Source organism: Sciurus vulgaris (genome assembly GCF_902686455.1).
Source record: "Sciurus vulgaris genome assembly, chromosome: 2".
Classification (NCBI taxonomy): Eukaryota; Metazoa; Chordata; class Mammalia; order Rodentia; family Sciuridae; genus Sciurus; species Sciurus vulgaris.
Window position 1 is genome coordinate 134,485,804 of NC_136462.1, and position 144,179 is coordinate 134,629,982.

General features: G+C 40.6%; 1 protein-coding gene and 1 long non-coding RNA gene across 2 annotated transcripts; both read left to right on the top strand.

The window, feature by feature from the left end:
• The first annotated feature begins 11,711 nt into the window (after positions 1–11,711).
• CHSY1 (chondroitin sulfate synthase 1) lies at positions 11,712–96,034 on the top strand. Its single transcript, XM_079122104.1, has 3 exons — positions 11,712–12,048; positions 30,714–31,209; positions 93,027–96,034. The coding sequence occupies exons 1-3, from the start codon at positions 11,714–11,716 to the stop codon at positions 94,614–94,616; spliced, it is 2,421 nt and encodes an 806-aa protein (XP_078978230.1). The 5' UTR covers positions 11,712–11,713; the 3' UTR covers positions 94,617–96,034.
• On the top strand, positions 56,417–63,778 carry LOC306650539. The gene is made up of 2 exons (XR_013760955.1): positions 56,417–59,731; positions 59,833–63,778. It is a non-coding gene; the product is annotated as an uncharacterized lncRNA (long non-coding RNA).
• Positions 96,035–144,179: the final 48,145 nt, after the last annotated feature.

The window sequence follows — 144,179 nt, forward strand, 5'->3', positions numbered from 1 at the left end:
GTAAACACGTTTAGTAGAGATCTCTATATTCTGTTACTAGCAAACATAGATTAAGCCTACCTGTGTCTGTAGGCTTTAAACTGACTAAAACTTCTGACTCTGGCAGTTTCTCTTGATAGTTATCAGAGAATCTCTTTTGTAGCTTTTAGTCTTTATTCTAGTGGGTTAACACAAGTGTACATCTTAAGTTATGTTTAAGTATTATTTCTTTTAAATGCCCAAGAATGGCTACATTTTGGTTTTAACTATTTTGCTAGGTGTTTAAGATCAAGTTGGTCAAAGTGACCTGTTCCTGTCTGTTAAAGAGTCAGCGAGTTCCCACAGGGGTCACTCATAGAGAACTTAAGAGCAGCTTCTTAGCTCCATTAGTGCCATGGGTTAGGCAGGGTCTCCTCGATGAAGTGGCTTCTCTTGAAAGTACCAGGGATGTCTCCCTTTTTCCTTGACCCTCCTCTGCAGCAGGTGCACTGAGTGGCTTTTCCTCTAGTGGCCTCATCAATCTCCTTGATCAGGAGGTTGTGTGACCCGGAGTTGCCAACCTCCTTAGAGAAGTCCTCTTGTTCCCTGGGTTCAGGCTGACTTTGAGGGCAAGACCCAAATATGTTCTTTTCTTGACCTCTGTATTTAATCTCAATCTCTTAAGTTTGATCTTAACCATCAAGCAAGCCAGTCTTACCAGTCATAAAGTAAGAGTACTGGACTTTAACTTCAATATCTATAACTTTAGTTATTTACCCCCTTTTATCTAATTGGGGTCTACATTATCTGTCCTATAGGTGATGGCTTACTATTTCAAGTTAATTTATGGTGTACTTCTGCAATATATTAATTAGGCAACAGTTAGAGTTTACAAGGAAAGTACAAAATGGAATCACCAGTAATTAATTCAGGTTTGGATGCAGAAAATTGTCAAACAATTATCCCCCACTACTTGTGGGGAATGGGGCTGCTTGTATTACATGGGGGAGCAGGGGAAGATGGATTAGCAGGGTCTGGAGGCGCTTGAGCCTGCAGGAAGAGCCAAGAAGCAAGAAAGAAGAGACTTGAGGATAAGGAATCCCTTTCCATCTGCCCGCTCACTCACAGAAGCTGTGTGCCATTACACAAACGGATTTTGATGGCTTTAAGTTGGGGGTCGGGCTAAGGGTTCCCAGGGTTGAATCTGCCAGATTGGAGGACCCAGATCCCATGGTGGGGACTGATACAGCCAAGTCTGTGCCCCGGTGTCCCGAGTGGTCAGTGGAGTGGTCGACTGGAGACGAGAAGGCGGCACATAGATGGTGTCGTCACACAAACATCAATGTGGGGCCAGGCAAAAGCCGTGAAGAGTTGAGGACCTGATATCAGGGTTTTCGAGTGCGAGTGCATGAGCGCGAGATGAGCCTCAACCCCGAGATAGAATCTCCACCATAAAATCAGGAATCCACCTGGCGGATAGAACCGACTATAGGGGCCTGCCATAACTATAAAGTTGTGGCTGGGGGTTCCCCCACCCCTCAGCTGCCTAGAAGGTATAAATCAGCCTAGGGAACCGGCCTAGAGGACTCACCAACCTGAAGTCCGGTGATGAATGCAGAGCAGAGTGTCCGGCAGAATGGAAGGTGGGGCTGCCTCCGGGGGGCACTGGGGCTTAGATGGGGGTCCACTGGCTTAAGAGACAGTGGAAGATCCCATCCCAAGTCACGGCACCAATGTAAGGAATCCCACAGAAACCATGCCGGACACAGGAAATCACATAAGGGAGTTTATTAAGCAAACAGAGTGTCTCCCTGCAGGGTAAGAGAGAAAATGAGAGGAAAAGAAAGAGAATGAGAAAGGGCGCGCGCGCTAGAGAGTATGAAAGCCAGGAGGATAGCCAGAAGGATGAGAAAAGATGGCGGGGTAGCTACAGTAAAGCAATTTAATTCCGCCGGGCTAACAGGGGACCAATATCAGAGAAGGATATTTGCAAGCTGACTGATGAACCAATAGCTAGCTAGGATGTTCACAGACTGACAGTAGTTGGGAGGCGGGGAAATGGCTGCAACAGAAAGGGCGGGGGAGCAGCTTTATACATTACAGTACATTATTAGTTTGAAAGACCATTTAGCAATAAAATAGAATGAAGTATTGACACATGCCATAGCATGTTTCAAGGTATTTTCTTCTCTGTGAAAGAAACCAGAGCACCCAAAGGAGTACATATTATATGACTTCATTTATACAAAACTCTTGAACATGCATGCTGATCAATAATGATGGAGTACAGATGAGTGGTTTCCTGAGAATAGAGGTGTAGACTTGGAAGGAGGGAGCAAAAAGGGGTGCAAGAAAACTTTGGGGGGTGATGGAGGTCACTATTTTGATTGTGGTGACACCTATCCATCTATGGCACATGTACGTGTGTGTGTGCATGTGTGCGTGTAAATTTAACCATACAGTTTACTGTCCATCAGTTATACCTCAATAATACGGGTTTTAAATATTCTCTCTGTTCAAATAACTGGTGAGGTTCCTGTCTACTGACTGAACCCAGATATGATGGGTGGTTCTGGGGCAGGGTTAGAGCTCTCTGTGGGGTATTGGGGTCTCTGTGAGCTTTGTTCCCTTGATATCACAATCATTGACAAAGAAGTGAAGCAGAGGTGGATTGACCTGGAATATGTTTCACACAAGTGTCCTGGAAAGCTCCCATGTCCAAACCCATGCAATACTACTTTTCACCTTGCTTCCAGTGATGGGGAAGCAGTTGGTTTTATTGCTATCAAATATTTAAAATTTGAATTTCTTTTTTTTTTTTTTTTTGAACCCATGAGTGCTTTACCACTGAGCCATATTCCCATTCCTTTTATTTTTTATTTTGAGATAGGGTCTCACTAAGTTGCTGAGGCTGGCCTCAAACTTACAATCCTCCTGTTTCAATCTCCGAGTCACTAGGATTACAGGCATTTGCCACAATACCAGGTTAAATGTATTTTTCAATGACTTAAATGTTTATGTCTGATTTAAAGTTAAATGGTATAAAACTTCATTTTAAAACCATTTTGAATCAATCAGAAAATGGCATGAAATCCAGAAAATGTGGAGGAGAAACAAATTACACTAGTTCATTAGAATGCCTCCTGTTAATTTCAACATTGCTGAAATCGTGTTGAACTACTCTACCAGAGGCAGCTAAATACCAGGACCAATTGTATCTTAGGCCATATCCAGTTTGTGATAATAAAAGTGTGTTATATTTTGAGGTTTCCTTCCCATTTACTAGGCAGGATACATTTTCAGAGTGCCCTTTGAGTTCAGGTGTTAGTGGGGTCTAAGGTCTTTCCTAGGGAACATAACCAGGGCAAGCCCCTACCACTGAAACAGTACATGGATGCTAATATCTTGAAAGTGTCATTTTCAGGAGAAATTTTTAAAAATGAAGTTTCAAAAAGGTCAATAGCCTCTTTGTGTTAGTCAGCTTTCTATAACTGTGACAAAATACCTGAATTAATCATTTTTTTAAGGAGGAAACATATGTGCTATCTGCTTTGGGCCTATGGCAGCCCAGTATATAATTGTAGGAATGAGTGGCAACTGGGGAAAAAAAAAGAGGAAGAAGAGATACTAGGATCCCAACATTTCTTTTTGCACAATAATCCAATAATTTTTGCACACACCAAATAATCCAACTTTCTCCCACTATGACCAGTCTCCTAAAGTTTCACCATCTCACGATAGAACCACTGGCTGAAGACAAAACCTTGAACACATGGACCTTTGGGGGGGTGTCACAGAACCAAATGATGACACCCTTATGGGGACAAAGATGGGCTCACCATCTGTGCACTGGTGTTGATGTGAACAACATTGCTGACCTTTAACTCCATCCACTCCTCACCCCACGCCTGCTCAGATCCCATGAAACAAACATCAGAATTTTCTGGGCTTGGGGAAGGCATTTGGATAAGCTTTTGAATTGTGATACTGTTTGATGTTGGTGGAGTATACAGCTTCAGTAGAATGTATAAAAAAAAAAAAACTCCCAGTTTTTTGGGGGTGGTACTAGGCATTGAAGCTAGGGTACCCTACCATTGATCTCCATCCCTCTACCTTTTTATTTCTATTTTTGGACATGGTTTCCCTAAATTGCTGAGGCTGGCTTTGAACTTGAAATTCTCCTACCTCAGCCTCCCGAGTCTCTGGAATTAGAGGCATGTGCCACTGTGCCTGGCTAAAACTCCCAATTTTGCACAGCTTTGTAACACTTATTTGGAAATTCAAATTTTTGTAGTGAGGCTGGGCATGGTGGCACATGCCTGTAATCCCAATTATTTAGGAGGCTGAGGCAGGGATTGCAATTTCAAGGCCAGCTGGGCACTTATACCCTGCCTCATAATAAATTTTTTGAAAGACTGAGAGTATAGCTCAGTGTAGAATGGTTCAATTCAAGTATTAAAAAATGGAATGATGACCTGCAGAATTCTTTCCTATGTGAAATCTAGGAGCCAGACTAGTGCAGGAAGGCAAAAACTTCTCAACCAGCATCTGCAGCCATATACAATAAGCTTACATGGGCTGTTATTCTGCAGGTGTTAGGAGATCAGTGGCCCATTTGTCACTTGAAAGAAGAGATTCGTGGCTGTCATACCAATCTGGGCATCAGGATCACTTGGGGTGCTTGCTAAACCTGCAGAAGTCAGCCCCACTTCCCTGACATTCTCATTCAGTTTCATGATTCAAAGAGTAGATTCCACTTCACAGGAGTGTTTTTGAGACAGGGTCTCACTAAGTTGCTGAAGGCCTCACTAAGTTACTGAAGTTGGCCTCAAACTTGCCATCCTCCTACCTACTGAGTTGCTGGGATTACAGGTGCCACTGTGCCCAGCTCAGTTCATTTTTTTTGCTCAACTTTCATTTTACAGTGTCACCAGATAGTTAACAACAATTACAGAACCAGAATATAATGTTGGAAAATGTCTTAGTAGGCTATAATGAGAAATAGGCTATTATTAACCATAAAATAAAGTATCTGATCTCTTTTAAGTCCAAGATTAAAGAAATCCTCACTTGACAAGAATAGATACATACCACAAGAGGGCGCCATTGTCACAAAGTTCTAGCACTGTCCTGACCCAACCTTTTTATATCTACTATCTTAACACATTTTGAAAAATTAAAAAAAAAATGTGTTTAAGGGTTAAAACGGGAAAAATAAAAATACACATGGATGGGGAATGTAGCTCTGGTAGACCACTTGCCTAGTGTGCAAGGATCTGGGTTTGATCCTCAACACCAGGAAAAAAGAAAAAAGAAAAAGACATCATAAATCCTTAGAATTATGGAAGGCCCAAGAATAAAATACAAGGAAGAGTAAGTATTAAAGAAGTAGAGAAATAGGGCTGGTGTTGTGGCTCAGTGGTAGAGCATTTGCCTAGCATGTGTGAGGCACTGGGTTCAATTCTCGGCACCACATATAAAAAATAAAGGCCCACCAACGACTGAAAAAAATTTTTTAATAAAAAAAAAAGAAATAGAGAAATAGATTCTAAGTACATTTATCCAAAGTTTTAGGGACCAGAAGTGTTTGTGTATTTTTTTTTTAATTTTGGAATATTTATATGTAATGTAGTATCTTGGGGATGGAGCTAAATTCACTTATGCTTCATATAGTATATACATAGTCTGAAGGTAATCCTATACAGTATTTTAAATAATTTTTATTAGTATTTTCAGATGTTGATAGACCTTTATTTTATTCATTTATTTATATGTGGTGCTAAGAATTGAACCCAGTGCCTCACACATGTTAGCCAAGAGCTCTACCACTGAGCCAAAACCCCAGCCCCTTAAATAATTTTGTACATGAAACAAAGCTTAATGTTATGGAACTTTTCTTTTGTGGCCTCATTGTAGCACTCAAAAAGTTTCAGATTTTGCAACATTTTGGATTTTGGATATTTGAATTAGGGATGCTCAGCCCACTGAGGCATTTTGATGATTTGAGAGGGCTCTTACTATTTCCATGCTAGAAGAATACTAACAATGATACTAACTTCAAATTAGTTCTATGAAATTTCTTTTTTAATTCATTGCTGAGGGTTAAGAGACAAAACTTGAAATAAAGTATTGTGGAGATTCTTGCTTAGAATCTGATGCATTCTGGGCTCTTTGGTTATGACTGGTGACAGCACTCACTGACTTCATCTATTTGGGCCTCAGTGTCCACTTCTGTAAGACAAGAAAGCTGGCTAAACAGCTGAGAGATAGAATCTGTGATCTTCATGGTCTAAACTGTTAATATTTTGGAATATCTGATGTGTGGAAAAATTGGTATGTTTTTGTCCTTTTTGTATTAGGTAATACAATCACATTTGAAAAAAGCAAGACTGACATTTAAAAGTACTCCTTGGAAGATCTCATTCACATCCTTCCTTCCAATAACCCCCACTCCCCAATTCCCCTGACCCCTCATAGAGCTTCACTTTCTCATGCATTCATCTAGCGCTGTTATAAAAACATTAACAACATTCTTATTTATTTATTTTTTTTTCTAGTATGGGGATTTACCACTGAGCTGCATCCCCAGTCCTTGTTATTTTTTATTTTGAGAAAGGGTTTCACTAAGTTGCTTAGGGTCTCCCTAAGTTGCTGAGGCAGGCCTCAAACTTGTTATCCTCCCGTGTCAGCCTCCGGAGTTGGTGGGATTACAGGTGTGTGCCACCATGCCCCGCTGACAGCATTCTTATTCTTGCCTTTTGTTTTTCATCATTTTAGTATATAGAGAGGCTGCTCACTGTTTTACAGCTGCAGAACAGAGACTGCCCCAGTTTACAGTGATTTACTGATGATTTTTAAATTTTATGATGGAACAAAAGTGATGTGTTTTCAGTGGAAACTCTAGTTTGAATTTTGAATTTGATTTTTTTCCCATGCCAGTGATTTGTGATGCAATCCTCTCTTCTGATGCTGAGGGCTACTATTTCTAGTCAGCCACACCATTAGGAGGGGAAACTGCTAAGCTGTCATGTCCTGTAGGTTAGATGCATTCAATGCATTTTCCACTTACAGTATTTTTAACCAATGGTGGAATTATCAGGGCACATCTTCATCAAAAATAGAGGAACACCTAATTTTATTTTCTGAAAACTAGTCCAAGGTTTTTTCATCCACTCCCCTATAAATGGACACTTGAGTCTAACAGTTCACTACCACACTTACAATCACAGAGAACAAGTGTCAGTTTGTACTGATGTGGCTGGAGGATAAATTCTCAGAAGTGGGGTCTAAAGTAAATGCATTTACAATTGCTAATGGTGATAAAATGCCCTCCAAACAAGTTGCACGACTGCACGACAGAATGCTTCATCATACTCTTGGTATTGTGAATTCCTAGAGAGCCCTTCATCGGCAGGCCTGGCTAACAGCCCTTATCAAACATCAGATGAATGATAAGAATATTTATGACCCTAGAGCTGGCATGATAGCAGAATAACAGGGTGTGCAAAGGATCAGGGAAGTGCACAGGGGGTGTAATTTAGCAGTGGGTGCTCTGGTGTAAATGTTCTTTTATCCTTGCAATGTACTTTAGGTGTTTGCAGATCTGAATTACTGCTATCTCAATTAGTAGCTTAAACCTTCTTCTGCAGCTTGAATTCAAAGTGTTTTGATGCTTCATTAAGCCTTGAATAAAACAAAGGGGATTTGAGCTACACATCTGGAATGTGTCCACAAGAACTGACCCCAACTGTGGCTAGCCCTCAGGTGGCCATGCTGACCAGCTGACCAGCACCAGGGTTCGGGTGTGGAGGAGGGGATGTCCCTCCTGTGAATGAAAGCTATGTCTTTGTGCAAACCCTCCAGCTGCAGAAATTCTGACCCTGCTTTAAAGATTAATGGCATTTCTTGGCAACAGATGGGAAAGTCAAACTTCTTTGCAATACAAGGATTAAGTCTTAGACTAGAAGCAAACTGTCCTTGGCCCCTTCAGGGAGGTTATCTCCCAAAGAACGTTTAGGCAGTTTCCCAAGAATGCCTGTGCTAGCAGCGGTCGTTTCTGGTTATTAAGATTACATCTCATCCGGCCAGTGTGCAGAGTTATGCTCAATTCTTCTTTCTGACTCTGTCCTCATATACATGTGCACATGCCCACATGCTTGTATGAGAAACACACTGATGATGTACAGAGATGATAGGCAGAACAAGGAAGCATGAGGCTCTGAAGTATTCCAGGCAACCAGTGTTGTATCTGCTAGTGTTTGGAAACCAGAACATAACCCATGATCACTTACCCTTTCCTGTCTCTGACTGGAAATGCTGCAACTAGAATGAAAAATTGAGGAAACTTAAAAAGGTAATGAGAATCTTGCCTGTCAGTTTAATAGCAATGTTAATAATGAAGCAAAATTTTATTGGATTAATAGAGGTTTAGTGGTAATATTAGTAAAATGGTCATTACAGATATTCTTTGCAAGCTGTGAAGAGAACCTTCTGAAAGGATGGATTATCACAACTCTCAGCATTCACTGTTTCTTAAAAGAGGCATTTCTAAAAGTTTTTAAAAATTATCACCATTTTTTTTTCAGGGACCCTCTTTTGAGGCTTGAGTCCAGATGCTGTGTCTTTCAAGAAGCCCTTACATGAACTCTGTCAGTTGTTCAAGGCTTGCTGCCAATAAACAATTGAGGTATTTACCAAGGGTTTCCAAGAAATTGCTGCAAATCACACGAAATGTTATACCTGCAACAGGCATTAGATGTATTAGCAGCAGGAAAAAATGTGATTCGTGTGGAAACAAAGTTGCAATTTGTGAAAAAATATTCCCTCATGTAGGTAGAGATGAATTTTATGTGTCAGAGAATCACAGACATGCAAACAGAAAGGAAGTAGATGATCCCACATTTTAAAACAAATTTCTCAAAATCAGTCTAGACTCACTACCAGAAGACTTTAACCTGATTTAGTAGAAAGATCTGGTGTAGAAGTCAGAACCTATCCCAGTCTCCTGATCCCCTATCCAGCACCAGCCGCCTCTCAGGTGCCATTAGGAGTCTTCATGGAATAAGCCCACAATTCAGGTTTCCCCTGCAAGTGGACCTGTATCTGATTACGGTTAACACCACTCCTATTTTGTGGTCAATGACTCCCTCAAAATAACAAAGAAGGCTCCCAGTGCAGCTAATCAAGAACCCAACATCATTAAACTTTTCTTAATTTACTGCAGTGAAACACCTACAGAATCTTATCAGCCAGTCTTCTTCCCATCTTTAAAAATAATGTGAGGGGACATGTGTGTTAGGAGCAACCAGAGTCTCCAGGAGGCTCCCCTATTGAACCTGTAGTTGAGGCTGTATCTGGACTCAGGAAGCCAGGGATTTCTAGGAATTGGGGGATTGAGGAAGACGAAATATTATTTCCTCACATGTTTCTGTACTTTTTATTGAATTTTAGTTTAGGAGAGGAAATATGGACATGTCCAAAGCTGGTTAGAAAATATAAAATCATTGACTATGTCACGATATTGAAAGTCTGCAGGTCTACATCTTGCTAGACTTATGCCTTATATATATCATTTTGAATTATGGGGCTGTTGCTGAATTTGGGGGCTCTGGTGACTCCCCAGCATTTGTGGTTTATGCTCTTACTGGAAATCTCTTTATATAGTTTTTGAGCCTGTAATTCATGGTTGTATGTTCTGTATTTTTCCCAAGACCACTGCTGAAATCCTGTATTCACTGCGTAATCGTATTTTATTTTTGGATGTGGATCACTTCTTAGAGAGGGAGTGTTGGGAGGAGAGTAATGAACTATTTTTGACATAAATCACAAGAGTCTCAGAAAGTAGTAGTACTCCAAAGAATAAAGAAGAGCTACCACCATTCAGTTAAAGAGAAAGTATCTGCATCTCCCACAGCTTGGTATTTTAAATCATGTAATATCTCATTTGGTCTTAGTAATGAAAAGAGACTCAATGATTACCCCAGGGCTGGGGCTGGGGCTCAGTGGTGGAGTACTTGCCTTGCACGTGTGGGGCACTGGGTTCGATCCTGAGCACATTAAAAAAATAAAATAAAGTTATTGTATCCATCTATAACTAAAAATTAAAAAAAATATGATTACCCCAAGCATGCTTAGTTTCTGTCCCGAATTTCTTGGTCCATTTGATTAAATAAGAACCCCGCAGGTCCAGAAAAAACTTTGCTCTTAAAACCCCGATAATATATTGGCGACTAAGTAACAGGACTGATATTTACAAACATTTGTTGAATAGGCACGTACTCAGTTTTTGTTAACCGACGTTTTCGTAAAGGAAATGTATAAAATTTAAAATCTAGCGTTAAGGAGCAAGGACCCAAAACCTGTCTTCAGAAATCCAGGACCTTTTTGTAGATTAACTCTATCAGAATATTGACAAAGACTCAGATGAGCGATACTAATCAGCTATCTGCCCAAAGAGATTACAAATAAAAGTAGTGTTTTGTTGCCCAGAGTATTAACATCTTCTACCATATCTTCAACATCTGTTAAATGCTAGTACTGAGTGAGGAGCTTGGGCATAAAGTATGGCTCCTTCCTCCCTCCTTTCTTCCAAGGTAACTGAATTCACGGTTCACTCTCCAAGCCTGCACGTCGCAAACCGCTCCCAAACTGTTGATTCTATACGTGCGGTTCCTGCCGACAGGACTGCGGGAACAAAGATACAGTGTGAATGGGTCCACACAAGCAAGGAGGCGGGAGGTCAGCGAGGCTGAAGGGCAGGGCGCGGCAGTGGGGTTTATCTGAGGACAGTCTGGGAACGAGGAACGTGCGATTCGTGTAGTTTGTGGCCAAGAAGCCCCTTCTGCAAAACTCGCCCTGGAGATGCCCATTAGCGACGCCCTGGTGCGCAGAGGGACTGCCCGGAGCGGCCCACTCGGAGACAGTTCTCCCACCCAATGCAGAGTCAGCCTGCGGGCCGGCGGGGGGCGTGGCCGCCGGTGCGGATAACGGGCTGCTGGAGCCGGCACCCGACCGGGCCTGCAGCTCTAGGACAGACACGGCCACACGCCCCCTCCGCCCGGCCGCAGACCGCACCGGCGGGCGGGGCATGTGGGCTTTTATAATTTAATTTTTTTTTTTTTTTTTTTTTTTGGTCAAACTTTGGCCACGTGAACCGCCCCCCATTCACTTCTGCGCCAATCGCGAGGCGCGGACGGATCCCGAGAGGGGCCACGGATCGCAGCCGCCGGGGCCGCTTCATAACGCGCTGTGCGTGACGTGAAGGGCTTCTGTTGCAATGGCGAGCTAAGCCGGAGGATGTGCAGCTGCGGCGGCGGCGTCAGCCACGAAGAGGACGGGGGCGGGTGCAGCACGAGCCGAGCGGAGCCAGCCGGGGGACGCGAGCAGGGCGGGACAGGGGCTCTGGCCCGACTGCCACTGCCGACGCTGTCGCGCTGGCCCCGCGCCTCCGCGCGCAAGCGGGAGGAGCCGCCGCCGCCTCGCTCCCGAGCCGCCGCCGGCGCGCGCCGGGCATGGTCCCCTCTTAAAGGCGCAGGCCGCGGCGGTGGGGGCGGGCGTGCGGAACAAAGCGCCGGCGCGGGGCCTGCGGGCGGCTCGGGGGCCGCGATGGGCGCGGCGGGCCCGCGGCGGCCGCGGCGCTGCCCGGGCCGGGCCTCGCGGCGCTAGGGCGGGCTGGCCTCCGCTGGCGGGGGCGGCGGGCTGAGGGCGCGGGGAGCCTCGGCAGCGGCAGCGGCCCTGCGGGCGGAGTGGCGCGGGCATGGCCGCGCGCGGCCGGCGCGCCTGGCTCAGCGTGCTGCTCGGGCTCGTGCTGGGCTTCGTGCTGGCTTCGCGGCTTGTCCTGCCCCGCGCTTCAGAGCTGAAACGAGCGGGTCCGCGGCGCCGCACCAGCCTTGAAGGCTGCCGGCACGGGCAGGCGGCAGCGGCTGCGGCGGCATCGTCCCAGGCCGGCGGGGCGCGGGGCGATGCGCACGGGGCGCAGCTGTGGCCACACGGCTCGGCCCTGGGTGGCGGTCCGCGCGACAGGAACTTTCTCTTCGTGGGAGTCATGACCGCCCAGAAATACCTGCAGACCCGCGCCGTGGCTGCCTATAGGTGAGTCCCCTTTTCCTGTACATGGCCTCTTGCATTCTGCACTCCGGTGGGCGGCATTACCTGTTCAGTGACTCTTGCCCTTGCGGATTTTCCAGACTCGAGGCTCCCAAACTTCTTGGGGGAACCGGTGTACCTCTTGGGGGATGACGGACATTGGCAGCAGATGTCAGGGGCGGTGGGATGGCAAGGACAAGGTTCAGGAGTAGGTCTTTGGGGTCAGATGGACTAGGATGGCTCACTGGATGTGCCTCACCCTAACCTTATGCAAGGCACTTCAGCTTTTCGTGTCCAAGTCTCTTCTTGTGTTAAAAGGGTCTGACTAAATGAGTCTTCCTCATAAGGTTGTAGGAAAACTCATAGCCCAGTACCTGCGGAGGTGCTGGCAAAAGAGGTTATAATTTGATTCTCTAAAATGAACACATTTGCCCTTGCAAAGCTCTAGCGCATGTAAATTAATCTGGCTAGAGCCTTCCCATAGCATACTTTTAGATTTCACAGTTGAAGGCACTCCGGCAAACGAAAGGGGGTGCCCACTGTGCACTTGACCATACCGGTCTGTAAAGCAGAGAGAAAAAGCCTTGGGGAGAAAAATATTTCCCGTGGTAGATTCCGTGGAAGACTGCATTCCCGCGTCTTTTGCTCAGCAATTATGATATATGCATGTTATCCAGTAACTGAACCCTACTTGGCTAAATGAGTCATAAAAGTGACTGCAGTCATGTTAAGGATTAGCAAAGGGATTAGCCAAAGCACTCTTTAGAAAGGAGATGATTTTGGAATAGCCGGCATGGTTAGAATTAGATTTGTATTGGAGTGAATTTAAAGAAGAGGGATGTACACTCAGTAAAAGGATTTGGTGGAAACTTTGTGTAATACAGAAAACACTGTATGGATAAAGCTTGGAGTTTATCCAGCAACCAAACAACCCAGGGTCAGTAATGGTTTTAAAGCATGAATATTCTGGGAATTAACTTTTAGAGCAGTCAGTACTGAGCCAGAATATGATAGTTGCTGGGGTTTTTGTTTGTTTTTGCTTCTATTTGTTTTAAATGCCTTTGTAACTTCAGCCTTTAAATTCAGTCCGGCTCTTTAAGTTTTCAAACATTAGATATCATAATGGGACAAGCATATGCAGATCTTTCCCTTCCTTTAAAGGAGGTAGTATTGAGAAACAAGGTCAAAGAGCTTGACTGCCCTTTGAATGGCTTAATCCCCATTCCTGCATGTTTCCATTATCTTGTTGAAGTCCAGACCCCACATTCTGCCAAGAAGGGTCTAAGCAGTTGAAAAGCTTAGAATTTAGGTGTTGTACCACAAAAATAGGATCCTAATTAGAATAAGTTATATTCCATGTATGTATAACAAATACACCCTACTGTCATGTGTATCTAAAAAGAGCAGGTAAAAAGAATTTGGGTATTGTAACTATAGACTAATACAGCAATTTGGGAGCTACCAGATCAGGGTTCTCTCCTAGGTGTACTATGATTTTACCTGCGGTTTTATAGTCTTTGTCCAGAGAAACATCCATATCAGAAATGGATGAGTCCCTATGACTACAGTGTGACGACTGACCATGTGAATCACAGTTCTAGGGACAATCGTCAGTTTGTCCACTGTCCACAACAATTATCAGCATACTCAAAATGTGTGTAAACTAGAACTACTAGTTTACATTCTGTGATAGTTTCCCAAAGTCCATGCTTGATATTCTGACTTTTGGTTTCCTTTCCACATCTCCTATCTCCTCTTTTTTTTTAAAATTTTTAAACATATTAAGATTTTGTTTATTTTCTTATAGGCAGTTGAGGAAAGTAGAAACAGTTTGCCCTCTGGCCTGGGTTCTTCCTTCTTTGAGACACCTTTGCTTTTTTTTTTTTTTTTTTTTGAGAAATGAAGACCCCTACCAGAGGTCTTCAGTCATTTCTTCAACTCTCGCATAGCTTTTAGTTCTCTAATCTGAAGAACTCAAGAGTATTTCGAATCTAAGGGTGGGCCTACCCTTACCAGTTAGAGTGTCTGCCCCTCCTGTGTACCCTGTACTTAGTCTGGCTTTAGGAGATGGCACAAGACAATTTTAGCCTTAAGGAACTTTCAGGGAAGGCCTGAATTGGGATGGAGTTTGTAGGGTGTAACTTATGATTACAGTTTTGCTGTGCTTTATAGGCCAAAAGTCCACACTGAACTCTCAAATTGGAAATTCATGTACAGATTTGTATGGAAAGTAGACTCGAATCTTAAATTTGCTAATACAAAGTGAAATTATAGTTGTACCTGGTTGTGCTTAGTAGTATATTTCTTCTGAAAAGCAAATTCATTCTTTTTTTAAAAATATATTTTTGTTAGTTGTTGATGAACCTTTATTTATTTGTATGCAGTGCTGAGAATTGAGCCTAGTGCCTCACATATGCTAGACAAGCACTCTACCACTGAACCACAATCCCAACCCAGATTCATTCTTTTTTTTTTTCCCCTCACAGTGCTGGGGATTGAACCTAGGGCTCTGTGCTTGAGAGGCAAGCACTCTACCAACTGAGCTACTTCCCCAGCCCCAAAGAGTTCTTCTTTTCCTGGAGGTGCCTTTTGCATGCTAGGTGAGCGCTCTCCAACATGAGCTATCTCCTCAGCTCCAAATTAATTCTTAATCTCAGGAAAAAAACTCTGCTTTTTAAACCTATTGTTTGACTTATGAATGAAGGAGATGCCAACACTTTTAGTAAGAGGGCAGTGTGGTATAAGATATTGAAAGCGTCAGAATTTAGGTCTAGAAACTAGTAACTCGCAACCTCTTCTTTCCAAGAACTGTCAAATCTATAGGAGAGCTAAAAATCCCTTGAAATATTCAAGAAGGTGGTATGCCTGTCTGCACTAAAGTTAATGCATTTTATTTATTTATTTTAAATTTTTATTCATTTATTTGTTTTGTGGTACTGGGGATTGAACCTAGGGGCACTTGACCACTGACCCACATCCCCAGCCCTATTTATTTTATCAGGGTCTCATTGAGTTGCTTAGTGCATTGCTATTGCTGAGGCTGGCTTTGAACTCTTGATCCTTCTGCCCCAGCCTCCGAAGCTGCAGGGATTACAAGCATGTACCAGGGCACCCTGGCCTAAAGTTACTGCATTTCCATGATAGAACAGCCCTATCCTTAAATAATTTACTTTGTAGAACTGCCATATGCTTGTAGTAGGGGTAGGTGCCACCAAGAGATGTCAAGGCAGTGATAGCTAGTATCAGACAAGATACAGAATTTAAAAAGCAGGCAAAATAAAACTCAAAGTGCAGTAGATGAGACACTAGCCAGATCTGACTTCTGTAGCCTGTGACTAAACGCATAGCTTTTAGGTTCATAGGAGTAATCTTGGTTCATCAAAACATTCAGATGCGCTTTGTATTCATTCCTTTGTAAAGCCAAATACATGCATAGCCCCTGTGGATGCAGACCCTGAGGTTGGACATAGCAGTACAGATGCTTGTTCCAGTGGGAGGGACAGACACTAAAAAGAGAGTTTCAGCTATTGCTGGGCACTGTAGAGAAAATAGAACAGGGTAAGGTCAGGGCTGGGTGGTGCTTGTCTTTATTAGGTAGTTGGGGAAAGCTTTGGAGAAAGTGGCATTTGGGCCATTGGGTCTGATAGAACAGGTTATCAGAATATCATTGATGAGCACGTGAGGCAAAGGGAGTAACTGTTAAGTCCCAAGGCAGGAAACATTGTGGAAAGGAACCCAAAGGTGACCAGTAAAAGAAAGGGGAATGAGGGGACTGGGGTTGTGGCTCAGTGATAGAGCACTTGCGTGGTACGTGTGAAGCATTGGGTTCAATCCTCAGCACCACATAAAAATAAATAAATAAATTAAAGGCATTGTGTCCATTTAGAACTAAATAATAATAATAATAAAGGGGTGGGGGAGAATGGACTTACAGCGGCAAGTCTTTCAGAATTTTATTCTAAGTGAATAAAAAAGTCACTCAAGCATTTAAGCAGGGAAGTGGGGTGAGTAGCTGGGGTTTTGCAAATAAACACGGAAAATAATTTATTTTGACTCATCTGCGAAGTTATTTGTAATTTCACTTTAAAATACCATGATTCCCCAAAATAATTTATTGTGCTAATTATAAACATGTTGTGGGAACTCCTGCATTCCTTGTGTCTTGAGTTACTAACTGCAACCCATATTTTCTCCATCTTTTTTATTTCTCATTTGTTAGGTTCTTTGATAAGCAGAGGTTTAAAATGTTCATGTAATTTAATCTGTTTTTCCCTGACTTTAGAGCGCCTTCCTTAAGCTCTGGAAGGTATTAACCTAGGGAGATTTTTAAAGGTAACATTTTTTTCTGATGCTTGAAAGGATAGACGTCATCTCAGCTTCATTTTTTCTTCCATATAGTTTATTGTCTCAGCACCATGTGTTGAGTAAGCTCTCATTTCCCTACCAATTTGAAATGCCATCTTTATCATTCTCAAAATTCTTGGGTATGTTTTTGGACTTCCTCTTTTATTTATTGATTTTTTTTTTTTTTTTTTGGTCTGTTCTTCTGCCAGTACCACCCATTAAAATTATTTGAGGTTGAATAATATTTTAATATCCGGTAGACAAGGCCCCCTTTGTCATCTGTTTCAGATATTTCTTGGCTACACTTACCTGTTTTTGCTGGGGGAGTTGTGATGCATTTTACATCTTTTTATTTTATTGTTTTTGGTCAACAATTTGATAAAAAAAGAAAAAAAACATAACACATTTAGTATTTCAGTTCATTTAAATCTGAGAACACTGAGCTAATCCAACACCTCTTATTTGTCTTGGTTCTTACTTCTCCTGGGCTTATTTATTTCTCAGAAGAAAGACTTGGTATTCCTTCTTTGCCCAGGAATGATAAAGGGCACCTATAAAGATTAGTGTCTGTCTGTAGGGGGCTGTGGGAAGGTAGGGTGAGAAACACTAGCTTTGGATACAGGACTCTTATTTCATGGTGTTGTATCAGTTAATAACCTCTTCCTAATACTTTGAAAGAAGACAGACTGTTCCTTTTACCAGCCCTAATGAGCTGCTTCTCCTTTATATATCTCAAAGTTCGTTTCCTTTTTTTTTGGAGCTAATACACCATGTTTATCTTCAAACAGTTTAGAGCAGTACTCACTTTCTCAGATGCAGTTCTGTTTGGCAAACATTTATATGGAAGGTTTTTACATGTAAAATCAAATAACCTTTAAGTGAACTTTTGTAGCACAGCCCATTTCAAATTATGTATTACCTGTAGAACAAGACTAGTGAAAAATTGTGGTCCTGAAAATGAGTGTAGTTTTATATATCATGATTTAAGATCTTGTTTCCTCCAAATGGAATATTCCAGGTATAACCATGGTTGTGTTCTCATCACGCTGGCAGTTTGACTTTTCCCTGACCATGAATTAAGGTGCTAGTTATTAAAAGCAGATTACCAGTGCCGGACCTCACTCAGTCCCTACAGAATTTAGTTCAGGGAGGGAAATGAATGATGATGGATGATGAGGGAGGTGCCTGAACGAATTACTAGGAGGCGGGTACAGAAGAAAGAGGCTTACACTGCATAAAGAGGATCAGGGCAGTATCACCCACACTACACATCCTTTCTTCTCTGCTGAATCTTGAAGGATGGGTAGGAGTTTTTGAGACAGAATAGCAGGTTTCCTAAAACATGAAATAGTAGGAAGAAATGATGGATGAGAAACAGTTCATTGATGCTGAGCTGTGAGCTGTGGGTGATGGAGTAGTAGGCAGGGACATTCAGAGCCAGGCTGAGCTAAGGCATCTGTGTGCCAGGCTTAAGAACTGGGGATATAGCTCATTTGGTAGAGTGTTTGCCTTGCACACACAGGCCATGGGTTCAATCCCCAGCACCACAAAAAAAAAAAAAAAAAGTTTTGTGGTATGGGTGTCCAGAGCTGTTGGTAGTATTTGAGCAGGAGAGTAGGTTGGTGTGTTTAGAGTTTCTGAACATCAATTGACAGCCTTACTATTTAGAGAATGGGCTAAAATCCAAAGAAATTGGTTCCTATTGGGGGTGGGCTTTGCAGTATTTATCAAGAACTTTAAAATGAATCTCTCCTGAGATCTAGCCATTTCCTTTATAATTTTTTGAAAAGAATTTAAAGGTGTGTATGAAATAGACATTTAAAGTACCTTAGGTGTCCATCAGGAAGTATGGATCATGATTGATTGAATTGATTCAATTGTATTGTGATCTATATTTCATACCATTAAGATGATATAGTTCTGGGGGTATGGCTCAGTAGTGGAGTGCTTGCCTATTATATACAAGACCCTGGGTTCTATTCCCCACCCAGTACTGGGGGGAAGTGGGAAGAAAGTGTGGCTGAAATATTTTTTTCAAAATGAAGAAGTTCAAAATATATTTGAGTGAGACTATGTTATGAAATAGTATGGCCAGCATGAGACCCATTTTGTTTACAACCAAAGTAAACATATATTTTTGTAGTATAGAAAAGAAAGTGTAAAAGAATATATACATCATGATGCTAAATGATTTTTTTTAATGTTCTTAGCATTTTTCTATATATTCTAGTTGTTTTACAATGGGCAGTCATTTTGTAATAAAGCTATATTGAAAAAAAAGAGGAGATGACAGCTTTTGGGAGGAACTGTGAATTTGATTCCCCCCAAGAATGTGGGGGTTGAACCCAGGGGCATGCTGTACCATTGAGCTACATCTCTAGCCCTTTTAAAATATTTAAGATAGAGTCTCACTAAATTGCAGTTTAAATGTATTAAAGCTGTCTGCCTTTTCAGCCTAATGCATTATTTCTAACGCATTAATTGCCACAACTATTTATTCTGTATATAAATAGATTTGTTTTGGATGGTTAAAAATAAGGGGCAGTTTACTCTTGATGTCAAGTTGGTGTTTTTGAACAAAACCTGAGTATTGTTGAGCAAACACATAGATATTAATGTCACGAGTGTATAATTTTTGTAAGTTGATCACAGGTGCTAATAAACTTGTTGTGTGTGTTACTGATGATAATGCCCCCTCCTCCCGCCCCACAAAAATGAGCAGAAGTTTGAATAGTAAACAGATTCACACAAAAGAAGGATTTCAGAAGGTTATATTTGAATCAGGTTTTCTGGCTGAAAGACAAAACTGACCCCAACTCTGAGAAAGGTGTTCTTGGCCAGCAAGTTTTGCCCAGATTTTCTTTTCACCAAGCCAGGCAGATAAAGGGGGGTAGAAGTGGTTGAAGTATGTGTAAGACTGCTCTCCTTATCTGTGATGGCTGTTTCCTCAGCCTTATCAGAGACTGGAAAAGAAATGTGGGTGATAATCCAAGTGACAAGTGTGTGGGATGAGAAGCCAATAGACTGACCTGTGGGGGCTCTAGAGCTATACCTGTTTGCATTCTGGCTTTCATGCTTCTTAACTTTTTGATGCTGGGCAAGTTAGTTACTTAGACTGGAGCCTCAGTTTCCTGTGGGTAATGATGCTTCACACACCTCACAGAGTCCTTGTAAGATTGAGCGAGTGTAATGCACTCTGAAATCGTTCAGAGAAGGGTGACTGTTGACTTTGGATAAACAGGCTGATTCCAGGTAGTGCCTCAACACAAGGAGACTCTGATTTCAAAGGGGTCAGCCAGAATAAGTTCAGGATTGTTTTTTTTTTTTTTAACCTTTATTTTATGTATTTGTATGTGGTGCTGAGAATTAAACCCAGTGCCTCACACATGCTAGGCAGGTGCTCTACCACTGAGCCACAACCCCAGCCCTCAGGTTGGTTTTTATTGTTTGCATTTAAATGCTGATTTTTTTTTCCCCTTAGATTTGAAAACTTAAGTTTTGTTCACATGTATCTTCTTTTTCTCCTCAGAACAAAGAAAATTACATTTATTTGGGGTTAATTAGGAATACAGAAAAACAGATTCAAGCAGGTTTGAAAATGTGCTTTCTGTTCATACATATCCCTTAGAGTTAGTTGTAAATGTACAGCAGCATTATACAAATTATACCAAGTAGCTTTGCAATATTCCAAGTTTTAGAAATGTATCAGGAGATCAGAATTTGTCTTCTGTCATTTACATTCTGAATTTTATTTCTTATGTTTCAAAGAGGGTGTATTTATGGTTTCTATCAGGAGTCTTCTCATTTTTTTGTTGTGAAACTGGGCTCCAAGAGCAGGTTACTCTTAACTCTTAATACTTTAGAAATGTCTTCTGGCTAATGTCCAAGCCATTGTTGAGGTGGGAAGTTGTAAAATACTCTGCCAACAGCTTGAGACGAAAATTGCTGTTTAGCATGCTGTCCTTGTAAGTATATTTTTTTAGGATTATCAGTAAAGAGTAAAAATGATTTCTCTTTTTAAAATAATCTCCCTACCTATTCCAAAAAGAATTTGAGATTGCTCACATCTTAAGGACAGTGAGTCAGTTAAAGATTTTAAAAGAGGAAGCCACATACCCGGAAACCACACACTTGGAAGGGTGAAACTGTAAATACATTTGATGTAGAGCTCCTAGTATTGAGGCAGAAGACAGAAATAATAGACTGAATAATGCTGGCAATGCCCTGCCTGCAATGACACACCTTCAGCTCTAGGAGAGGCCTCAGTCACCTTTCATCCTGGGAGTGTTCTCAAGGCCTTTTGCTGATCTAACTGGCAATGAGGAGCACACACTCTGTGTATTTTTGTCGGGGGATGAAGTTAGACTGCTTCCCCATGAAACCATTCTTCCTAAAAAGATATACCCTATGTTTATCCTGCTTCCTCACCATGGGCGTGGGGGAGGAATTTCCCAAGTCTTAGTATCTGAAATAGTTTTTATACTTAACCCAGAACAGTAGGACACAGTCTTGTGACTTGGTTGCCAAGTGGAACCAGAAGTCTGGAAAGCTTCTCGCTGAATTTGGGCCTGCCATTGGCACTTACGTGGGTCACATGATGTCACATAGGTCTCAGCATGTGAGCTCACCTCAGTTTGAGTGAGTGCCTCCCTAGGTCCCCTGCCTGGTCCAGGCTTGTCCTGGGTGTAGAGCTGTGCCAGGCAGCTCCTGTGGTGATCTTCCCTTTATGCCTTGCTCTGGGTTTCCTGCTCTCACTTTTCTTTAACCTCATTTTCTTGTTCACTTTTTCTCTTAAATTTTGTCTGTCTTAAATCCTCTTTGTAACAGGGAAAATGTATATACATTTAATTCCTAGTGTCTAGCTTTTCTACAAGGGAACACCTGTATTCTCCCTTCATTCTTTGACCTCAACTTCTGAGATTATTGTATACTCAAACTTAGCCAAAAGGTCAAGAAGCCATATCTGAGGGTTTTTTTTGTTTTATTGTTTTTTTTCATGAGTCCTTTTAGACTTGCCACTTTGTAAACAGCAGATGACATGCTTAATGGTTTTGGAGAACTTGAAACTCTCCCAGCATTTTAATTTAAAAAATTAGTATGATTGTTAAAGTTTAGAAACTTTAAAGAACTCAATTTTGTTGTTTTTCTTTAAGCTTTTGCCTGTTGGAGAGAGAGGTTTTTATTACAAAAGTAAAATTTTGTTGTCCTAGCTTTTGGTTTCTTTATTTGCTTGTTAGCCCAAAGCTTTTCTCCAGGTAATTTTTTCCCCCTAATTCTAACTATATGTATCTGTTGGAAAAAAAAAAAAAATAGAAAATGTGGAAAATACAAAGAAAATTCAGTCTCTTCTGATCCCCCATCCAGAAATGACTATAGCAACTATTTTGGGGTGGAGGTATACATTATTTTGTTTTTGTATGTATACATTTGTTCCTTTAGGAAGCCACATAAGAAATATGTACCGTTGCCTGCTTTTTAAGTTGACCATATATGATTATTTACCTAGGGCAGTGGTTGTGCTATAGATGCGGTGTTGCACAGAAGTAAATTTTATGTGGTTTTCCTAAAAACGGTGCTAAATAGACATGGAGACTATGATACCAAGTATTCACAGGACACAGACATTCCTTGGCTAAGCTAAGATCAGGCCAGCAGCATTACTAAACTGTGATTTCACTTGGTGTAAGGGTAGCAGTTAGATCCCAGAGGAATGTAGGAATTGCTTGGCTCTCTCATATTTTAGTTGTCTTATTTGGGCCTCAGGAAGAGTTGGGTATCAGTCCATTGAAAATTGAGTTTTCTGGCAAGGGCCTTTGCAGATGCCCTGTTATATCAGTTAAGAACTGCTGGTAACAAATGTGTTGATAGCCAAGTTGCCATTTGCTTATGAAAACTACATACCTTTGCCTGTTCCTATCACAGAAGGAGGGCCAGTTGCTTGGTCAGCAACATTGCCTTCAGTAATTTAAAATTATTAATGTACCTTCTCCCTACCCAATGGTGAATTATGAATTATTTTCCAGAACTTGTTCACAGGTGGAGCTCTTTAAGCTTAAATTACCTAATTGAACAGATTATAATTTCTTAAGATTGGAGTGTTTACAAAGACTTCATGTTGAGAGATGTTCCTTAAAATGCCATCATTTAGTTCTAGAGGTTTTCTGGTGGAATTTTTTTGCATCCTCTAAGTTCAGAATCAGCAAAGTAGAAGGATATAAAATCAACACTCCTAAATCTAATGCATTTCTATTCAGAAGTAATGAATCCACTGCAAGAGAAATCAGGAAAACTACCCCATTCACAATAGACTAAAAAAAAAAAAAAGAACTTGGGAATCAGTCTAACAAAAGAGGTGAAAGACCTCTACAATGAAAACTACAGAACACTAAAGAAAGAAATTAAAGAAAACCTTAGAAGATGGAAAGACCTCCCATGTTCTTAGATAGGCAGAATTAATATTGTCAAAATGGCCATACTACCAAAAATTTTATACAGGTTCAATGCAATTCCAATTAAAATCCCATGATGTACCTCATAGAAATAGAGAAAGCAATCATGAAATTCATTTGGAAAAATGAGACCCAGAATAGCCAAAGCAATTCTTAGCAGGAAGAGTGAAGCAGGAGGTATCACAATACCAGATCTTAAACTATACTACAGAGCAACAGTAACAAAAGCAGCATGGTCTTGGCACCAGAATAGACCAATGGTACAGAATAGAGGACACAGGGCCAAAACCACATAAAGTACAGTTACCTCATACTAGACAAAGGTGCCAAAAACATACAGTGGAGAAAAAAAATAGCCTCTTCAACAAATGGTGCTGGGAAAACTGGAACGCCATAGGCAGCAAAATGAAATCAAACCTCTATCTCTCACCCTGCACAAAATTCAAAATGATCAAGGACCTAGGAATTAGGCCCGAGACCCTTCACAAAAAAGAGGAAAAAGTAGGCCCGAATCTGCATCACGTTGACTTAGGACCAGACTTCCTTAACAAGACCACCATAGCACAAGTAATAAAAGCAAGAATCAATAAATGGGATAGATTCAAACTAAAAATTTTTTCTCAGCACAGGAAACAATCAATAATGTGAAAAGAGAGCCTACAGAGTGGGAGAAAATCTTCCACACACACTTCAGACAGAGCATTCATCTCCAAAGTTTATAAAGAACTTAAAAAACTTTACACCCAAAATATAAAGAACCCAATCAGTAAATGGGCTAAGGAAATGGGCAGATACTTCACAGAAGAAGATATATAGGTGATCAACAAATATATGAAAAAGTGTTTATCATCCCTAGTAATTAGAGAAATGCAAATCAAAACCACCCTAAGATTTCATCTAACTCCAATTAGAATGGCTGTTATCAAGAACACAAGCAATAATAAGTGTTGGCGTGGATGGGGGGAAAAAGGCACACTCGTACGTTGCTGGTGGGGTTGCAAATTGGTGCAGCCACTCTGGAAAGCAGTATGAAGATTCCTCAGAAAACTTGGAATGGACCCACCATTTGACCCAGCTATCCCACTCCTATTATACCCAGAGGACTTAAAATCAGCATACTACAGTAAAGCAGCCACATCCATGTTCACAGCAGCTCAATTCACAAGAGCTAGATTGTGTAATCAAACTTGATGCCCTTCAGTTGACAGATGGATAAAGAAACTGTGATATATATACACAATGGAATATTAGCCATAAAGAAGAATAATATAGCATTTGCTGGCAAATGGATGAATTTGGAAAATATCATGCTAAGTGAAATAGGCCAAGCCTAAAAAACCAAAGGCCAAATATTTTCTCTGGTAAGTGCATGAAAAAATATAATGATGGGGGGGCAGGGGGAAGAGATGAATGAAGGAACTTTGGATGGTGTAGAGGAAAAAGGGGTGGGAGGGGGTGGGGGACAGAAAGATAGTAGAATGAAACAGTATTACCCTATGTATATGTATGATTACATGAGTAGTATGAGTCTACATTGTGTACAACCATAGAAATGAAAAGATGTACCCCATTTGTGTGCAATGAATCAAAATGTAGTCTGTAAAAATGAAAAGATTTTAATAAAAAAGAAACAAAAATAAGAATCAACGAATGTGATGGATTCAAACTAAAAAATTTCTTCTCAGCAAAGAAAACAATCAGTAAAGAGAGCGCCTACAGAGTAGGAGAAAATCTTTACCACATGCACTTCAGATAGAGCACTAACCTCCAGAATTTGTAAAGAACTCAAAAAACTTGACACCAAAAAATACAAATAACTCAGTCAATAAATGGACTAAGGAACTGAGCAGACACTTCACAGAGATATACAATCCATCAACAAATATATGAAAAAATGTTCAATAGCTCTAGTAATTAGAGAAGTGCAAATCAAAACTACCCTAAGATTTCATTTCACTCCAATTAGAATGACTATTATCAAGAATATGAGCAACAATAGGTGGTGAGGATGTGAGGGAAAAGTTACACTCATACGTTGCTGGTGGGTTTGCAAATTGGTGCAGCCACTCTGGAGAGCAGTATGGAGATTTCTTAGAAAACTTGGAATGGAACCACCATTCGACCCAGCTATCTGATTCCTTGGTTTATACCCAAATGACTTAAAAATCAGCATACTACAGTGATGCAGCCACATCAATGTTCATGGCAGCTCAGTTCACAGTAGCTAAACTATGGAACCAACCTAGATGCCCTTCAACAGATGAATGGATAAACAAACTATGGTATATATACACAATGGAATATTACACAGCCATAAAGAAGAATAAAATTATGGCATTTGCAGGTAAATGAATGGAACTAGAGAATATCATGCTAAGTGAGATAAGCCAGTCCCAAGAAACCAAAGGCCAAATGTTTTCTCTGATAAGTGGAAGCTGATACGTAAGTCGCAGTAGTAGGGTAAGGGAAGAATGGAGGAACTTTGGATTGTGTAGAGGGCAACAAGGGGAGTTGAGGGGGCAGAGGGAAGGAAAGATGGTGGAATGAGACAGACATAATTATCCTGTGAATATGTATGATTACACAAATGGTGTGACTACATCATATACAACCAGACAAATGAAAAGTTGCACTTCATTTGTGTACAATGAATTTAAAAAAAAAAAAAAAAAACATCATTTAGAACAGAAAAGCAACATGAGGTCTTTCCCTAGGTCACCTAAAAGGGAGCAGATAATAATTGGGTGAAGTTACTGTGAGACTAATAGAGGGTTTTTTTAAAGGATGGTTTAAGTTTAGATTGTTGGTTTTTAAAATTAACTGTTTTCTCTTCTTGGACAAATAACAAAATTTGAAATCCCAGTTGAGGCATTAAGTGTGACCATGACAATCATGTTGCTAGAGCTTACTGCTTTGGATTCTGTCTGGGGGCACATGGAGAACCAGGGCCAGGTGCAATGATTATTTTAAACTATTTTTTTTAGATATTGATGGGCCTTTATTTTATTCATTTATTTATATGTGGTGCTGAGAATTGAACCCAGTGCCTCACACATGCTAGGCAAGCACTGAGCCACAACTCCAGCCCCAGGTGAAATGATTTTTGGTACTCAGTCTAATATATTAAAGAGTCTGGTGTTTTAAGCAGAAGCATTTAAAATTCAAAGTCTTATAAGACTGTGTCCTGTACCACTGAGATTGAGAATAAAATGAAATTTCTAATATAGTACATAGCTTGAGGGATGGGTTTTTAGTCAGATATGTGAGAAGCATTTTCCACAATAGCTTCATTCCAGTTTGTAGTCTTGCAACTGACTATTCCTTGTTTGGCCCACACTTCCCTGTCTCTCTCACTTTTTTTTTTGTTTTGTTTTGTTTTGTTTTTTTGTGCGGTGCTGGGATTGAACCCAGGGCCTTGTGCTTGCAAGGCAAGCACTCTACCAATGCCAACAGAGCTATATCCCCAGCCCTCTCACTTTTTCTTTAACAACATTGTTTTATTTACAAGTTCTTGTCTACCCTCATAATAAATGATACTAATATAGTGCCAGGCTGGCTTCTAGGCACTCTGCATGTAACAATTTATTTAATCCTCACAGCAGTCAGATAAGGCAGGTACTGTTTTCCCTAGTTTACAGATAAGAAAATCAAAACCGATGCCAGCATTCTTACCCCAGCAGTGTGATCCCAGAGCCCGGGCACTGTAGATTGCATATTTAATAGGTTGTTCCTTTGAAGTGAGGAATTAGCTACTTCATCTTCCAAATATTACTATGGTGCTTTTGTATTTTCATGGCTTTTTGGGGGTGGCTCCTTTAGTGCTACTTTGAACTTGGTCTGTTTTAGTACTCACATTTTGGTTTAGAAGCACCGTATGTATTAATGAGCTAAAGTTGAGTAGCTTTTATTCCTCATACTGTTAGTCAGTCATAAAATGGTACAGACTATTTAGCTTTGAATTATATTTCAGAAATATCATGGGTAGTAATATTTTTCAACTCCAGTGAACCTGTGAATTTTCCCTCTGGATTGATTGTTTTCTTGTTTCTTGAGTCAGTTTTCTGTAGGTTGGAATTGTAGGATGTATGACTTGGGGGATAAGAAGTGATGAGAAGGTCATCTGGAAATGATTTCTGCCCTTTTACAAACACATATGTGGCATCTTTAAGTCACTTACTCTATGGTAGTGGATAGTATTCATTCCACACATTTATTAACCTCTGTTTTATGTCAAGCACTGAACTTATTTACATTTTTAAAGAATGGTAACTGCCAAACAGAACAACATTTCTATATAAGGAGAGTAGAGTCAGATTTCTTTCTTTTTTTTTTTTAACCAGGGATTAAACCTAGGGGTGCTTAGCTACTGAGCCATGTCCCCAGCTCTTTAGTGTTTTATTTAGAGATTGGGTTTTGCTAAGTTGTTAGAACCTTGCTAAGATGCTAAGGCTGGCTTCGAACTTGTGATCTGCCTGCCTCAGCGTCCCAAGTTGCTGGAATCACAAGTGTGTGCCATCACCATGCCCAGCTGAGCCAGATTTCTTGACTTGAATGAGGTCAGTATAATTTTGCCATCACTGGCTTCTGGAGGTTGAAAGAGTGCTGGGACCTCCAGATATGACCACATCAGAGTGGCAACTGTGGATGGCATATATTCGGTGTATTTTGCAGTTCATTCACATTTGCAAAGGGACTGGTCCCTTTGCAGGTGGGTTTGATTTCTCTTTAATCGCCTTATCTCCTTTATTTCTTTTTTCTTTTCTTTTTTTAAAGCAGACTATTCTTTGTGAAAATGAAATGCAGTATTCGATATAGTATTTAATACTGTAGAGTTCTGAATTTGTTTCTTGGCTCTTTTTCAAAGAATAAAGTGGTATAGAATATGTAGGTCTGCTTAAAATCCATAAGGTGTTAAAGGAAAACATTAGCAACTACTGTGTTGTATCCATTCTGAAATGCACTTTCTCCCCCCACGTTTTAACATCTCTGAAATTAGGATTTATTTTACAGATGTTGGCATGATGGGATTATGATTGGCAGTATTTTTTTCTTGATAGATGAAATGGTGCATCTTATAGTGAACATTCTAGATTTGATGAAAAGTATTAATACTTAGACTTTTTGAGCAGCATGTTTGTTAGAAAGTTGAATCCCATTGAATTTTTCTTTTGTTTCAATAAGTGTGAAGTTGTTTCGTATTTCTTAGATTTTGGTTAAGAAGAGAAATGAAAGCCAGTCATTTATTTTCCAAGTTCTTCATTATAAATTGTTTATGAAATTACAGAAGTAAAAGGTAATACTGTGTTTTAGAATTTCAGTTTTGCAAAATGAAAAAGTACTGGAGATGGATGGTGGTAATAGTTATACCACAACAATGTGAATTTATCTAATGCTACTGAATGATACACTTTTACACTTTTTTTTTTTTTTTGGCACTGGGAATTGAACCCAAGATTGCTTTACCATTGAGCTACATTCCAGTCCTCCTTTAAAAATTTTTTTTAAAATTTTAAGATAGGGTCTCACTGAATTTACATATATATATATATATACACACACACACACACACACACACATATATGCATATGTATACTGAATATAAATATATTTATGTTTATTTATTTTTGGTATTGGGGATTGAGTCCAGGGGTGCTTAACCACTAAGCTACATCCTAAATTCTTTTTATTTTTTATTTGTATTTTTTAATTTTTTATTTTTGGCACGGGGAACGACCCCTGAAGCCCTGAAGCACTTAACCACTGAGTCACATCCCCAGCCCTTTTTTAAATATATAATTTAGAGATAGGGTCTCACTGAGTTGCGTAGGCCCTTGCTAGGTTGCTGAGGCAACCTTGAACTTGGAATTCTCCTGCCTTAACCTCCTGAGCCTTGCAATTACAGGCGTGTGCCACCATGCCCAACATCTTTTGAAATATTTTTCTCCTAAGATTTTGCACTACAGATGTGTTTATGTTTAATTTGATCTGCCAAGTCACTTTTTCACTGTGTAAATACTATTGTTAATAGTTAAAATAATGTGGAGGAGACTATTACTTGGGAACTGCTTTTTTTGATTTTTGTTAAGGTTAAATTTACTACACTTTGAGCATCCCTAATTTGGAAATCCAGAATGCTCTGAAATATGATGAAACTTTTTGAGTGCAGTGCTCTATTCTGCCAGGGTCAGATTTTAGAGCACTTTGGATTTTTGGATTAGGTTGCTCAACTGATAATCTGTTGTACATATTCCAAAATCTAAAAAACTCCAAATTTAACACACTTCTGGTCCCCAGGCATCTCAGATAAGGAATACTCAACTTCTGTTTCATTTATTCTCCATTATATATTTTTTCCTGAAAGTAGTCTATGTAAATAAATTGTAGTAAACTACTTCAGCTTTTAATACATATCATAAGTACAAGGTAAAGGATGTGATAGCCTTAAATCAGTTGTTTGGTGTAAGGATGCTCTTTTTCCTTCTGATTGATCCTTAGTCTTTCCTTGGTCCTTCCTATCTATGGCTTCCTTCAACCCTCTACTCCGTTCCTGAGGATTTCATCTCTCCTCTGCTCCATTACCTTTGATGACTTCTGGTAGTTTTTAAAACATAAAGGCCCACATGTCTGGCAGGCTCTGCTAGGCCCTGCAGAGTTTTCCCCATTGACAACTTTCCCCCATTTCCACACTCTGCACTCTGGTGTCTTGGCATCCTGATGGTCACCCTGCCCTCAGGGAAACATTTTCTGTCCTGCAGGTCTTGTTCACTTGCAGTGATTCTTTCAGAGAGCGTATTTGAGTTCTTGATACTACGTACACGAGTGAATGTACATAATGTCTCTCTTCTCATGTCAGCTCTACAAGTTGGGATGATGTTTTTGTTCACTATCATATTCCTTTTGCTTGGCATGTTTGGCACTTGATCAATATTCAAAGAAAATTTACTAAATGAATAATTTGACTTTTCTTTTTTTTCATGGTACCAGGGATTGAACCCAGTGGTGTTTAGTCACTGAGCCACATCCCCAGACCTTTTTTATATTTTATTTAGAGACAGGGTCTCGCTGAGTTGGTTAGGGCCTTGGTAAATTGCTAAGGCTGACTTTGAACTTGTGATCCTCCTGCCTCAGCTTCCTGATCCTCCAAGATTATAGGTGTGCATCACAATTTGACTTCTCATAGCTTGTTTTATAGAGTTGAGGAGTTTGTCATGAGGAGTTGATAGTATTAACAAGTAACCTGACTACCTAGGTCTTGGTGTCTGGCAATTTGGTTTTCACTAAAACTGAACTTTAATTGTTTTAACACTCATCCTTTTTTGGGGGGGGTTCTTTTAAAAATGAATTTGGAGATGGGCATGGTGGTGCACATCTGTAATACCAGTGGGCTTGGGAGGCTGACGCAGGATGATCACAAGTTCAAAGCCAGCATCAGTAATTTAGCAAGGACCCTAAGTGACTTGGAAAGACTCTGTCTCAAAATAAAAAAAAAATTTAAAGGCAGGTACACTGGGGGATGTGATTCAGTGGTTAAGCACCCCCGGATTCAATTCTTAATACAAAATAAAAACATAATTAAATTCTGCAGTATCTGGGAGCCCGGGCTTCCATTAATAGGGAAGCAAACAGGGGATCTGTTTTGTGGCTGGGGCTGTAGTTCGGTGGTAGAGCACTTGCCTAGCATGTGTGAGGCTCTGGGTTTGATACTCAGCACCACATACAAATAGATAATAAAATAAAGACCATCTACAACTAAGAGGAAGCAAACCGACCAAGTAAATCAAGCAATCATATGTAGTGATTCAAATGAGCAGATATGTAAATTTCTAAAAATAAGCCTGGAACAAACTGTTCTCTAATTGATATTTATTTTAATTCCAGAACATGGTCCAAGACAATTCCTGGGAAAGTGGAGTTCTTCTCTAGTGAGGGTTCAGACACGTCTATACCAATTCCAATAGTGCCACTACGGGGCGTGGATGACTCCTACCCACCCCAGAAGAAGTCTTTTATGATGCTCAAGTACATGCATGACCACTACTTGGACAAGTATGAATGGTTTATGAGAGCAGATGATGATGTTTACATCAAAGGAGATCGTCTGGAGAGTTTCCTGAGGAGTTTGAATAGCAGTGAGCCCCTGTTTCTCGGGCAGACAGGACTGGGCACCACAGAAGAAATGGGGAAGCTGGCCCTTGAGCCTGGTGAGAACTTCTGCATGGGGGGGCCTGGTGTGATCATGAGCCGGGAGGTGCTTCGGAGAATGGTACCACACATTGGCAAGTGTCTCCGTGAAATGTACACCACGCACGAGGATGTGGAAGTGGGAAGATGTGTCCGGAGGTTTGCAGGCGTACAGTGTGTTTGGTCTTATGAGGTAAGAGCAGAGATCTTTACTAAAGGGAAGATTTGTAATTTTGTCATTAGTTCTGAATTCATTTGTAGGAAATTAGTGATAATATCCTTTTTGAGGGTTTAAAATTGGTATAAATTATACATTTTTTCTAGCCTCAGGGTTTTTTGTTATGTTTTGTTTGTTTTTAAAATTTGAGTTCCCCTTAATCCCTTATCTCTTGGTCTTGGCTTTTGGAACATGCCTTCTATACCTTTGTCATAAATACCTTGGGTAATAAACAATGACACTTGGGGCTTAAATAAAACACGTGGTTTGCTGATAGTCATAGTGGCATTTTCATGATTATTCCAGAAAAAATCATCTCTGTATCATTTTCTACTGACTCCACAGAGATAATTGCAACAGCATAGGATACTTCCTGGTCCTAGTCTCTCAATAACTGACTACTCTGATCTGGTCATGATGACCTACACAGATTAGAAACTTACATGTTTTGAATTATAAAATGCTTAGTAATGTGAAAAAAAAAAAAGCCAATAGCATTTGGCTTTGCATTTATTTTGAACCTTGGGGTTTGGGTAGGCTGTGTGCTTAACATACGGGAGACTTGGGGTTGCATCCCTAGCACCATAAATAAATATTTTGAACCTTGACTTTTTGAATAGTTATTGTAATCTGTAAATTTACAATGTAGTTCCTTTCAGATGAGGTGGTAGGCAATTTCTGAGTTATCTTGACATTCACATGAAACTTTTTGTTTGTTTGTTTTCCCAAAAACCTGAAGCTTTTTGAAGGAAGTCTATTTGTACTTGCTTTGTGATTAGTAGTTTCAGAGGTTATGAGTTAGCTTTTTTACTTTTTCTGTTTTTATTGGCAGATGTGTACCTCTTGCCTGCAGTTGCAGGATCTGATAGCAGTGAAAAAAATGATTTAGGTGGTGGTGTGTTTAGATCGATAAACTACTGGTAGTTGTGAAGAGTAAAGGGAATTGTATGTCTTTTGCCCAAGAAAAAGATGTACTTTCTGATGTAAACTGTTAGCTCTTTTGGAGTCAGTTTTCTAAAATACTTAAATGAAGAACTGGTGTTCTCGCATGTACTTGCCTTCCCCCACCACACTTGCTTTTAAAGGTCTTGTAATCAGTCTGTTACTTTTATTTGAACTTTTAGGGAAATAAACATTTTCAAGTATATGGGAAATGGTCTTCATGTAGTTTTTAATTTTTAATTTGCAAAGATGTTTTTAAGTGCTGGGTGTGATCTGAATAAATCCCTTAATCTTCATGTGCCTTACACTCCTGCTCCCACCCCTCCAGTATGTAGGTGGTTGCTCGCTGGGCCTAGGGGGTTTCTGTTTTCATGGATTTTTGCAGGAGGAAAGCCATTTGGGGATTTCATGCCATATTAAGCAGAACACAGCTGGCAGTATTTCTTCATTTTTCTCCATCCTTAATTAAGTAGATACAACCTTAAAATATTTCACTGGGGCTAAAAAATGTAATGCTATGTAGTTTGGAATACTTTCTCCTGATGCTTATCTCTGAGAAGAGAGCCTTCTTGGTGGATTTGTAGAGGATAGACCTACTTCTGAAAATTAAAAAAAAAAAGTCTTAAGCATAGTCATGTTTGCGCCCTAGATATACTAAATAGACACATTAGAGCCAATATCTTGAGTTAGATCTTGATCTAACACCAGTTCCAAGATGTAGTTGTAAAGTGGTGTCCTGGGGCTGCAGGGAAGACTGGGGGTGAGTTTTCTTGTTATAATGTAATCTAGCGTTAAGGTTTCTAACACCCTCGGCAGGGGTGACTGGTAATCATCCTGTGCTGAATGCTTGGAGCCCACCTCTTAGACTGATGCATCTGCAGATTCCTAATAATTAAAAGGGGACCTGGTGGGTGAGGAAGCTCTCTCCTTGGGTGCTTCTCTTTCTCCCTGCCTTGGAGTTGGGTCAGTGACAGCAGCAGGGAGGATCTCCCTGGGAATGTGGGGCAGTCTGTCAGGGTGATTCTGCTGCTTTGCACAAATGTCTTATGATGACAGGGCTTTTACTAGATACTGCTGGCTTGCTCTCCCTGGTCTTAGGCCAGGTGGCTCTGTTACCAGCAGTGCTGACAGTTCTTTTTTCCCTTTCTTTGAGTTGCCTGTTCATAGTTTTGGCCCCCACTTTTTTGTTGGAACTGTTATCAGTCTCAGGGTTTTGTTGGAGTGCTTTATTTTGAACAGTATCTTCTTCCAGATCATGACTGTCTTTTCATCTTCATTGTGAAATTTTTATTATAGGCAAATTGTGAATCCATTCTATCATTCTTTTCTTTGATGTTTCCTTTTTTTAAAAAAGAATTATTCTTGTTTAAGAAATTATTCCCTTCTTGGGGTCACAATATATTTTTTCTGTTTAAATTTTGCCTCTTCATATGTTGGTTCTTCATTCACTATTTTAAAGAATGTGTCCATTGGGATTATTCTAACCCTTTGTTAGACTTTTGATTTCTTCTTTCTTTTGGTAAGTCTTTAATAACTTCTAAATTATTAGAATTTATCATTGTATTCACCGTTCAGACAAGATTAATCTTTCATGTGGATGAACTTTCACTTAAACACCTTGTAAATCTGTTTCTCCATTACAGCTACAGAAGAAAATTTTGAGGTAGAGTCTTATGGTGAAGACAGTTATGTTAAGCTTTGCGTCTTGGAAGGTACTTATTTTGCTCAATTGTAAACCTATCCAGACGGTTAATTTTTTTTTCAAATATAAATAATGCCTTGGATAATATCTATATAATTAAGTGACTCGTGAGAAACAGCCATCACAATCAAAACCCAAATTCATTTCTAAGCTTGTTTTGATTATTACTGGTAGTTATTTATTAATAAATGGCTTTTAAAACTTTACTTAGAGGGCTGGAGTTGTGGCTCAGTGTAGAGTGCTCACCTAGCACATGCCAGGCACTGGGTTCGATCCTCAACACCATAATAAAAATAAATAAATAAAATAAAGACATTGTGTCCATCTGCAACTAAAAAATATTTTTTTATTAAAATACCTGGAAATGGGTTGGGAACATAGATCAGTTGGTAGAGTGCTTGCCTTGCAAGCACAAGGCCCTGGGTTCAATTCCCAGCACCACAAAAAATAAAATAAAATAAAAAATCTGGAAATAATTTTAAACTCACAGAATTTATGGGAAAGTTGAGAATGTGGGCCTAGAGACTGTTGAATACTAGAAAAGTCTATAGGAATTTGTCTATAGCAAGGCCTGGTTCCCCTTGTCACAGGGGTTTGGCATTATTAACTCAAGTTTTTAAGATTTTTCTGAGAAACATGATTAATAAGTCTGAAAAACTAATTTGTTTTATTTAAGAAAATATTAAATACTGTTCTTTTAATAAAGGGACCAAAAAGAACATTAACCCACTTAATCTATTGGTTTTATGTTTTAGTTTTTAATTGGCGTATTCCTGTGGAAAAAACGCATAGATTGTTAAGTGTAGAGCCCTGGGGATTTTCACAGACTAAACGTAATTGGGTAACTGGCACCTAAATCTTTCACTTATTTTAACTCATTTTTTTCTTTTTTCCCTTGGTGCAGGGGATTGAACCCAGGGCTTTGTGTGTGCAAGGCAAGCACTCTACCAACTGAGCTACATCTCCAGCCCTTAACACAATCTTTGAAGAGTAAAAAAGGCATTTGGGGGTTGGGGTTGTGGCTCAGTGTTAGAGCACTTGCCTAGCATTTGTGAGGCATTGGATTTGATTCCCAACACCACATACAAATAAGTGAATAAAATAAAGGCCCATAAACAACTAAAAAGTACTTAAAAAAAACAAAACAAAAGGTATTTGGGGTAGGAAACAATTATTGCTAATGAAATTTGGAGGTAGACAAAGATGGATTTAATAATTTTTAAGAAGTTATTGTTTTAATGGATAATGCTGTCACATGAAAATTGAAAGAGTTTACAAAGATAAATCTTCCCACTTTTCTCTCACTGGGTTCTTCCATCAGTCAGTTCCTTAGGGTGCATCCTTCCAAAGGCACCAGGAGGTATCGAAGGGCATATTAATTACATCATGACAAACCATTTAGTTTATATCTTTCCCCTTTTACATGAATGCTAGCATGTAAAAGCAATGTTATATGTACTGTTTACATCTTGCTGTTTTTCACTTAAATTTCCTATAACATTTTCTGTTTGGTTCATAATCTTTTACAAAAAATATGGCCCTTAAGCTATTTGCAGTTCTTTACAGCAGTTTTTCTGATCAGTCATTCAGCACAACACTTCCCAACCTTCTTCATATCATGGTACTCACACTGGGAGACTGACTTCATGGGCTCCTACCCCAGCCCCTATCTGCTGCAACCATCCGTGCTTCGCTTACCACCCTAGACCTGGAGAAATGGCTGTCCAGGTACAGCTGAACTTGTTCATCTAGTTCTTTTTTTGGTTGGGGAGGGTATTGTGGATTGAACTCAAGGGCACTGGACCACTGAGCCACATCTCCAGCCCTATTTTGTATTTTATTTAGAGACAGGGTCTCACTGAGTTGCCTAGTGCCTTGCTTTTACTAAGGCTGGCTTTGAACTCATGATCCTCCTGCCTTAACCTCCTGAGCTGCTGGGATTACAGGCGTGTGCCACCGCACCTGGTTCTGAACTTGTTCATAATATGCCTGTATGCCAAGATACACCAGTTGTGATGCTTCGTGTTAGCTAGTAAATAAGAACCGTCTTCTGAACTAGTAGGAAAATTGAAAAATATTAAAACACGAATGGCTTTCTTTTTCTCCCAAAAAGACTCTGGAGACAAAGTTGAGGAAACAAAGATACATGTTCACAAAACAGATGAAAAGTATGAGGCCTTGTGATACTGATTTTAAATTAAACTATAAGGAGATCAAGATCAATGATATTCTTTTTATGGGAAGGCACATCATCTGTGGAAACCAGAGTTTACAGCAAAATATGTAAAAGAAGAAAAGATCTTCCTTATTTGGCTGGTTTATAAAGGAATGTTGAACATTTATAAAGGAATGTTAGATCAGAAACCTGGGATTTTTTTTTCTTTATTAATAGATTAATATCTCCTAACTGGTGGTTGTCATGGAGATGATTCATGTTGCAGTGGTGGCTTCCTCCTCATTTAGACTGCCCATCCACCTCACCTACCAGAGAACCAGGCAGCTCCCCATCCTGTGGCCAGAGTAGATGTTCCACAGACCACACATTAATGCTGTACGGTACTGGGCATGCTTATACTGAGCCTTATTCTTTTGTTCCGGAAGTTTAAAAGTTCAGTTAGTCAACCTCTGATACATTGGAAGTGGCAAATTATCACCCCAAAAAGGGGGACTACTGTATAAAGTGAGCAGGAAAGGCATGAAGGGAAACTGAAAAATTAGAGAAAGTGAGCAACACAGCAGTCTAAGACCAAACATTGTGCTGTGGAATTCTAGTTTCATTCCATTGTGGGTGGAAAATGTACTTTGTATGATTTCAATTATTTTATGCCCAACTTACATTCTGTCCTGGAGAATGTTCCATGTGTGCTCGAGGAATGCTGGTGTTGAGTGTTTCATAGATGATAATTAGGTCTAGTAGGTTTATAATGTTGATCAAATCCTCTATTTCCTTGTTGATCTTTTTTCTGGTATTCTAGTCATTATTGAAAGTAGAGTATTGAAGTTTAAAATATTGTCCAATTGTCTATTTCTCCCTTCAGTTCTGTCAGTTCTTTCTTCATTCATTTTGGGGATTTGTTTTTAGGTATATAAAAACAATTCCTAGATGTACTTAGGAATGTTTGTATGTACTGTACTTTCCTGATGGATTGATCCCTTTATCATTATAAAAGTCCTTCTTTGTCTTCGTTAATAATTATTGTCCAAAGTTTATTTTTTTGGATATTAACATAACTACTCCAGCTCTCTTTTGGTTTTGCATGGTAGATCTTTCTCTGCCTTTTTACTTTTAAATTGTATCTTTGAATCTAAAGTGTCTCTCTTGTAGATAGCATATAATTGAATAATTTTAAGGTCCATTCTGCCAGTTCTGCCTTATAAGTGGAGTGTTTCATCCACTTTCATTTAATGTAGTTACTGAGAAGGTAGGATTTGTGTCTGCCATTTTGCTATTTGATTTCTGTATTTTTTTTTAAGTTCTGCTCTTTCTCCAGTACTTTTTTATGTTTAACATATTTTCTAGCGTAGCATTTTAATTCCTTTGTCATTTCTTTTTTTTTTTAGCTTTTAATTTTTTACAGACTGCATTTTGATTCATTGTACACAAATGGGATACATAATTTCATTTCTATGGTGTACACAATGTAGATTCATAATATTTGTATAATCATACATGTACATGTACATGATGTCTGTCTCATAGCATGATTTTTCATACCCCTCTCATTTTCTTCTACATATTCTAAAGTTCCCCCATTCTTCTCTCCCTCCCTGTTCCCCCACCCATGTTATATATCATTCTCCACTAATCAGGGAAAACATTCGGCCTTTGCTTTTTGGGCTTGGCTCTTTTCACTTAGTATGATATTCTCCAATTCCATCCATTTATTTGCAAATGCCATAATATTATTCTTTGTGGCTGAATAGTATTCCATTGTGTATATATACCAGAGTTTCTTTATCCATTCATCTGTTGAAGGGCATCTAGGTTACAATCAAGAATGTGAAGAGAGATCCTACAGAGTGGGAGAAAATCTTTTCCACACCCACTTTAGATAGAGCACTTATCTCCAAAATTTATAAAGAACTTACAAAACTTTACAACAAAAATACAAAGAACCCAATCAATAAATGGGCCAAGGAACTGGACAGACACTTTACAGAAGAAGACACACAGGCAGTTAATAAATATATGAAAAAGTGTTCAACATCTGTAGTAATTAGAGAAATGCAAATTAAAACAACTCTAAGATTCTATCTTACTCCAATTAGAATGACTATTATCAAGAACACAAACAATAATAGATGGTGGCATGGATGTGGGGGAAAAGGCACGCTTTTACATTGCTGGTGGAGTTGCAAATTGGTGCGGTCACTCCTTTGTCATTTCTATTTCTATATTTTTTAAAAAAGTCATTTTCTTAGTAGTTGCCCTGAAGGTTACAATTAACATCTCAATAACTTGGTTAGATTAAAACCAACTTCATAACAAAAGTAAACAAAAATATTTGCTCCGGATAGATCCATCTCCTGGCTTAACTTTGTGCTGTTGTTGTCATACAAATTATATTTTTTATACATTGTGTGCTCACCAACATAGATTTATAATTGCTTTATGCAGTTGTTTTTAAAATCAGATTAGACAAATACATTTATGTAGTCTTTTCTTTTTACCTGTGTAGTTACCATTATTTGGTTCTTTATTCTTGTTGATTCCAGTTACTATATAGTGTCCTTTCATTTAGCCTGAAAGAGTTCCTTTACTTTTTCTCTTAAGGTAGGTTTACTAATGATGAATTCTGTTTTTATCTGGGGACATCTTAATTTCTAACTTACTTTTGAAGGATAATTTTGTTGAATGTAGACTTTTTGGGTTGGCAGAGTTCTTTTAGCATTTTGAATGGAGGCTTTCTGCCATCCATGTTATCTAACAGATCAGTTGTTGATTGTATTGATGATCCCTTTATGTGATGAGTTACTTTTCTTGCTGCTTTCAAGATTTTCTCTTTGGCTCACCACAGTTTGATTATGATGTGCCTAGGTGTGGCTCTCTTTGTTATTCTTGGGTGTTTTTTGAGCTTGTGTATATGGCTTGCTTTTCATTAGTTTGGGAATTTCTCAGCCAATATTTTTTCAAGTATTCTTTCTGCTGTGCGCCCCTTCCCCGCCCCCATTCCCATCATGCATGTGCTGATTCATTTTTCTTCATTCATTTTTTTTTTTCCTGTTCATCAGACCAGGTAATATCAGTTGACGTGCCTTTGAGGTTCACTGATTCTCTCTTCTGCCTATTTGAATTTCAAATATTGTTAATTTTTTTTTTTTTTTTTCCTTTTTTGGTACCAGGGATTGAACTTGGGGGCACTTAACCACTGAGCCACATTCCCAGCCCGTTTTTTTGTGTTTTATTTAGAAACAGGGTCTCACTGAATTGCTTAGGGCTTAGCTTAGGGTCTTGCTCAGTTGCTGAGGCTAGCTTTCAACTTGTGATCTTCCTGCCTCAGCCTCCCAAGCCACTGAGATTACAGATGTGTGCCACTGCACCTGGCAAGATGTTGTATTTTTCAATTCCAAAATTTCCGTTTGGATCTTTTAAAAAGTAATAATTTTCTTCTCTTTATTGATGTTCTTTCCTCCTGTTTTCTTGCTACTTTGCATATCTCATAATTTTTGTTGGAAACTGAGCATTTATCATCATTTAAATGTTACAACTCTGTAAATCAGGTTATCTTCCTTCTCCGTCACATTTTGCTATTTGTTTAATGATCTTTCAGAACTCATTCCATAAAGTCTGTATTCTTTTCTGTGTGCCACTGAAGTCTCTGTTCAGTTTGCTTAGTGTTCAGCTGATGTTTGGGCAGAGATTTCCTTAGTTGAGGAGAATTCAAGTCTCCCAGTCTTGTTTTGAGGGAACTCTGCATACCTTTTGATGCTTGCCCTTAGAACAGGCAGTTGACAACTCTGCTTTAGCCTTCACTTCCTACTTTTGCAGAGCCTCAAGGTCAGATAGAGATGAGCACTTAGGACTTCCTCAGGTCTTTCCTAAACATGTGCACAGCCCCACTCATGAGTATGGCCTTCTACATTTCCAATATATTCAGTGAAGCTTTTCAAAGTCCATTTGGACATCTCATTCCGTAGCTTTCTTTTTAAACTTTTAGTTATCTTTTGCCCTACCAGCTACTCTTTTGAACTGTGCAGTGGTCAGGTGTTTGAGACTGTTTCTGATAAATACCCATCCCTTCATCACTGTCTATTCCAAAGAGGTTATTTGCATTGGGAGAGCGCGGAGGTCAAATAAAGACAGCCTTGCAAGTGGTGTCTTCCAGGGGACTTACCAGTCAGATCACATCTTGGCACTTCTCTGGGAATGGGGCTTTGAAGGAAAGCTAGCCTCTTTGGCCCCTCCAGTGGCTTCTGGGTTGCTTGTTCTCATTGTGATTGTGGACTATGGGTTTTCAAGACCAGGGTGGATCTGGAAAACAGGAATTGGAAATAGAGTTAGTTAAAAGGTCACAAAACTCACTATTAACCATAATTTTGTGGTTTTCTTGTGTAAAGCTTCCTGGATTTCTGCAGAAATTTAGCTAATATATAGTCTTGAAAGGGTTACCTCTGAACATTTTCGCTAGTTTTCTCTTTACTTCTGTGAAGAACAGAATTTTTTGGAGGTTCTTACTCCACTAGTTTTGCTTATATCACCTAAAAAATCACCCTTTATGGAGTCTTAGGATAGAATCTGTTTAAGAAGTATTGTGTCTTAAAAATTAGAACGACTTCAACCAATGAGTTATAATACTCTTGTACATTCATTTTAAAAATAACTTGTATGTTTGCTGTTAGCAATATGCTGTTTCATTTGGGGGCACAGCCATGCAGAAAGCAAAGATCCTGTTATAGTGTGATGGAGCTAGGCTGGAGTGAGGAGGGACAGTGAAGAGTAGTGTGTGATATGTGTTTTAAGATAGCAGGGAGACCAGTATAACTGGATGGAGTGACAGGGTAGAGAGTGGTCAAAGATGAGGCCAGGAGGCATAGATGTTGAAGGGGGAAGGGAGTGGTGTGAACATCCTGTTTGGGCACAGATAAACCTGGGCTTAAATTATAGTGCTCCATTCAGCTTGATTCCTCACTAGTTGTGTGGTGTTGGGCAGCAAGTTACGTAATTCTCCTGATCCTTAATTTCTTTAAAAATCGGGTAAGGGTAGAAATTACCTCCATTGTAGAATGGCTTCTAGGATTCATTGAGATGATATATGTTATTATATTATAGCTAGTGCGGGGCAGAGTGTGAGGGCTTGTGAAGTGGGAGGTTGTTGGAAGTATCCTCAAGTACCAGAAAAGCAAAGCCATTTAGAACTCATTCCTTAAGAGTTCTATGTAAATACATATTTGACTGATTTGTAGTAACATTGTGGTCTTGGAATCCCTGTTCTTACTTTTACAATTGAGAGAAGACTGTTTTGACAAATAATCAGAGTTTACTGAAAATGGAAATGTTAGTTGCTTGGAATCTCTTTACTGGCAAAATAATGCCTCCTGCAGGTATGTAAACACCTCCGAAATGGTGTCACCATTTGGTCTGTTAGCACAGTGTTGTGAGGGAGGCAAATTGATATGTCTTCATGTTTGATAAGTTAAAGGTATTCTAGGCTTTATTAATCAGCTTTCTTCTTAGAAGGTGATCACTAGGTGTATTTAACCTATTACATTTAGTTGGCAGGAAAAGGGTCTTATAGCTCATTATCAGAAGTTGGGATCCATATATCACTTTCTTTATTTCAAGATATAGCCCAGTAGCATAGTTGAAAGGGTTGAGACCATATATATATATATATATATATATATATATATATATCATTATTCCAATTCCTATAATAGAACTGGTAATCCACCTTTTAAACGTACATTAGTATTCAAAGTGCTATAAAAGTCATTTGGAAGTAATGGTTCCGAATACTAAGAATTTATGAATAAATGAAAACGGGCTAATCTATTTAAAAAACCCCACACTATCTAATTAACAAACCAACAATAACCAGAGCAAAATACTCTTAGGACACACAGGAAGGCAAGGATGGACGGGTGACAATTGGAGCAGGGCAGGATGAGTTAAGGGGACAATGTGGAGAGGCTTCGATAGCCTGGCTCACCCTATTTAAAAGTATTTGGATTTTTGGACTGTTATAGACAAAAACCCGATGGTACCCTTTCACATCCCCCTACCCCTTTCTCCCTACTCTTCTAGCATGTTAAGTGAGTGGGTTGTGAGGATGAGGGGCCAGCAGTGAACCTCAAGTAAGAACATGGGGAGAAATCAGAGATGATGGAAACAAAGACATTTTGACTAGAGATGAAACTGACACTTTAAAGGTAAAACTAAATGATATTTTAAAATATCTTTTTTTGTTTCTGTAGTTGATTTTGCAAATGTCTGTTTATGTAGTCTGGTTGTAAATTATTCTTTTTTTAAATTAAAATCTTTTATTTTTACAGACTGCATTTTGATTTATCGTACACAAATGGGGTACAACTTTTCATTTCTGTGGTTGTACACAATGTAGATTCACACCATTCATGTAATCATATGTATATATAGGGTAATACAGTTTCATTCTATTATCTTTCTGTCCCCCACCCCCTCCCACACCATTCAAAGTTCCTTCATTCTTCTCTTCCCCCAATCATTCTTTTTTTTTTTTTGGCGGTACTGGGGATCGAACTCAGGGCCTTGTGCTTGCAAGGCAAGCACTCTACCAGCTGAGCTATCTCCCCAGCCCCACAATCATTCTTAATGCAACTTTTTTTATAGTAATTTTTAAATTTGTTCTAATGGGTGATATATGACAGTAGAATGCATTTTGACACGTTGTACACAAATGGCTCATTCCTCTGGCTGTACGTGGTACTGAATCACATCAGTGGTGTAATCATACATGTATATAGGGTAATATTGTCTTTCACATTCTACTGTCATTTTCATCCCCATCCCTATCGCTCACTCCGCTCTGCACAATCCAAAATGCCTTCATTCTTTCCTATCCCCCCCTCTCCACAGGGTCTCTGTGTAGTGCCTAAGTCTTTGATTCACTTAGAGTTGTTTTTGTGCATGGTGAGAGAGATTTAATTTCATTTTGTTACATGTGGATTTCCAGTTTTCCCAGCACCATTTGTTGAATAGGCCATCTTTTCTCCAGTGTGTGTTTTCGGTCCCTTTGTCTAGTATGAGATAATTGTATTTATGTGGGTTTCTCTCTGTGTCTTTTATTTTGTACCATTGGTCTACATGTTTAAGACAACTTTTCAGGGTTTCTGTGAACTATAATTTAAGGTTTATTTACCAAACTAGTTTTTAAAAAAGTAATTAGAAAGTATTAATTACTATGGTGGTTCATAACCATCACAAATTCTTTGATAATTTTCCCTCTTGGAAGGTGGAACTTATTTTTCCTCCTCTTCCCTGTAGGCTGGTCTTAGTGGCTCTCTTCTGGTGAATAGGGTAGGATCTGGGAACCTGGCATTCACCACCTTAACCTCATAAGTCACCTTCATGTCGTGTTCTCACCAGTATGATGAAGTGAGGACACTTTACTTTCTTAGTAGTCTTCCCTGAATCCATAACCCCAGGCTGGTCAGGAGAAAACTTGTATCAAACCCAAGATGTAGGACTTTCTAAAAGGTGTGACCTTGTTTTTCCAAAGTGCCAAAGTCATGAAAAGCAAGGAAAGACTGGGAAGCTCACAGAGTGGAGACGGTGGAGACTTGACAACTCAGTGCAGTGTGGAGCCCTGGATTGGAAGAGGAAACGTACATGAGTGGGAAAGCTGGTGAAGTGTGAATACAGTCTACAGGGAATAGTGTTATATGAGTATTAATTTTTTCATTTGATATGTGTACATAGTTAAATAAGATGTTAAATGTAGTGAAAAACTGGACGAAACAGGGTGGGGATTTTATTCACTGTGTTTACAACTTTTGTAAATCTCAATGATTTCAAAATAAAAAGCAGAACCCAGAGACATCTAATTGGACACAAAAGGGATGTTGCTCTGCCTACCCCTTTTCCTCTGGGCTGCTCTGTTTCTACTCCAGTTTCCTCTGGGAAACTGGCCTAAGCAATTGAAGACTGGATCCTCTGTGACTCTTAAGTGGGTATTGTACAGGATGTGATTTGTAGCTTATTGACTTCTAGGAAATCTACAACAGAAAGGTCTTTGTTTGGGAGGGCTGCAGACTTCTAACCCTAATAAAAGAGCTTATCATACGAGCAAGCTTATAATGTACGATGGTATGACTATAAAAATTTTGTCGTGGTGCTTTAGAGCAAAACTGTTCCTTTGCTAGCAAGAATCCTTCAGCTCTCACTCAACAGTTTATTGCTAACTCTTGCTGACATCATCAGGCTTAACCCTGTTTTCTCATTGAACCCTTGTGGGGATAAAGAAATCAGTATAGAGTTGTTGTCTTTGATCTCTGTTACTTATTTCCAAAGCTTTTTCTTTTTCTTTTTTTTGGGTGGTGTTGGGGATTGAACCCAGGGCCTTGTGCATGCTAGGCAAGCACTCTATCAACTGAGCCAAATCCCTAGCCTGCTTTTTCTTTTTAAAAATCTCCCTTTGATAGTAAAATATTGTAGTTACTACTTTCTCTTTCATGTTTGTTACATTTCTATATTTCCTTGCAATATGAATCCTGCTTTTAAAGACATGACTTGATTTTATTTGTAGTAATGTGGTTTATTAAAGGTAGCAAAATGAATAAGTTTCTGTTCCCTTTAATATCAGAGAAATACCTGTTGGCTCTTTAGGTATTTATTAATGAATACTGTAATAATGTAGAATTTTGATTGTTTATTAGAGCAAGATGAGTATGGTTGTCAAAATATTCCAAGTAATGCAAATGTAGATTTATTTTTAATGGCTAATGTGTTAAAAACCGTGTGCCTGTTCTATGACAGGCCTGCCATGGACGGGGTGGGCAGAAGTGAGTACAGCAAAACTGCTCTCATTGTGCATCTACTTATCTGTGGAGATGCCAGAAAATGAGACAGTCATACATAACAGCAAGTGGCACTCAGTCCCCTGAAGAAGCACAAGTACTCGCCGTGGGTAGAGTAGTGGAGAAGGGGGCTGCTAGACCAGGTGAAAGAGTAGGAAGTGAACCTTTTTTTCAATAAATACAGGAAGTATCATTCAAGCAGAGGGAATGTGATGTACATGATAGGGAGCATGTGCATGATCAGGACCAGGAGGTGGGTGGAAGGAGTATTTGAGTGAGGAACTGAATCTTATGAGACCTATCCATGATGAGGGTTTTAGGTGTTAAGCCGAGTGTGTGTGTGTGTGTTGGGGTGGGGGGGGCCTTGGGGGTCAGGGGAATACAGGGACTTAATATTTGCAAACCAGTCCCCTGCTCCTCTGGTTGGTATATGAGCAGTGAGATTGTTTAGCAGGTGAGTGGTGAGAAGTGATTAGTCAGTGGATGAGTTTTGTAGGTAGAGCTAAGAGTGAGGACAGAGAATAGTTGCCCAAGCAGTTGGAGTTTGTCTGCAAGGGGAAGATGGGAAATTCAGCCTGCAGATACAAATGTGAGTTATCACCATAAAGATGTTATTTAGGGCCAGAGACACATGATGACTTCTAGGGATTTAGGGAGGAGGAGGGAGGAAATCCTGAGGTCCAACTGGGGCTTTCAGGGGTTAGAGGTCAGAGACGAAGGGGACCCACAAAGAAGACTGGGCATGGGAGGCCAGTGAGATGGGAAGAAAACCATTCCTTTGATTTCCATTTACTTAGTTTGAACTTGAAATGTTTGAACACTTAACATTCGGTTGGTTTGGAAGGTGATAATGTGAGAGGATTTTTTTCAAAGTGAACATTCTCTTTAAAGAGAGAATCCTTGGGTATGGGTGGATAGTGTGGGAGGTGTGCTACAATAATGAAGGGGAACTTTTTTAAATCTGCTGAGGACTGGTGTGTAGAACAGTGCTTGAGAGTAGTAGAACTTTGGGTACTAGCCCTAAGACCAGTAGACCACAGAGAGGGCTGGTGGTCAGCACTGCCCACTTTTCCCCTGCAGAAGCTAATTACTATTTGGAATTGTAAACTGTGGAACCATTTTTTTTCTTTTTTCTTTTTGATTCTTGCTGTGTTGTCCAAGCTGATCTCGAATTCCTGGACTCAAGCCATTCTTCTCAAGCCTCAGCCTTCCTGGTATAGGCTAGCATCACCATGCTTGACTGTTGTTTTTGATGCTCACTCTATTGGTTCAGAGAACCACACACATCCCCAAGAAGCTTCTTCATACCCTTTACTAATTGCTGTAATCAGCCTTTCTTTTGTAACTTTGGTCTATAAAACTCCCTAATAGACTGAAAGCTAAATGATCACCAGTCTTAGTTATTTTGTAAGTTACTGTAGATCAATAGAACTTTTACATGGGTTCTTAACAGGAAGGCAGAAATTAGTATTAAGTTCAGGAGATAGTTATTGAAAAATGATTCAGTTAAACCCTGGTAGTGAAGAATTTTTTAGAGTTAGATGAGGTTTGAAAGGATATCTTATAATTTGTTAAATAGAGAAAACATTTAAAGTGTGTTCTCCTAACCCAATTTTCTCTTCTCTAAAACAGGGTCATATAACTTGTCCAGGGTTGTACTACTTGTGAAGAGAAAAATTCAGAATTTGAATCCAGGCATCTGACTGCAGGGCCTGCAGTTTTAACTGTAATGATCATGTTTTCTTTTTCTTATAATATTGCACTATACTCCAAATATTGCAAACTTTTTGTTGTTGTTGTTGTAAATATTGCCAGTATATATTTAAAAAGAACCCATAAAGTTCAGATGTGAAGAATTTTAGACAAAAAGAAAATCTTCAGAGTTCTTATATTTCTTTGGGATATTTTTAGGGTGCTCCTACATTTAAGATAAAGTTCAAGTTAACAGACATTGTGGTACTCTTGGTTTGTTTGAGTCTTGCTAAAGTAGTGAGTTAAATGGATTTGAAGTAGTGAATAGCAGCCTAAGAAAAAAAAGAGATGTTTGATCTTCTCTGGAAATTTTCAGTGTTCCTGGATTAGTTTCTTAAAGTCTTTAGTCCTAAAATTCCTCTACGGTCTTTTTAAAGATGCTGGTCAGACTCTTCCATAAGCCCTCTGAATTCTCTGACCTTGATGAAGGCATTCATTACCTCTGTAGTTGAGTTTTTGATAGTTTAGAGGGTAGAGCTTTCCATATTAACAGTTGAGTTCATGTGTATTTGGTGGTAATACCTGTAAGAAAGAAAAAAAAAAAAAAAAACATGTCATCCTCTGTTGTGATTTTGTAGGGGAATCTACTGGATAATATATTTGACTTACAGCATGTGTAGTCAATTCAATAATGACTACCCAGAGATATCAAGTTCTGGGTGAATATTACCTTACTGGGAAAGTGGTCTTTGGACGTGGATTTAAACTGAGGATCTTTGAGCCCGAGGATATTACCCTGGATTATCCTGGGTGGTCCTGAATGCCATCACAAGTTTTGTTAGTCGAGAGAGGCAAAGGGGGGAATAAAAGATACAGACAATAAGGTTGTGTGTAGTGGTGTGTGGTGGCAGCCCACCCCTATTGTCCCAAGTACTCAGGAGGCTGAGGCCAGCCTGGGAGCAAGATCCACCCTGTCTTGAAATAAAAGTTTTAAGAAGGATTAGGGATGTAGCATAGTGGTAGCCCTTGAGTTCCATCCCCAGTCCCCGTCTCTCCTGCAAAGCCATGTGAAAAAAGCAGAGATGGGAGTCATGCAGCCATGAGCCCAGGAGTGCTGGCAACCACCAGAAACTGGAATGAGCCAGGCTGTCTCAGAAAGGGGATAGCTCTACCAGCTCTCAGACTTACAGTGTCCAGCCTTGTGAGTGAATCTGTTTTTCTTCATTGTCTGAGGTTCTGTCTTCCAAGTGATCTAGTCTGTTGGTGATGCTTTCCATTGAGTTTTTTATTTGGTTTATTGTTTCCTTCATTTCAAGGATTTCTGTTTGTTTTTTTTCTGAGAATCTCTATCTCTTTGTTGAAATGATCTTTTGCTTCTTGCAGTTGCTCTTTCAACTGCTTAATAGAGTGATCATTCATTGCCTGTATTTGCTCTCTTATCTCATCCTTTGCTTTATGAATCATTTTAATTATGTATATTCTGAACTCCTTTTCTGACATTTCTTCTACCATGCTCTCTCTGGATTCTATTAATATAGAATCTAGGTTTGTTTGGATCATTTTCTTCCCTTGTTTTTTCATGTTGTTCATGTATCTCCCCCTCTGCAATACCCCAGATCTGCATTGCTAGTTTCCGCCCATAGGCTTATAGTGACCCTATAAGTTTCCAAAACCTCTTCTTTAAGGGGAAGATCAATATTGGCAGCGCCCAGTACTGACAATATGCAGCCCTATACCAAATAGCCCCTATGAAGATGTTAACGATATTGTTATAAACAGAATGAGTTCAATTATTATCTACAGTATAACAAATAGATTTGCAATAAGGTCTGAAGTTTCTAATGGAAGACAAAGAGAATGGGGAGGGGTGTAGGGTATAACTGTTAGTGGGATAGGAAAAGAGTGTATAGAAATTCTAGATCATAGAAAGAGTGAAAGTGTAATCAAAAGAAGTTCATTGTTAGCATGAGAAAAGGGAGAAAGAGACTCTGAGGAAACAGGTAAACGAAAGGAAAATAGAGCAAGAAAAGTAAAGAAATAAAACAAAAAATTTCAAAAGGGAGAAAAAAAAGAAAGAAAAAAAGAAAATTATACTGTAACAGTCATATAGTATTCAAACCTCTGAGTCTTCAGTAGCCTGATGCATGAGAGGAACTGGACAATGAACTTCCAGTCTCCAGCAGGTGTCTCAGGATAGGATTTGCCCCACCTAAAGATGGGAGCTACCACTTCCAAGATAATCCAAGATGGCCGCTCTGGCTTCCAAATGTGTTGGCAAATGGGGAGCTGTTGCTTGGGGTGTGGGCATGGTCGGCTGGGGGTCCTGGAGGGGGGGTGTGGTTAGTCTGGTTGAGGGGTCCTGGAGGTGGGGTGTGGTAAGGCAGTCTGGGGGTCCTGGTGGTGGGGCATGGTCAGTTGGTCCAGGGGTCCTGGAGTCAGGGAGTGGTTGGTGGGGCCGAGGGGTCCTGGAGACAGGGCTCAGTCAGTCTGGCCAGGGGTCCTACAGGTCCTGGCTATTGTCTTAAAATGATGGCAGCCACATGTAACCAAACCTGCAGGTTCTATGACAGTGGACTTCCAGGCAACAGCAGGCAGCTGGCGATCCACTGGTGGTTTGCCGTCTGTCTGTTGGCTACCGGCAGACAATTGGCAGGTGAATCTCGGGTGGTGAGTGATGGGTAGGTGAAAGGCAGGTGATGGACACGCAAGAGGCAGGCAAATGGCAGATGATAGGCGCCAGTCAGTGAGCAATCTGCACTCAAAAAGTAGTCAATATGCTGGCAGACTTCTGTGACCAGGACAACTTAGAGGAGGACATTTTATTTTGACTCAACTCATGGTGACTGGGAAGCAGAAAGAGGAGGAGGCGCCAGGGGAACAAGATATAGTCCCCAAGGGCATGGTCCCCAGTGACCTACTTCCTGTAGCCATGCCCACTGGCCTGTAGTTACCACCCAGAGATGTATCCAAATTATTAATCCATCAAATGGATTCATCCAGTGATTAGGTCGTCTCTTGTCATCTGATCATTCACCTCTTGCATTAACCCAGGAGCTTTTGGGGAACACCTTATATCCAAATCATAATAGTATATGTCCATCTGTATTTATTTTAAGGTGAAAACATGATGTGGTCTCCAAATCTGATCTTTACCAGGTGAATCATTCTAGTCTTCTCTCTTTTCTTAATTGCCAACTTCCCACCCTAGCAGTAAGAAGCCTGGCTTTCATCATCTGCTACCCATTTACTTAATTCTTCAATCCAGTATTCATGCTTTGTGGTTTTGGAATTGTTTTCATGTATCCTTACGGGAAACAACTTCATCAACTAGAGTACAGTGCCTATGTGTAGTTTCAGTTGCCTTTAGTTTTGAGGTCTCTGCTCATTTCCCAGGTGACTTAGCAACCTTCTACCCTGCCCTCTTTAGCGAGGGTGTTGTATACATAGGCAATACATTGAGGTTGTTTTGTCACAGTCTGCATTCTATCCTGGGATCCCCTGACCTCCTAAATGATTTTTTAAAAAAAGTTTGTGTACCTTAAAGTTTGCTTTTGTGCTATAAAGTTTTGTGGGTTTTGAGAAATGCATTGTCATGTATCCATTGTTAACTTTTTTTTTTTTTTTTTTTAAACCAGGGATTGAACCCATGGGTTCTTAACCACTAAGCCACATCCCAAGTCCTTTTTTTATATTTTATTTAGAGACAGGGTCTTCACTGAGTTGTTGAGGACCTCACTCAGTGCTCAGGCCGGCTTCGAACTCATGATTCTCTTGCCTCAGGCTCCCGAGCCACAGATTACAGGCCACTGCACCCGACTCCATTAATTTTTGTACAGAATAGTTTCACTGGAAAGTATCTATACTCACCTATTCAGTGTTCCTCACCCCTGCCCCGTTTTGGAGACCTTAGCAACCATTCTTCTTTTTACTGACTCCATAGTTTTGCCTTTTCTAGAGTCATAATTGGAACCATATATTATGCAGCTTTTTCAGACTGGTTTCTTTCACTTAGCATTTAGAGTCACCCATGCCTTCCTGTAGCTTGATATCACATTACTTTTTTATAGCTAAATAATATTCCATGATAGGGATGTGTACAATAGTTTGTTTATTCAGCTGCTGAAGGATATCTTGGTTGTTTCCTGTTTCCGGCAGTTATGAATAAAGCTCTTTCAAACATTTTTCATGTGGATGTGTTTTTAAATCACAAATATCTGAGTAGGTATGAGTGTTGATTGTGGAGTTTAGCTAAGACAGTGTTTAGCTTGGAGACTAGAAACTGTCTTACGCTGTGACTGTACTGTTGTGCATTCCTAGTAGCAGTGAATGAGAGTTCCAGCTGATTTTCATGCTCTCCAGCAGTGGACGTTGTCAGTGTTTTGGATTTGAGCTATTCTAATAGTTACATAGCAGCACTTTGTTTTAAGAAGAGATTTTAATGCCTTATTTAAAAACCCAGGCTGAGGGGCTTTTATTAGATTCTATATCTTTGTTTATAATTCAGGCAAGTGGCTCTTTTCATTTTTTGTATCTTAATAATATTAAGCTCAACATGTTTTTGCCTAACTCTATGAGGATGTGGAAAATTGTTGAACTGATCTTTGGGTTTGGGTTTGAATTTTCCCTCCTATTTTATGGTTGCTTATGCGCCTTAAGCATCTAGAATATTAATACAGAGTGCTTATCCTGAATGGCAAAAGTTTTAAAGACAAGTCTGAACAGCTTATAGATGATTGCATTCCATATTTAATACCTACATGATTATTAACAAGCCAAAGGGTTTTGAAGTGACGTACATGAATTGTTCATTCATTTGTTGTTAAACAGGTAAATTTAAAAAAAAAAATTTATTTGTTCTTTTTAAACATGACAGTAGAGTGTATTTTGACCATTATATATACATGGAGCATAACTTCCCGTTTTTATGGTTGTATATGATGTGGAGCTGTACTTGTTATGTATTCATATATGAACATAGGAAAGTTATGTTCAATTCATTCTACTGTCTTTCCCATTCCCCTCTCCCTTCCCCCTACTCCCACTTGCCCAATTGAGTGAACCTCCCCCTCTCCCTCCCCACACACCTAATTGTGAGTCAGCATCTGCATATCAGAGAGAACATTCGGTCTTTGGGTTTTGGGGATTGGCTCATTTCATTTCTGTTTACGGCTGAGTAGTATTCCATTGTGTATATGTACCACATTTTCTTTATCCATTCATCCGTTGAAGAGGCACCTAGGTTGGTTCCATAGCTTAGCTGTTGTGAATTGGGCTGCTGTACACATTGATGTGGCTGCATCACTGTAGTATGCTGATTTTAAGTCCTTTGGGAATATCCAAGGAGTGGTATAACCGGGTCAAATGGTGGTTCCATTCCAAGTTTTCTGAGGAATCACCATACTACTTTCCAGAGTGGTTGCTCCAATCTGCAGTCCCATCATCAGTGGATGAGTGTACCTTTTTCCTCACATTCTTGACATTTATTGTTACTTGTATCCTTGATAATTGCCTTTCTGATTGGAGTGAAATGAAATCTCAATGTAGTTTTAATTTGCATTTCTCTAATTGCTAGTGATGTTGAATATTTTTTCATGTATTTGTTGACCATTCATATTTCTTCTATTGACGTGTCTGTTAATTTTCTTTGCCCATTTATTGATTGGGTTATTTGTGTTTTTGGTGTTGAGTTTTTTGAGTTCTTTATGTATCCGGGAGATTAATGTTGTATCTGAGGTGCAGGCAGCAAAGATATTCTCACATTCGTTAGGAATCGCTCTTCACGTTCTTCATTATTTTCTTCGCTGTGAAGCAGCTTTTTAGTTTAATACCATCCCATTTATTGATCTCTGATTTTTACTTCTTACGCTTTAGGAGTCTTGTTGAAAAATTCAGTTCCTAAGCCAACATGATGGAGATTTGGGCCTAATTTTTCTTCTAGTAGGCACAGTGTCTCTGACTAATGCCTAGGTCCTTGATCCACTTGGAGTTGTTGTCAACAGGTAAATTTAATTAAGTGCTTACTGTGTGATAATGGTGCTGTGTGGCACGGGCATTAAGATGAGGTAAACATACCTATCCTTGCCATTGTCTCATTAAGAAAGAAAGAACATGTATGTGCTTGTGCTGCATATTATATGTATCTATGTATATATACACACATAAATATAACTATGTGTATCTTTAGATATGTGGGTGTGTATATATATATGTCTATATATATACACATTTCTGTGATCCTTCAATACTCTTCAAAATCAACCTCAACAAATAATTATGTACCTACACTATACTTCACTGGAGGAGCCAGGGGGGATAATAACAGGTCTCTGCCCTTGTGGAATTTTGTCCTGTGCAAGGTAATTATTTCTTAGTTACAACTGTGGTGATCACATGATGGACAAGTACAGAATCTGAGCATATGAGCACGACACCCCAGGGCCAGAGGGTGAGGAACACGGTCTGAAACTGGTGCCTGAAAGGTTGAGGAAGAGGTTAAAAGGTTCAGGTGGCAACAGTGGGGTCTACTGAGAAGAGCCCAGGCAAATAGTGAAAGTTGCTTAAATTGAGGGCAGTTAAACAGCAGAGCCTGTGGATGTTATTTCACCGGCTTGCTTTAATTTGGACATTTTGCCCCAGCAGGGACTATTTTTGCTTCATATTCCAGTCCCTTCTCTTCACAGGTAAATAAAATATTGATGGTTTAATTAAATGTATTCTTGCAAAGAATGAATGTTTTTGAGAGTATATTTTTACTGTCATAAAATAGAAACAATACAAGCAAATATAGATTAAAAACATTCAAGGTAGTCAAAGAGGATCAAAGATCAGTAAGACCATATACAAGCATACATTTCAGTGAGAAGTAGTAACAGGGCTAGGAACAGGGTCTCACAGGAAACCAAAGTCAGGGTGGCAGGGACAGTTCCATGTGTGGGGCAACTGCTACCCAGAGCCTTGTGGAGGATGACTACAGCACAGATATACCAGGAAATGAGGAAACAGAGCCAAGGTCATCATAGGATGAAGGTCCCTGTAATGTGACCATCTACAAGCTCACATATAAGGGGTAAGAAACAAGTCCAAGGCCAAATAGTAGTGACTCAGAGGCATGTAATGAGATTGCTAGTGTAAGAATACTCAAGTTTGTTTGTTGTTGAAAATTATTTTGATTATAAAAAGTAACAGGGAGAATTTACTTTTTATGTATTTTGAAATTATAGAAGATTCTGTGTCATAAAGAGCATAGTTTCTAGTAAACTTTGTATACTTCATTTTTTTGTGACCTTTCAAACTTAAGTTTGATCTTTCTGACATTGTAAGCTCATATTGATTGTGTGCCCTAGAAAAGTTTAAAGGTTTTAATCGCTGTGACTTGTAGGCTATATTTGGTGTTTTCAGGTCTTTACACGTCATTCATATGTCAAAGCTTATAAACATCTATTAAAATACATGGTACCCAATTTTAAAAAATCCATTATTTTCTTTTAAGATGGCAGATGGAAACAAAATACTTGTGGGGTGAGATCTTGCTTTAGTCATTGCCTTCCTACAGAAAGGCATGTAAGTACTTTTGTGATAGAATCTGTAGTGAAATAAGTGTTTTTGAATTTTGCACAGGCCACGATAAGAATGTGTTTGGTGTGTGTTGGGGGAGGGCAGTGGGTAGGTGAGATGTGCTGTGTTGTGTCCAGTAACATGGAGTTGCTGCATCTTCAATAAAAGTAAGTTGAGCCTGAGGTGGGCAAATGGAGTCATGAGGGCTGAGTGTGCACACACACATACCTGATGTGTGTACCCAGCATGTTTTACTGTCCCTCCTAACCACATTGGTGTTTGTAAAATACCAATCTTAGGAAATCACCAACTATAGTAGGAACCTAGTAAATCTTTATTGGCATGGAAGTTTGCTTTGCTTCATTATCTGATCTATCAGAGACATATTTTCTCTAGCTGTTGTATTTTGGAATAGGGATTTTTTTTTTCTTTTTTTTTAATGTAGGGCACTGTTTTCATTATACCATTTTGTTTTAGATCTTTATGTGAGCTGTTGTATGGATAAATCTAGTAAACCTAGGACTTTCCATTTTGTATTTTGACACGTTTTGTAATATTTTTCTGTTTGGGAATAGTTTTTTGTTTGTGTGTATGGTGTGGTTTTGTTTCATTTTGTGCAGTACTAGGGATTAAACCCAGTGATTGCTAAGAAAGCACTTTCTACTAAACCACATCCCCAGCCCTTTTTATTTTTTATTTCCAACAGGGTCTCAGTAAGTTACTGAGGGCCTCCCTGAGTTGCTGAGGATGGCTTTGAACTTGCAATCTTCCTTCCTCAGCCTTGAGAGCCACTGGGATTATAGGCATGCACAGCCACACCTGCAGGAATAGTTTTAAAGTATTGTTTGTTTAGTCGTAATATAATAACTGACACATGAGTTTAAATATATCATTTTTACTACTTGTGTTTTATTAGTCCACATCTTCTAAATCTCTTTCCCTCCCTTACTTTCTTTTGGATTACTTTTTATTTATTTTTTCTTCTCTGCCATTTATTTAGTGTGTAACTAGTACAGATTATGTCATGCCATTTTGACTTATCAAAGACTGTAAATCTCATTTTCCAGGAAATGCAAGGATTTTAGAACATTGCAACGCCATTTTACTCCTACCATTTGGGCTGTTGTCATGTGTGTTTATCCTGCAATACATCTTTATTACTGTTTCATGCAATTAATTTCTATTTAGATTTATATTTGTAGTTACCCTTTCTCTTATTCCATATTCCTTCATGCATCTCTGTTCTTCCATCTGGGATTCTTTTCTTCCTTTCAGAAGAATTAACTGTTTCAAATTTCTGTTAGGCAGGTCTTCTGTTGGTGAATTGTTTTTGTTTGTTAGGAAAATTAATTTCACTTTCATTTTTTTCAAAAATTTTTGCAAAATTTCCATCAAAGCTGAAATATATTTTCAGTAAATGCTTATATATACACACTTAGATTCTGCTTTATTATACTTCCTTTATTATGTGTATGTTTATCCATCTTATTTTTTGATGTGTTTGAAGGTAAATTGAAACCTTTGGTACATGTTTCCTCCAAGTATTTCAATATACCTTTTATTACCTAGAGTTCACTATTGAGTTTACAGTTTTTTTCCTTAATATCATATTTATGTTCTTCTGTTTCAGTTGTAGTTAGTCTGCTATTAAATCTCTTGTGTTTTATTTGCATTTTAGCAGTACATTTTTAGTTTTGGATTTTCCATTTGGTATTTTTAGTAGCTTAATGTTCTCTGCTGAAATTCTCCACCTTTTCACCTATTTCTTGAACACGTTAATCACTTTATGTTAAAGTCTAAATCTGACAAGTATGGATTTCTTGTGTCTGCCCTCTCCACCCAGTTTTCAGTCATTTATGGGTCTTACACTGGCATGACTAGTAACTCTTGACTAAATTGCAAGCATTGTGTATAAAAATTGGCTAGTCTTTGGATGTAATTTTTGTGTTTCAGTGAGAACATTAATTTGCTTTTGATAATGAATATAGGAACAGGTTATCTTACCCCCAACAGGGACTGAGTTATTTCAGACTTGCCTCATCTTTATGAGTTGGTCTATTTCTGTTTCATTTCTGTTCTAAAGATAGTTTTCCTCTCCTTCCTCCATTCTCCTTCTTGTTTTTTTGTTTTGTTTTTTTTTGTGTGTGTGTATGTGTGGTGTGTGTACTGGGGATTGGACCAGGGCATCACACATGTGCATGTGTTAAGGGCTACATCCCCAGCCCCTTGCAGTCATCTTAAAAATATATATATATATATAATTTTTTTTTTAACGGTCCTGGGAATTGATTGATTATAATTTTTAAAAAATTTTCTTAGTTGTAGATGGACATAGTACCTTTTTATTATTTTGGGGCTGGGGGTGGGGTGTGGGAGATTGAACTCAGGGAAACTTGACCACTAAGCCACATCCCCAGCCCTTTTTTGTATTTTGTTTAGAGACAGAATCTCAGCAAGTTGCTTAGTGCCTAACTTTTGCTGAGGCTGGCATTGAACTCTTGATCCTCCTGCCTTAGCTTCCCAAGCTGCTAGGATTACAGGCATGCGCCACCATGCCCAACTAATACCTTTGTTTTATTTATTTTTATGTAGTGCTGAGGATTGAACCCAGTGCCTCACATGTGCTAAGCAAGTGCTCTACCACTGAGCCACAACCCCAACCTGATACTCAAAGTGTTATGAGGGTTAGCAGTAGGTGGGAAGAGAAATAATGGTGTTAGGGCCGAGGATATAGTTCAGTTGGTAGAATGCTTACCTTACAAGTACAAGGCCCTGGGTTCTATCCCCAGCATTTCCCTACCCCCACCCCCACCCCCCCAAAAAAAGAATGAATGGCATTAGATGATGACAATTACTTTGAGAGTATTTTGACAATACTAACTTGTAAGACTAATCTTAATGGGTCTTAATTGCAAAGTTTAGGGCACTTTTATATTTTCTTTGTTGTACTTGCTATTTAAGTTGTCCTCAAGGGCAGATGAATAACATGTCAATAGATTTGTTTTTAACATTGATAATGTTACACCCATATCTGTCATCTCCTATCAATAAACTGAAGAGAGTCCCGAGTGTGTGTTCTGAGATAATACTTAGCAATTGGAGCAGTTACTGATTTGATTATAACTTACCTTGGGAATTAAACATAGAAAGTATAGAAAGATTCAGTTTTACTGCCTTTTCTTCTCATTTGTTGACTTCATGCAAACGTGTCTTATTGTTGCTTAGCTACTGACCTTGTATTTGTTATTTTTGTTTAACAGTTTCCCTCCCATGGAACACTGAACTTGTATAATTCCAGTCTAAATTTAACCCTTTTTATATAAAATTTGAAAAGCCCCATGAAATACGGGGAGATAGCTCTTTATTATTTTTCTACAAATCTGTATATAAGTTGAAATTTTATTAAAATTAAGTTTTAAGTGCTGTTTATGTCTCTTTAGTCACTTTCAATCCGAAATATGTCTTCAGACTTGAGTTTTATGATCTTGACACATTTGGAGACTATAGACGGATGGAATGTTAATTAGTTTGGATTTGTTTATTATTTTCTTATGAATTGATACACAGTGTACATTTTATGCAGAAATATTATTAAAATGGCACTGTCTTCTTGAATTTTAGCAGTTCATGATTTTGCTATTTGTGATGTCTGCCAGGTTTCTCCATTGTAAAGTTACTCTCATAATTAATAAGCATCCTTGTGGAGAGCTACTTTGAGACTATGCAGATATTCTGATCTTCATCAGACACACACATATGGTTTTAGCAGTCATTTATGTTTCTTGGCTGAAAAAATTAATATTGTGATGTTTGCTAAGTGGTATTTTTATAATCCAGTCATTCCTTCTGTTATTAGTTGAAAGTGAAGTTTGTTCCTCTTGAATGTGTTTGTATGAATATAGACTTATGTATTCCTATTTTGTTCAGTGGGTTATAATCTCTTGCTGTTATTATATTTTCCTGTTTAAATATCCCAGATTGTCCAGTCCTTTCTTGAGGGTTCTGTGTCTTTATGATATAACTCTATATTATCTGAGCAATTTCTTGCTTTCTGGTACAATAAGATGTTCTATACTCTTATGTTTTCCTGTCCCAATTTTTCTAAGACCCTTATTTCTTATAGTGGAAAATATTGAGAAGCCAAGATCTAGTCCTAAGTATGCTCACTGCTGTTGGGTTATTTCTGTTTTCAGGCCTCTTCAGTGGATTGAACTAGGAAAAGTGTGTGTGTATCCCCATAAGTCCACACTAATACCCCAGATTTCCATCTCACCACCAAAGGGTTCTTGTTCTTTCTTTCCACATTTGTAACTCCTTTCTTGGACAGTTGAGAAACCAGCTCCCATCATCTTCAGAGATTTACTTAGTGCCTCAATGTCTACTGTATGTGAGCAATCTCCTGTTGCTGCCACATTTCTTCCACTGGTGCTGTCCTGTCTTGACTCAATCAGCACTGTCACTCCTAGCCTCCATAGAAGCCTTTCTCATTCTGGGCTCTGATACCCACTGCTGGGCTTCCTGTGCCTATCTCCCTCAACCTTGATTGATCCCACTAGTGCCTTTTGAGGGTTGTTTTTTGTTTATTTTTGGTATTGGGGATTCAACCCAGGAGCATTTTACCACTGAGCTGCATCCCCAGTCTCCCTTTATATACATATATATTTTTTGAAACAGTCTCATTAAATTGCCCCAGACTGGCCTCGAACTTATTATCTTTCTTCCTGCATTAGCAGCCCACAAGTTTCTTTTTACTTAAGAAAAGCTGGGGGTGGTTGGGCAAAAAGCCTGAATCTGTCTTGATATAGGCTGTGTGTGTGTGTGTGTGTGTACACACTGGAGATCAAACCCAGGGCCTTGCACATGCTAAGCACATGCTGTACCACTGAGCTACATCTCATACTCCTTGAAATAGGCTTTTAATTTTAGTTACCTAATCCCAGGTGATACCTGACTCTGGCACATGTCAGTGTAGCCCTCATTTTAAGTTTTCTGAACACCTATAGGTAAGTTTCAGAAAATAAAATATTTCTATTTAAAAAAATTTTTTTAGTTGTCAATTTGTCAGTGTACCTTTATTTTATTTATTTATATGTGGTGCTGAGAATCAAGCCCAGTGCTTGATTCTCAGGCTAGGCAGTGCTCTGCCACTGAGCCACAACGCCAGCCCAGTATTTCTATTTGGAAAGTGTATTCTTTGAAGATCTATTTTCTTGGATGTTTCTTTGTGTCAGACATTCAACTTTGTCTTTTTCCTAGTAGATTGGGTGTTATCTTGATCATTTTGGTATTCCTCTTTGAGGTTAATATATGAGGCATTTAATGTTTGACAAATAAACTTTTATGGAGAATATGGTAAAGGTACCTTGGGTTTTAAGGAAAATGTTCTGCTAACTTGATGTTCCATGCTATGTGAAGTTCTCTATTGGTTTAGCTAGCCAGCTGTCATCATGAGCTGTACTCTGAAAATTCAAATGAGTGATTTTTAAAATACTAACTACTGTTGTTAGTTGAGAAGCATTTGGTGATACTAATTCTTACCATTCTGAAGGTTTGTATGGGTGTACAAAATCTTTCAGCCAAAGATTTTTTTTCTTCCTAATTTCCAGAAATGTAGTATAGAAGATAAGTCTTTTTTTTTTTCGCAGTGCTGGGGATTGAACCCAGGGCCTTATGCTTGCAAGGCAAGCACTCTACCCACTGTGCTATATCCCCAGCCCCTAGAAGATAAGTCTTTTATTCCCATTTTAGATAGTGAGTAGTTTCTTTTTATTTTTTTATTGTAAATGCTGTGTTAATATAAAATACATTTGTCAGGAGTGGACTTTTTCTGGGAAATATGTTACACAAGATTTGTTTCAGATACCTTGTTAGGATGTTCCCTTTTAGGTATAATTTGTTTCCTTTGGTTCTCTTTGGTTTAGTTTGGTGTGGTGTAGTGGTTTAGTTGGTTTCTCTTAAATAAAATTTTAATTTGGAACCAGTCTTCCCCAGAGTGCAGCTATGCCGGTGTAAAGTAGCCAGCAGATAAACATGGCCCAAGTTCCTAGAATGTTTTTTATCTGATGTTTGGTGGAGAGAAAGACATTTTTATAATGAAATACACATGGTATCATAGAGTATCATGCAGATTTGTGTGAATTTTTAAGACTAAAAACAAGAAAAGAACTTTAATATTTATTGGAGGACTGCTTTAGACTGTGCCCTAAACCATGGGAATATTCACTCTCCTCTGCTATCAGGGATACTTCTGTTTTGGGGAAAAAGAAAGAGAGTGAGAGGAAATGATGTGTTCTCTCACAGTTGATGAAGTCTGGTTTGTTTCTTTTCTGCAGCCAGTTTATTCATGTGTCTAACATTGCTGGCCTTTTTGAGCTTCTTAGATTCCTTAGTTTACTGACTTTCCCCAAAACACCATATTCTTTCAGTGCATAATTTGATGAGTGTTCATTTATTTTCTGAAGTGTTATTTGTATTTTGTCATCTTTCACAATGCTTCCTTCCAAAGCATTTACACAGGAAACAGCCTCAGTTGTGACCACCTTGCGTAGCAGACCATCTCCAGCAGTCCTGCTGGCTGCTGTACTAGCTGAGGAGGAACTGCTTCTGCAGTGTTGTGAGGCATCCTATCCTCTACCTCAGTCTCAGTGGCTGAGCTGCTTCCTTGAATGGATCATTGCCTCTTGAGAAACAAACCTGGAAATTGGTCCTCCTGCTCATTGGAGACCTATTACATGTTCCCTTGTCTGTCTAATGTCACATCCTGGCAAGTGGGCCATCCTTGTCTGTGTGACTGCCATTCTATTTCCTAAATCATCTCTCCTGGCTCTGAGGCTACCCTAGGGAGAGAGAAAGTGGACAGATGTGGGTTCATGTTTGAAATAAAACTTCTCATTTAGTAGTGTGAGTATTATGTGATACATATAAAATTATTATTATTTTCAAGATGGAACATTTTACTAGCTATTAATACTTGAAATAGAAAATAACACCATATTAAGAGCATGGGAGTTACAGAAAATTATTAGACTATTTCCCAAATTAAAGTTTTTACCTTGAGCAGAACAAGTGTGTATATTTGCATGTTTAAATGTTAGAATGCTAACGATGATAGTCATTGACAGAAATGTTAGACTCGTTATAGTTTTGTTATCATAGTACCCTTCAAGTTTGAGTATGAATCTTTCAACAAGAAGCTATAAGACTTTATTAGAGCTGTATATTTTTTCTTTCTCCTTGTTTGGAAGCTTTGTATAATCTATGCAGCTTGATAAGTAATGTGTTTATATTAAAGGGGAAATATATAGACCAGGTTTTTCCTTAAATAACTGATGAGTAGGTTGGTTTTAGTAAATATGCTAGTTCCCCCCCCACCCTCTGAATCATCCATGCATATGGTGGTAATTTAGTGACTAGGAGGAACTGTAAATTATTGGTTATAATAAATTGTTGTTATGCCTGCAGCACATTGAGCAAAAAGGATGAATTAGGGTCAGAAATAGTAACAGGCTTTTGTCCAGGAAACCTCAAAGCATATAATGAGGTATTACCATGATGATTATGTTAAAAAAATCCAAAGAAATATTGAAGCTTTAGGCTTAATAAAACAGATTACAAATAAAAAATGACTTTTTTATATTTCTGAAAATCTCTTTGAATTGTCTAAGAGCTTTTAAGAAGTCTCTTGCCATATTTCATGATTTGTTGGTGGATAGAATATGCAATATTACAAAAAAAATTACCATGATATTTTCCCAGTGACAGTATTTGTAACTTCTCCAGATGATCATTTTTAACTAGTCCATCTTTTGGTAAATTTTTAAAATTTTGAAATAACTTTAAACTTAACCGAAAATAATTCCCCTAAATTCTTTACCCAGATGTCCTGATTGTTGACACCACATTGGGTTTATCCTTTTCTCTGTGTTTTTTCCTGAACTATGTGAGACTAAGTTTCAGGTATGGTGCATATTTTTGCCCTTGAATACTTCAGTGTGTTCAGTGTGTTTTTTTTCTTCCTTCCCTCCTTTCTTTTTTCTTTTTTCTTTTTGGTACCAAGGATTGAACCCAGGAGTGCTTAGCCAATGAGCTACATCCAGCCCTTTATTTATATAGGGACTGGGTTTCATTCAGTTACTGAGCCTGGCTTTGAATTTGTGATACTCCTGCCTCAGCCTCCCAAGCTGCTAGGATTATAGGTGTGTGCCACTATGCCCAGCTTCAGTATGTTTTCATAAGAACAAAGACATTCACTTACGTAAACAGTGCAGTAATCAAAATCAGGAAGTTAACATTGATATATTTGTACAGATATTACTTGTACTTCATCAGTTATCCCAATAATGCTTTCATAAAAACACCACCACCACCACCAACAACAATCAAACAAGCCTCCCGTTTTTCCAGGGTTCAGTTCAGGATCTCATGCAGTGTTTAGTTGGTATGTCTCTTTAGTATTCTAAACCTTGCCCTTGTTTTTGCTGTCTGTGACCTTGAATTATTTTGCAGAGTGTCCCTCAGTTTAGATTTATCTCTTGTCTCAGTTTCCCCTAGACCAAGTGATGAGTTATATCCTTCTTAGCCCATCACATCAGGAGTTCATGATTTCAGTGGTATCTGTATGGGTAATGTTAATCCTGATTACTTGCCAGGTTTCTTCACTGTAAGACGACTATTTTTTTTACCTTTGTAATTAATAAACATCTTACAGGGCAATACTTCAAGAACTTGAGGTATCCTATTCCTCCTCTAACCATCATCCACTAATGTTAGGTTTTACCTGAATTCATTACTGTGGTATTATCAAGTGCTGGTATTCACAACTCTTCTAGATGGCAGTTTTTATACTGAGCAGCTTTATTCTTGGGCTTTTGGTAATTACTTTCTTTACAAGTGACTATAAACCTGAGAAGCCATTATATTGAAGTTGAACAGTGTCTCTCTGTTCTATGTCATTCATACATGCAACCTTTGGACAACCTTTGGACTGGGTTGCCAAAAGGGAGACGGTACATGACCTGTTGAGATTGGGGACAGAGTCTGCTGAGTGTGTCCTGAGTGCATGTTTAGCTGTTATATGTTCTGTGTCTGCTTTCCCCTTATTTTGGGGCCTTTTGGCATCTGGAACCCAGCATATTCTACTTGAAAGCTCGGTTACATGCCCCTGGTTCAATCCCTAGTACCAAAAAAGAAAAGGCTTGGTTTTAGGGGTTAACAATCATTAATAAAATTGATCTGTAGTTATCTTGTTTTGTTTACTTGAAAATGCTGTTACTGAATCCAGTTGTCACATCTTAATTTTTATATACTAACAAGTGCTTGCTATGGTTTGAATATGGTTTAAGTGTGTCATACATTGTAAGCTTTTTGTTGCTAGTGCGGTGTTGAGAGATGGCAGGACCTAGTGGAAGGTTGCAAGACTGGGCTTTTCCCCTGCCCTGACTTCCTGTCTTATAGTGTGATTTTGATCCCACTTTTGAATGTGCTCCCACCATGTGGTGCCGCCTTCCATGAGGTAATGCAACCATGGGCCCTTGGTAGAGCCAGTGCTATGGTGTTTGGTCCTTTAAACTCCAAACCTATGAGATAAATAAACGTCTTTATAAGTACCCAGCCTTGGGTATTTTGTTATATTAAAAATCACCCCCCCCCCCAAAAAAAAAAGACTAATGCAGTGCTTGTAATTTTATTCAAGAAATAAATGATCTTTTATAGTAGTGATAATGAATTTTTAAACATATGGAATCTCAAAAAGCTTAGAAGAAAGAATTTTGAATGTGTTTACCACAAAGAAGCAAAATATTTGAGGAGATAGATATGTTTAACCTGGTTTAAACATACAGTGCATACATGTATAAAAAGATCACATGATACTCCATAAATATGTACAATTTTTAATGTTTTTATGTGTCAGTGTAGAAGTTAATTTAAGGATATATAGTGAATCAAAGTCTACATCCCTATAAAGCCCAGAGAACATGGCATTTTCCCCAAAAATTATAGCTTTTTTTTTTTTTTTTGCTTTTATTTGGTCCTGGGGATTGAACTTGGGGACACTTGACCACTGAGCAACATCCCCAGGCCTATTTTGTATTTTATTTAGAGACAGGGCCTCACTGAGTTGCTTAGTTGCCTCGTTTCTGCTACAGCTGGCTTTGAACTCACAAGCCTCCTGCCTCAGCCTCCCATACTGCTGGGATTACAGGCATGCAATGCACTGCTGCGCCTGGCAGTTCCTTTGTTTATTTATTTATTTATTTTTATGTGGTGCTGAGGATTGAACCCAGTGCCTTCACTTGTGCTAGGCAAGCATACTACCACTGAACCACAACCCAACACCCCCATAGCTGGTTTTTGATAGTTTAAAAAAAAAAAAAAAAAAGATGTCCAAAATGCAACAACAATTTGCCTCACCAATACTTCTTTTCTTGCTGAATTTCCACTTACTAGGACCTTTTAAATTATTTATCCTCAATTTGTAGTCTTTTACCTTTAGTTTTAACCACTCCTCCCAAATCCCTAAAATGCAAACTATTATTTATAAGTGAACCACCTTTTTTTTTTTTCTTTTTTTCTTTTTGGGTACTGGGGATTGAACCCAGGGGTGCTTAACCACAGAGCCACATCCCCAGCTCTTTTTTATATTTGATTTAGAGACAGGTTCTCAGTCAGTTGCTTAGAACCTCACTAAGTTGCTGAGGCTGGCTTTGAACTCACGATCCTCCTGCCTCAGTTTCCTAAGTCACTGGGATTACAGGCATGCACCACCACACCCAGCCTAAATGATCCTTAAATTTAAAAAAAAATAAAATAAAACTTAGTTTGGATTCATATCCCATTCACACCGGTGTGTGCTACCAGTGATCAGAAATGCCCTCAGTCTCCACATCAGCCTTGTTCTGACTCTCACATCCTGCTGCCTCCTCCCTCCCTGGAGCAGTGGGTAGGATGCTGGTGCAACATTAGCAGCCTCTGAATTGCTGAAGCTCACAGCATGCACTTTGCCCATTATGTGAGCTCAGATTGAAAACTGAAGTATATCTGGAGGTCTGAGGATTGTCCTACTCAGTTGTGTAACAGGCCCTTCTCTGGCTTGCTTGCTGCTGACTTGACGTTGCTCTGACTCCTGGTCCCTCATGCGGAGGGCATAGAAGCAGGTTTCCAGTCTCTGTCTCGGGCATAGTCCAAGAAAGGTGGCAGGTGACAGTCTTACTTTTCTTATTTTCCATCTGGTTGGCCTGGCTTCTCTTAAGAATACATCAGCTGGAATAAAAAGAGAGGGTCAGCCCCTGCCATCTAAGGCCACCAAAGCTGCCAGGGAACGCCCGTCTGCATTTCTTCCCTGCTGCTGGTTTTCCTAACCTCTTGTCATCTGTCCATCCAGTGACTCATAGCTGCAGCCCTTGCTAAAACTTAGTTCTTCTGACTTAGTGCTTTCCTGCCTACCTTCTTCACCTGCGCAGAAGCCTGTGGGAAGAGAGCCACACTTGTCCATCCACCAAATGAGTCAGATTAGCTGCAAAAAGACATGAAGGAGTTAGAGCACCAACTTGCTTCCTGTTCTTATTAGTCTCTCTCCCTCTCCCCACTCCCCCCTCCTTTTTTTTTTTTTTTTTTTTTGGTGGGGTCTTGCTGTGTTGCCCAGGCTGGTTTGGGCTCAAGTAGTCATCCTGCCTTAGCCTTCTGAGCAGCTGGGACTATAGTTGTGCATCACTGCATCTGACTTCTGTATCCTTTTTATTTTACCTTTGACCTCCACCTTAATCCATAGGGTTCGAGATGGTACCTCCTACCATAGCACCTTCATGTCGATATTCATTGAAGGTTGGGGAGCAGGGTAGGAATAGATGACTCCATCTCCAATTAACAGCCTTGTTATATTTGTATAGTAGGTTTTTTTGCCAGGAACTTGTATCAGAATCCCAGATGCTGCTGTTGTGTGCCTCTTATGGAGAATCTGTAAGAACAGTTAAAGGAATTTGATATGCCTGTCTTCATCTCCTTCATCCCCTTCTTCCTCTCCTTCCTCTACATTTCCCTATTGGCACACCCTGGGAGGGAAGGGACTATAGGGTATCGGATGACAGAAGGTGCCCAGACCCTGGCTGCGGCAGGGAAACACTGAGTCTTGGAGAAAGGACTTACCCAGGGAAGCTGATGTGGCTGTACAGCCAGGGAGAACCCATTGGCCCAGCCACAGTGCTGCCACAGCATCAGACCTAGTGGAGGGAGGAGAGGTGGGTGGAATGGGGTGGGGCACTTAGAGGTTATGTAGAATATTGTGTGTAAATTATTCCCAGCAAGCAAGTAACATGGCCAGAGTTCCATATCAAAAGTCTACCTGATCAGGATCAGAGGAGGCTGAGGCTGGGGCAGGGAAGGCAGATTTCTGCAGTTGCTAAATGAGAAATGAGGAAGGTCAGGGCTGAGAGCCTTGCCAGTGGGTGGCAAAAAGGGGTACATGGGGAAGACTTAATAACTGCACTTCCAAAAGTGTGGTCCTGGACTGATCTGAGTGTGCAGGTGGGAAGCAGCCAGGTGTTCTTATCAAAGCCTATTTCTGTCCTACTCCAGAACAGTCTTTGAGCAGTCTTGAAACAGCCCTCTTAATCTTATTCACATTAATAATTCACCCTCAATTGTAATCTTTGCTTAGCCTAAACTGACACAAGCTTGGTCAGGAGACTTGCTTAGGGACACACAGCCTATGAGAAGCAAAGCAGTTGCCAGCTTCTCAGGCTCTGCATATGTATTTACAGTCATGTTATGTCTGGTAATACTACACACCTGAGTGACTTTGTTTTCTGGTAGTGTAAAGACTTCTCTTATGTTCTACCTTGATACCTATAAGAATAAATTTTTTAAAAAATGATTCAAGAAGTAAACTGGCTCATGAAATGACTACATATAGTGATATTTTGTCTTATTCAACCTACATTGTCATTTTGGTGCCTGAATGATCAAGAGTATGTGGAATTTTAAAAATAGATACTTATTTTGTGCTGTTGTGTAGAGTATTGCTTAACTGTACTCAACTGGTGGGTATTTACAAAATATCTGTTGCGCAAAATGAATTATATGAAATGAATTTCTGTTTCTTATACCTTATTCAGAATGATGCTTCTAGAGCTTTGTTACTCATATATATATTTGCTGATGCAGCTGTAATGCTAGTTAGAAACAGGGATAAAATGAACTGGGTTGTTTGTGGTCTTTGAGGGTTCTATTTTAGGGAGCACCGTCTGTTTTTAGTTGCTCCAAACTGCCTTTTATGCACAAGACCAAAGTAGGATGAATGTATACCACAAAGTAAGATCATGCAGAACTTGATACATCATTTTCTCTGCTTCTAGTGTTACTTCCAGGTTTTTCATTTAATTTAAATAAAATTTATTTAATTTTTAGAGGACTAACATAAAATTTTAATTTTGAAATGACCTTTTAAAATTTTTATTTTTAATTTTGGTAAAATATACATAATAGCTTGGCGTAGTGGTATACACCTATAATCCTAATTGGGGAAACTGAGGCAGGAGGATCACAAGTTCAAGGCCAGCCTGGGCAACTTAGCAAGATCCTATCTCAAATAAAAGGCCTGGAGATGTAGCTTAGTGCTTGTCTAGCCTCTCAAGGGTTCAGTTCCCAGTACCCTCCCCCAACACACGTGTGCACATATATACACACTCTATATTCATCAGCTTTTAATTGCTGTGACTGCAATATTCCTCAACAACTTAGGAAGAAAAGTGTATTTGGCTCACAGTTTCAGAGGTTCAGTTCTTAGTTGGCCAACTCCAAATTAAAGCAGAACACCATGGCAGAAAGGCATGATGGAGAACTACTCAGCATGACAGCTGGGAAGCAGAGTGTGAGTGAGCAAGGTACCAGGAGCAAAATACAAATCTCAATACATACCTCCAGTGACCCACTTCCTCCAGCCACGCGCTACTTGCCACCACCCAGTTAGTCCATCCAAATTGTTAGTCCACCAAGTTTTATATTTAATATATATATATATTTTTAGTTGTTGATAGACCTTTATTTTTATGTGGTGCTGAGAGTTGAACCCAGTGCCTCACACATGTGAGGCACGTGCTCTACCACTGAGCTACAACCCCAGCCCTCTTAACTACTCTTAAGTGTACAGTTTAGTAGTGTTAAGTACATTACATTGTTGTGAGACTAATCTCTAGAACTTTTTTAAAATCTGAAATTATTTTTTTAAAGTAAGGTGTTCTGTTAGAATTGAAAAAGTAGGAAGCCAGAGGTATAGTACTGACAAATGCAACAAGGTGTTTTGGTGCCAGGGAGACACAACCAGTTGTGTGGTGGCTTGGCATCAGGGAGCTAAAGAGCAAGGAGAAGCTGAGTTCTGGATGGGAAGGTGAATTGCTTGGGGAGGGATACTGCATTTTGGATACTGCATCAATTCACTTCAGCTAAGTCAGCTCATGTCCAAAGGCTCTAGATCAGGAAGCAGCAGGCTTTTTTCTCTAAAGGGCCAAATGGTAAATATTTTTACAGTCTGTGGTTTCAGTCCTAGCCATTTAACTCATCCCTGTAGTGCAAAAGCAGCTGTTGACAGTAACTGAATTAAATGAGCTATGGCATCAAGTGCCAAACCTTCCTCTAGGTGGGCATGATGGTTTTAATCTTGAATCTGCAGCCATTGGCAGTTTCCTTATCAAGGAAACCGCTTTCTTAGAGTTCATTTTCTCCTTTGTAAAGTGGGAACAATACCTGTAATACTTAGGGCTGGCACATAATTACATGAAATAATATGTAAAATGCTGCTCAGAAAGTAGAAGTAACTATTGCATTTTTTATGAAATGTCATTCTGGGGTGGTATTTAAATCATAGATTGGTCTTGGGCTTCTGTTTTTAATTTAGTAGCAAATTTATAACTGCATGACTTAGGGAAGGTCAAAACAGCTACAGCACACACTTGAGAAATGCCGTGGAGATACATGTTAATTTCTCTAGTAGGTAACAGGATAGCTGTTTCAGGTGTTCCAGGAAAGTGTGGACTGTGTTCTTCATAGTCATTGAGGGATCAAGATTCTTCCATTTTGCTTCTCTGTCATCGCTTGTGGCATTGTCCTTGATGGAGATGGATCACATAGTTACCATGCTCATGCTACAGCCCTAGAGAGACAGTGGGGGACATCCCAATTCCACTCATACCTGGGAAAGACTTGGGTAAGTGGTCACACCTCTAACTTGACAGAAGGGCAGAGAGCTGGAGTCAGGCCCCAGTTTGTCACCACAGGAGGAGGAGGACAGATCCCATGAGGTCACATTCTGTGTATATCCTGTGGTGAATCCCAAGCAGCCTGTCCTTTTGTGGACTGGAGTTTTCTTTCTCAGGTTGCAAATGAAGTCACTGAATTTCACTTTTGAATACAAGGCAATGTACCAGGGTCAGAAGGTTAAGAAATATAATTGCACAATGCAGTTTAATTGGCTTTTAGGTTAAAAAGCTCTTTATTTTAGATCAGATTAGACTTTCAGTAAACATTTCCATTGGCTGGAGTCCTTGGTTGTTAGAAATTGGTAATCAGTATATTCTATTTGTAGTTTTGGTTTTATGTTTGCTATATTACAATTTAATATTATATAAATTTGTAATTTAACACTCTCTCTCTCTCTCTCTCTCTCTCTCTCTATATATATATATATACATATATATATGCCATAATTTGGGAGTATCCTTAGATACTTGACCTAAATTTTTCCTGGAAAAAATTCTGGCTATATAGATACAACAACTTGGGAGTATTCTTGAAATACAGTATAGATTTGCATGTCAGTTCAGATGAGAAAGTTTCTCTTCTGGTGTCTTCCCTGATTAACGCCTTTACATTTTTTTATGTGGCTTTTTGCTTTCCCTGCCATAATTCTTGAGTTTGGGTGTGCATTTGTGATTAGACTCATATTTGAGGGGCATGGGAATACCTTATCATTAGTTATCAGAGTTTAACCTCAACTCTACAGAAGGAAGTAATGAATCTACAGTCAGTTTTTTCAGTAATTTGAGTGAATCTTAAATTGAATAATGCTACCTTTTGTAAAATAGAGCAAAATTTGTGACTCATGAATATTTGCATAGAAAACATACTTGGAAGTGAAGTAAAACAAAGACTAAAATAATTAAACATGTTTTGCTTATTTTTTATTCTAGGAATATGCCTGTACTTCATGTGAATTGGTAGGGTCATATGCAACTGATGTAATATAATGTATGTTTGACTAAGACATTTAGAAAAAAAAACAAAGCATTTAAATTATGGCTTTTTTGCTTATGTTGGCTAATTGTTCTCTAGTTTACTGTCTTAGATGTGGATGTTAGTATGGAATACGACTTCATAAACATTAAGGTTGTGACTTTTCTTAATTATTTTGACATTAATTGTACCCTAAGGTAGTAACAGGGGTTATCACCGGACAGCAAGAATGGAGTTAATATTTCTTTTTGCCTCTTTGGATTTTTGTTTCTGCCCATGAATGTGTGTCTTTTGGATTTTTCTGTTTCTGCCTATGAATGTGTGTTGAGTAATAACCTCTCCCAACACACACACACACACACACACACACACACACACACACACACACACAACATTTTTTGCATGAGCACAGTCCATCTGATAACTATACATACAAATGGGGCATGAGAAAATGCCTACTAAGAGACTGGGAAGAGAAGAAGGAGGTCTTCATTTCTTCTAGTATAACTCATCCTTATGGGGATTATGAATATTCCACTGTTCAGTTAGCCATGTGCTTATTTTATATATACATTTATTTTTATATTTATACTTACACTGGCCAAATAGGGGTTAATGAAATTGTACTTTAGTCTTTAATTGACACATGACTTATTCCTTTGCCATTAGCCTTTAAGTTTTTTCACTTCTGTGAAATTTTTTGTTGTTCTTGTAGCTTATAAATTTTAATGTCTCTTTCTTAGGTTGATCCTGATTGATAAATAGAACAGCTTGATTTTCTTTTTTTTTTTTCCCTGTTTCATTCTACTATCTTTCCATCCCACACCCCCTCCCACCCTAGCTTGGTTTTATTTAGCAGTAATGTTAGCAGTTTCAGGAGAATAAGATGTCAGAAGTAGAATTATTATTCTGACATAGTATATTTATGAGTAGGCATACACTGTATAGTTTACAGGGAATATAATTTGTTTTGCATCAGAATGAATTATTTTGCAAATCAGAGTAGGATTTTAAGTGTTTTTTCCTTTTTCCAGTATTTTATAATGAATGTATGTATTTGCTTTCATTACTGTGACAAAATACCTGACATAATCAACTTAATAAGGGCTTTATTTTGGTTTCAATCCAAGGTCACTTGGTCCTGTTGCTTTGGGCCTGTGGCAGCACAGTACATCATGGTGGGAGCTTGTGGAAGAGGAGGCCTATTCACTTCATAGTGGCCTGGAAGCAAAAAGAGATGGCGGAAGAGGCCAGGGTCCGCATATTCCCTTCCAGGGTACGCACTCCTCATACTGAAGACTTCCCATTAGGCCCCACCTTTTAAAGGTTATATCCCTGCACAGTAGTGCTAAGGGCTGGGGACCAAGCCTTTAGCACTGTGGACCTATGGGGAATATTCCAGAGCCAGACCATTGCAATATATATTACTTTATAATGATAAAAGAGATATAAAAATAGTAATCGCAAGTGATATAGCTATTTCTACAAAAAGGCACTGTAAGAATCACATGGTTTATAGGTGTAGGCTTATAAAATGCTATTGGTAAGACTATGCTTTGTTTATTAACTCCCCCCCTTTTTTTTGTTTTTTCATATAGCTTTATCGAGGTAAAATTGGAGTATAATAAAATGCACATATTTGGGCTGGAGCTGTAGCTCAGTGGCAAAGCACTTGCCTAGCATGTGTGAGGCACTGGGTTTGATCCTTAGCACCACATAAAAATCTGTCCATCTACAACTACCAAAAAAAAATTTAAATGCACATAAAGTGCATTTTATGTATTTTAATTACTTTTGATGTTTTGACACATACATAACCAATACAATCAATATAAAAAACATTTCCATTACTTTTTTTAAAATTTGAAATCATGCAGACTGTGTTTCCTGCATGATTTATTTCATTAGAAATCAGACACCTTAAGATACATAGAAGCCCTGTCCCACATGTCAACTACTTCAAAATTAAATGGCACACTTGTAAACATCTCACAGGTCAAGGAAGAAAACACAAGAAAAGTAAATAAGAAGTGCTTTTAAGTAAGTAATAAAAGCTTAAAATATCAGAATCTCTGAGATGAAACAGTACTCAGATGAACATTTATAACTTAAAGGTCTTGTATCAGAAAGAAGCTACTATCAAATTATTTCAAGTTAGGTAGTAGGAGCAGAAATATATGAATTAGAGAAGAAATAATACAGCTAAAAGTTAAAAGTCTAATCAAGAAAACAAGAACACAAAAATTCATATTAATGGTAAGGTAGCTATCAAAATAACCTTACAGATGCTAAAAACATATTAAGGTAATATTGCAATTTCATGCCAACATATGTGGTAGCATACATAACATGCTTTATAATAGAGAAGGACCCATGTGCTGCTGAGAAGAAAGTCAATTCATTGATGAAATATTCTGTATATGTCTATAAAGTCTAAATTACTGATCGTAGTTTTTAGTTCCATAGCTTCTTTATTAAGTTTTTGTTTGAAGAATCTATCCAGTGGTGACAGAGGCACATTAAATTTATCAAGTATTATTGTGTTATGGTCTGTTCGATTCTTGAAACTGAGTAGGGTTTGTTTGATGTACATAGATGCTCCATTATTTGGGGTATAAATATTTATGATTTGTTATGTCTCGTTGATGTGTAGTTCCCTTAAGCAGTATGAAAGAAATGTCCTTCTGTTCCTTCTGATTAACTTTGACTTGAAGTCTACTTTATCTGATATGAGGATAGAAAACCTTGATTGTTTTATGTCATCCATGTGAATAACATGGTTTTTGTCCATCCTTTTACCTTCATTCTGTGGATGTCTTCACCTATAAGGTGAATCTCTTAAAGACAGCATATTGTTTGGGTCTTGTTTTTTAATCCAATCTGCCAGTCTGTGTCTTTGAATTGACGGGTTTAGGCCATTTACATTCAATGTAATTATTGAGATATAATTTTTATTCCCTTCCATTTTGATTTATTTCTCATTTTTACTTTGAGTTATTTTCTCCTTTGAATGACCATTTTTCTAGTGTAGTTCCTTCCTTTGCTGATTTTCACTTTTATTTTTCAGTTTTTCTTCATGAAATATTTTATTGAGTGTTTTGTAGTGCAGGCATTCTAGTTGTGAATTTTTTTTTTTAACTTTTATTTATCATGGAAGGTTTTGTTTCATCATCAATTCCAAAGCTTAATTTTGCTGGCTATAGTATTTTTGGTTGGCATCCATTTTCTTTCAGAGTTTGTTATATATTATTCCAAAACCTAGCTCTGAAGGTCTGGGTTGAGAAATCACCTGATATCCAGGATGGTTTTCCTCTAAATGGTACCCACCATTTTCTCTGGCAGCCTTTAAAATTCTATCCTTATTCTGTAAGTTAGGCTTTTTCATAATAATGTGCCTTGGTGTTAGTCTGGTATAATTTTGTATTTTGGGGGTCCTGCAAGCCTTCTGTATTTGATTTTCCATTTCATTTTTTAGGTTTGAGAAATTCTGATATTATATCATTGAAAAGATTGTGCATTCCTTTTGTTTGTATCTCCAAGCCTTCATCTTTCCTGATAAATCTTAAATTTAGTCTTTTCAGGTTATCCCATATTTCTTGGAAGTTCTGTTCATAGTCTCTTAGCATCTTTTTCCACAGTTAACTTTGTTTTCAAGATTCTGTATTTTGTCTTCATCATACAGCTACAAGAATGGAAATTTATACTCCATGTATGTATAATATGTCAAAATACATTCTACTGCCATGTATAACTAAAAAGAACAAATTTAAAAATTATTTAAAAAGAAGCAAATAAGATCTTATCCTTTTGGCCTCCTTTTCAGAGGTGTATTCTTGAAAACAGAATTTTGACATTTTAAGACACCACTGTTTATCCTCCTACCTTTTGTGGCTCTCAGTGTTGTCCTTTCCCAACCAAACCCACACACAGAGTTAAAGTCCGGGCTTAGGATTTAATTTAGGAATGGAGACAAGGTTAGAAAGTAGGATTGTTCAGGGACTTGGAGGTAATCATGTGTTATCAGTGATTCTATTCCAGGTTCGAGCAAGAAGTACTAGCTTAAATGCCATTTAATGATGGATTAAATGCCATTGCAATTGGTGCTTAGAAGCAGCTCTCTCATTCTTTTCCTTTCAGCACTTATTATATAACTTTATTTAATGGTGCAGAATACCAGATAGGAAACAAGGAATATAGGGGCAACCTTGATGGTAAGATAGTTGTTCTGGCTATATAATTGAGAACTAAAATTAATTTACAAGTTAATTTAGACTTTAAATTGCCATAGCGAAATGTCATTTTGTAATTCTTTTAAAGTGTTACCTGGTTTACTGCACTGTTTCTCAGGTGAGGTACCCCTACAAAATGTGTGAGCACATGTGACTAGAGTAGACATGTTTAGTTGAGATAGGTTTACCTTGAATGGACCTTTGTTCCTTTCAGTTTATAGTACTTGACATTCTGTGTTAACATAAATAATAAAGCACAATTTACCCATTCTGTATTTTTCTAACTTAAAGATTACTTAACTCCTTTACTTATAATATTGACTTTCCTGTGGAAGACTAAGTAACCCCATGCAGAGGGCTCTAGGAAAGTCACTTAGTACTTTTGAGTTACTTCCACTTTAATGAAATGCTGGGTGGCCCCTGGATCCTACTGTGTTCTGGTGCCAGGCCAAGATGGGAAAGCTGACTACTTGTACCCAAAGAGAGAGTAAGTGGGCATCAGGGAGATGTAAACATGCTCTCCAATAGTCCTTCCTTTCCTGGCACCCTACATTGCTGAGACTTGGTGTTTTCACCTACTCACAAAACAAAAATGACTGCAGTTTGTTTTCTTAGGAAGTGAAGGTACCCAAAGGTGCACATCATCCTAGTGTGGAAGACCATCCTTTAGTGCTGGGACTGTTTGTGTTGTGTACACATTAAATATGGGACTTTTCAGCCCTCCTTTTTACTTTTATGCTTTAGCCAACCCAGTTTGGTTCCATGGAACTCATATATTTGTTCAGAAAATTTTAAGTAGTCATTTCTAGCACCATTATTGATTGTACCACTAAAGTACATGTGTGCACATAAGTGTGCATGAACTGGAGCCTCCCCATGAGCCTGTACAGAGAGATGGTGGCAGGACCTAGAGTTTTTTAAGTTGAATCTAGCTACAGTTTCAGTAAGGAGCATTCACCTGCCCCCAAGTAGACAAACTGGTGACTTGACCATTGTATCTGCTTTTTTGCTCCTAGGACTGCTCCTTGCACGGAGTAATGGTATCCTATCTGTTTAAGAAATTAATGTTCCCAGGTACTAAACATTGGACAGTCATGGAAATACCATAGAATTTCATTTAGTGTATGCATGTTAAGTGTTTGATGTAAATCTTTGATGTTATAAAATCACACAGATTGTTTAACTTCAGTTAGGGATGGGGAAGCAGTAATAAACATTTTTTTTAGTTTTTTAATTCAGGTGCCTCTCAAGGGTTAAAGGGCTTAGGTGACAGTTCAAACAGATTGCCTAATATTTACCTAAAGGAAGGATTATGTTGAATGATCGTGCAGGGGAAGTAGGTTATTTTGGAAGTGTAGAATGATATCTACTTAGTATACTAAAATTCTTGGTTGTTAACATTCTATCCTTAGGGTAATTGTCTATCAAGAACATCTGTTATATGCCAGGGGTCTGCAACATGTTGGAGCTACAGAAATCGTATGTGTGACCTCAAGAGACTTGAAGGAACCTCAGTCTGGTGGAACAGATAGGGAGGGATAGTCAGTGTAATTTCTGAGAATTTGAGTGAGTCCTCTTTTGAGGGTGTTTTCCTTTTGCATCATTTTGAAGATATTGATGATCTATATTCTAAAGTTCCATTCTTATAGTTCTTGTTGCCTTATTTGTTAGCAGCAGGAGCTGGTGGGGAAGGTGGCAAGGTGTGCCTGTCTTGCCTTTGTTCACTTTTTCTACTGGGCCCTACAGTCTTTCTGAGAATGGGGAGGGTAGCTTTATGAGGGGGCAAATGTAGTATGCTGTGTGTACGTGCTCTTCTAAGGTGTTAGCTCTTCTCTTTGTTGAGTGCAGTGCTTTTGTTCCGTTGTGATGTCTAAATATTGATAAGAGCCATTTACATTGTTATCTATGATCAGTCTTCTTGTCTTTATCAGTAAACAGGGAAGATAATATCCATTCGTTTATTTCAAATTATTTGTTGGGTATTTAGTTACTTTTACAAGGCATCTAGAACAAAATGGATTTTGTCCTTAAAGGCTTAAAATTGTGAGGATTGAATGTGTGTCTGTATTGAGAGGAAGAGAGAGAATCTTGGTGTCTCATAATAGATGCTTGATGCTCAAAATATACCCACCCACCCTTTCTTTCCTTTTTTTTTTTTTTTTTTTTTGGTACTGAGGATTAAACTCGGGGCACTCGACCAACTGTGCCATATCCCCAGCTCTATTTTGTATTTTATTTAGGGTCAGGGTCTTACTCAATTGCTTAGTGCCTTGATTTTGCTGAGGCTGGCTTTGAACTCTCGATCCTCCTGCCTCAGCCTCCAGAGCTTGAGACAGGTTCTTGCAGTGTTGCCCAGGCTTACCTTGAACTCCTGGGCTCAAGTGATCTTCCCACCCAAGCCTCCTTAGTATCTGGGACTCCAGGCATGGACCACTGCACCTGTCTTTCTCTTCTTTTTGTATAGAGCTTTTTAGTTTATAGAGTAATGTCTTTAAGAACAAGATCTTATTCATTGTGATTTCCTTCTTTCCCTGCCTGTCCCTCCCTCCATCCCTCCTTTCCTTCCTTCCTACCTTCATTTCTTTTTCTGGTTGTTGTGCAGAGTGCCCAGGGGCACTCTGTTGCTGACCTATATACCCAGCCCTTTTGATTTTGTTTTGGTATAGGGTCTTGCTAAGTCACTAAAACTGGCCTAGAACTTGTCTTCTACCTCAGCCTTGTGAGTCACTGGAATTACAAGTGTGTCTCACCACTTTACTTACATTTTATTTCTACCTTTATTTCTACCTATTTAACCTCTTTTTACAAAGGACCTAAAGTTTAGTGCATCTTATAAATTCCTATAAGGGTTTGTTGTTTCTTTTTAGAGCTGTGAGTAGATGGATCAAGGAATGAACAAAAGAATTGATTATAAATAAGAAGCCACAGCAGCTGGGTAATCCCAGCAACTCTGGAGGCTGAGGCAGGAGGACTGAAAGTTTGGGACCAGCCTCAGTAACTTAGTGAGGCCCTAAACAATTTAGTGAGACCTTGTCTCAAAATAAAAAAGAAAAAGGGACTGGGGATATGACTCAGTTGTAAAGTACCCCTGGGTTCAATCCCCAGTAACAAAGCCACAGCAAAGGATTAATAGTTTTTCCCTAGAACTTACTTACTGAGAATTTTTTCCTAATAGGTTGCTTAAAATAAATAAATAAATAAATAAAAAAGACGATTTTAGATTCAAAGCAGAATTAAGGAGAATGTAGTTCCCAGGTATCCTGTCTCCAGACATGCACAACTTCCCCCAGGACATTCTCTGCCACAGTGGACATTTGTTACAATCAGTGAAGCTACTTGGATACATTATTATCACTCAGAGTCCATAGTTGACATCTGACAAATGTTTGGGTGTTGGGTACAACAATATCAAATGGATTTGGACAAATTTCCATTGTACTATTATACAGAATAATTTCATTTGAAATCTCTATTAGCTGCCTTTTCACTCTTCTTTCCTCTTTAACCCCGGGCAACCACTGGAGTTTTTGTTTGTTAAAGGTACTGGGGATTGAACCCTGGATGAGTGCTCTCCCACTGAGCCATTCCCAGCACCATACCTCCCAACTTTTTTTTGAGACCGAGTCTTGACTGAGTCGCCTAGACTGGCCTTAGCCTGTGATCCTCCAGCCTCAGCCTCTGAAGTATCCAGAATTACAGGCGTGTGCCCATACCTGGCCTAACCACCAGTCCTTTATACTGTTTCCATAGTTTTGTCTTTTCTCTAAAACGTTATATAGTTGAAGCCACACAGTGTGTAGTCTTTTCAGATTGGCTTCTTTAACTTAGAAATATATATACTTTTGTTTCCTCTTTGTCTTTTGTAGTTTGGTAACTTGTTTGTTTTTAATGATGAATAATATTTCATCATCTAAATGAACCACAGTTTTATCTATTTACCTAGTGAGGGACATGGTTGCTTCTGCTGTAAATATCCATGAACATGTTATCAGCTTCTTTGGGTAAATACTAAGGCATCAACTTCTGGATTGTATGTTTAGTTATATAAAGACCTGCCAGACTCTTTCAGTGACTATCATTTTGCATTTTTACCAACAGTGAATGAGAGTTTCTGTTGCTCCATACCCTTTCCATCATTTGGTTTTGGATTTAGGCCATTCTCACAGGTGTGTATAGTGTATCCCATTGTTGTTTTGCATTTCCCTAATGACATAGGATATCTTTGCACATTCTCATTTACCATATGCGTGTCATCTTTGGTGATGTGTCTGTTAAGATCATTTGCCACTTTTTAATTGGGTTTCTTGATGAGTTTTAGGATTTTTAAAATATTTTATATTTAAATAAGTTTATATATAAATAAGATTTATTTGCCTAATAAGTCTTATGTGAATTTTTAATCTATGACTTGTTTTCTCTTAAGACATGTCTTTGTCACGGTCAATGAAACCCAGTTTATCAGTTCATTCTTTCATGGAGTCAGTGTTTTACGTCTGAAAAGTCAGTGCCAAACCCAAGGTCATATGGACTTTCTCCTGTATTGTGCTTTGATTTTATTGTTTTGGCTTTTACATTTAGGTCTGTTATCCATTTTGAGTTAATTTTTTTGAAGAATCTTAGCTAGTTCTGGGTCTCAATTCCTTTTTCTTGCCTTTTTTTTTTTTTTTTTCAGATAAATGAAGGTGTTTATTTAAATATTTATACAAACATGGCCCTAGAAGCAGTAGATATACTTCCCAAAGGTTGTTGCTCCCCTAAAGATATTGCACAATAGAAAATATTTAAATTCTTGTTAATTCTCAAAATTAGATTTCAGCTATACTTTAAGCTATGTCATTTGTATATATGTCAACCATGAATCTTACTAGAGTCACAGTGTCATCCAACTTACAGCCAGAGAAATCAAATTGGTAAGAACATTCATTTTAAAAATCAAATAGAGCTTTAAACCTGAATCATTTACATCTTTACCTTACAAAATATAAAAACTACTTTTTTATCCAAGACTCTAAAAATATATAGTTATGTACTTTCTACTTTAAAACAAAATGAAAAATGTTTTGAGTATCAAACAGTATATTATCTACCCTGTAGACAGCATCTCCATCTAACACTGCCGTTGTGTTAGCAACTTGTAAAATGGCATCAAACTAGAGGAAAAGGTGCTCCTAAATTGTTTTTATTTTATTTTATTTTATTTTTTATTTTTTGGCAGTCCTGGGGATCTAACCCCAGGGCTCTGAGGCCCTAGGTTTTTTTTTGGTATTTGAATATCCAGTTGTTCCAGCAGCTTTTGTTGACAAGCCTATCTTTTTGTCATCATTGTTGTAGTTATTTGTTTGCATGTACCTATGTCCATTGTCTGTGTTTTGAAAACTATTTGTATTTTTTCTCTGGGAATTTGACACTATGGAATATAAAACTTTAATAGCTCCCTTTACCAGCACCACCCCGCTCCTTCCTTTGCCCATCACCCTCTCCAGCCAAAGTTTTCTCCTAATCTTCTGTGAAAGAAAACTTTTAAGAACTGGTGCCTTGGAGTGATAACTATGAAATGAGAATTCCCCCTCAGACTTGACTTGCACTGAAGATGACAGATGTTGGAGACCTTAACTCTTGGGCCCCACCTTATAGTTTCAGTGGGTTGTCCTAACTTAACTCATTAGACTTTAGTGATCCAAATTCTGTTTGAATCTTTAGGTGTTTTTTGTTCTATTTTGTTTTGTTTAGTTTGCTTGTTTATATTTTGATAAATGCCATAAGTTAAAATAGCATAATGTGTCTTTATGTAGAATTGGAGTTTACAACAAATCAAGTATAAATAAAAACAAAAATTCTAGAAGGAAATGAATGTGTAGGCCATATTTGACCCACACATTTATTTTGGCTTGTATACCCCATCCCATCCCTTTTCACCCCCTTTGTCCCTCTTTCCCAATTTAAACCAAGTACTAACACTTAGAAGTAAGAGACTTTCCACACAGAGCTTTCCTTAGGTCTGACAGCACCAGGCCTGTGTCACTATATCCTCATTCCCCCACTTAACCCCTTTTGACTTACACCTGACTTGCCTGGGTAAATTTGGTTTTAGTTTTACTTTTGTTTTGACTTGTTTTTGGTTATCTCCTAGGCTAGAGCGTGAATCAGTCATATGGAGATGTTTTGGGTCACATGTGACATTGGTACCTTGTCCATATTGACTAGAGTTAGGACAGTGCTGTGGGGGATAAGTGGAGGCCAGTGGGGACTGGATCCTAGGGCTAGAGGTGAATGAATTTTTAAAATATAGAATTTAAAAATATAGAAAGAAGGCCCTTCCTAGCAGGTCCAGAGCCAGGAAGTAATTCTGCTCCCTGCCTGTTCTGTCAAGTTCATGCTTATTATCTTTTCTCTGTACATGGCCTTTTGGATTCTCACTGACTTTCATGTGATGGTTTAGTGAATATTTGGTACCATATCTGCATAGGACTTCTGCATATATTCATTTTGCTTCTTTATCTATTTAGTGTGTGTCGGGGGAATAAAAAATGGTGTCCAGAGAGCTCAACTAACTAACTGACCTGAGTAGCTGGAATTACAGGTATGGGCCTCCATTCCTGGCTAGAGATGGGAATTTAGGTGCAGTTCTGCAACTACACATAAAGGTTGGACTATCCCGTCCCTACTGATTATTCAAACCCTGGAATGTTCACTTGCAAAATCCTGTTTCAGCTTGTTCACTTTGCTAATATTGTCTTATGCAGAAGCCTTAAATTACCACCAGCAGTTTTTATTTAACTTTGCCAAACCCAATCTCAGTTACTTTGAAATGGGTCATGCTTCTTTTGACAGTGTTTAGATTTCAGAACTGGACACTGACCATTCAAGACTCATTTATATAGTTCTCCCCACCCCCCAACCCCCTGGTTTAATTCCCATGAAAAATATAGTTTTTATGAATGGAGTTTTTTAAATACAAAATACCAACTCCTTGAACTTAATTGGATGAAAATTGGCAAATCCTATGCAAAAATAATCAGGAGAGACCTCATAGGGACATGTAGGGTAACCATATGTCCTTAAAGCCAGGGATAGCAGTTTTAGCTGGTGGTAGGCCAGATTTTTAGTAGACCCCTACTTCTACTTCAGAGGTTCTTGCTTTGGAGAGTAAATATTCTAGAAACCCCACCTGTAGGTGTATGAGAATGTTAATTTAAATATTTAAAAAATTTGCAACTCTGGCTATTGAAACTACCTGTACTTGTGATCTTCTAACATTTAGGCAACTTATATTTTCTTTGAACTTAATTTTCAGAACAAAAGGGTAAAAAAACAAATTCTTTGTAATGAATTGAAACACTGCATACACATTTGAATGAGGAGTTGTCAATCTGGAGCAGTGATAGTCTGTTGATGTGAAGGAACTATGTATCTAATGAAGGACTGTAATGTAAACTACTAATGGGGAAGAACAAGATCTAATGAGAATGTTGGCATTCATTGCAGAGGACGGGAAGGACATTTGCTATTGAATTGAAGACCATAGAAAGTATTTGTTAAGGAAGATTAGAAGTAGATGATTGATGGCTATTCCCAGCTGGGCTACAGTTTCCTGGGAATAGCATGACCCTGTTATTAGCCCCTCTTAGATTTACCAAAGAATACACAGCGTCCTGTAGTATCTCACTAAGGGATATGGCTTTCCCAGAGTCAAAGATTATAGAGGTGCTTCTTAGAACAAAGAATAAGGACTGTTCGAACACTGGAAATTAAACCATCTTTGCTACTATACTCAGAAAGTTTCTTCAATTAGTTTTTGTTATTTTTTAGAACAAGGCATACCTGTTTGCATCAACTTGTGTTTTCTTCTGTTAACTGTTTTATAATCTTCTAAATAATATGCCAAATTATAGATGATTCAATTACCTGGTGATAATAAATTTTCTTAAGATTCTAAGTTTGGTATTATTCAAGATATCCTTTGTAACAAAAGAATCATTACGTATTTGTTGCTCCTGGAGTTATAAAATCAACTGTTAGGAATCTCCTTTTTGTTTTGTGGGATAGAAACATTCCAGGATGTGCTGTTACCCTTTAATGCTTCAAATGTAGTTTTAGTCTGTGATGTGAGCTTGTAATGCTGCAGCTTCAGCCAAGTTAGGAGTAGTGGGCAGAACATCAAGGCGTAACTTCAGCATGTACATGACCAGTTCTAACTAACTTGGTCACCTAAGGTCTTAGAATTCTTCATCTCAAAGGAACCTCTAGTATAGTACAGTCAGATTATAAATGAGGAAACTTGAGTCCTGATGAATTCAAATGACTTGTCCAAAATCTTACAACTTGGTGGTAGCATCAAATCAGTAAATACGTCTATGTAGTCTTATTTTTTTAACCTTTCTTCTCGACATTGTTTTATTCTGAACTTTCTTCTAGAGAAATAATAGTTTATTTCTATTACCAGAAAATGGCTAAAAATTTGATTTAGTCATACAATTATACTTTTTTAAAAATTGTTTTAGTTGTCAATGGACTTTTATTTTATTTATTTATATGCAGTGCTGAGAATCGAACCCAGTGCCTCGCACACACTAGGCAAGTGCTCTGCCCCTGAGCCACAATGTCAGCCCCACAATTATACTTAAGGGTTGAGAGTTGTTTCATCCTGTTGAATTCAGGAAATTGGTTGGAGTTCAGAAATTAAATCTTCCCTGCATCTTTACTTACTTAAAGAGACACCTTGAGATGAGCATTGAGTTAGCCATAATATGAGGGAAAGAGAGAGAAAATGGATAAAAGATATTTACCAATCATTTCTTATTACAGTCCCTAAGACCACAATAGTTAATTTCATCTTACCCATAGGATGCCTTCTTAAATACAGTCAGGTGGTTTTTGTTTTGTTTTGTTTTTGGGTACCAGGAATTGAACCCAGGGATGCTTAATATCTGAAGCACATCTCTAGCCCTTTTTATTTTTTATATTTTATTTAGAGACAGGGTCTCACTGAGTTGCTTAGGATCTTGCTAAGTTGCTGAGGCTGGCTTTGAACTCACGATCCTTCAGCCTCAGCCTCCCAAGCTGCTGGAATTATAGGCATGCACCACTATGCCCAATCCAGTCAGGTGTTCTTAAGGAAAAGTAAAAGGTAGGGAAACTAGTTGAATGCAAGCATACAAAGATAATTTCTGAGAATTTATGCAAGAGAGTATAAAATCAAATAAAAATGGCTGAAATATACTACAAAGGCAGAAATTAGATCCATAAGCACTGGGATAGCTTGATGTGATCAGATGAAAGAGCAACTAGGATGAAGGTGAAGGGGGCAGGTCAGGTGACCAGGTGACCCCTGGTCATGAAGGATAGTGGGTGGGGCCAGGGCAAAGCTGCCCAGGCTTTCTCCCTTATTTTCCTCCTGTGTCCTTTTCAGAAATTTCAGGTAATTTCTGGATTTCTTTTCTAACTTGGTTTTATTATATCATTGGCATTTTTTGCTTTGAAGTATATTTTTTATTTCTTGTTCTTAATTTCAAAGGTGATTTGTAAATATATTTCTCTTAAAAAATCTTTCTCTAAAATCTGAAGAGTCTTTTGATTTTTCCCTCAAACTCATTCATCTCACCACACTCCTCCACCAGAGCCATTCATGATGAGGCTTTGTACAGAATTGAGGGGGTAGTTAAATGTGCTAATTGACTGAAGGTGCCACTTGAAGCCAGTGTAGGCAGATCGCAGTGTGACTCTCAGTGTGGTCATGGGAGGTACAGGTCCTCACATGTCATAGCATCTCTCTACTCACTATTCTTAAGTCCATCCCCATTAGCTGCTTTTAGAAAGTCTGCTCTTTCCTTTGCATTAAGATCAGCGAGGTGTCCATTCATTCTTTGTCTAAAATGTTTATGTGTAGCCATGGCAGTAAGTAGAGGAAGTAAATTCTTTGGGACAGCATGAGCCGCTAGCCAGTCTGGGCAGAGAATTGGCCTTAAGTTTCTGCAGTGTTCCTCCCCATCTCCACTTATTTTTGTCTTTCAACAGACTTCTTATTCATTTTTTAAAAATTATATATAACAAATATTTTTTTCAGTCAAACTTTGAGAGTTTTTCCAGAAAGTTCTCTCAACTTTACTGTAATTTAAAATTCTCAGTCTGTTTTTAAGGCTTCCATAGCCTGTATAAATGCTTCTCTCCATATTGATGTGCTTAGCATATATACTATTTGAGGTGAATCCTACCTAGACTCCAGTCTCTGAAAAGTTATGACCATAGAGGGCCTCTAAAACATTTTGAAAAATCTATTCCTGAAAATGGGGACATGGCATCTTTGAAAGTCTGTAAGAAGTAATCAGTCATACAGAGAAGATTGGACACCATGCATGAATTCTGCAAAGACCTCTCATTAGAGCCTGCTTCCCACATTTTGTGTGTTAATAGCTGAGAATAAAATGGACAGTCAAAAAAAAAAAAAAAACAAAAGGAAAAAAAAAAATCAGTAACATCATTTGTGCGATTTTTTTATTTCCTTGTCCCCATTTGTTATTTTCCATGTATGATATATCATGTAAGTCCTCATCAGTTAATATTGCAGTTATTCAACAGTTTACTAATATTTGATGTGCTTAAAGGCTTAACCTTTCAATATTGATCTGTCAAATATATATTGAGCATCTTATAAACATGTCAGGCACTGAGCTGGGTTCTGGAGATGAAGGTGGTGACCATCAGAGCCTTGTAATTCGTACTCGTCTGCTGTGAAACAGTTCTCATGAGACTTCTTTGCAGGGTCATTTTGGATTGTACCCCTCATTTCCTTGTCATCTTCCCAGATTTGTACCTTCACTTTAGAGGGGCACATCCTTCAGCAACTTCCTGGGAAAACAGGAATGCAGGATAAATCTGAGCCCTTGAATATCTGAAAATCTCTCTTGTCTCTTGCTTGATGAATAGTTTGGAAAGAGAATTCTACATTGAGTATGATTTTCACTCTTTCCACTTTTGAAGGCATTGTTTTTTAGTGTCCTGTACGATTGTCTTAGGTCTAGTGTCATTCCAGCTTCTGAGTCTTTGGCAGTTTTTAGATTGTTTTATCCTTGTGTTCTGAACTTGTATTTTTCATGCTGAGTACTTAAGAGTTTAACCCATTCGTGAGGTCCTTAAATTCTCTACCAGTTTTTTATATTATTGTTTTTCTCTTCTCTGTTTTGTTGTCTCTGTTTGGGTCCTGAGGGAAGAGGGGGTCTGAGGTGCACAGAGAGATGGAATTCTCCAATTTCCTGGGGAATTCTTCAACTTTGTCTTCCAGTGCAACTTCTTCTTCTTCTTCTTCTTCTTCTTCTTCTTTTTTTTTTTTCTATCTTATATTTAACTTCAGAAGGTCTCTGATTTTCTTTTTTGTAGTATTTTTTTTTAACGCAGATGCAATATCTTCTTTCAGATATACTATGGTTTTTGTTTTTGTTGAATTTTTCTGTTAATTGCATTGTTCTTTTCTACCAAGCTTTCTGTTCTTTGTCTTCATCTTTCCCTTTGGAACCCAGAACCCTTTAACTGCCTGATTGATGATCCTTGGTTGTTGATATTTTTTTGAGTGAAGCATTGAAAAGTTGACCGGGGACTCTGAAGTTCGTGAAGCCTTTCAAATTGCTGTTTTGGCTACAGTGATCCAACATTTTGTTTGACTTTTTGTTGGAGGACTACAGATCTATGGGACTATTTGATTGATCTTAAAAGATTTCCAGGTTCCTGTGTGGCATGGGGAATGGGGTTATGTGTGCTGGGGACAGTGGGGAGATACAGTCTGGGGTCCTTTCTGCTAAATTCCAGAGATTTTCATGCCTCTATTGAGTTTTCTACCTTAGCCCAACCTAGATGCTCATGTTTGATTTCTGAAGAAACTGAACTTCAGAGTTATGTGCGTAAGCAAGACAGTAACCTCAAAGAAGTGGGGAAAATACTTGTAGACAGTTGTATTCAGGAATACCTACTGTAAATGATGAACATGGAAATGTTGAAATGTCCACTTTTTGTTATTTGCCGATCCTAATTTAGTTAAAGTAACTGGTAGACAGTCACCGTCTCAATGGCAGAATCCTAACTTGGAGCATCTGTGAAGATGCTGGGTGCCTTCTACTTTCTGCAGAGGTCGTGAGGGAGGGTGGTCCCTAACTCTGGGGAAGGGAATTTGGAGATCTACTTCCAGTCTCTCTGCATTCAGTAGAGGGCCTTGCCTGTCCCTCTCACAGCCCGTTGTCTTTCTAGGGCTCTCACAGGAGGGTTGGCTTTCTTAGAGCAGACTGTGAGATTTCATCTTCTCTCACTTTCCATGTCCCCAGGTTCTGGGAGCATTATGTGTTCTGTCTCCTCTTGGTTCATTCTCTTGACCTGTATGGGTTTATTCCCTTTATATTTCTTTATTCTCTTTTTAGAGGTGTTTGGGAAATGAGAAGAGAAAATCATATGAGTTCTGTCACCCCTGTTTTAACCAGAAGTCTGATTTATATTCTTAGTATACCATTTTTACTTTTGTGTTGAGAATGAAAACTGAGGCATAACCCAGTGGGTCCTGAGGGAAGACTGAGTCTGAGGTGCACAGAGAGATGGAATTGACAGCACAAGCTGTCTGCTGTGCCGGGGAAGGAATAACACTTGCCTTTCTCACCCTTTCCTTCCATACTTTTTATTGGTGCATTATAATTATACATAATGGTAGGATTGCTTGTTATATATTTGAATGTGTACATGATATAACAATATAATTTGACCAGTATTATTCCCTAGTATTTCCCTTTTCCCTCTTCTCCCTTCCCCTTTTCTACTCCACTGATCTCCCTTTGATTTTCATGAGATTTCTTGCTCCCCACCTTTCTTTTCCTTGTTCCTAACTTCCACAGAGGAGAGAAAAGATATGACCCTTGACTTTCTGAGTTTGGTTTATTTCACTCAGTGTTTTCAAGTTCTATCTATTTTCCTGAAAATGATATAATTTCATTCTTTTTTATGGCCAAAGCTCCACATTGTCTTTATCCATTCATCTGTTGACAGACACCTCGGCTGGTTCCGTAGTTTGGCTATTATGAATTGTGATGCTATAAACATGGTTATGCATGTATCACTATAGTATGATGATGACTTTAATTTTTTAGGATTAATATTGAGGAGTGGTATAGCTGGGTCACGTGATGATTCCATTCCTAGTCTTTTGGGGAACCTTCATACTGATTTCCATGGTAAGAGCACTGATTTATAATCTCATCAACAGTGTAAAAGTGTTTCTTTCTCTCCATATCCTTTCCAGCATTTATTATTCTTTGTATTCTTGTTCACTGCTCTTCTAACTGGAGTGAGATGAAATATCAGTGTAGTTTTGATTTGCACTTCCCTAATTGCTAAAGATGTTGAACAATTTTTTCATGTGTTTGTTGACCATTTTAATTTTTTTCTTTTGAGAAAGCATCTGTTTAGTTCATTTGCACATTTATTAAAGGGGTTGGGGTTTTTTTGAGTTCTTTATGTATTCTGGATATTAATTCTCTGTCAGAAGAGTAGCTAGCAAAGACTTTTTTCCCCATTCCGTAGTGTCCTTCTTCACATACTTGTTTCCTTTGCTGTGTAGAAGCTTTTTAATTTGATGTCATCCCATTTATTAATTCTTGGCATTATTTCCTTAGCTTTAGGGGTCCTATTGAGAAAGTCATTGCCTGTGCCTGTATGCTGAAGTGAAGTGTTGACCCTCATTTTCTTCTAGGAGTTGCATAGTTTCTGGTCTAATTCTTAGATCTCTAATTCATTTTGAGTTGCCTTTTGTTCAGGGTATGAGAGAAGGGGGTCTAATCTCATTCCTCAACATATGGATAACCAGCTTTCTCAGCACTATTTTTTTTTTTAAGAGGCTGTCTTTTCTCCAGTGTATGTTTTTGGCACTTTTGTATCTGTGTGGGTTTGTCTCTTTTATTCTGTACCTTTGTTTTATGTGTCTGTTTTTATGCCTGTACCATGCAGTTTTTGTTACTGTAGCTCTGTAGTATAATTTGAAGTCAGGTATTATAATGCATCTAAGCATTGCTTTTTTTGACTTAAAATTACATTGGCTATGCTGGGTCTTTTATCCTTCCAAAGAATTTTAGGTCTATTTTTATAGTTCTGTAAAGAATTCATTGGTATTTTGATGGAGATTATATTGAATCTGTGTGTTGTGTTGGTGATATGATCATTTTAGCTATGTTAATTCTGCCTATTCATGAACATGAGAGGTCTTTCCATCTTGTATCTTCTTCAGTTTCTTTCTTCAGTGTTCTATAGTTTTCATTGTAGAGGTCTTTCCCCTCCTTGGTTAGATTTATTCCTAGACGTTTTTTGTTTTTTGTTTTTTCTAAGCTAATGTCATCCAATTTTGGAAAACCATATTGATGGTTGAATATGTTTATGTTCTTGGAAATAGGGGGCAGTGAGGACTTTCAAAAAATTCTATAGGTCTTCACATTCATTCTCAAAAATTTGGAAATTATAAGCAGATGAAATAGAAATAATATGTAATTTATTACATGTGACTTGTAGTCGTTGTTCCTGTACTAGTACCCAGTTCCGGAGCATTTAGGTTGATGTTGACTCTTCCCTAGGGTGGAGCTTTCCTTACATGGTGGTGTCCTTAGGTGACAACTTGGGGTCAGATGGTTCAGTTACCTGGTTCCTGGGACATAGGAGGAATGGTTTCTCAGAGTTGGGGAGCAGCTATTCAGAAGCATTCTTTTACTTTTAGGCTTTATGGGATTGTGAAATGACTGTATTTATCTCAAGGTTTTAGCACCTGCAAAGAACCTTCCTAAACTTTCGTTGTGAATCCTCAGATTACACTTTGTTTTCACCCTTGTAGCCCCAGTTTGCACTCAGCAGCCAGCCCATTTGGAAAATGAGCAGCGAAGATGTTTTCAACAGGGAGTTCTTGCAGTGTCTTTTGTTATGACTCACATAAGGAATAAAAGTAGAAAGAGAGATTATGGTGGTCATCTTTGTTTTTTGTTTTGTTTTGTTTTTAACTGAGGATTGAGCTGCACCCCCCAACCCTTTTCATTTTGTTTTATTTTATTTTTTTAATTTCGAAACAGTGTTTTTGCTGAGTTGCCAAGGCTGACCTCAAACTTGTGATCATCCTGCCTCAGCCTCCTGAGTCATTGGGATTACAGGCATGCGCCATGTCTTGTTACTTCCTCTTTGCCCCAAGCATCCAGGGTTTGAAGAAGTCAAGCTCCAGATTGCTTCAGGGCTTTAAAGCAAAGATTTGTTTTGCTGACTTGTAGTTACAGTAAGTAGAAGTGGTACACAAAATTCCTCATAACAAGTGTCTGCTGCCACTATACCCCCTGAGCAGCAGTGAACAAACTGCTGGCTGCATGGGGGTGGGTCTTGCATTGTGTCCTGGTTCCTTTTAACACATGAGTCTTCCTAGGATGAGTAAGATCTTCCCTTTTTAAATTTTTATTTCTTTTTTAAAAGAGCAAAAATTGGATTGCCTTTTCTAATGAATTGTAAAATTCAACACTAACTTCAGCAGATAATTCCATGAATATGCTCACATGTGGATCATAATGATGTGGAAACAGAAACAGGGGCACACTCTGGAGGGCACCGCAGCCCCAGTCTGATCCCTGCACTAAGACCAGACTTCATGGATGTTTGAGAGGGGAAGGGTCAGCGTACATCAGATGCAGTTCGTGTAGGTGTCTGGAGCCCACCTCACCTCTTGTGGACCCTTGAGCTCCTTTTTTTCTTTTAAGCCATTCTTTGAAAGTATTCCCCTTTTAGTCCTATTGTTTGGCAGCTTATAGTATTCTGTGTTAAAAGAAAATGGAATGTAGTAGCTAATTTGTATTTTTCTGTTATTATGGTCATAATAGTGGCTCACAGAAAAGAATAAAAAATATGACTGCCCAAAGACAGATAAACTAGTCAGCCCAAATCCATATTACTCACAACCAGAGTTATTGTGTAACATGAATAAATAACTGAATTACAAAGGGGGAAAAAAAGCAGGCTTAACTCAACCCGATACCAATTTATTTTTTTTTAATTTTATTCTTCTTTAATGCTGAGTAATATTCCATTGTGTATATGTACCACATTTTTTTTAATTTTAATTAAAAATCATAAATTTACATAGGGCAATGTTGTTTGATTCATTTTGTTATTTTTTTCCCTTCCCCCCTCCCCTCCCACCCCTCTTTTCCCTCTATACAGTTCTTCCTTCCTCCATTCTTCCCACCCTCCTTATCCCTAACCCTAAACCTAACCCTAACCCTAACGCTAACCCCTCCTACCCCCCATTATATGTCATCATCCGCTTATCAGCAAGATCATTCGTCCTTTAGTTTTTTGAGATTGGCTTATCTCACTTAGCATGATATCCTTTAATTTCATCTGTTTGCCTGCAATTGCCATAATTTTATCATTCTTCATGGCACAGTTTCTTTATCCATTCATCAACTGAAGGGCATCTAGGTTGGTTCCACAATCTGGCTATGGTGAATTGAGCTGCTATGAACATTGATGTGGCTGTATCTCTATAGTATGCTGATTTTAAGTCCTTTGGGTATAGGCCAAGGAGTGGGATAGCTGGGTCAAATGGTGGTTCCATTCCAAGCTTTCTGAGGAATCTCCATACTGTTTTCAGAGTGGCTGCACTAATTTGCAACCCCACCAGCAATGTATGAGTGTACCTTTCTCCCCATATCCTCTCCAACACCTATTGTTGCTTGTGTTCTTGATAATCGCCATTCTAATTGGGGTGAGATGGAATCTTAGTGTAGTTTTGATTTGCATTTCTCTTATTACTAGAGATGTTGAACATTTTTTCATATATCTGTTGATTGCTTGTACATCTTCTTCTGTGAAGTGTCTATTCATTTCCTTAGCCCATTTGTTGATTGGATTATTTATATTCTTGGTGTAGAGTTTTTTGAGTTCTTTATAGATTTGGGATATGAGCACTCTATCTGAAGTATGAGTGGCAAAGATATTCTCCCACTCTGTAGGCTCTCTCTTCACATTACTGATAGTTTCCTTTGCTGAGAGAAAACTTTTTAGTTTGAATCTATCCCAGTTGTTGATTCTTGCTTTTATTTCTTGTGCTATGGGAGTCCTGTTAAGGAAGTCTGATCCTAAGCCAACAAGTTGAAGGTTTGGACCTACTTTTTCTTCTATAAGATGCAGGGTCTCTGGTCTGATTCCGAGCTTCTTGATCCATTGTGAGTTGAGTTTTGTGCAGGGTGAGAGATAGGGGTTTAATTTCATTCTGTTGTATATGGTTTTCCAGTTTTCCCAGCACTATTTGTTGAAGAGGCTATCTTTTCTCCATTGCATATTTTTGGCCCCTTTGTCTAGTATGAGAAAATTGTATTTATTTGGGTTTGTGTCCGTGTCCTCTGTTCTGTACCATTGATCTACCTGTCTATTTTGGTACCAATACCATGCCGTTTTTGTTACTATTGCTTTGTAATAGAGTTGAAGATCTGGTATTGCGATACCCCCTGCTTCGCTCTTTCTATTGCTTTTAGCTATTCTGGGTGTCTTATTCTTCCAGATGAATTTCCGATACCAATTTATAATGGTGTTTTTGCTACTTTTTTGGTGGACAGAGGGGAGTGAAATTTTATTCTTCATTTCGGAAGACTCTGAAAAAAAAAAATCATCATCTCCTTAACCGAATGTCCTGAAGAATTAAGCCTATTTCCTTCCTAACTTGAACACAGACCCCATGTTGGCTGCTGGCCCTTAAGCTTATGTTCTCCAAAACTGTGTCTTAGGATGGAAGAAGAGTTCAGCCCCATGCATACTGCACCCTTCCTGGTGGGTCAGCATTGCCTGAGTTCCCAGGCCTGTGTGGGTGCTGGAGACCATGCTGAGCAAGCAGGCAGACAGGGAATGCATTTTCAAATCACACTTTCAGATACTATGCAGAACCTTCTTTTACCCTGAGGACACATCCCACCAGCAGCAGGTTTTGTGAGCCTCTGTTGACTCCCTTATTCCTTTAGGAATCAAAGGAGATTTATTCCTGCACATGGGTGACTGCAGGACCTACTCTTCTGGTCTTTTGAGTGCAACTTTGTCTGTGGGGCCATTCACATGCTTAGTGGGACCAAAAGTGGCATTCTTTCCCAGGTATCTCACTTGGTAACTGCAATCTCAAGTTTACCCTTGAGATTTCTTTATGGGACAACCTTTTCATAATTCTGCCTGCAAAATTATACTGGCCAACTCTGTTGTTAAGTCTTATTTCTTTAAGCAGTTTATGTCTGTTAACTCTTCTAATCGTATTCGGCTGCTATTGATTGGACTTTATCTGGGGCCATCTGTGTGCTGTGGCCTATCTAGAAGGATTTCTAATATTTAGATTTTTGTCTTTATAGTTATCAGATATTTAAGGAATTACAAGCATGGAGAGACACTCAGTCATGCAAGACTAAACTTGTAATTATTTTTCTTAACAGATGCAGCAGCTTTTTTATGAAAATTACGAACAGAACAAGAAGGGATACATCAGAGATCTCCATAACAGTAAGATTCACCGAGCTATCACATTACACCCAAACAAAAACCCACCCTACCAGTACAGACTGCATAGCTACATGCTCAGTCGCAAAATTGCCGAGCTACGTCATCGCACAATACAGCTCCACCGAGAAATCGTCCTGATGAGCAAATACAGTAACACAGAAATTCATAAAGAGGACCTACAGCTGGGAATACCTCCTTCCTTCATGCGGTTTCAGGCCCGCCAGCGAGAAGAGATTCTGGAATGGGAGTTTCTGACTGGGAAGTATTTGTATTCGGCTGCTGATGGTCAGCCCCCCCGGCGAGGAATGGACTCGGCCCAGAGGGAAGCCTTGGATGACATCGTCATGCAGGTGATGGAAATGATCAACGCTAATGCCAAGACTCGGGGGCGCATCATCGACTTCAAGGAGATCCAGTATGGCTACCGCCGCGTGAACCCCATGTATGGGGCAGAGTACATTCTGGACCTGCTGCTTCTGTACAAGAAGCACAAAGGGAAGAAGATGACAGTTCCTGTGAGGAGACACGCGTACCTACAGCAGACTTTCAGCAAGATCCAGTTTGTGGAGCATGAGGAACTGGACGCACAGGAGCTGGCCAACAGAATCAATCAGGACTCTGGATCCCTATCATTCCTCTCCAATTCCCTAAAGAAGCTTGTTCCCTTCCAGCTCCCTGGGTCTAAGAACGAGCACAAAGAGCCCAAAGATAAAAAGATAAATATACTGATCCCTTTGTCTGGACGTTTTGACATGTTTGTGAGATTTATGGGGAACTTCGAGAAGACATGTCTCATCCCAAATCAGAATGTCAAACTCGTCATCCTTCTCTTCAATTCTGACTCTAACCCTGATAAGGCCAAACAAGTTGAACTTATGAGAGATTATCGCATTAAGTACCCTAAAGCTGACATGCAGATTTTGCCTGTGTCTGGAGAATTTTCAAGAGCTCTGGCCCTTGAAGTAGGATCTTCCCAGTTCAATAATGAATCTTTGCTCTTCTTCTGTGACGTTGACCTGGTGTTTACTACCGAATTCCTGCAACGGTGTCGAGCAAATACAGTTTTGGGCCAACAAATATATTTCCCAATCATCTTTAGCCAGTATGATCCAAAGATTGTTTATAGTGGGAAAGTTCCCAGTGACAACCATTTTGCCTTTACTCAAAAAACTGGCTTCTGGAGAAACTATGGGTTTGGCATTACTTGTATTTATAAGGGAGATCTTGTCCGAGTGGGTGGCTTTGATGTTTCCATCCAAGGCTGGGGGCTGGAGGATGTGGACCTCTTCAACAAGGTTGTCCAGGCAGGCTTGAAGACATTCAGAAGCCAGGAGGTAGGAGTAGTCCATGTCCACCACCCTGTCTTCTGTGACCCCAATCTGGATCCCAAACAATACAAAATGTGCTTGGGGTCCAAAGCATCAACATATGGGTCCACACAGCAGTTAGCTGAAATGTGGCTGGAGAAAAATGATCCAAGTTACAGTAAAAGCAATAATAATGGCTCTGCGCGGACAGTCTGATGTCCAGCTTTGCTGGAAAAGACATTTTTAATTATCTAATTTATTTTTCAAAAATTTTTGTATGATCAGTTTTTGAAGTCCATACAAGGATATATTTTCCAAGTGGTTTTCTTACATAGGACTCCTTTAAGATTGAGCTTTTTGAACAAAAAATGTGATCAATGTTTGCCTTTGAACACATCTTCTTGCTGAACATTATGTAGCAGACCTGCTTAATTCTGACTTGAAATGTCCCTGATGAACAGAACCTTTTATGTTGTTTTTTATATTTCCTTTCCAGGCCCCTTCTCTACAGTCCTATGGCAGAAAACATGAACATTCCTATGAAGTATTATTGTAACAAACAAAAAAACACTGTAACTCTGGTAAATGTTCTGTTGTGACTGTTAACCTTGCACAGATTCTACCTTTTGTCTTTTTTTACAAGTTTTTTTTAAAGCCATCTCAAGTTCCAGTTGTAAAATAGGTAAATGTAATAATATCTGTACCATCATCGTCCGCAAAGCTTTCCAAAGTTGATTATTTGCCCCGCACTGTACTCTACCCTCAAGGTCAAGTAGCTTTGACAAGCAAGGGGAATGAGGAGGGCACAGCCAGAGCTGGGCTGGTTCCTGTCATGCTGTGGCCTAAACAGGCCTGGCACCACATTACAAGAGCATTTGGCGTTTTTTCTCTTGCCAACCCTTCGCTTTAGAGGGTAAAAATATCAATATTTAGAATGATGAAGAAGAATTACTGTAATGATTCTAATGTGTGCAAGCTAAACAAACAAAAACACCCTAACGAAAACATTGGGGGAGGTGTATTTGGCTTCATTCACTTTGTCCTGTCTGTATTGTGGAGATGGTTACTTCATTCTTTAATTCCTGTTTGTTTTATCCTTGGCATCTGAATACCTTTAATTTATTTAATATCCTTTGTTTAGAGTTCCACCATTTCTTGAGTACCTGTTAGCATTAGTATTTATGTGTACCAGAAGTGTGGTTAGTATGTTTTATTTGCAGTAAACCGATCTCCAAAGATTTCCTTTTGAAGACTTTTCCTCCTCCTTAATTTTTACATTCCTGTTTTACTAAGTATTAAGTGTTCTTGGACAATTTTGGTGCTCATGTGTTTTGGGGACAAAAGTGAAATGACTCTGTCATTACACCAGAATGTTTGTTTTTTTTAAACTCACAGATCAAATGTGCCTTAATATTTTTTTTTTTTTTCATTTAGGTTCAAACAGTTGATAGGCTTGCCATTTTAATACTCATCATTGGAGATCTGCTTATTTGTAAATAGCCTATTGCTCATTTGGAAAAATAAACCAGTGGACAATATTTTTCTATTGTACTTTTGAAAACCATTTTGTCTCATTATTCCTGTTTTAGCTGAAGACTTGTATTACATTTGGAGAGTAAAAAAACTTAAACACAGATTCATAAAGTTTTTTGAGTTTTTTGAGGGAAATATTTCTGTGGGCTGCAGTTTGGGAGTGAGATGAAACTGATTTTCAAGTGCATCTTCCTCTGGTTTTCCTAGAATGAACTTGTCTCATTTGTTCCTCATCTGCTTGCTGACTTGATAGTCTCAAAACCAATCAGGCCCTTGTCAGGCTCTGCGATGCAAATGTACCTTCTGAGCCCTGTAGAATTTTCATTTTAACTAGTGCCCCACATGTTTGACCACGGTTTAACTGGCACTGTGCATATGTGTTCTTGGGGTTTTGGTATTGGTCTAGCTAGAAGATAACTTGCATACAGTTGCTATCTAGTTCAACATTTTTAAAGAACTGATCTCTGATACCAAAGTAGCAAGCTTTTGTGGATGAGAATTACACTCCCAGGAGAGGTATTTACAGTGTAATGACAGTTAAATCCCAGCATAATGACATCGTGCTCACAGAAAGAATTGCTGTAATTCTGCCTAATTGCCATTTACTGTGGGAGTGTTTAGTTTTTTCTTGGGAAGAAAAGCAGGGACACTTTTATTCTCCAGTAAGGAAGAGCATAATCCACATCTTGATGTCAAAGTCATGTAAATCCCTCCTGTTTATCCTCACTGAGAATTGTAGGGATTTGGGATTTGGATTGGGGATGTGAGCAACAAACCTATGAGGCTGAATGTCCATCTGTCCAACATCTTGATGACACCTGGCTTAACTTGTCATTTCCTTCCCTACTCCCCCTCTCGTGACTGCCCATCCTCCTCACGTCCATGGCAGTGCTGCCTCCCTTCAGGGCTTCTCCAGCAATTCTTCCAGGTCTCAGCTCCCCACCCCTGGCAGTGCTTGGATGCTGCCTGCTAGCCTCCAAGTTCCATTCTCCTGTCATTCCTCGGTCATTTCAGGGCTCTCCTTCTCCCAGTGGGTAGAGTTCATAGTCTCACCGCCACTCAGGCCCTCTTCAGCTTGGCTTCCACCTCCAAGTCCATCAGTCTCCATTCTGCAGGGTGCTTCCTCCAGCCATGCCAGCTCCAGGTTGTGGGGCGTTAGTCTTTGCTGCTCCGGCATGTGCTTTCCCAAACATGCTTTTCCTCTGCAGCCAGAACACCTCATTGTTCACTCTGATGGCATCCAGGACCCTTCCTGTGTAGATGTGATTGGGGAAACTGTGTACTGGCTCAGGTCTGTGGACCCTGGCAAGAGCCTCTTAAGGAAATGTAGGGCAGAAGCAGCTCTGGCCCCTCAATGGCTCTGTGACAGTGTATGGGCAGGGCAGTGGACTTCTGGGCACTGTGGTTACAAATGCAGGAGCCCTGCCTGCCTGGAGTAGACCAGATGGCCTCATATTAAGGCCTGGTCACTTGACTGGGACAAGTATTCGGGGCTAGAATGAGATGAGCATGGACATTGACCATAACACCCCAAGACCCTCATGTGTAGAGAAGAGGGCCAGGTGTCACACAGTACAAGCTGTGAGACATCCCTTTGGGCTCCAAAAGTAGGAAGGCCACTGGGAGTGAGGGTGGAACATCACGACTGAGAGCAGGAGGGTAAGTGGAAACCCCTTTTATGAACTTGCTGATCAAGCTCTGGAGCCCTGTGGACAAAGTATGTCTGACCACCCTTCCTGCCCATCCCTTTGACCACATCCTATTTTAAAAGTCCTCAAAGCCTGGCCCTGACATAGCCCAGGAGTGGATGTGTGGTTTCTTTTTGTCAGACTGCAGGTGCAGGAGGACCTGGCTAATGGACACCTTCATGTACCCACCATTTGTCATGGTGTTTAACCCAAGCCAAAAAGCAGTCATGTTTTGCCACCTCCTTGTGCCCTTGAGGAATCATCTGGAAATCTGTGTACTCTCAGCAGCCACTTCATTTCTCAGTATGTTCATGGAGTCAAATGTATGTGCAGGCGAGTTGCAGTTGCTGGGCCCTGTCTCTTAAGGACACTCTTAGGTTAAGGGGGCCAGCAGGCGTTCAGATATGTTGCCCCTGTTGCTGGGGTCTTGCCTTTCAAGATCTGCCCTCCAGAAAGGTGGCACACCTGCAGGGCTCCTATCCACTGGACCATCTGCTTTGGCTGAGGGGTTCTGTCTGAACACCAATGTCTCCTCTTAGTCTCTTCTTAGGCTGTCTTGTCATGAAGGGAACCAAGGCCCCTCCCCACACCTGCACAGACGCCTGCCTGGGGGATTAGGCTGCATTACTCCCATATGAAGTGCTGTAATCTCTGCTGCAAAGGAGCTTATATGCCACGCGACCAGGGAGCCAGCTGGGGGTCTGTTGACTAAGGTGGCTGCACAGGGCTGCCACCTGCCTGGGCGAGTCTCATGGTAATTTGAGAGTCTTTGAAAGATGTCTCCTGTTCCATTTGTAAGGCAAATGCCCATAGCAAATTTGCTTAGTCTAACTTGTTATAAATGCACTAAAAATGGAAAGATCACAATGCAGTGGGTCAGATTACATCAACTCATTGTGTATGACTTCCAGTGAAGGAAAAAACTCTATTAGTTTTCCTATGCTTCAGAGTTTTGGGTCTTTTGCAGGGAAGTGGGGATTAGAATGGGTATAAATATTCAACCAGAAATCATAGGGCCAGCTAGGGTAGGGGCTGGCTTGTCATCAGTGCAGTTAAACCACTTAAATATATGTTGTCAGAATTTTTAAATGCATTTTAATTTACCATTATTGTACCCCAGCTTGAGGATCTTCATGTTTTACTAATCTAGACAAAAATGAAGTTTTGTCCTATAAAGAACATTCTAGCTATACTTCTTTAAAATGGCAAGAGGAGCTAGGTGTGGTGGTACACACCTGTAATCCCAGCAGCTCCAGAGGCAGGAGGATCACAGGTTCAAAGCCAGCCTCAGCAACTTAGCAAGGCCCTGTCCCAAAATATAAAAGGGCTGGGGATGTGGCTCAAGTGATTAAGCAACCTTGGGTTCAATGCTCGGGTTCAATGCTCGGGTTCAATCCCTGATACCAAAAAAAAAAAAAAAAAGGAGGAAGGGCAAGAACAGTTATTTATGTCCGACTGCTTTTTAATGAGAAAATATGAGTTGATCTAATCATTTTAAATGGTGCTGATTTGTTGCAACTTACTGCACTGTGTGAAGCCACTGCCCTTGGGATCCCTAGTTTGCTGCCTTATATATGTTCCCATTGGAGAAAATGAAACCCTTCTAGCTAGACTTTAAAATAATTAATTCTGAATTAAATTTAAGTCTTCCTTTAGGCAAAAGCTTACTTCTCAAAACATGCCAAAGGGCTATTTCGGTGCCAGGCTTCATATGCTCTGAAGCCTTCTGCCCTTCCTGCAGTAGAGAGGCCACAAATGAACTATTTCTAAAAATGCACTTTAAAATGATCCCATTAGTATCATGAAGGAAGCAATTCAGATTTTTAAATGAAATCTGTTTCCTCCATTGTAAATGGTGATGTTAACCACACTATAGAGAGTGTATACAGTTGACCCTCTTCCTGGGATTGCACATCCAATGATTCAGTTGACCTCCGATTGAAAATCTTTGAAGGGAAGAATTGTGACTGTACAGGACTAGTACCACTTCTTACCCTTTGTCATTATTCTCTAGACAATACAGTATAACATTTATGTAACATCTGTGTTGTCTTAGGTATTATGAAGTATACAGGAGGATGTGTGTAGGTTCTATGCAAATACTACATCATTTTATATAAGATCTTTCACTAATGATGGTATCTGGGGTAGGGGGGATCCTGGAACCAAGCCTGGGTGGATACTAAGAAATAATTGCATGTATAAGGAAGAAAGGAAGGGGAAGGACAGATCTACAGTCTTTCACACCTTCCTGTTCCACTCTGGCAAGTTCCTCTGGGGGTTTCACATGTATTTAAGGTTTGTTGTAATGGTGGACATACAATTTGGCATCTTGCACTTTCTCTCCTCCACAATGATAATTTAAAATTGTCTTTAAAGGCTAGAATTGAAAGTTCCCCTAATATCGACCATCTCCAGTGTCCTGTCTCATCTTGAAAAATGCCATAGGGAGCACCTTCTGCACAGAGTCCTTTTTTGTACTTTGGTCATCTGATGGATTTCCAGAGGCAGTGCATCTACTTCTAGGGCTGAGCAAATGGAGTTTGGCTCTCCTTACGTGACACAGTCATCTGGTATTTATCTGGTCCATGTTGACATTTTGTACCTACTAGCATTTCTAATAAAACCTTTTAAAAGTCAGCCTGAACAATGAAATGACCTTCAAGAAACACTCGGGGAATGTTGCGCACAGTATCTTGCTTACCTCATCCCCAGGAAATGGCAACTCTACAAACCCAGCTCTGTGGCCACAAAATTTGAGTCACAACTTAGTGCAAAAAAAAAAAAAAGCAGACAGATCTATTGATGACTCAGGAAGTGAGGAGAAGCAAGTCCCAGACACAGGGCCTCTTTGGGAATGAGGTACACTGCACGCTCAAGCTGACTACCCTCATCCCAGGAGATGGGTTGGGCCTGGTAAGGACAGGAAGCTGCCAGCTCAAGATAAGGGCAGCTCTTTCCAGACTTGGCAAGACAGCGAGAGTGCTGAATAAAGCATAGATGCAACCAGAAGTACCCAGGTGTTCCCTGGAGAGCTGGAAGTGATTTTCTGGTAGGAAAAGTACACATTTGCAAATAGATGGAAATAAATTTTGATGTTCAAAGATAAAACTGACATGTTCCAGGCAAGTTTTGAAGATTGATGATGTGTTTTATAGAAAAAAAGTTTTAAAAATTAGTTATAACTTATTATCTGGCTTTGGTGCTACTTGGAAGCCTTAGCACATTACTGGATTCGAAGGTAGTGTTTGGCTATGAGCTAGAGTCCCAGCTCTTGGAGACTCCATAAATGTTTTCTTTTGTAGGGGGAGCAGGTGATAAAGGGAAGATACTAGCACATCCCCTCGCAGAAAAGGACAAGGAGAGGTCCTTGTTTCACTTCTCATCTGTGAAGTGAGGATTTCTGAGAGAGCCATGGACTCCAGGGAAGCAACTGTTAATAGATGTACCTAAGCAACTTCCCAAGGGCTAAAGGAACTCCAAGATCTGAAGTGGCTCACCCAACTGTCACTGGGTAATGAGCAGTTTGCATTATGATTCACAGGCCTTCTTTAAAGTTAGATTTGGGGATGGGCCTTTCTCTCCCGAAAGGATGTGCCTTTCAGCAAATACTCACCAGTTCCTCTGAGGCAGGTCATCAGGACAGTCACTGTCTGGGCCACGTCCTCAGGAGGATGTGACGTGTGTTCCATCAGGATCAGAAGGCTCTGTCCAACCCTAGCTGGTTTCCTGTGGGTCTGCCAGGAGTTTCTGGGCAGACTTGACCTCTGCCTATTGAGAATATAGTTCTTAGCTAGGCGCAGTGGCACATGCTTGTAATCCCAGTGGCTCTGAAAGCTGGGCCAGGAGGATCGTGAGTTCAAAGACAGCCTCAGCAATGGCAAGGTGCTAATCAACTCAGTGAGACCTTGTCTCTAAAAAAAAAAAAAAAAAATAGGGCTGGGGATGTGGCTCAGTCGTTGAGTGCCCTGGGTTCAATCCCTAGTACCAAAAAAAAAAAAAAAAGAAGATAGGTCTCAACTGCCAGATCTCCCATGGAATGAGAAGGATGCATGGCTTTCACTTCCTATCAGACTCGGGACCCCATCATGGTCCTGGACTAGTGGCCTGCAGTCCTATCTCACTGCCATCCCAAAATGTGATACATAACAGACTTTCATGGGTTTGTTACTAAAACACTGCAGACTGTGTATTTTTAAAATGAGTAGTCTGAGAGAATGCAGAGCTGCCAACTTTGAAGACAAATACTGTGCAAATTGAATCCTTTTGCAGATTGTGACATCAGAAGCACAGTTCCTACTTGGGACTAGAAAGTGCTATGCTTGAGTCCTGAATGGCAAGCAGGTATCCATAACTGCTAGTCTAGGAGTTCTGCCAGTCTACAGTCCTCAGGTGAGCATTAAAACTATATGTGAGCTTTCTTCACTGTTGTGGGCTCTCAACAAAATGCTCCTTTCCACAGGATAGGCTACTCGCATATGGGTCCAGAAGCATCAACTACATTGTACATCCCGAAGTAGCACAGCCCAGGGTTGGAGAGGGGCTGAAGGAATGATTCTACTGTACTGTTAGGTGTTTCCCTGTCCCCCATCTTATAGACAACTTGTGGTTATATAAACCCAAAAAAGTTTTAAGGTGAAGGGTGATGAATAAAAAAGACAAAAGAATTGGGCTGATTGTTAGGTGTTTGGTTTGGCACCAGGGAAGGAGAGGGGGCCTCAGAACCAGCTGACTTGAGTGAGCTGGGGCCCCAAGCCAGCTAGGACTGGCTCATGAACACTGATTCCCGACTTCACATTTAGTGACATCATACCAGGAGCCTGAAATTGGCTGAGGTGGAGTATTTACACTACAGGAAATGGCAAATGCTTCAAAGCAGTTTGCTTTCCTTTCAAGTTGGATTTACCAGTACAGCTCTGGTTTAGATCAACTCCACAGATGCCAGGCCAGGTCCTGGTCCAGTCTGCCTGCCTGCCTGCAGCTGTGTGATTGTGAACAAATTATGTGTGCAAGAGCTCAGCTTCCTTCTCTGTAAAATGGGAAGAGTTCTCTCTCCATCGCCTCCCAAGATTAGAGAATCAATTGAACTTGACTCCCTTGTCCCTGTATGTCAATAATAATGCCACTCTCCACACCATCTCCACCTTCCACTCTGAAATGTCAGCTCCACATCTGGTGAGTCATCAAAGCTGCCAAATCCAGATAATGTCACCAGGATGGCCCCTCCCCTACCCCATCATCTCCAGACAAAGCAGCATTACAAGGGTATGACTTGCCCATTTCCAGTTCCCCTAGTCCAGCCCCTTCCTTAAAACAAAACAAAACAAATCTTATCTGACTTTCCTGCTAAGACATGGCACCAGTTCAACCCCAGACTGCTTGGCCTGACTGCCCTAAGGCTCTGCTGAAGCAACCTCTGCCTGCTTTTTCAATGTCATCTTTGCTCAACAACCCCCTGACAATCACTGTGATCCCATTCACCCTTTCCCTCTACAGACGAGGAGTCCAGGATTGGCTAAGAAGCATCCTGTGCTTGGAATGTCCACTTGCAGATTCTGGCAACACTACCCTCTCAGTTCAACCTTTCGAGGTTTGGTCATGCATTCCTATCCCAATCCCAGGTCCCCTTCCCACTTGCTGAGGTAGATTCTAGCTCTTAGCTGGGGACTTTGTGTCTCCATCTGCTGGTTGCCCGGCCACCATCCCTCCTTGGTCAAGACCAACTCAATCATCTTTAGGAGCCCCCAGGGACCTGGAAGGTCATGGTGTGAAGCCAGTGCTAGTTCCCTTTACATTGAATGGGTTATTTGTAAAGGAATATAATAGCTAAAATTAAATATTTCTATAAAGACGGCCTGGGACTTTCATTTTTTAGGTGAAAACAATCAAACAACTTCTAATATAAGAATAAGAAACTTACTTCACAGATATGGAATGCTTTCTCTCTGGAATCATGAAGTTAACATTTATGGAGCAGTTATGAAGTGCCAGGCACTTTATAGATGTTACTTCATTTGCAGCTCCCTCAATCCCTGTGAGATCAGTATTCTTGACCTCAGCTGCAGATGAGGAATTGAAGTGCAGAATTTAGGTATCATGCCCAAGGTCACAGATCCAAGATCAACACCACATCAGACTTATTCCAGAAACCATGTCTGTGTGAAAGGAAAATGCAATGCTTCTAATTGTCAGGGAGATTCAAAATTCTCAATTTAGATTACTCACAGATTATCAGAAAAATGCAGTCCCTTGAATGGAAATTTTCAGAACTGAAGAAATGGAGAGCATAGTTTATCTTTTTTTAATTTCCTCTGCTTTTTAAGGGGTTAAATTTTTTAAAGTCCATGTTCTGTATCTAAGACCAGGCAATTTACAAAAAACAGAAATTTATTTAGTTCACAGTTCTGGAGGCTGGGAAGTCCAAGGGCATGGTGCTAGCATTTGATAAGAGTCTTCTTACTGCATTAATAATATGGTGGAGGGCTGTCACATGGTGCTAGTTTAGGTTTCTCTTCCTCATCTTAGAAAGTCTTATACCATCATAGGATCCCACCTCCATGACTTCATCTAATTGGAATTACCTCTCAAAGATATCTCCTTCACATCCCATCAATATGTGAATTTAAGGATTAGGTTTCCAACACAGGGACCTTTGTGTGACACATTCAAACCTTAGAACTCCATAAACATGCTATTCAGTGTAGTTGCAGTAAATTTTTTTTAAAAAAGTGCACAGTATTTGGAAAATTCTAGTTTCAGGTGAGGTGGAGTAGCTTGTATCAAACTAATCCTCTCACAAATAGCAATTATACTCTACAGAAAAAAGTAGAAACAATAAAAAGCAAAACATAAAGGAACAGTTCTTGAAAGGCACTACAGAATAATCAAGACCAGGTAGAAATAAGAGAATCTGACTGTGGAAACAAGGGAACTGCATTGGATGATTATTTATCTAGCCCTTCCCTGGACGGTGCTCACCAGGCTACAGAGAAATGGGACATTAGAACTTGGAAAGTTCCATTGTTATTATTGGCTTGAGGTATCATAAAATGGAATTTAGAGCTGCCAGAGCCCCTAGAAGTGAAAGAAGAAGTCCCAGGAAGCAGGGAGACTAAGGGTAGAACTCCCAAATCTGCAAATTTACTCCCCTCCCGACCCCAATTCACTTCTACCTGTTTTCATAAAGGAGACTCCAAGGAACCCATCAGAAAGCAATAGCTGGAGGTCTGAGAAAAGCTAATTAGAGATTAGCTTCTACTTCAGGGGAGTCAGTGTTTGGAGTTAGAGTCCCATCAAGTTAGAGGGGCTTCATAAACATCCTGGAATTTCCACTGAAACCCCAAATGGGTCATATATTAGGAACAAAGGCTATGTCTCCTATTTATCATAAGACCAATGGCATACCTAAAATATATATACCAAAATAGACCTTCCCTAATTGCAAAAAGCAAATGTTTATAAAATCAAGATGATCTATCAGAAATTTAACATTCAGAAATTTAACTAAAATCTATTCAGAGGAAGATAACAGAATCCAGAGTGTATACAACAGATCATCCATGATGCACAGAATTCCCCTTTTAGGCAGGGTTTCTTAGTGCCTTGGATAGAATTTCAGAACTCCCATCCTTACTCTGGGCCCTCTTTACGTGAGGTCCTGTAAAGACTAGCACTTATACTAGGGCTTCTTCCCGAGATCTACTGGTTGCCTGGCTGCCACAGAAGACGTTATTAACTTAACTGATTAGTAGATATGTAAAGAAACAGGGAAATGTGACCTATAGTCAAGAAAAAAATCAGGTAACAGAGAACTTGAGATGAACCAACTGTTCAAATTTGCTGATAAGAGCTTCAAAACAGCATTATAAAAATATTCAAAGAGTGAAAGGAAATTGTCATAATGAGCTATAATGAGAAACTTCATCAAGAAATAGACAAAGGAACTTCATGAATATTCTGACATAGACAACATCTAAAATGAAGAACTTACTAGATAGACCTAATAGCATTTTAAGCATATTGAAAATAGCAAAAAAAAAAAAAAAAGTCAGGAGTAAAGAAATTGGCAAAACCCTATAAGTCTAATTAAGAGGAAGAAACAACAGGAATTAGGAATGCAGCTCAGTGGTAGAGTGCTGATTCAGTATGCATGAGACCCTGGGTTCGGTTCCCAGGATGAAAAAGGAGGAAGAAGAGGGCAAGCGAGAAAGAAAAGGACAAAACAAGAATTAACAATATCAGAAATAAAAAAAGAGGATATCACCAACAGATCCTGAAGCTGGTTAATGAAAAAGTAATGACAATATTATGATTAATTTTATGTCAATAGATTAAATAACAAATTGCTATATTTTTTTTTAAAACCCATTCACTAAAGTTGCCACAAATTAAAACAGATAAACCAAATAGCTCTATATGTAAAAAGAAACTTAATTTGCAATTATAAAAAGTCACCTGTCCTTGGGAAAGAGGGGTCAATCAAACCCAGATGCCTTTATTTACTGATGAATTTGATCAAGATTTAATGAAACAAACAAACAAATAGAAACACTGTTAGGAAATAGAAAAGGAGAAAATACCTAGTATATTTAAGGTCAGTATAATCTCAATACCAAAACCTGACAGACATCACAGGGCAATTCCATCATGGAAAAATCTCTTATGAACATAGACACAAACTCTTTACCAAATTGTCCCTTTGCGCTGCTGTGGCAGAACAGTTGAAACTGGAACAAGTATAAAGAACAGAGATTTATTTCTTATATTTCTAGAGGCTGTAAGTCCAAGTCGAGGGTCCTGCCTCTTGCTGAATCATCCCCTGGTGGAAGGCGGAAAAGCAAGAGAGCACATGTACCCTGAGGGTGGAGAAGGGAGGGAGGGAAGGGAGCAGAGCCCATCCTTTGAACAGAAACCCACTCCTTGCACACTTAACCCACTCTCAAGATAACGGCTTTAATTCATTCGTGGTAGAAGAACCCTCACGACCTGATTGCTTCATAAAGGTCCCACCGATCAGCACTGTTGCATTGGGATTAGCTTTGGGAGTCAGTTAAACCATTATGAAAATATTATTAGCAGTTGAGTCAAGCAACATGTGAGGGTTAGGCCAGGAATTTTGGTGAGTTGTCATGATATTCAAAGATCAATCAATAGAATGCCTCATGTTAATAGAATAAAGCAGAAAATCATATAAAAATCTCATATAAAGAAAAATGTTCTAGATGAAATTCAGCACTCCTCTGATGTAAATATATTCTCATTCTCATAAAGACATATACAAAAAACCTGAGAGCTACTATTACACTTACTGGTATTGAAGCCTTCACCCTCCCATTGGAAACAAGGCAAGGCTATCTTTTCTTCCTTTCTTTCTTTTTTTTTTTTTTTTATTATACACAAATGGGGTACAACTTTTCATTTCTCTGGTTGTACAATGTAGAGTCACACCATTCGTGTAATCATACGTGTACATAGGGTAATGATGTCTGTCTCATTCTACCGTCTTTCATGCCCCCTACCCTGCAACCCCTCATTTCCCTCTACATTATCCAAAGTTCCTCCATTCTTCCCTAACCACCCCACCTCCGTTATGTGTCAGCATCCACTTATCAGAGAAAACGTTTAGCCTTTGGTTTGGGGGGACTGGCTTATGCTGAGATAAGCCAATCCCAAAAAACCAAAGGCTGTCTCTTCACCATTTCTATTCTGCATTGGCCTGGAGGCCTGAGGTGTGGAGTGGAATGGCTGCTGAGATGTCCTGGCCAGTGGTCTCTGGCCAGGGGCTCCACAAGTCACTGCCATGTCCTCCCTACTCCACTACAGGGACTCTTTGGATGGGTACCCCTTCTCAGTTTTGGTAGTGCCACTTGTCACATTCAGGAGTCCTTTGCTACCTTTTGCACCACTTCTGCTTCACTGCTCCAGCACTGCCAGGCACAGGGGTAAATCTGGAGTCTGGCTAATGGCCTGAACCCATGGAGTCAAGAGAAATGGCCCAGATACAGGTGGTCCATCTTCAAGCTGTCCCCTTACTTCTCTTCATTCATGGATCTTATGTCATTTCATGGATGTGAGATAATCACACTGACTTATCTGTATGCTTTTTAAATTAAAAAGTCCAAACACTTGACTACCTATGGTCCTTCACTTATGATGAGGTTACATCCTGACATTAAGTCAACCCCCATCATAAGTTGGGGACCATCATTGTCATCTTTATTTATCATCTTATGTTCTTCTGCATCTGTCCCCTTGAGGCAAAGAAAGTTTTATAGCTAGTTGTCTGAGTGAGGGAGTAGCAAAGGGCAGCAGGAAATAGTGGGGTGGTGGAAACATTTATTTCCAAAACACAACTGTGCCACACCCTTCTGTCCTAAGGGCCTGCTCACATGAAGGCTGGGGCAGGCCGGCAGAGGCATGGGTCAGTCTAGAGTGCTCAGAAATAGGTCTGTACATAGGTGGACACCAAAGGTGGCCAAGCTGGCATGCAGATGTGTCAGAGAACTGAGTGTTCAACAAGTGATACTGGAAAAATTGGGTGTAAATGGACCCTTAGTTTATGCCACCTACGAAATAATTACAAGGAGACAGGAGACCAGACACTGAAAGATAAGATGATAAAACTGAGGAAGTCAAGTATCTTCTAGGTCTTAGGATAAGGAAGGGTCTCTTAAACACGACCCTAAAAATGTAGTAACTATGAAGGGAAAGACAAATTCATGTCCATCAAAAGGCATCATAAGAACAAAAAGATTGGGAGAAGATAATTCCAACACATGTAACTGACCAAGGACTTATATTTAGAACATTTAAAACATCCTTACATGCCAATAAGAACAACATTGCAAACCCGTGAAAATAGCCAAATGTTTTGAACAAGAATTCCTTTACAAAGGAAATCCTCAACCGGGTGTGGTGGCACATGCCTGTAATCCCCGTGACTCCGGAGGCTGAGACAGGAGACTCTCAAGTTTGAGACCAGTCTCAGCAATTTAGTGAGGTCCTGTCTCAAAAAATAAAAGCAAAAAGAGTTTTTATATGAGGATGTAGCTCATTGATAAAGTGCTCCTGGGTTTAATCCCCAGTATAAAACACACACAAAAACACACAAAGGAAATTCTCATGGCCAATAAACAAGAAAAAAATGATCAATTTCATGGGTAAGCAGGTGTATGCAAATCAAAACCACACAAGATCCCATCACACCACTAAATTGGTGCAAATAAAGTCTGATGATCCATAGTGGTGTTAGTAAGGCTAGAGAGAAATGGGACCCATCCACTGCTGATGGGAGTGTGAATGGGTACAAACACATTGGGAGCCAGTTTGGCACTATCTGATCCAGTTCAGCACATGTACTTTGTGATCTAGCAATATTATTCCAAAGTATTTGCTCAGTAGAAATGCATATAATGGCATATGCATGAGGATTCATATGCAAGAATGTTCATAATAGGGTTGGGGATGTAGTTCAGTGGTAGGGTACAGCTTTAGCATGAGCAGGGCCCTGGGTTCCATACCCAGTACCACACACACACATAAAAAAAAAAAGAAAGAAAAAGAAAAAAAGAAAAGAAAAGAAATTCTCATAATAGCCAAACAGCCAAATATTGGGAACAACCCAAGTGTTCAAAAAAAAAAAGCAAAAATGAATGAATAACTTAAGAACAACTTAAGGGGATCCAAGATGGCGGACTAGAGGGTGACTGCATCTCCAGTCACTCCAGAACCCAGGATTCAAGAAGGGGAGTCATTGAGAGACTCAACTAAAATAGAACCACGGGGTGAGTCTCCCCCACCTGGTGAAGCTTGGCCCGGGTGGCAGGCCCAGATTCGGGGGGCTTATTAGAGTAGGGCAGGGCAGCTAGAGTCTTTCCCAGGCAGCCCTGAGCACTCCGGTGGTGGGCTCCTCCCACAGGGCCACATACTCCAGCTTCTCGGAGCAGGCCCCCCAGTGAGAGCCTTTCTGCCCAGAACCAGCTCCAAGTCCCTGAGCCAGTGCGCAGCGAGCTCCGGCCTGCCCACAGGTTGCTTCAGAGAGCAGGGCAGGGCAGCCAGGGACTTCCCCAAGCAGCCCGGCTCCCTCCGGCGGGAAGTGCCTTTCCAGGCTAGCTTCTCGGAGCAGACTGCTCTGTGAGAGCCTTTCTACACAGAGCCAGCCAGAAGTCCCCAAGCCAATGGAGACCACCGACCTGCAAGCAGTCTCTGGGACCAGGGCAGGGCAGCCAGAGACCTCTCCAGGCGGCCCTGCCCCCCTCCGGCCGCAGGCTCTTTCCACGGGGTGATCCAAGATGGCGGACTAGAGGGTAATTGCATCTCCAGTCGCTCCAGAACCCAGGATTCAAGAAGGGAGGCATTGAGAGACTCGGACTAAAATAGAACCACGGGGTGAGTCTCCCCCACCTGGTGAAGCTCGGCCCGGGTGGCAGGCCTGGATTCGGGCAGCTTATTAGAGTAGGGCAGGGCAGCTAGAGTCTTCTCCAGGCAGCCCTGGGCACTCCAGCAGTGGGCTCCTCTCACACTGCCAGCTTCTTGGAGCAGGCCCCCCAGTGAGAGCCTTTCCACACAGAGCCAGCTCCAAGCCCTGGAACCAGTAGCGGGCTAGGGGCAGCTTTCTTCAGAAGTACTGCATTATCAAGTTACTCCAAGACTTCAGGCTACTGAAGACTGGGAGGTGATACACTGGAAATCTACAGGGACACCATAAGCAAATAGAGGAAATCTGCAATATCACAGAGACCCACTGACATCTGACCAATATGAGAAAACAAGGGAAGAAAATGTCCCAAACAAACCTAGATACTTATCAATAAAACTCAATGACAGCACAGCAGAAGAAATGTCAGAAAGGGAGTTCAGAGTGTACATATTAAAACAATCAGGGAAGCAAACGAGGAGATGAAAGAGCAAATGCAGGCATTGAAGGAGGAGATGAAAGAGCAAATGCAGGCATTAAATGATCGCACCAATCAACAGTTAAAAGAGCAAATACAGGAAGCAAGAGATCATTTCAATAAAGAGTTAGAGATACTGAAAAAAAACCAAACAGAAATCCTTGAAATGAAGGAAACAATAAACCCCAAGTTAAAAACTCCATAGAAAGCATAACCAATAGGATAGAACACCTGGAAGACAGAACCTCAGATGTTGAAGACAAAATATTTAATCTTGAAAACAAAGTTGACCAAACAGAAAAGATGGTAAGAAATCATGAACAGAATCTATAAGAATTATGGGATATCATGAAAAGGCCAAATTTAAGAATTATTGGGATTGAGGAAGGCTTAGAGAAACAAACCAAAGGAATGAACAATCTATTCAAAGAAATAATATCAGAAAATTTCCCATATCTGAAGAATGAAATGGAAAACCAAGTACAAGAGGCTTATAGGACTCCAAATATACAAAATTACAACAGACCCACACCAAGGCACATTATAGTGAAAATACCTAACATACAAAATAAAGACAGAATTTTAAAGGCCGCGAGAGCAAAGACTCAAATTACATTCAGGGGGAAACCAATAAGAATATCAGCAGATTTTTCAATCCAGACCCTAAAAGCTAGAAGGGCCTGGAACAACATTTACCAAGCCCTGAAAGAAAATGGATGCCAACCAACAATCTTATACCTAGCAAAACTTACTTTCAGATTTGACGATGAAATAAGATCCTTCCATGATAAACAAAAGCTAAAGGAATTTACAAAAAGAAAGCCAGCATTACAGAACATTCTCAGCAAACTATTCCATGAGGAAGAGATGAAAAACAATGATGCAAATCAGCAACGGGAGGAACTAGCCTAAAGGAATAGCCAAATAAAGGAGGAACCAAATCATGTCAAAAAAACAAAAATGAGTCAAATGACTAGGAATACAAATCATATCACAATAATAACCCTGAATGTTAATGGCCTGAACTCATAAATCAAAAGTCATAGACTGGCAGATTGGATTAAAAAGAAAAATCCAACAATATGCTGCCTGCAAGAGACTCATCTCACAGAAAGACATACCCATAGACTAAAGGTGAAAGGATGGGAAAAAACATACCATGCACACGGACACAGCCAAAAAGCTGGAGTATCCATCCTCATTTCAGATAATGTGGACTTCAAGCCAAAACTAGTCAGAAGGGATAAAGAAGGTCACTTCATACTGCTTAAGGGAAGCATAAGTCAGCAAGACATAACAATCATAAATATCTATGCCCCAAACAGTGGCTCATCCATGTACGTCAAACAATCCTTCTCAATTCCAGAAATCAAAAGACCAGAACACAATAATACTAGGCAATTTTAACACACCTCTCTCACCGCTGGATAGATTGTCCAAACAAAAATTGAATAAAGAAACCATAGGTCTCAATAACACAATCAACAATTTAGACTTAACAAACTTATATAGAATATACCATCTAACAAAGAACGAATACACTTTCTTCTCAGCAGCACATGGATCCTTCTTTAAAATAGACCATGTTTTATGCCAAAAAGCTACTGTTAGCAAATACAAGAAGATAGAGATACTACCTTGTACTCTATCAGATCATAATGGATTGAAATTAGAAATAAATGACAGAATAAAAAACAGAAACTTCTCCAATACTTGGAGATTAAATAATACACTTATATGATGAATGGATAACAGAAGACATCAGGAGGGAAATTAAAAAATTCTTAGAAGTAAACGAGAACAAAGACACATCATATCAAAACCTCTGGGACACTATGAAAGCAGTACTTAGAGGAAGATTTATTTCATGGGGCGCATTCAACAAAAGAAGTAGAAATCAACAAATAAACGACTTAACACTACAGCTCAAAGCCCTAGAAAAAGAAGAGCAGTCCAACACCAAAAGTAGTAGAAGACAGAAAATAGTTAAAATCAGAGCCGAAATCAACGAAATTGAAACAAAAGAAATAATCGGAAAAATTAACAAAATAAATAGTTGGTTCTTTGAAAAAATAAACAAAATTGGTAAACCCTTAGCCACACTAACAAAGAGAAAGAGGGAGAAAACTCAAATTACTAAAATTTGGAATGAACAAGGAAATATCACAACAGACACGAGTGAAATACAAAACATAATTAGAAGCTATTTTGAAAATCTATACTCCAACAAAACAGAAAACCTCAAAGACATCAACAAGTTTCTAGAAACATATGAATTACCTAAACTGAACGAGGAGGACATACACAACTTAAATAAATCAAAGAAAAGTCCGGGACCAGATGGGTTCTCAGCCGAGTTCTACAAAACCTTTAAAGAAAAGCTCATTCCAATACTTCTCAAAGTATTCCATAAAATAGAAGAGGAGGGAACCCTCCCAAACTCATTCTATGAAGCCAATATCACACTGATACCTAAACCAGACAGAGACTCATCCAGGAAAGAAAATTTCAGACCAATATCCTTAATGAACATCGACGCAAAAATTCTCAACAAAATTTTAGCAAATCGCATACAAAAACATATTAAAAAGATAGTGCACCATGATCAAGTGGGCTTCATCCCAGGTATGCAAGGTTGGTTCAACATCAGGAAATCAATAAACGTAATTCACCATATTAATAGACTTAAAGTCAAGAATCACATGATTATTTCAATAGATGCAGAAAAAGCATTTGATAAAATACAGCACCCCTTCATGCTCAAAACACTAGAAAAAATAGGGATAGTGGGAACATTCCTTAACATTGTGAAGGCCATCTACGCTAAGCCCATGGCCAATATCATTCTAAATGGTGAAAAACTGAAAGCATTCCCCCTAAAAACTGGAACAAGGCAGGGGTGCCCTCTTTCACCACTTCTATTCAACATCGTTCTTGAGACTCTGGCCAGAGCAATTAGACAAACCAAAGAAATTAAAGGGATACGAATTGGAAAAGAAGAACTCAAACTATCCCTGTTCACTGATGACATGATTATATATTTAGAGGAACCTGGAAATTCCACCAGAAAACTCTTAGAACTCATAAGTGAATTGAGTAAAGTAGCAGGTTACAAGATCAATGCCCATAAATCCAACGCATTTTTATACATAAGTGATGAATCTTCAGAAAGAGAAATTAGGAAAACTACCCCATTCCCAATAGCCTCGAAAAAAATAAAATATTTGGGAATCAATCTCACAAAAGAGGTGAAAGACCTCTACAATGAGAACTATACAACACTAAAGAAAGAAATTAAAGAACACCTTAGAAGATGGAAAGATCTTCCATGTTCTTGGATAGGAAGAATTAATATTGTCAAAATGGCCATACTACCTAAAGTGCTATACAAATTCAATGCAATTCCAATTAAAATCCCAATGACGTACCTTACAGTAATAGAGCAAGCAATTATGAAATTCATCTGGAAGAATAAGAAACCCAGAATAGCTAAAGCAATCCTTAGCAGGAAGAGTGAAACAGGGGGTATTGCAATACCAGATCTTCAACTCTACTACAAAGCAACAGTAACAAAAACGGCATGGTATTGGTACCAAAATAGAAAGGTAGATCAATGGTACAGAATAGAGGACACGGACACAAACCCAAATAAATACAATTTTCTCATACTAGACAAAGGTGCCAAAAATATGCAATGGAGAAAAGATAGCCTCTTCAACAAATGGTGCTGGGAGAATTGGAAATCCATATGCAACAGAATGAAACTAAACCCATATCTCTCACCATGCACGAAACTAAACTCAAAATGGATTAAGGACCTCGGAATCAGACCAGAGACCCTGAAGATCATAGAAGAAAAAGTAGGTCCAAATCTTCACCTTGTTGGTCTAGGATCAGACTTCCTTAACCGGACTCCCATAGCACAAGAAATAAAAGCTAGAATCAACCACTGGGATAGATTCAAACTAAAAAGCTTTCTCTCAGCAAAGGAAACTATCAGCAATGCGAAGAAAGAGCCTACAGAGTGGGAGAATATCTTTGCCAATCTTACTTCAGATAGAGCACTAATCTCCAGAATCTATAAAGAACTCAAAAAACTCTACTCCAAGAATTCAAATAATCCAGTGGACAAATGGGCTAAGGAAATGAATAGACACTTCACAGAAGAAGATCTACAAGCAATCAACAAACATATGGAAAAATGTTCAACATCTCTAGTAATAAGAGAAATGCAAGTCATAACCACCCTAAGATTCCATCTCACCCCAATTAGAATGGTGATTATCAAGAATACGAGCAACAACAGGTGTTGGCGAGGATGTGGGGAGAAAGGTACACTCATACATTGCTGGTGGGGCTGCAAATTAGTGCAGCCACTCTGGAAAGCAGTGTGGAGATTCCTTAGAAAACTCGGAATGGACCCTCCATTTGACCCAGCTATCCCACTCCTTGGCCTATACCCAAAGGACTTAACATCAGCATACTACAGAGATACAGCCACATCAATGTTCATAGCTGCTCAATTCACAATAGCCAGACTGTGGAACCAACCTAGATGCCCTTCAATTGATGAGTGGATAAAGAAACTGTGGTATATATATACAATGGAATATTACTCAGCCATAAAGAATGATAAAATTATGGCATTTGCAGGCAAATGGATGAAATTGGAGAATATCATGCTAAGTGAGATAAGCCAATCTCAAAAAGCCAAAGGACGAATGATATCGCTAATAAGTGGAAGATGACACATAATGGGGGGGAGGGAAGGGTTAGTGTTAGGGTTAGAGTTAGGGTTAGGGATGGGGGCAAGTATGGAGGAAGGAAGTACTGTATAGAGGGTAAAGAGGGGTGGGAGGGGTGGGGGGAAGGGAAAAATAACAGAATGAATCAAACAACATTACTCTATGTAAATTTATGATTACACAAATGGTATGCCTTTGCGCCATGTACAAACAGAGAAACAACATGTATCCCATTTGTTTACAATAAAAAAAAAAAAAGAAGTAAATGAGAACAAAGACACATCATATCAAAACCTCTGGGACACTATGAAAGCAGTACTTAGAGGAAGATTTGTTTCATGGGGCGCATTCAACAAAAGAAGTAGAAATCAACAAATAAACGACTTAACACTACAGCTCAAAGCCCTAGAAAAAGAAGAGCAGACCAACACCAAAAGTAGTAGAAGACAGGAAATAGTTAAAATCAGAGCCGAAATCAACGAAATTGAAACAAAAGAAACAATCGGAAAAATTAACAAAATAAATAGTTGGTTCTTTGAAAAAATAAACAAAATTGGTAAACCCTTAGCCACACTAACAAAGAGAAAGAGGGAGAAAACTCAAATTACTAAAATTCGGAATGAACAAGGAAATATCACAACAGACACGAGTGAAATACAAAACATAATTAGAAGCTATTTTAAAAATCTATACTCCAACAAAACAGAAAACCTCGAAGACATCAACAAGTTTCTAGAGACATATGAATTACCTAAACTGAACGAGGAGGACATACACAACTTAAATAAATCAAAGAAAAGTCCGGGACCAGATGGGTTCTCAACCGAGTTCTACAAAACCTTTAAAGAAGAGCTCATTCCAATACTTCTCAAAGTATTCCATAAAATAGAAGAGGAGGGAACCCTCCCAAACTCGTTCTATGAAGCCAATATCACACTGATACCTAAACCAGACAGAGACTCATCCAGGAAAGAAAATTTCAGACCAATATCCTTAATGAACATCGACGCAAAAATTCTCAACAAATTTTAGCAAATTGCAGACAAAAATATATTAAAAAGATAGTGCACCACAATCAAGTGGGTTTTATCCGATGGATGCAAGGTTGGTTCAACATCTGGAAATCAATAAATGTCATTCATATATCAGCAGATTTAAGTTAAGAATCACATGATTATTTCAATAGATGCAGAAAAAGCATTCAATAAAATACAGCACCCCTTCATGCTCAAAACACTAGAAAAAATCGCGGTAGTGGGAACATTCCTTAACATTGTAAAGGCCATTTATGCTAAGCCCATGGCCAATATCATTCTAAATGGTGAAACACTGAAAGCATTCCCCCTAAAAACTGGAACAAGGCAGGGGTGCCCTCTTTTACCACTTCTATTCAACATCGTTCTTGAGACTCTGGCCAGAGCAATTAGACAAACCAAAGAAATTAAAGGGATACGAATTGGAAAAGAAGAACTCAAACTATCCCTGTTCGCTGATGATATGATTATATATTTAGAGGAACCTGGGAATTCCACCAGAAAACTCTTAGAACTCATAAGTGAATTGAGTAAAGTTGCAGGTTACAAGATCAATGCTCATAAATCCAATGCATTTTTATACATGTGATGAATCTTCAGAAAGAGAAGTTAGGAAAACTACCCCATTCCCAATAGCATTGAAAAAAATAAAATACTTGGGAATCAATCTCACAAAAGAGGTGAAAGACCTCTACAATGAGAACTATACAACACTAAAGAAAGAAATTAAAGAACACCTAGAAGATGGAAAGATCTCCCATGTTCTTGGATAGGAAGAATTAATATTGTCAAAATGGCCATACGACCGAAAGTGCTATACACATTCAATGCAATTCCAATTAAAATCCCAATGATGTACCTTACAGAAATAGAGCAAGCAATTATGAAATTCATCTGGAAGAATAAAAAACCCAGAATAGCTAAAGCAATCCTCAGTAGAATGAGCGAAGCAGTGAGTATCGCAATACCAAATCTTCACTCTATTACAAAGCAATAGTAACAAAAACGGCATGGTATTGGTACCAAAATAGACAGGTAGATCAATGGTACAGAATGGAGGACATGGACACAAACCCAAATAAATACAATTTTCTTATACTAGACAAAGGTGCCAAAAATATGCAATGGAGAAAAGATAGCCTCTTCAACAAATGGTGCTGGGAAAACTGGAAAACCATATGCAACAGAATGAAATTAAACCCCTATCTCTCACCCTGCACAAAACTAAACTCAAAATGGATCAAGGACCTCGGAATCAGACCAGAGACCCTGAAGATCATAGAAGAAAAAGTAGGTCCAAATCTTCACCTTGTTGGCTTAGGATCAGACTTCCTTAACAGGACTCCCATAGCACAAGAAATAAAAGCAAGAATCAACAACTGGGATAGATTCAAACTAAAAAGCTTTCTCTCAGCAAAGGAAACTATCAGTAATGTGAAGAGAGAGCCTACAGAGTGGGAGAATATCTTTGCCCATACTTCAGATAGAGCGCTAATTTCCAGAATCTATAAAGAATTCAAAAAGCTCTACACCAAGAATATGAATAATCCAATCAACAAATGGGCTAAGGAAATGAACAGACACTTCACAGAATAAGATGTACAAGCAATCAACAGATATATGAAAAAAATGTTCAACATCTCTAGTAATAAGAGAAATGCAAATCAAAACTACACTAAGATTCCATCTCACCCCAATTAGAATGGCGATTATCAAGAACACAAGCAACAGTAGGTGTTGGAGAGGATATGGGGAAAAAGGTACACTCATACATTGCTGGTGGGGTTGCAAATTAGTGCAGCCACTCTGAAAACAGTATGGAGATTCCTCAGAAAGCTTGGAATGGAACCACCATTTGACCCAGCTATCCCACTCCTTGGCCTATACCCAAAGGACTTAAAATCAGCATACTACAGAGATACAGCCACATCAATGTTCATAGCGGCTCAATTCACCATAGCCAGATTGTGGAACCAACCTAGATGCCCTTCAGTTGATGAATGGATAAAGAAACTGTGTCATATATATATATATATATATATATACACAATGGAATATTACTGTGCCACGAAGAATGATAAAATTATGGCAATTGCAGGCAAACGGATGAAATTAAAGGATATCATGCTAAGTGAGATAAGCCAATCTCAAAAAACTAAAGGACGAATGATCTTGCTGATAAGCGGATGATGATATATAATGGGGGGTAGGAGGGGTTAGCGTTAGGGTTAGGGTTACGTTTAGGGTTAGGGATAAGGAGGGTGGGAAGAATGGAGGAAGGAAGAACTGTATAGAGGGAAAAGAGGGGTGGGTGGGGTGGGAGGGGTGGGGGGGAAGGGAAAAAAAACCAGAATGAATCAAACAACATTGCCCTATGTAAATTTATGATTTTTAATAAAAAAAGAACAACTTTAGGTAAGTATATATTTATGCCACGAAATACAATGAAAACTAGCAAACTACTGCTACATACAGCAATAGGTGAATCCCACAAATGAGGGAAAGATGCTAGCAGAAAGACAATACTGTGTGCTTCCCTTTATATAAATTCAAAAACCAGTGAAACCATACAATATCAAAATTACAAAGAAAAGGAAAGAATTATCAAAAAGTCAAAGATAGTGATCAAATTTTGCAGAAGTGTAGCTGGGGTTCAGCAACACCTTTTCTTTACCTGATATTCATGTTATAATCATTAGTTAAACTGTATATGTGTTAATGACTTTTTTGTGAATTATCTCACAAAAGAAATGAGTTAAAAGGTAAAATGGGGTTGCGGATATAGTTTGCCTTGCCTCTATCCTTGCCTTGCTTTTTTCTTTTTTCTTTCTTTCTTTCTGTGTTGCTGAGGATGGGACCCAGTGCCTCACAGGTGCTAGGCAAGCACTCTACCACTGAGCCACAACCCCAGCCCCCTCCCTTGCTTTTTGTTTTTTATTATTTTTTTTTTATTTTTACAAACTGCATTTTGATTCATTGTACACAAATGGGGTACATCATTTCGTTTCTACGGTTGTACACAATGTAGATTCACACCATTTGTGTAATATACATGTACATAGGGTAATGATGTCTGTCTATTCCATGCTTTTTAAAGGACTATTGTCATACAGGAGTAGGGCCCACTTTACTTCAGTATGACCTTGTCTTAACTGAATACATCTGCAGTGACTATTTCCAAATAAGGCCACATTCTGAAGTTCTAAGGTTAGGAATTTGAAAGGGAAGTCGACACAATTTAATTCATAACAGTATTGTTCAAGTTTCTTTCTCTCTCTCTCTGTCTCTCTCTCTCTCTCTTTCTTTTTTTAAGGGTGTATAATAGGAAGAAAGAAACTTGAAATTCCCTGCAGAGAAATCAGAGGCAGTGATCAGTGCTGTGCTGATCTTCTGGAGGCCAGGACCCTCAGGGGCCCGTCTGAGGTCACACATTGACTGAGTACACTGACTTCAACCATCTGAAAATATTCCTCCAAGTGATTACTTTGTCTATAGCAGGATCCAGGATCCAGGATCCAGAACCCAACGTACAACTCACTGAATTCCTGCGCCACCAGGGGCTTTTTGTTGGCAGAAGCAGCCCAGGCCTCAGCCCCTCCCCTCCCCCCATTCTTTGGCCCAGTCCAGCCGCCACCTGGCTGGAGCCAGCCCCTGGGGTTGAGGTTCCCACACCTCTTTATCGTGCTGGGTAGAGCTGGTTTGGAGCCTTGAAAAGCATTCAGAGAGCAGAGAGAGAGGCCCCAGGAGAAACAGATCTCTTTATCTGTACTGGCAAAGGCTGGGCCTCGGAGTTGGGACGCATGCCTGTTTCCTTCTACAGATGCCGCAGTGTCCCGGTTCGAGAATGGGGCCTCGCTGTGCCGGAAATGCCTCTCTCAAGAGGCCAGCCTCAGGAGGGCTTGGCTCCATTTCTCGCTGCTGGGACTGCCCCCTTCCATGATAAGCGGTCATCTGCGGCCAGAGGTCCGGGAGCAGAGCCACGTGGTTCCCAGCGAGGGTTTCTCATTTCCCTTCTGGCAGGTGTTGGCCAGGACAGTGCAAGTGCCTTTGTCCCTGCTGGTCACTCCAAGGCTTAGGTTTCATCCTGGCCAGGTCCCAGAGATGCCGGTTGGTTTTCTCCAGCGGAAGATGCTGCTCTCTTTGTGTCTGCAGATGGTCCTTCTGCAGGACACATGGGTCAGGGTGACTCCGCAAAAGCAAGTGGGAAGGAGAGGAAATTCACCTTCCATTGAGAAGGGGCTGCTAGCTGGGCAGGAAATGACCTTGAGGAGGATGGGTCTCTGTTTAGTGCTTCTTTGGAGATTATCCCCTCTGTTCTGGAGATTGTTCCCCCAGCCCCCTTCATTATTGCCTGCAGCTTGAGAAAGATCAGCCCTCCCAGGTTCTATAGCAGACCCAGCAATCAGAGCCCAGTGGGGGTGCCTAAGGGCCTGAATCTTTAACTTACTCCGCTGATGATTTTTTTTTTACATCCATGTATGTATGTGGTGTGTATGTCTGTATGTATGTGCATGTGAACGTCTGTGTTCCCCACAAAATCCATATGTTGAAGCCCTAACCCCCAGTGTGATGCTACCAGGAGGTGGGGCCTTTGGAGGTGATTAGGCTTAGATGAGGTGATGTGGTGGAGCCCCCACCATGGGGCCTCTCACAGAGGAAGACGGATCTCTCTCTCTCTCTCTCTCTCTCTCTCTCTCTAATCTCTCTCACTCTTTCTCGGCCTATACTGAGGAATGGTCACATGACCACACGCCATCTGCAAGTTAGGAAGAAAGCTGTCATCACCCGCCAATCAAGTTGGGACTCCAGTTTAGACTTCCAGCCTCTAGAACTTCGAGAAAATCAGTGTCTATTTGTTGAAGCCCCCAAGTCTATGGCATTTGATTATGGTACCCTAAATTGACTCAGAAAAACAATTAAAAAGGAGGATATTTATTTTGGCTCATGATTTCAGACCATGGTCGCTGGGTCCCATCACTATGGCCCTGTGCAAGGCAGGAAATCATGGCTGGTAGCATGTGGCAGAGCAGAGTTGATCACCTCATGGGTGCTGGGATGCAGAGAGAGAGCAAAGAAGGGACCAGGGACAAGATTAGCCCTCTCAGTTACACTTTCAGTGACCTACTTCCTCCACCTAGCATCCCCCCACACGCAGTTTCCGCCGCCTCCCAAAAGTCCATTAAATTATGAACCCATGATGGATCAAATCATTGATGAGGTCAGAGCCCTCACAATCTAATCACTACCCAAAAGCCCCACCTCTGAGCTGATGCACTGGGGACCAAGCCTTCAACACAGGAGCCTTTGGGGAACATTCCAGATCCAAACTGTAATGTCTGTCAGCCCTTCCACTTTTCATCCTCATTCAGCTCAGATCTGACCTCTTTTCTTACATGTTCAGCGTGAAGGACTGCTCCCTCTAGGGATCCCCCAGTAATGAAAAGTGGGGAGATGACTTTCCATGTGTTCTGATTCCCAGGCCCTGCTCATCCTGCCCTGTGACATCTGCATATTACACTTGCTGTCCGTATCTTGTATAACAGGGTGAGTCTTCAACAGAAAGAGTGTTCTTTGGTAGCTGATGTGAACCGACCAGGGAGACATCCAGCATCTCCTTCCCCGCCCAAGCCTCCACCAAGTCCCCTGGGACAGTTGGAGACAACATCCTCCACCCACACCTCCGGGGCAGCCTGGGGCATAGGCCCAACAGGAGCACACAGGTTCCACAGGGGCCCTTCCAGAGGGAGGATGGGAAAAGGTGAGTGATTCCAGAACAAATAACCTGGTGTCCTGTTGGTTTGGGGTGTGTGACTCTTTTCTTTTGCAGCTGTGCTCTCCCTAAAGGTTTTCCACCCCCAACCCAGGAAGGGGAAGCCGCCTCCGGGAGTCAGAAAGGGCTGAGCCATCCCATTGGGAGCCACGGCCTTGGTGAGTCAGCCCCTAGGGGATGATGGGCTGGATCCTTGAAGGGAACAGAATGGAGGCTAGTTCTCAAGGGGGAGGGGAGAAGAGAGTGGCTTGACCCAGAACTGGGGTGTGTTACTCAGCTATTCATCGCTGTGACCCAAATACTTGACAAGAACAACTTACAGGAGGACAGATTTATTTTGGCTCAGGGTTTCAGAGGGTTCAGCCCATTGTTGGCTGGTTCCAAGGTAGAAACAATATGGTGGAAAGGTGTGGCAGAGGAAAGTTTCCAGCTCATGGCAGTCAGAAAGGACAGGGCAGGAGAGAGAGGGAGAGAGGGAGGGGGGGAGAGAGAGAGAGAGAGAGAGAGAGAGAGAGAGAGAGAGAGAGAGAGAGAGAGAGAGAGAGAAAAGAAGGGACCAGGAACAAGTTACAGTCCTCAAGAGCACATGCCCAGTGACCTACTTCCTCTGCCATTTCCCACCACCTCCTAGCAATCCACTCAAATGATCAAGCCATCAAATAGATTAATCCACTGATAAGGTTGGAGCCCTTATGATCCAATCACTTCCCAATGCCCCACTCTGGATATTGCTGTATTGAGAACCAAGTTTTCAACACATTAACTTTTTGGGGGGCATGGGGAACATTTCAGATCTAAATGATAACAGGGGGCCATCCAAAAAGAGGGGCAGAGGATAGGTATTGGAGTCTTACTCAAGCAATGCAAGGTCAGTCTTCATCTTGTCAGTAGCTCAGTGTCCTGGTTTAGGGGTGTGGAGGGGATGTGCACTAATATACCTGGAGACTGGATCCCTTGCTGGTCACATAAACCCAGGGTAGTGGCCACAGTGGACAAAGACCCAGTCCTTTCCCAAGTCATAGAGAAGGAATCAGCTCCTGGCTCCTGGGTGACCTCTTCCTGGGTGACCCTGAACATAACCCACTGAAACTGAACTTCTCAGTGGAGACGGGGCATGTGGATGGAAGTGAATTCCCTACTGCAACTGGGGGGTTGCAGCCAGTCCTGTTCCCCATGCCTGTGGAGCACTGGGCTTGTACTGTGGGATGGGTTCAAGTATTCCTTGCTGGTCAAAGACAATTGTTTTTGAAAGTTTCAAAATTTTTATTTGAAAAACAAAGAAATGTTTCTTGTGCCAAGAGATCGTGGAAGAAGTGGTGTGCTGCAGGTTGCTGTGTCAGTTGTCTTTGCTGTTGCTGATTTCAGGAATGTCCATGTCCCATGTCCCCAGTTGTGCTTCTAGAATCTCACTTTTGCTACTTTGAATTGCATCAGAGCTCAGCCCAAGAGAGGTTCCAGATGAGACTAGTTAACAGCTCACTTTTATCAAGAACTGGAGAGGAGTCAGCTGATCTAAGCCCTTTAACAGTGTTTCATTTCATCTCAGCAACTGCGTGAGTTAGAAGCTGTTAGGCTCCCCATGCCATGGGGAGGGTTATGAGAACACATGGTACAAGCAACAGTTCCGAGTGTCAGGATGGGGTGGAGGTGGGAGGCTGGTCCCAGTCTGGATGTGGCTGCCTCCCAAACAACTGTGGCTGTGACTTGTCACTCACCATAGGGGCCACCGTTTCTCCATCTGTAAGGGGAGATGGTGTAGCGTGACACTGACCACCTCCCCATTTGTTGATTCCACCTGTGGTGGCATTTTGGGGGGTGGGGAGGAGCTTGCCCTCTAGGCAGACCCAAGTCAGAGGTGGGAACCTGGAGCACGGGCTTCATTTCTCTGAGTCTCAGTTTCCCCAACTGTGAAATGACCAGAGTAGTTAGAGACTTTGTAGTTAGGAAGAATGAATGAGTTCATAGCGGGAGAGAGCCTTGTATCTGGGGCTCGATCAATGTGACATCTTTTAGTTTGGGCTGTATCAGGGCCTTTCCCTTTCCCTCTGCTGCTGAGGTACAAGATGGGAAGGTCTGGGGCTCGGCCTCAGTCTTTACTATGCCAGGCCCGGGGACCTATTTGACACTGGAGACTCCCCATGCCTTAAGGACCTGGACAGGGTCCCTCTATCATCCCACTGTCACACACCTGGCTCCTCCAGCTCCATCCCTCCCAAGCACTTCTCTGTGCTCAGCCCTGGGAAATAAAGGTGCAGAAGGCCCAGCCTCTGCCTTCAGAGCTCACAGGCTCCTGGGGACACCCAGGATTATAATAGCAGGTACCAGCAGTGTGCTGGGGGATCCCACCGAGGACCCGGAAATAAAATGCTGCCACGTGCTCTCCTCTGAGCCAAGGAATGAGCTGTAGGGGAAATATTTATGACAAAATGTGAAGTGAAAAAAAATTCAGTATCAACCGTGATTCTGTGTGTAGCCTGTATGAACCTGGCAGCTGATGTTGGGGCCTTTGGGAAGGAACTGGGGAAAGTGGGTAGGGATAGTGCATAGAATTTTATATAGTTGTTTTTTTTTTTTTTTTTAAATCAATGGTAAGGGCTGGGGAGAGAGCTCAGTTGGTAAAGTGCTTACCTTACAAGCACAGAGCCCTGGGTTCGATCCCCAGCACCGCAAAACAAAACAAAACAAAACAAAAAAACAATGGTAAGTTTACTTGTTAAAAAAGTTAATATTGTGAGTGATCCCAATTCTGTCACCCTGGCAGCTGTGCAGAGGCTGTGACTGGCCCTGCTTAACCGGCTTACCCTGTAGAGCATGCTGAGTGGCCCCAAGAGCCTGTGGGTTCATCCCCGAATGTGTTCGTGCTAGGTGCACTTGTAATAATGATGTAATTAAGTAAATATGGGATTAACCAATGAGAGATGAGGGGCATAAGAACGAATGGTTGTTTCTCTGATATGGAGGTTGGATACTTTGCAAACACCTGAGAAAGGTTAAGTCATTTTACAAAAGTTGATGTCAAATTGGCCATGGGCAAGACTGCTGTAGAAGGTTGGAACCTGTTTCAGAGGACTCTTGTTGCTTATTTCACATGTCTTTAAATTCTGGCTCCACTGTAAGGAAAACAAGCTGAACTCACAGCTATGCATTATGGATGTGATTTATTCAACAACAACAAAAAATCGTGATGTGGACTCCACTGAGCGGCTCGTTCTCAAATTTGAGGCCTTGAGCCTACATCAAAGTGTGGTCATTGAGTGTGTTTTCAGTTGAAAGCTTTAAATTGTCAGACCTGTTTTCTGTCTTAGTCTTATGTTACGGTAACAGAATTCTGCAGACTGGGAACTCTATAATGAACAGAAGTTTACTTGACTTATGGCTCCTGAGGATGGGAATTCCCAGATCAAGGGACCACATCTGGGAAGGGTCTTGGTACTGAGTCATCCCTTGGGGGAAGGCGGGAGGGCAAGAGAGCATGTGCAGGAGACAGAGAGAGAGAAAGTTGAGAAGAGGAGAACAGAGTTCCTTTTGTCGGAACTCGCTCCTGTGATAACTAACCAGCCCCTGTGATGACAGCATTAACCCACCCTTGAGGACAGAGCCCTCAGGACCCAATCACCATTTGTAGGTTCTGCCTCTCAGCACTGTTCCACTGGGGATTAAGTTTCCAGCACATGAACCTGGGGGTGCACATTCAAACCTTAGCAGTTTTATTTTATGATTCCCACTTTGACCATCTTTTTCAATGAACCTACCCACTCTTGGTCAGAGGGTTTTGGCTGTAGACACGTGTTTAGTAGAAGCCCTGTGTCTACCACTGCCTTTCTTAGGGAGATTCCTGAGATTTTCCCTGGTTCAATTCTGGTCCCTTTGAGGAGGGGCAGATCTTCCCTTCATTGTCTGTCCCCTCCAGTGTTGAAGTAGGCTGGGCAGTGGGTCACTCCAGAGTCCACCAAGGGCCCAGCCAGGCCCATCTTCTTCCTCTTTGTTCCCACCTCTTCCCCTCAGCTGACCCGGGGACAGGGGGAACCTAACTTACCTCCTCTATCCTGCAAATACAGATCTGAATCTCCTGGCTCCGCCTCTGAGGAGACTTTATTGTGTCTTTGAGACTTAAATTGTGATCTGGGGAGGAAAGTGGTGCTTAAGGCTGGTAAGCTTCAAAGGGAAGCAGAGTCCCAAGAAAAGGTTCAGATTCAACTCAGTGTTTGGATGATTGAATACACTAGATGTGGCCTAGCCACGCAATGGAATATTACTCAGCCTTAGAAGGAAGAGAGGAAATTCCGACACAGGCTACAACATGGATGAATTTTGGGATGTTATGCTCTGAGTAATAAGCCAGTCACCGAAGGACAAATATGCATGATTCTACTTCCACAAGGTTCCTGAAGTCGTCAAACTTATAGAGACAGAAAATAGAATGAGGATTGCCAGGGACGGGGTGTGGGGAGTTGTTGGGCAGGTGCTGAGGTTCAATTTGAGACAACGGAACACACTCTGGAGATGGATGATGACGTGGTGACACAACAGAGGGAATTTATTTAAGGCCATTGAGCTGCGCACCTAAAAACTTACTAAGATGGCAAATTTCATGTTATGCATATTTTCTCAGGAAAAACAGAGAAAGCAAACAAAATGAAGCCCAGCATTGGGCTGTCCCCTGGGCTTGACTTCCCTGGGAGGCACCCTGATTATTTCTGGGAGTGGAATTCAGGACATCATATAGTTTTTCCTTGCACTTTGATTTGCTTAATTAATGCTTTGTTAAAGTAAAAGCATTCATTACTTCAATAGTTTGGGGCAGGGAGGAGAGCATGTTAAGAATTGGAAAAAAAACAAGTGAGGGAATCAGATCAATGGCAGGTCTCAGCCCACCTCCTCCCAGGCCACCCACATGTGTACACGTGTGCACGCGAGCACGTAGGAGAGCACAGCTCACTGGGAGTCTGCTGAGCCCAGGAGCATCGTTTTTGCTGGGTTCTGAGCTCTTCTCTTTCGACCTTCTATCCCCTTTCTCTGCAGATCATGCTAGTCCTCAGTCCTCTGTGGTTGTCTGGGGTGCAGAGGTGAAAGCCAGTCCCGAGGTCCTGTGTCTAGTGCCTGGGAAGATGCCTGTCCCAGCTCCATAAGGAGCCTTTGTTGACTTCCACTGTGGCTTCCAGCTTGGGCCCCCCAGCTCTTGTGAAATAAATCCTACAAATTAGTATATAAAAGATATTTTTCCACTCATTTTGTATTTTAATAAGTAATTATTTGGAGTAGTAAGGTGGACTGCTGTAAAAATAGATCCCCGAAAGCTACTTTGGATTGGAGGAGTTCTGTCTGTACTTCAAATGTTAATTCATTTGTTGCTTATACCTGCTGCAAATTCCATCAGTTTGCAACTTATCTTTACCACCCCCCCCCCTTTTTTTCCCCCTTGGCTTTTGTGACCAGAAGTTCATAAATGTAATGTGACCAAATTAATCTCCTCCTTATTGGTGGTGCATTTTTGTTTTGGGCTTGGGAATTGACCCTCAGCTGAGGCTGCAGCCCCAGTTCACATGGAGTAGATTAGATGTTGGACTGTATATGGGTAATGGGCTCAAGGTCAAGGGCTGGGGGCCAGGCTGTTCCTCCCAAGGAGTTGCCAGCTAAACCCCTGCCCCCAAGGGCAGAGTGGGGATGCCTGCCTCTCCTCATCCCAGTCAGGGGCACTGGGCTTTCTGCTGAGTCAGAGCCCCCCTCAGCCCACTCTGTTGACCATGCCAGGTGGTTCTCATCTTACCCACCATCATCTACTCTCCTTTTGGGGCCTGAAATTTGATTTTTCTGCTAATGTGCTTCCCCAAAATTGGACTAGACTGAATTTCTTGTTCAACCTGTCCTCTAGGATATTAGCTTCTCTGCCCCGCAAGGGAAGAGGTAAAGCTTCAGTGAGTGGCCCTCAGAGACAGTTCCTGAGGACCCCAAGACATGACTGTGTGTGCTTCCAGGAGGAGGCCTTTCTGCAGCTGGGTCTCTAGAACACCTGGGTCCCATTAGGGAGGGTGTCTAGCTTGGCTCTGGGCTTGACAACAGGATGATTGTGGAGGGGGGGTGATGATGATGATGATGATGATGATATTTTATTGTTTTGGAGTGCATGGGGACTGAGAGAAGAGCTAGGGTTTGGAAGCGAGGAGGAAAGCTGGGAAAGGGGTTCAGCACATTTCCCCTCTCTCTGTGGGCAAGGAGGGCAATCTGGGGCCTTCTTCCCTGAATCTTGAAGACAGGCAGGTATTCCAGTGACCTCTGTTAAGGGAGATAAAGAAAAGGATGAAAGAGGGAGAGAGAGACAGAGAGAGAGAGAGAGAGAGAGAGAGAGAGAGAGAGAGAGAGAGAGAGAGAGAGAGAGAGAGAGAGAGAGGGAGAGAGAGGAGAGAGAGAGGGAGAGAGGAGAGAGGAGGAAGAGTGGAGTGGAGGGGGAGGAGAGGGAGGGAAGGAAGGAGGGCGGGCCCTCTGTAGCCTAGCAGCCCAACACGCAGCCTCCCTTTGGGCCACGTGCAGGTTAATTTTCTCGGGCACATGATGCGTGAACCTTTGTCACTTACATCTTTAAGAGCTCTATGACACCATGGAATAGATGCCCTGCACTAATGTAATCACCTTCTGTTGTTGGACATAGGGTCATTTCCAGGGTCAGGTTAGATGTTCTAGACAAATACAACCATTGCTTCCTTTCAATTATTTCCTTAAGCTATACTATCAGAAATGGGGTGCCTAAGTAAAAGAAGATGGATATTTTTATGGTGTTTTAAAAGATAGTTGGCTGATTTCTTTTCAAAGATATCATGTGCTAATTTGTAAAACTCAAAATAAATTTCTTGTTATTTTTAAAGATGGAGTGGGGCAGGGGAAGCTTACTAGAATGTGTCTTCAGCCCTTGGAAGGCTTAGTGTTTCTGAAAGGTTTAATCAGAAGCTCTATTTTAGGGGGACCAGGTTGGAGCAGGCAGAAGGTTCCTGGCCATCTGACTGATAAGGTTACTGGAGGATGGTTTCTGACTGGTCTAAGTGCCTCTTGGGCAGACTGAAGTCTGGAGACCTAGCATAAGGTTGGAGAGAATTTTAGTCTCAGAGCTTGTACTTTAGTCAAGGAGGAAAAAGCAACTGTGACTGCTGCCCAGAGTCATGAAGCCTAATGTCCTCAGGACCTCTCAGGGTACAGGCAGGGCTGGGTGTCACTAGGACCAGGGAGTACTTTGAGAAGGTGGGCAACTCTGCCCAGGTCAGCAGCCCGTCCAGGAGGTTCTGGGGTGAGAGGTATTCTGTGTCGAACAGAGCAGGGCCCCAGTGAAGCCATAGGAACAGGAGTCTATTTGATATCAGAGCCAGAGGGGCAGCCAAACAGTGCAGGTGTCCTCTCCCACCCAGGGAAAGGTCCACTGTGCCTGGACTCTCACAGGGGCAGACAGGGCCTCACGGCTCAAGGATGAGGGGGAAGGTGTCCCCACAATGACTGGGCTCAGACCCACATATATTCCCCAGCAGAGGTGCCTGCCTTTTCTGTGGTTGCTTGTCCTGAACCCAAACCTTCTTTTCTGCCATCTCAGAGAGAGGTCAAGGCATCAGCAGGCGCCTGCCCAGGACATGACAACGGGCAGTTTCGCTTCCCCTCAGGGTTATGCGGGGACAGGAAGGCTATGTGGGGACAGGAGCCTGCAAGGACCTGTGTCTGATTACTCAGAACAAACGTCAGATAAAACCTAAACCACTTCCCGGGTCGTGTGTGGGGGTGCCTGGGGTGTCAAAGACCGGCTCTCTGTCCTCACGTCTGCCACCACTGAAGTGGGCTTTGGGGCTTCTCAGGTCAGCATGTTGAGGACGCTTTTCTCAGACTTGTAGCCATGCAGTTCCATATCAGCATCATCAACAAAACCCCCCGCCAAAATAAAGCAAGAGCTAATACTTAGAAAGGGTTTTTCACTTCCTAACTCGATTGTAGACACTACCCTCATTACTCCCATTTTACAGATGAGAAAGCTGAAGCACAGCAAGGATAAGGAACTTACCCTAGGTCATATAGTCAGTGAATTGGGAATTGGACCAAGGTAATCTGACTCCAGAGCCCAGGGGTTTAAGCATTGCCCTGCACAGCCTATCAGTGCTGTAAAACGATAGACATGCACACACATACCTGAAGGGAACACACAAGTGCCAACATCTAGTGTTGGAGGCAGAGTGGGGAACTCTAAGGCCAGTAGACCTGAGACTGCATGCACTGCTGCTTGCCAGCCAGGTGGCTTTGGTTCATTACTGTATTTCTAGTAGCCTTGGTTACTTCAGCTGCAAAATCAGAGTATAGACCCTGGGGAGCTGCAAGGACTCCCAGCCATGGTGGACAGATAGGAAACGTACATTCCCATCTCCAGGCCGCTTCCCTCCCGTGTGCCCTCAGAGAGTTCCTTAACTGCCTGGGGTGTGGGCATTGAATCTCTGTGTCCTGCAGTACGAGTCTCTTGGGAGACACAGATGGTTGCAGCAACGTGAGACTGGGCTGGACGAGGCTGGTGCTCTGTGTGGCCTGGCATAAGATGCAGCAGTGCAGGGAACACATGACACTCCCCCAGCTCCTTCCTGCTCCCCCTCCTGGGCTCTCTGATCTAGCTGCCTGATGTTCTGCTCTCAGTTCTGTAATTTTGTCAAGATGGACCCCAGGACCAGCAGTCTGCAAGTCAGCACATGTCCTGATTTAGTATGGTAGTGGTTCCCGTCCACTGGAATATGTTCCAAGGCCCCAGGTGGATGCCCCGAACCACTGATAGTACCAGACTATCTATACAGTACTATGTTTTTCCCTATGACAAAGTTTAACTTATAAATTAGGTACAGTAGTAATAATAGAATAGAATAATAAAATAGAACAATTGTAACAATATACTGTAACAAAAGTTATTTACAGTGCCTGAATTGTTTCTTTCTGGAATTTTCTGTGTAATATTTTCTTTTTTTTTGTTTTGTTTTGTTTTTAAATTCATTTTTATTATAAACAAATGGGATATATCTTGTTTCTCTGTTTGTACATGAAGTAGAGGCATACCATTTGTGTAATTATACGCATACATAGGATAATGGTGTTTGCTGTGTAATATTTTCTGCTTAGGATTGACTGTAACTGAAATCACAGAGAGCAAAAATGTGGCTAAGGGGGAATTACTGTAATCAGTTTCCTCTTCTGGACTCACCTCTGAATTCCACAAAAAGGTTGTCTGGGAACTTTATCATCTCCATTATGTCCTGGTTCTATGAACAGTCATCTTGCCTGGACAAAGCAATAGTGCCATATTGTTATAATCATATACTTTTTTGGGGGGATGGGTGAGTACTGGGGATTGAACTCAGGGGCACTTGACCACTGAGCCACCTCCCCAGCCCTATTTTGTATTTTATTTAGAGACAGGGTCTCACTGAGTTGTTTGGCACCTTGCTTTTGCTGAGGCTGGCTTTGAACTGGTGATCCTCCTGCCTCAGCCTCCTGAGCCGCAGGTGTGCGCCCCTGCATGTGACTACCATCATATATTTAATGACAATTTAGATTTCAGTTTTATTTTCTGGTCCGTTTAAATAGATTGGGAGAATTGCAAGTGTAGTTTCCTCATACTGTGACTATCAATGATGATGCTTTTCCTGTTTCAGATGATGAACGATGTTGGAAACTATTTGGTCAGGCCATCTATTGCAGTGGGCTGTACTTTCAGAAAAAGGCATCTTCTTTCCTCCTTGTCCTCCCACAGGGGCTCTGTTTCTCTCTCTCTTAGCACTTCCAGGCAGGAACCAAGGCATGGTTCCTAGAGGAAGGGGCTACCCTAACTTTCCCAGTAAGCTACTCGCCTATGCCCTATGCTGTCACACAGCTCCTCTCTCTCCTAACCTACATCCCTCCTCTCCCTCATGCCGTTTGATGGCATCCTTTTACACCAAATAGTCACAAGATGGCTGCTGCACCACCACCAACACATCTCCTTTCTGAGAATAAAGAATAGGAAGGAGAGAGAAGCAAAGGAACAATGACTGTCTTTTTCCCCTGTAAAGTTCTGACATTTTGTTCAGGTAAGATTCTTTTCCTTGGAAACTTCCATCGGTATTTCATTGACCAGACCAGGGCCACATTTTGGAGCATGTCACAGGGGAATATTTTACTTCCTTCCAAGTCAGGGCTTTGTTAGTAAGGAGGAAAGAATGGGGCACACATGGCAGTCACTGGTGCCCACAGCTACAGGCTGATCAGCAAGGACACCCAGTCCTGGGTGCCATCTGGCACGTTGCTCTGCTCTCTGGAGGACCTGCCATAGCCATTGCCCTCTGCAGACTCAGTTCTGCCCTCTGGGGGCTCCTCCCTCTTCATTTCTCCATGGCCACACAGGTGGGCCTCCTGTCAGTGAGATTTTTGGGTCCTGGGGGTTGCTTCAAGTATTGGTGTTACTCGCTACCTTGGATTATTTTGATAATAAATTTATTCAAAAACTTGGTTGGCTACTGTTACTGGCATGAAGGTCCGGATCTTCCCACAATCGACCCATTGAACAGAGACATAAGGTGTGATGCAAGGAGGGTGTTTTATCTGAAAAATCAGCTCAAATAATTTAACTTTTTGATTTTTCCTAGGGTTAAAGGTATAATTTAAACATCCCGTGGTCAACACTAGTTCTACATGATTTTAGATCCCTCTTACAGCTAGGCATGTAGCTCAGTGGTATGTGCTTAGCATGCACAAAGCCCTGGGTTCAATTCACAGCACCACAGAAAAAAACAAAACAAAACAAAAAATCCTATAATAATTTGGCTATTTGTAAAAGAAATCTGGCGTGATAACTTATTTTAAACAGGTTTGGCCTTTTTTTTTTTTTTTTTTTTTTTTTTTTTGGTACTGGGGATTGAACCTGGGACTGCTCCTTTCTTGGTATTTTTTTTTTTTTTAATTTTAAGACAAGTTCTCATGCTGAGAGTCTCACTGAGTTGCTCAGACTGGCCTCAAACTTGTGATCCTCCTGCTTCAGCCTCGGAGTTGCTGGGATCAAAGGTGAATATTACCATGCCTAGCAAAAATTCTTCCTACTTTTAAGTTAATGAGAGAAATCATTTCTTGTGGTAAATGATTTTCCCTTGCAGCTTACCTTCCAAGCCTGGGGGAATGATTTCCAGGCTTTGTACTAAGGGGAATAATGGCTAATCCCAAAATGAAGGTGTGCAGTGGGGCCTCTGATCCTGGCTATGGGGAGGCTGGGGGCACGAGGATCACAAGTTTGAGGGCAGCCTGAGCAACTTGGCGGAAAACCTGGCTCAACATAAAAGGTGAAAAGGGGCTGGGGATGCAGCTCTGTGGTAGAGCTCCCCTGGCTTCAATCCCAGCTACTGAATAAAAAAGAAAAAAGAAGATACTAGAGGAGACCCAAGTCAGAGAGCACACACAGAGGGTAGAGGGTTTTAGGAATTCCTGGCAAATTAATCAGTAAAAAAGCAAAGCAAATAGCAACACAATAGTGCTTTGTGTAGCTTGAAACAAAAGCGTAAGGCAGACAGGGGTGGAGAGGTGGCAGGTCAGATTGTTCAGGCCTGGATGAGGAGCTTGCAAAACCTTATCTATTGATAACAGAGACCCCTGAAAAGTTTTAAGCAAGGAAATGGCGTCAGTTTCAGTTTTAGGAGGATCTGATCGTAGATCCATATGGAGCAAAGACGGCAGCCATGAGACGTGGCCCTGAACTAGGGCACGTAGAGCATTTGCATTTAACCATGTGAGTATATGTTAAGTATAAAGATTGAGAAGTTTATGTGTGATCCAAGTGATGGTAGCATCATGACTTAATGCAAAGTTAAAAGCTCATTATTTTTTAATGGAAACATTAAAAAAAAGATAAAGAAGAATAATGATTTGGAATCCCACTACTGAGAAGTTGTACTAGTTTAGCCTGCTTGCTTTCCTCACCCCCACCAATTGTGGACTTGGTCCATCTGTATCATCCCATTGATGCAATGTCTCAAATTGCATTTCTTGGAATACTAAAGAAGCTGATACTTTTTGCAAGAGTCTTTGACCTTTTAGAAATCTTCTGTGATGTATATTCAAATCTTCTGCTTATTATTTTCTCAGTATATTCTTTTTATTTTTGCAGCTCTGGAGATTGAACCCAGGGCCTCACATATGTTAGGCAAATGCTGTACCACTAAGCTATGTCCCCAGCCCTTTGCATTTTATTTTGTTTTGATACAGGGTCCTGCTAAATTGCCCAGGCTGGCCTTGAACTTGAGATGCTCCTGCCTCAGCCTCTTGAGTGGCTGGGACTACAGGCCATGGTGCCCAGCTTTTTTTCTCCTAAAAAATATAGTCTTTAAGAATAGTCCTCCGTATATATTTGTTGGAAACATGTCCTACTTTAAGTTCTTTTGCCACTTACTCTTCAGGTACTGAAGCTTGAATTCTTCTTACATCAGCACTAGTGATAAAGTTCACACAGAAGAATCCCTAAATCCACATGGGATGGGATGTTATCATAGGCTCCTTTTCTTCTTCCAGGAATTTAAACAAAACTCTCATCTGAGCCAGGTGCAGTGGCGCACACCTGTAATCTCAGTGATGAGGAGGCTGAGGCAGGGGGATTAAAAGTTCAAGTCAGGCTTGGCAGCTTATTGAGACCCTGTCTCAGAAAATAATTTAATGGGGGACTGGGATGTAGTTCAGTGGCGAAGCCTCCCTAGGTTCAATTCTCCCAAATCAATAATCAATCCCAAATCAATAAATAAATCCCAGAGTCTTTTTTGAATTGAAAGAAAACAAAAAAAAGGAAAAGAAAAAGAAAAGCTGGCTCAGCATGAAGAAAGGGGGACTATTGAATTGTTGTCACAAAGCCCTTCCTGCTGGGAAGCTGACTGAGGGAAGCTTCTATGGGTGGTTGATGGGATACCCCTGATGCTCGGTTTCACTTCCAGTCTTTTTTTTTTTTTTTTTTTTTTGCAAGTAACCATAGCTAACAGCCCCTTCTAGATAAGCCTTACACATAACAATTCAACATTTAAAAAATCTACTGGACTTGTGGTTTGCCTTTGACTTAGTTCTGAGTTTAATGATTAGTACTTTGGAGCAATTAAAAAGAATGATATTGGTGGGAGACAACATCCTTCATCTGCTCTTTTCTGGGGGTCCCTCTGTTAAATGCAATTCTCTAAGAAAGCTCTGAGGAATGCCTAGGCCCTGGTTTTATCTCCTGTTATGGCTCTGATTTGTGGAATCAGAATTTGCATCAGCCTAGAATAAAGAAACTGTGTGTGTGATTACTCTTGCAAGGCTGTCATTATGAGACTCCCCCTCCATTCAGCTTGCAAGCACCAGCAAAGGGTGCTTCTCTAAGCACATTCCCTCTGTCACTGCTTGATGGCTGCCTGTGTCTGGGCTCAATTCTTTCCCAGTGGGAGCTCTGGGGAGCTCCATTCCAGATTTTTCCTGATGTTACCCCAACTCTCCAGCCCTGGGGGTCATGTGGTCTGTGTCACCATGCAGCAGGTGACAGTTTTGCCAAATGTTTTGCCACTGCTTAACAGTGGGGACCAACGTCTGTGCTACAGTGATGGGGTCCTTGATATCTACCTAGCCTTCTCCACTCTCCACCATCTTCTGCCAGATTCTGGCTCAGGAATGCATTTGGCTGCTAGCAACAGAAAACCTGAGTAATGGAGAGGAATTTACTAATCTCACCTAACAGGAAGTCTGGGGCTGGTGCTGTTTCCAAGGATGCTAGGAGACTCAGACCCTTCCCTTCTTTCTGCTCTGCAGTTCTTCCAAATCAGGCATAATTCTTAACTGGCAAATTTACGTTGAGTCAAGAAGATTAAACAAAACAGGAGCTTATTGCAAGGGATTTTGAAGAAGCCTAGCGTGGACTCAAAAATAAGCCCAAGGACCAACACCCCAAATTACAACCCCACAGAACCACATAGAGAGGAAACCACTGTCACCTTACACAGCACCAGATACCAAAGTGTGTCTGCTGCCTGGAGCTAGGCTGCAATTGATGACACTGCTGCCAGCAAGTGTCCTTTTGGTGCTTGGAGGTCTGCTTGTGACCACTGCTACCCTCTGAAGCCTCTTTCCAGATCTGGGACCCATGATGTTGAATCTGACTGGTGGAGCCAGGTCACATGCCTGTGGCCTGGGAGGCAAAGGAGGCTGGGAAGGAAGTTTTCTCCGTCCTACCTCAGAGACCCAGGACTCTCAAACTGAGAAATGCCCCCAAAACCAAACAGAATATGAGGCATGAGGAAAACAGGGCAGGAGCCTCACTTGCTATTTCCACTTCTTCACTTCTTCACCCTGCACTCCACTCCCTGTTGCCGTCTATCTCAGGGCCACAGTGGAATTGCTCTTACCAGTCACCAGGGACCTCCTGTGGCCAAATCTGCCTCAGGTCCCTGAACCTCAGTAACCTCTTAGCACTGTCCACCTCCTCCTTCTCTCTTGCTCCCACTGCTCCACTCCTCCACCTTCTTCCTACTCCTTGGCGGCTCCTTCTCTGTCTTCTTAGCTTGCCCTTCCACCTCCTAAATCTAAATCGAGGGTCTTATTTCTAGTTTCAGGTCAGATCTCTCCTCCCAGTTTCTAACTCACAGATCACTTGACGTTTTCATTTGGTTGTTCTGCAGGTCTCTCAATGCAGAATTCCCAATTTCCCTTTCAATCTGTCTGCCCTTGATCCATGTACCCCATTTCTGCAGCTGGTACCACCATGTCCAACCCAGTGGTTTATGAGTTATTTTTTTATGTCTTCCTTCTTTTTCATCTCATATCCAGTCTGGCAGCAAGTTACGTTGGGTTCTGATGTCTAAATAGGCAGGAGTCCCCCCTTAGTCACAGTTTTGTTTTTTGTAGTAGGACAACTGCAGTCAACTGTGGTCTCAAAGCATTAAAGTTTGAGGATAAACAATTCATAAGTTTTAAATTGTGTGCCATTTTGGGTAGTGGGATGAACTCTTGCACCACCTCATTCTGTCCTGCTCTAGATGTAAATCATGCCTTTGTCCAGTGTATCCACACTGTGTATGTTACCCACTCATTCATCACTGAGTTATCAGATCAACTACTGCCAACAGTGCTTGTGTTCAGGTACCCTTATTTTACTAAATAATGGCGCCAACCTGAAAGAGTAGTGATGATGGCAATTTGGATATGTCAAAGAGAAACCATAAGATGTTTGTCTTTAAGCAAAAAGGTAAATGCTTATTTTAGTTATGTAAGTATGGGAAATATCAGTGTATGTAGGGTTCTGCACTGTCTGTGCTTTCAGGACTCCACTGTGAGTCTTGGAATGCACTCCCCACAGATAGGGGGATTATTACATCTCAATTCTCCCCACTTTTCCCCTTTCTACTCCCGCTGCTCCCATCCCAGTAACCATCAGCTTTCACCTGGATGTTCCTGAAGCTTTCTACCAGGTCTCCCTGCTTCCACTTTTGTTCCTTTTAATCCAGTCTCCTAACAGCCACAGAAGAGAGCTATTCCTCAAATACAAATTGGAGCACTCCTCTGCTTCAACTCTTCCAAAGGCCTTTGGATTAACTAGGCTTAACTAATCCACCCTTTCTACTGTGGCTGACGTGACCTACACCATCTCTCCCCGCTCCCTCACTAGGCTCCAGCTGGCTTAATCTTGCAGAGGGCTGAACATGGCAACTTTCCTACTGCCTCTGGCCATTTGCACCTACAACTTCCCTGTGTGTAATGTTTTTCCTTGTTCTCTTCTTATGACTGGTTCATTCTCCATTCTCCCAGTCCCAGTTTAAATGTCATGCTATCAAAGAGGCCTCTGATTATCCAGTGTTGTAACCTCTCAGTTCTTTATTTTCTTCATAACACCTGAACACTTGCTTGGTTTATAATCACTTTATTTATTTGTGTTTTCTTACCTGCTCCCCAATTTCAATTCCAGGTCTATCCTCAAATGTAACCCAACACCCAGCACTACAAAAAGTCTCTATTGGCTCATCCAGCCTGAACACTTGAGCAAATGCTGTCTGTAGGATGGATTTTTTTGTAGGGGAGAAATGGTTTTGCAAACCCGATGGCCCATTCAGTTCTCAAGCTGCATATACGAGTAATTGATCTGGTCTTAAACCTTTTAATAAGCAGCAGTGAAATGCAGCCAACCAGCTCACCCTCAGGTGTGCACGAGTCCTGTCTCCCACTTGCCTAGAGCTGATACTCTATGGTCGATCACACACTTGTAAAAGGCAGTACCCTGGAGGTCTCAGACCTCCCAGTCATCTGACATGTTGACATGTGTCACAAAAATGCTCCAAAACCCACGTAAAGTGTATGGGAACACATCTTCCAGGCAGGCCAAAGGTCTTTTGATTTACAATGTTTTGCCCTTTCCCTTGGGTACACGCCAGAGCCCAGGTACAAAATGGTTTTGTTTCAGGCCTGTCATTACAGGAATGATCCTGTACACCTCAGATCACTAGCTTATAGCATCAGAGTGTGGAAAAGGAACCCTCCACACATTGAAATGATATGCGCAGTGTTTATTAGGCACTAGCTGTATGCCAGCACCCTCCCCCCACATGTCTCTATTTACATCATCTTCAGTCTTCCTACAACCCTGTAAGTGAATGGGTCTGTGTTTTACAGATGAGGTCTCCTGCAGCTGAAGTGAAAGGGCTGGGCCTGTGGCCAAGCCCCCTGCCCCTGTCAGCACCTTCCCAACTCCTCTAAAAAGAAACTGAAGCTGGGAAGGCAGCCTTTGCCTGGCTCCTCTGCAGGTGAGCTCATGCCTTGGGGGTCCTGGGTTTGCTCCTGTTGAGGGGGCAGAGACTTGGCAGCCTGGAAACAGGGACCAGGAGCACTGCCACAGTCTGGCCACAGTAGATTTTTGGGGTGAGGAGTCTCTGTGGCTCCTAGAAACCCTCAGGGGGTCTGGGCCAGGCCCAGCATTTGGATTGACAGCTTCAGCACACCTGGGGAAGTACAGACTCTTAGAGGAAGAGGGACCTGGGAGGACTCCTCCTCACTCACAAGCAATTACCATTTACTCCACAGACTATTCACTCACATCTACCAGGACGCTCATTACACCACTAGGTCAGTTATTGTCACTATTATTCTTATTTTTCTGCAAATTATTTTTATTTTGAGGTGGGATAGTGGTTCATTCGTTTTTGTACCCATCATGCCAGAAGTAGAAAGACAGAGGTAAGTAGTAAATGGAGATGGGTAGATGGATGAATGGATGGGTGGATGGGTGACTGGGTAGGTGGGCGGGTGGCTGGGTAGGTGAATGGGTGGAGGGATCATGGGTAGATGGATAGATGGGTGGACAGGAGGATGGGTAAATGAATGGGTAGATGGATGAAGAAGTTGAGGGCAGGGAGTGAATTTGCCTCCAGTTACTCGGTCAGCTTTGAGTCCAACAGCACCCCTGTTCTTCTCTCCTGTTTCCTGTCTTCCTCCTCGCCCCGGTCCATAAATGTTGGTCTCTCCTTTTACACTGGGGCACAAGGCTTGGCTGGGTTTTGGGCCCCAGGATCAGATGGAGTGTCCATCCAATCCATCAGCTGAGGTGGAGCCAGGGTGTGGTGCTTGGCAACCAGCAGCAGCGGTCGTGGGAAGGAAAGAAGCAGCAGTGCTGGGTGGGCCTGCTGCCAGAGAGCCCCGCCTTTGGGCTCTGGTTTCTATGCCTTTGTGAAAGTGCAGCCAATGTAACTTTCTGCAAAGGTGAAATGTTCTGTTCAATATGGTGGCTATTATCCCCATGTGGCTGTCAAAAACTTAAAGTGTGGCTATGTGATAGAGGAACTAACTCAAATTTTAATTATTTTAAATTTGTATTTCAAGAGCCCCAGATGAGTAGTGACTGTAATACTGAGTGGCACAGCTTTTGTGGCCTGGGCTAGCTCTTCTTCCTAAAATATTCTCGTCTAAGGAAGGTCCCGGGACAAGGAGGCCCACTTCTCCTATCACCTCCTGGGCTCCTTGCATCCCTGATATTCTCTAGCACACATCCTAGGCCAGGTCTGAGAAACCACTGCCAGGTTCTCAAAATTGTCTGCCTCTTCTGTTTCTGCCTGCTGCAAAGAGACTCTCTCTCTGGGTAGGACACTGGCTTTGCACACATCTTTACTATTCTACTGCTTATGGTCTACACTTTGTCCTCTGAGCCTCTCGTAACCAAAACCCAAACATAAAACTAAGAACTTTTTTCTCTTGAAAAGCTGGGCTCTTGCATTTAAGCCCCAGCTCTTAACAGAGACTCTCTTCCTAGAGTTTCAGTAGCCTCTTGTGAGAGTCCAAATGTACAAGTGCGTGCTCTGTTCTCTGCTGTATTGCCCCCACCCTGAGGACAGTGAGTCTGAAATAACCACCTACCTGAATGGCCTAAGTGACGGGGTAGCAGAAAGTATATATAAAAAAAACCCTCCAAACAGAGAACAAAGCACTTTGTTAATAGGTCAAAATACACTAGTCTTCTCTTATCCACAAGGGATATGTTCTAAGAGCTCAGTGGGTGTCTGAGACCATGTCTAGTACTGGATCTTGTGTATAGATATGTAATATATATATATGTATATATATAATGTATATTATGTTCTTTCATAGATATGAATATACACTTCATATATATGATAAAGCTTGATTGATAAGTTAGGAGAAGAGGTTGAAAACAATAACTACTAATAAAATAGAGAAGTTGTAACTGTACAGTAATAAAATGACCAGCATCGGCACTCTTTTACTTTGGCGCCATCATTAAGTATAAAAGGGTGATTTGAATCCCCAGCACTGCCAAAAAAAAAGGGTGATTTGAGTACATGCACTGCGATCCTGCAACAGCTGGTCTGACAGCGAGACAGAAGGGTATGCAGCGTGGGTTCTCTGGGCCCAGGGATGATTCACGCCCCAGGAGGGCGGAGTGGGGCAGAGTGGAATTTCATCATGCTGAGGATGGCATGCAATTTAAAACTTATGAATTGATTATTTTTGGAATTTTCTATTTTATATTTTCAGACTGAGGTTGACCACAGGTAATTGAAACCTCAGAAAGTGAAACCTTGGAGAAGGAGGACTACTGTGTTATCCTGCCACAAACAGAAATAGCTCCCTGTGCGTGGACAACAAGCCTTTATTTCTGAAACGGTGTTGTTCTGTTAATGGACAGGATGCTTTTCTTCAGCCTGAGGAGGTATTTGGATCTGGGGGACAGGTGGGGCGCAGAGTGGAGGGGTGGGGTAAACCAGTCTGAAAGGTTGAAGCCCCTTCTGGAGTCTTTTGGGATCCACCCTTCCAAGCAGATGCCAGGTAGAGTCAGGTCTTCCAACACACTCCCACACATACCTTGCACACACGCACACTCGCATGTGTGTACACACAAGCACACAAAAATTCGATCTGCTCCCACTTTTGGCTGATTTGATGTTTTCACTCTGTCAAAGAATAACACTTCCATGTGTACCTTGTTAGGCCCTGGAGACCACGGGGGTTATAAGGAAGAGGGAGCACATGTGTTTCCTCTTTGGCCATTACAGGGTTCAATGTATTTCAGCCATAAAGGCCTTCTGTGCCCCTGCAGGAGCAGGGGGGTCTGCAGCCGACCCAGGATCCCCTAGGGGTCTGGACGTTGTAGAGGGTGATGCAGTTTTTCCTAGAGCAGTGGGTGGGCAGGGGCTGGAGCTGCCAGGTTGTGACACACGCTTGTGTTGTCCCCAAAGCCCACACAGGTGCCCAGGCTCTTCCCTAACTCAGGGCAGCCCCTCCTACCAATCTCAAGGCCCTGGGGCCTCTTGGGCTCATGTGCGTTACATCACTGTGTCCATTCTTGGGAACACCTGAATAGTTGAGTGGGATCCTCAGGGTGGTTGTAATTAAACCGGGATATAAATGTCCATGTTTAGGAATGAATGGTAGAAGGCCAGGCATCAGCTTGTGGGTGGGTGGCTCTGCTTTTGTGCTGGCCTCTCCCAGGACTCTCAAATGACTCATCCTCTAGGTTTCAAGCCCTGACATCAAGGGTCAGGTCAAGCACATGAAGAGCGTGCTGGCGAGGCCTCCCCTGGGAACACCGTTACTAGAAGGGGCCAACCTAGCACCTGCTGCCCACCCCAGAGAGCCCAGAGAAGCAGGAGTTTGGGATGTTAAGTCCACTCTGCGTGAACTGCCTGTGGGACCTAGAGGCCCTAAGCCCCTGTCAGAGTGCCAGGTCTTTCTCCCGTCAGGCCACCAGCAGCAATGAGCACGCCAAGGACCAGATCCTGCGTTCTAAGTTCCAGCTCCACCCTGAGGACCAGGGCTCTTTGGGAGACTGGCTGGTTCTGGGTTTCAAGCAGTGACAGTTGGAGGTGGGCCTGGGCAGCTTGTGCTAGAAGTGAGGAAGTGCCCAGAGATTTCTGGGGCATCAAGATACATCACGTTTGTAATTGAGGATGAAGTATCAAGTGAACAGGCCCATTGTGATAAGATAAGAAAGTCAAAGAAGCAAAGAAAGAAGCAAAGAGGAGAGAGCAGCTCCTTTATCACCACGGGAGGGGAGCATGAGGTCAGCATTGCAAGCCTCTCTGTGTCCCTGGGTCACTGATTCCTACAGGTCACCCCACCAGTCCCCATGGGCCTGCTGAGTGAGCCAGGCTTGTCCCTTGGACCAGGGTTAGACTTGGGCACTGGAAGGTAGGGATCACGTGACCCCTTTATTCTCCCTGTGGAGGGTAGAAGTGGCTCTTCCCACGGGTGCCCAGAGAGGGGCCTGGGAGGGTGAGTCGGGTCTGCGGGGCAGTGTGGGCTAGGCCTCAGTAAGCACAGGAACTCAACCTGCTCAGGAGGAAAGGCCGTCTCACACCCAGGTTTGGACAGATGTGCATAGCTTATGTCTGTCCCTGGTGGTCACAGATGAAGACCCTGAGGTCAGAGGGGTGAGTGACTCATCCCAGGTCAGTATGAGGACTCCAGGCCTGTGTGCCCTGCAGTCCAGTGTTAATCCCTGTGGCAAAGCAGGCCCCGAAGCCTCCAGTGCAGCCCGTGTTCTTCAGGGCCAAACACCACATTTCAATGGCCAGCGTGGTGTTATTCCTGAACCATTTTTAAAAAATTAAATATTTTTGAATTGGCAATGCTTGCACACAAGTCCAAAAGGCACATGGCAAAGATCTTCTTTCCCATTCTGCTTCCAGCTGCTCCTCCTTGGAGGCAGCAGGGGAGTCATTTTCTCGGGTCTCTCTTTAGAGATATTTTGATCGAGCTGAGCAAGCCAATTCATAGGTTCCTTTGACCACTTTCAACCCAAGTGACAGCCCACTCTGGCCATTTATCTTCCTTCTTTTTTCACTTCCTCCTTTTCCTCTCCCTTCTTTGTCTCTCTCCTTCTCTCTCTCTTTCTTTGGTACCAGGGATTGGACCCAGGTGTGCTTTACTACTGAGCCACATTCCCAGTCCTTTTATTATTTAGAGACAGAGTCTCGCTGAGTTATTTAGGGCCTCACTAAGTTGCTGAGGCTGGCTTTGAACTCTCCATCCTCCTGCCCCAGCCTCCTGAGCTGCTGGGATTATGGGAGTGCACCACAGTGCCCCGCTGACTCTTGTTTTGTTATTTGTTCTAATTAGTTATACCTGACAGTAGAATGCATTTGACACATCATACATAGATGGAGTATGACTTCTCATTCTGATTGTACATGGTGCAGAATCACATGGGTTGTGTAGTCATATATGCACATAGGGTAATGATGTCCAATTCATTCTACTCTCATTCCTATCCCCACGCCCCTCCCCTCCCTTCACTCCCCCCTGCCTAATCCAGAGAACCTCTACTCTTCCCTAGCTCCCCACTTTATTGTGAATTAGCATCTGCATAGCTTGATTTCTCTCTTTTTTTGATGCAGCCTATCACCGGGATCATTCTTCAAGTAGAGCTGCCTCTCATTTGAACGGCAGATGGTATTTCATCACAGTGGCTGTTGCTGTTTGCAGAACTTGAGGGGGCACCTTCACATGATGCTCCACGAGGCCTTAGATAAATGCACTAGCATTTATTTAAGTAGCTCCCTATTTCCAAAATTAAAACAATTGGGATAAAATGCACATAACAAAATTCACCACTTCAACGATTTTCATGGGTACAGTTGT

What these genes read in the sequence shown, in the direction of transcription:
- CHSY1 (XM_079122104.1), top strand. Translation starts at nt 11,714, where the DNA reads ATGGCCGCGCGCGGCCGGCGCGCCTGGCTCAGCGTGCTGCTCGGGCTC. An exon ending in CGCGCCGTGGCTGCCTATAG is followed by an intron (nt 12,049 to 30,713) that starts GTGAGTCCCCTT and finishes TTTTAATTCCAG; the next exon opens with AACATGGTCCAAGACAATTC. An exon ending in AGTGTGTTTGGTCTTATGAG is followed by an intron (nt 31,210 to 93,026) that starts GTAAGAGCAGAG and finishes TTTTCTTAACAG; the next exon opens with ATGCAGCAGCTTTTTTATGA.